The 134,298-nt window shown below is 46.4% G+C and overlaps 1 protein-coding gene across 5 annotated transcripts; it reads left to right on the top strand.

Moving 5' to 3' along the window:
• Nucleotides 1-38,110: 38,110 nt before the first annotated feature.
• ZFP64 (ZFP64 zinc finger protein) lies at nucleotides 38,111-126,296 on the top strand. Of its 5 annotated transcripts, XR_011570296.1 has the most exons (10): nucleotides 38,111-38,525; nucleotides 41,484-41,723; nucleotides 55,465-55,626; nucleotides 60,501-60,563; nucleotides 64,434-64,685; nucleotides 100,008-100,157; nucleotides 100,302-100,364; nucleotides 109,568-109,819; nucleotides 112,449-115,928; nucleotides 116,035-126,296. XR_011570296.1 is itself a non-coding variant. In XM_070801903.1 (9 exons), exons 1-9 carry the CDS (start codon nucleotides 38,480-38,482, stop codon nucleotides 113,156-113,158), a joined length of 1,938 nt encoding a protein of 645 aa, XP_070658004.1. In that variant the 5' UTR covers nucleotides 38,111-38,479; the 3' UTR covers nucleotides 113,159-126,296. The 5 variants fall into 5 exon arrangements, 4 of the variants coding, with proteins under 4 accessions (XP_070658004.1, XP_070658003.1, XP_070658002.1 ...); XM_070801903.1 differs by having other exon boundaries at nucleotides 112,449-126,296; XM_070801902.1 differs by lacking the exons at nucleotides 100,008-100,157; nucleotides 100,302-100,364; nucleotides 109,568-109,819; nucleotides 112,449-115,928; nucleotides 116,035-126,296 and adding an exon at nucleotides 70,868-72,300 and having other exon boundaries at nucleotides 38,162-38,525; nucleotides 41,490-41,723.
• The last annotated feature ends 8,002 nt before the right edge of the window (nucleotides 126,297-134,298 follow it).

Raw genomic sequence — 134,298 nt, 5'->3', positions numbered from 1 at the left:
TGACAGATACATACAGGAGATATCTGTAGTCTATACATGGGTATGTGAACAGTGATTATTTCTGGGGAAGGAAGAGAATTTTCAGGAAGGGATAAAAAGGGATGGCAGCATATACCTCTATGTTAAAAATTATGTCCTGAAATGATTATTGTTTGCATTTTTATGAAAATGTATTCTCCTACATTATATGTGCGATTATAAAAATAAAAAAGAATTGTAATTTTAGGACAAGTTAGAATTCCCAAACACGTTTAGATGAAGTCTTCTGTAGAACACCATGGGAATCAATTTATAAAACTTTAAATAACTACGTTTTGCTTGTCTGCGTTATGTCAGTCTCATAGTAAGTTATAGCCTTAATTTGCAGCAGTTAAAACTGTAATGCAGTGAAACAACTTAAATTGAGAAACTTTTATTGATTATTTTACTTTTCTGAATATTGGGGCGGGGGGAGTGAGTCGTAATTTATTTTTAAACGTGTGGTTTCAGAATCACCAGAATCTCATACAGTTTGCTTTGAGAAGCCCAAATCTAAGGAGAAAGGGAAAGAATCTAGAAAAAAAGTAGGCCATGATTATCAGGGAGCTAAGACAATACAAGCTGAACAGACTGAAATCTTGAAAAACAAATTAAAAGAATATCCTGGAAAACTGGCTTAGATAACAAAAATCACTCTGGAAAAAAAACAGCAGAATCACCCACCTAGACCACACTGCTGCTCTGTCTTTTCACAAAGGATCCAAGCAGACAGTATTAATATTTACAATAAATTTTCTTTGTGCAGTAACATATATAGAGAAACACTAGTCAAAAGACCTGTGGGATTGCAATAATTTAAACTTATACCTTTGCTTCTATTGTAGCATAATACCATGGGGATTCTATACATATTGAAAGACTCAGGATCGTGTTATACTTCTTAAAGTAGAATTTCACACACATAAGCTGAAAATAAAACAATGTCTTGGAGAAAATTTCATAACATGCTCAACAAGAATTGTATCAGAATTCATAGCCCCATAGTCATTTTTTCAAATTATTTTTACAAGAAAAACGTTAAATATGCAACTAAAGAGCGCCCTCTAGTGGGAGATGGTGTTTGTACAAAAACTCAGAATTTGACCTATTTCCAGAAAATACTGCATCTCAGATTTGCTGTGGATAAAACAGACTATCCTTAGAATATATTGCTTCAAATCACAAAATTCTTTTTGAAATCACTGCATTTCACAATTCTTCTCTCCAACTATTAAATGAAATTGGCTATTCTTTAAAATATATTGTTTTTCTTTGAAAGCATATCAAGACTTAAAACCATCACTTTTTCCTATTAAAACACCTTCCTTTGTTTAGAAATCCTTGAGCCTTGCAAGCGTGATTCCAAGTGAGTATACAATGAGGACACGTTTGCCCCTCTTTGAAACATGTCTCCTTTGGCCTTCAGCGCAAATCTGCTGATGCTGTCCTATGGCCTGATGCAGACAATGATAACAACCAAATTAAAATCCCTCTTTAGGCAGAATTGAAAGGTGCTGAGGAAGCCTGCCACGGCACATTTCAGCAACGTGCCTGAACCCGGCCATCTTTATACAACCATTTATCCTAGTTTTTCCCTATCAGGTACACACACGTGAATGCGGAAAAGAGTTTAAGCCCTCAAATGCCGAGAAGGTTGAACATATGACCCAAAAGATCAGAAACAGGAGTTTCACCAAAAAAAAAAACCCTCAAGGAAACGCAGGAACACTGACCTTGAATCTGGACAGCATTTAGTTTATTTTACTCAGTATCGCACCCTTGCGATTTTTACCAGATTAATGTTCCATCTGTACAGCTCTTACCTGTTTAACTTATTTAAAGACCAAGATCACATACCATAAATAGAAACTAACCACAAAAAGAAAAGAGTAGTATATTACATTCTAGAAACTGGGTTTTCTATTGGGGTTTGCTTCCTTCTTAGTGAAAAAGAGGAGATTGCAGGATAAGTGTTTAGGACAAAGAAACACGCAAGTAGACTCTCATCCATGTTTCTGGAAGGACTGAACAAATCAGGATTCAGTGTTACTGAAGCTGTGTCCATGTAGCACCAAAATCATCTCTCATCCTGGCAGCAGTCCATGTCCACATTTTTAGGAGGCATTCTTCAAACTCTCGCTTCTCACATGATCACAGAAAATAAAACTCAAGAAGGGAAAGTGCCTTGCCCAAGGCTGTTGGAGCTGGCCTGGCTGGGGCCCACCCACAGTCCCTCAGGCGTTTCCACCGCAGTGCTCTCTAGGGCAGCTTCCCGCTGCTAGCATCCCGTCTCTCTGCCTGGGGGCTCCTACGGGGGGCGGGGTGGGGGGGGTGGCAGCCCACTCTGCTCATGCACTCAGGGCTGAACCAGGAGTCCTGGAGAATTAACATCCCAGGGGCAGTTCTCAACCAGTGACCAACAGGAACCGGTATATAAATACCCCAGCTCCCTCTCCCTCCTGTCCAGCAGGCATGCAGTCCGCTCTAGCTCCTAGGGTTCCCACGAGGGATGAGGCTCATGTTACTCGCAGAACTAACCTATTTTATCTTGTTGCTTAGTCGCTTAGCCATGACCATCTCTTTAGCAACCTCATAGACTGTAGCCCACCAGATTCCTCTGTCCATGGGATTTCCCAGGCAAGAATACTGGAGTGGGTTGTCATTTCCTTCTCCAGGATATCTTCCCGACCCAGGAATGAAACCCACGTCTCCTGCATTGGTAGGCAGGTTCTTTACCACTGAGCCACCAGGGAAGTCAGCTTGCTTGACAGCGCATCTTTCATTGGCTGTTCTCAATCCTAGTCTCACTGCCCCGTTCCTTTATGGATGTTTCTTGGGGTCACTCCCCAGATAATCTACTTGCACTTGGATCTGTATCTCAGGGTGTGCTACGGTTCAGTTCAGTTCAGTCGCTCAGTCGTGTCCGACTCTACGACCCCATGAATCGCAGCATGCCAGGCCTCCCTGTCCATCACCAACTCCCGGAGTGCACTCAGACTCACGTCCATCGAGTCAGTGATGCCATCCAGCCATCTCATCCTCTGTCGTCCCCTTCTCCTCCTGCCCCCAATCCCTCCCAGCATCAGGGTCTTTTCCAATGAGTCAACTCTTCACATGAGGTGGCCAAAGTACTGGAGTTTCAGCTTTAGCATCATTCCTTCCAAAGAAATCCCAGGGCTGATCTCCTTTAGAATGGACTGGTTGGATCTCCTTGTAGTCCAAGGGACTCTCAAGAGTCTTCTCCAACACCACAGTTCAAAAGCATCAATTCTTTGGCGCTCAGCTTTCTTCACAGTCCAACTCTCACATCCATACATGACCACTGGAAAAACTCAAGTTAAGACAGTTAAGTAGGAAATGAGCAATAGAATCCATTTCTTAAGCCCACTTTTCCACTTCTTTTAGGATGGTGTTATTTGTCTCCTCTTTGCCATTGCTTCCTTGCCCCAAGGTCTTTGGACTGAGCCAAATCTAAACTATGGTGCCTTTCAGTTACAAGTGTGCCGGCCAGAAGGTGCCAGGGCTGAGGAGTTCCCCAGAAGGTGGAACTTGCAGCACAAAGTCCTGGGCAAACCAGGACCCGTTGCTCACCCTAGTCAGCCACCACTTTTCCCTTGTGAAGGGGCTACAGTTCGGGATCCAGAAAGCCTGGCCTCCTATGTGTAACACGTAGGCACAATCCGTAAGACACAGCTCTAGTAATGCAGCGCCTGGAGTTCCCCAAGTTATTACAGACAGTAAGTCCGCTGCGTACAAGCCTTCCAGCTGCCAACTTTAAAAGATGCACACACGCTCACGTGTCCAGTCACGTAAGTCAGTCCACGTGTCTGGCGCGCATTGTCACGTGTTGCGTCCTCTACGAGTTGTTGTGCTTCCGTGTGGTGCTGGTGGTGAAGAGCCCCTCTGCCAGGGCAGGAGCCATGAGAGACAGGGGTTCGATGCCCGGTCGGGAAGATCCCCTGCAGGCGGGCACAGCAGCCCACTCCAGTATTCTTACCTGGAGAATCCCATGACCTAGGAGTCCGTGGGGTCTCAAAGAGTCAGACGTGACTGAAGCGACGTAGCACACACAGCACACGCATAGCGTTTGCCATTCCCTTTATTCCTTCCCTTTATTCCGCTCCCAGGATGTCCAGAAGTCAGTGTTAAAGCACAGGTGATGTAGCTGGTACTACTGTGCTTTTCAAGGCGTATGTGTTAGTCACCCAGTCACGTCTGACTCTTTGCAACCCCATGGATTGTCGGCCACCAGGCTCCTCTGTCCATGGGATTCTAGGCACGAATACTGGAGTGGGTTACCATTCTCTTCTCCAGGGGCTCTTCTCTACCCGGGGATCGAACCCAGGTCTCCCACCTTGCAGGCAGATTCTTAACCATCTGAGCCACGAGGGAAGCTGTTCTATAAGATTAAAAATAGTTTCTTTATTCTTTGCGTTTGTTTTCTGTGTGCTGTTGTGTGGGAAGTGTTACAAACCTATCACATACAGTACTGCATAGCAGATTGGGTTAGTTGGGTACCTGGGCTAACTGTGTCGGATTTGAGAACAAATTGAACTTAGGAGCCCACTCTTGGACCAGAACTCAATCATATGTAGGGGACTTGCTACATTCAAGTGACATAAAAGATGACTTTGCACTCTGCTAGGTATACATTTATCTTCTTGTGTATTAGGAAAAATTTAGCACAGCAAATGTGTATTTTAGAGACATTCATGTCAAAGAGGATACTCAGATAGTCATTTAGATGTACTTTTCTAAATGAGCTCATTAAATAAAAACAAATTATGGTACACATTTTACACACTCCTGGCAAAAAGTCTTGTAGAAGTTTGTTAGCTATACAGATAATACTAGAAATCATATATTTATACATTTTTAAGTAAATTAAATTCACTCTTTTAATTTGTTAAGTAGATATCTTTTCAACTGTCCTTCAGTAGTCATTCCTCTTAACCTATTAAAAATAAAGGTTTCTATTTGACAGAATCTCAGACAAATGAAGCCAGCAGTCTCTATCAGGTGGCAGAAAGATTCGGTTCCTGAGTAACTGCTGGGTGCCAGTCGTTGGACAATTAGAAAATACATACTGAGCACTCACTCTTGTGCCACTCGGTCCTTCATCTAATAGAGAGGGAGGCAGACACAACCCCGGCCTTGGGGAGCTGACAGTCAAGAGGGTGAGACAGACATTAACTGAATACTTACGCAAATAAGCACGCAGTTATCGTAACTGAGGTAAACAAAAATAACGTTCAGCAAGCTGTGCTCAGAGGCACAAGGGAAAATGTATCTTTATTTTCTGTAACAAACCCTGGAGTTAGTGGGGTGGGCGGATGAGAAGACGCGCAGAAATAAAAATCAAAGCTTGCTTTTTAAGGTATCTCTGTCTCTTCTGGTTTAAATGCAGCCTCTTTGGGTTCGAAATAGTGTCTTTCAGGTGAACCTCAAAGACGTGTCTCTGAAGTAGAGATCCACGCTGTGGGAACGAACGATAGCTCTGTCACGCCCTCACTGTGAGATCTGGGGCGAGTCATTCAGGCCCCTGAACCCCAGCTCCCAGCCTGTGAACTGAGGGTGGGGATGGCGATGCCCGCTCCTCACTCCAGCGGGGCGGTGAGAGGTATATTCTCTTTCCCTCAGAGTTCTTCAGTGGCAACAAAAACCGATAGGCCACTGTTGTTCGGACAGCAAAAGCAAAAAGGAAATGCACTTGGAAGGAGATCTGGGAGTCTCCAGAATTTATGGGGAGGCTACAGAACCGGGCGTGAACAAAGGTTCTGCTCAAGCAGAACCACAGACAGGGCTCACTGCCTTTGGACACTCTTTCGGTCTCTGAGTCGCTTCACTCACAATCCAAAGTCCAGGGTTAAGAGAGTCTGATTTACTGAGCTTAGTTCATTTGCCCACCCTTGCCTGCCCTGGAATAATAAGAAGTTTCTACCTCTTTGGCCTCTATAGTGGGAACTGTGAAGGCTTTGATTAACCATGCTCATGAGGGAAAGATGATTTCTAAAACTGAAAACAGGATCCTGTCGAAAGAGGGGGAAAGTACTGGGAAAGTACATGAAAGGTCACCGAAATGTAAAGTGGTGGTTATTCCATTTTTCTTAGCTTTAGTGGAAGCCTTGTCTACGCATTTGTGGCAGAGGGCGATGGGGAGGGAGCATCTGCTCCCCCAAGGGCTTCTTCACACTCTTGTTCCCAGCGTTACAGCAAAAATACAGACACTTAATGGCAAACCTAGGCACCAAGCTTTGATTTATACTAAATCCAAATTCTTCTCCCAAAAGCATCAACCATAAATAGCAAAAAGATAAATAAGAGTATGTGACATGTGAGGAAATCCATGGGCTTTGTGACTTGTGTATGAAACTACTGATGATAAAAACATGATCAGATTATCATGCATTTTCAAGGCGAAAATAGTAGGTCACGGGGTAGGATAAATGTGAGGCATGACCATTCAGTTGGGAAAGAAATCTTTTTTAAGTTCAAAATAGAGTGAATCATGACCAGACAGTCCAAGAACATAAATTTTACCATCATCATTTACAAAATATTACTATTGAAACTAGGCCATTATGCAAAAAATACAGGTAGTTCCTCAAGAGAAAATACTTCAAACATTAATGTAAATAATAATGTTTTAAAGTTTAAAAAATATAACCATGAATGCAAGAGTTATAGACATAATATTTGACTCTCTTTTTGTTTAAATGCTGTTCCAAGAAAAAATGTCTTCTCTTGGGCACGTACATAAAGGTTAAGAAACATTAGCAGATCATCTGTATATACTAGTTTTGTTTTTCTACCATAAAACAAGGAAAAAATGCAGCACAAATTAAAAAATTTTAATGCTTCATCCGAATGATATGTTAAAATATCCCAGAAAGAAATTTTTTTTTAATTTTATTTCTTGGCCACACCATTAGGCATGTGAGATCTTAGTTCCCCCACCAGAGATGGAACCCACACCCCTGCCTTAGAAGCTTGGCGTCTTAACCACTGAACCACCAGGGAAGTCCCAGAAATTTTTTTAAATAAGCAATAAAGTTAATACAGAAGTTCTCCTACTTCGTGAATGTATTGAAGAAGGAAGAAGAGGGAAGGGAAAACGAAGAAAAAAAGAAAGTGAAAAAGAACACAAATTTATAATGCTAAAAGAACAACTGTACAGCTCAGAAAATTCGTATTTGGTTACACCGTAAATGCAACACTAGAACCAAACTGCAGTAAGTCACCTCAGAATTTTGTGTTAATGTTTGATTGACAGCATTTGAGTGATCCATTTAACAAACACCAGTTGAATTTCGAGATGATTCAACACTGCATGAAGCAAAACTGTAAGAGGGACTTACTATTTAAATTATATGATATGTTACTATCAACATAATTGTATCCCACATGTGACTGAATTTTGCCTACATGGTTAGAAAATAACAGATAACAAAAGCTTTTAAGAAATACATATTTGTGTAAGTTCCATTTTCTATTATCTGTTGATACTGTATCTCACGGTCTAATACAGTGGTTGTTTTGAAAACACAAATTATACAGAAACTCACTATTCTCCCCCCCCAATTTTACCCATCATTCAAATTCCAAGGCAGAGAAAATTTTCGTCTAAATGAATTGTAGGACTTCCTTCTCCTTCTGTTAATTTTTTAAGGCATTAGGCACCTAACAAAAGAAAAATACATTCTATGCATTTTACAGTTGTTTGCAAATATCATGCTAGTGGAAGAAGCCATACGGTACTGTTTTTAAGTCTGTATCAATACACATCAGCCAGTGTAAAAACCGCAGTGCTTTATCTATAAAGCTTTGACTGAAGGAACTGGCGTAAGATTTGTTGAGTAAAATCTCCACAAAGAATATTACTCTGGATAAGATTTGGTGTGTATGAGTTAATCAATTTTTTGTCGGGCTGGCCCTTAGGATTACTCTTCTGCGTGAATTTTGGTTCTGTTTTCTCTCTGTTCTCCCCTCATGGAGTTGAACCTGGAAATAGCATCACTCTTGAGCTCGTTAGTTTGATAAACTGGCCTAAGTGTAAGCGACAATGGGCACCTCCAACACAGAAGCTTTTATGGGTCTCCAGGGGATTCTGGAAAACACCAGGAAGTGTTTAGGTACTGAATCACAGCCAAGTATTCTGAATCTTTCATTTTTTTTTCCTATGAGGATGTCAGCATTAAAATATAGAACCTGCTTTTCCCACTTGGTTTCTATTACTTGTAAAGCATTCAAGAGCTCATAGGCTAGAATTACTTCCTTCCCAGACAAGAGAACAGGCAAAAATTTGAAAATGCGTTAACACTTCCTTTGCTGGTCTTCTTTAACATTTTTGAGCCAACGATATAATAAAAATGACTAAATACTAAACCTGAGCATTGAGCTTCTAAATCCATCATATTTTTATCATATTTATCCATGCAGTGTTCTCATCTTTGGTGGTTTAGATAATGCATGTTGAAATAAATTTCACACAATAACTAGTGTGTTTTCGGATATGACGCATCCATCATCCAAATAACCAGGCAATTATGACATACAAACCTTTGGGATAAATGATTTGTTTTAAAGGTTGTTTAGGTTACAGGTAAAAATTAAGCTTTACTACAAAGGCAGGAAGAAATAAGATAAAATTAAGGTTTGTAAATAAGAATTTAAAACTGAAATTTGGGTAGAAATGACTTGTTGTTTTTTCTAATTAAGCACATGTATTATTTATGTTAGAATACCTCAGACACCCCTTGGGGGGGTGGGGGCGGGAAACAAGAGATAACTGTATTTCCTCAAATCTTAGCTTACCTATCTTTGCTTACTGACTGCTTTAGCACTTTTAAAAAATCATCCCAACAACTGAACATTGAGATATTTATCTACAATCAAACAAGCAAAAATATAGGTACGAAGATGCTGAATGCACCAGAATGTAATATTAACAAGCTGGAGACAAGTGTCCATCAATAGGGAATGACTAATAAATATTGATTAGAGTCATATAATTGGGATATAGAATGCTTTGCAGACATTTTGAAAAATTGAGGAGATCTGTGTACACCAGCGTGGAAGTTTATGCATGACTTAGTGTCGAAGGCAAAAAGTGTTCTACATTCAATAAGAATAGTAAGATGTCATTTTTAAATAAGCATTCATAGATATATTTGAACATTGCTTACATTTTTGCAGCAAGAATATATTATTTGCTTGCTTTATTATTTTTCAAATGATTATTTGAAGGGCCCAGAGGATACCAAAAAACCTGTTAATAGTTCTTGTAGTGAGAATGATACAAGAGAGAAAACATTCACTTTTTTACCTGTGTCCATTTTACTCGTTTTAAACAAAAGACCCCATATTGCTTTAAACAATACTCATTTTGTCTGTGCACTGGTTCAGCAAACAATGGAAAAAATTTCATTTATGTGAGGTAAAGGGGATAATATTAAAATCAGTGCAAGAATCAGCAACTAGAGAAGGAAAAAGACATGGATGTCTAATGAAGGAAATGTAAACTAACAACAATCATGGCATCCAACGTGGCAAAAAGGGTATTTAAACTATTCCAGCTGATGGTAGGAACAGAAATCGGCATCGCCTTCACAGAAAGCATGTCTACATCATATAGCTTGAGCTTCACAAACATTTGTGTTCTTAAATCCAACATTCCAACTTGTAAAAATTTAGCCTAAGAAAAGAGTTGATGCCAACAGCAGCGCTTTAAAAAGCAAAGAGCAGGAAGCAGCCTAAACATCTGGCAGAGAGGAGTAGGTGGCTTATCATTATTTTTATTCATCGTACGTTGATGGATTAGAACTAGGCATTAGAACTGTGGATTAGAACCAGGCATTATTCCGTTAAGTTCCCAGGGCTTAATAAACATTCTGTCCTGTGCTCTTAGAACAACCCTATAAGATATACAGTTTCTTTCTACTTTTACAGGTAAGAAAACAGAGACACGAGTTGTTTCATCACTTGTCTAAGATCTGCGACCAGTTAAGAGGAGTGGAGGGATCAGCTGCCAAAACCTGTGTTCTTAACCAGCATATCAATCTGTGTTCATCTGATGGGATACAGGTAGCCATTAAAGATCATGGAATATCACTGACGAGGAAAAATACTCACGATTTCTTGCTCCATAAAAATATATAATTCAACATAGTATTTATAGTATGATGGTTCTTCAGAACCACACATTCACATGTAAACATAGAATTTTCTAAAATTAACATTTCTTTTTATATGATTAGAACACATACACATTAGACATAAAAGAGGGTATTTTTAATCATTCTGTGAATGCTTAATGACATCAATTGGTAAGCAAAAGTAGAAGATGCTGGAATTCCCTGGCGGTCCCGTGGTTAGGGCTCTATGCTTTCACTGCCAAGGGTGTGGGTTCAATTCCTGGTCGGGGAACAAGTCTCATGGTGTAGCAAAAAAAAAAAAAAAAGCTTTTTTTAATGCTAAGAAAGTGCCCTGGGACTTCCCTGGTGATCCAGTGGCTAAGACTCTGTGTTCCCAATGCATGGGGCCTGGGTTTGATCTCTGGTCAAGAAACTAGATCCCCCATGCCACAGCTAAGACCCTGTATAGCCAAATAAATACATAAATATTCTTAAAAAAAAAAAGGGAGCGGGGAGGGGTGCCCCAGTGTTCACTGCAGCACTGTTTACAATAGCCGAGTCTTGGAAACAACCCGAATGCCCATCGACAGAGGAGTGGATAAAGAAGGTGTGGCGTGTGTTTATACAACTGGGAAGTCCACACACAGACAACCGAAGTACAAGACACTCAAAGTACAAGGCCGCAAAGAACAAGGCCGCAAAGTACAAGGCTGCAGTATGTAAAAGCGTCAGGGATCCTCTGAGAGATGAGATTTAATCTTTTTCATTATACTTGCAAAGATATTTTCCAAATTTTTACAATATAAATGTGGAACTTTAAAAAAAAATGTTATAATATGCATAATAGCTTCCCTGGTGACTCAGACAGTAAAAAACTCACCTGCAATGTGGGAGACCTGGGTTCGATCCCTGGATTGGGAAGATCCCCTGGAGAAGGAAACGGCTACCCACTCCAGTATTCTTGACTGGAGAATTCCACAGACAGAGGAGCCTGGCGGGTGTCCATGGTGTCGCAGAGTCGGACACGACTGAGTGACTTTCACTTTTCACGGATGTAATACATGAGTGAAGCAAGACAAAGCTCTTCTGTTGCACATATATTTGTATTATGTTTATAAAGTTATATGTTTTATTGGAAAATTCAAAATACACAATAGTCTGACATTCTGTAAACTCATTATCCACATTTAAGAATTATCAAGAATCGGTAAGACTGTGCTGCGTTTACTTCAAGTTATCAGGAAAGATAGCAGGGCCAAGTTTAGAATGAGGCCAGACACTCATCTCAGGTAAAACACTTAAGGAGGCAACAAAAAGGTCAGTAATCAAGATAAATAAGATTTTAATGCAATATTTTTTGCCTTCAGGAAAATCGTGCCAAACGTTACAACCTTGTAATTTCTAGTAAGAAACTTTGGAATACTACCATATCACAGGAGAGAGGAGTTTGAAAGCTAAGCTTCAATCTGCCAGGGCCCTTGTTTACATCCACAGACCCCCATTTATATCCACAATGTTTTTCACCAAATCCATCTTCAATTAGGAAGTCTTGTGGGAACACATCTTTCTGCCGAAAGCGGCCGCGGTGGGGACCCAGGGGGCCACAGGGCCCCGAGCTGTCTCTCTGGAGGCTCGGCTCAGAGTAATTAAGCCTGAGTTTGGTGTAAGATGGTGTAATAGAAGGACATGCAATCAACTTCTCCTGTGAGAACTCCAAAACTACAACTCACTGCTGAACAACCATTGACTGGAGAATGTTGGAGCCCACCAAAAAAGGATACCCCACAACCAGGGGCAAAGGAGAAGCCCCAGCAAGATGGTAGGAGGGGCGACATTGTGTTTAGAATCAAACGCCTTCCCCTCCAGAGACGCTCAGAGGGCTCAAACATACCTTGTGTGCCCCAGGACCCAGAGACCCCACGAGACTGAGCCAGAACTGTGTCTGAGTGTCTCGGGTCAGCAGGGGTCTGCCACAGAGGCCGGGGCTCTGGGTGCAGCAGACCTGGGTATGGCATAAGCCCTCTTGGAGGAGGTTGCCATTAACCCACCATAGAGCCTCCAGAACTTACACAGGAGGGGGAAATAGACTCTTGGAGGGCACACCTCCAAGGTGTGCCAGGACCCAGGAGAAAGGAGCAGTGACCCCACAGGGGACTGACCCAGACTTGCCCATGAGTGTCCAGGAATCTGCGGAGGAGGCGTGGGTTGGCGGGGGCCTGCTGCAGGGTCGGGGACACTGAGTGCAGCAGTGCACCATGGGACTTTTGAAGGAGGTCACCGCTGTCTTCATTAGCTCCACCATAGTTTGGCCTCAGGTCAAACAACAGGGAGGGAACACAGCCCCACCCATCAACAGAAAACTGGATGAAAGATTTACTGAGCATGGCTCTGCCCATCAGAACAAGACCCAGTTTCCCCCTCAGTCAGTCTCTCCCATCAGGAAGCTTCCATAAGCCTCTTACTCTTCTCCATCAGATGGCAGATAGAAAGAAAACCACAATCACATAGAACTAACCAATCTAATCACATGGACCACAGCTTTGTCTAACTCAATGAAACTATGAGCCATGCCGTGTAGGGCCACCCAAGACAGACAGGTCATGGTGGAAAGTTCTGACAAAATGCGGTCCATTGAAGAAGGGAATGGCAAACGACTTCGGTATTCTTGCCTTGAGAACCCCATGAACAGTATGAAAAGGCAAAAAGATAGGACACTGAAAGATGAACTCCCCAGGTCGGTAGGTGCCCAATATGCTACAGGAGATCATGTCCAAACTACTGCATAACTGCACTCATCTCACATGCTAACAAAGTAATGCTCAAAATTCTCCAAGCCAGGCTTCAACAGTACATGATCCGTGAACTTCCAGATGTTCAAGCTGGATTGAGAAAAGGCAGAAGAACCAGAGATCAAATTGCCAACATCCATTGGATCATCAAGAAAGCAAGAGCAGTTCCAGAAAAAAAAAAAAGCGAGAGTTCCAGAAAAACATCTGCTTTATTGACTACACCAAAGTCTCTGACTGTGTGGATCACAACAAACTGTGGAAAAATCACTGTGTGGATCACAACAAACTGAAGAAAAAATTCTTCAAGAGATGGGAATACCAGACCACCTGACCTGCCTCCTGAGAAAACTATATTCAGGTCAAGAAGCAACAGGTAGAGCTGGACACGGAACAACATGGTTCCAGATCGGGAAAGGAGTGCGTCAGACTGTAATTGTCACCCTGCTTATTTAACTTGTATGCAGAGGACATCATGAGAAACGCTGGGCTGGAGGAAGCACAAGCTGGAATCAAGATTGCCGGGAGAAATATCAATAACCTCAGATATGCAGATGACACTACTCTTATGGCAGAAAGTGAAGAGGAACTAAAGAGCCTCTTGATGAAAGTGAAAGAGGAGAGTGAAAAGTTGGCTTAAAACTCAACATTCAGAAAACTAAAATCATGGCATCCAGTCCCATCCCTTCATGGGAAATAGATGGGAAAATAGTGGAAACAGTGACAGACTTTATTTTCTTGGGCTCCAAAATCACTGCAGATGGTGACTGCAGCCATGAAATTAAAAGACATTTACTCCTTGGAAGGAAAGCTATGACCAACCTAGACAGCTTATTAAAAAGCAGAGACATTACTTTGCCAACAAAGGCCCATCTAGTCAAAGCTATGGTTTTTTCAGTGGTCATGTATGGATGTGAGAGTTAGACCACAAAGAAAGCTGAGCGCCGAAGAATTGATGCTTTTGAACTGTGGTGTCAGAGAAGACTCTTGAGAGTCCCTTGGGCTGCAAGGAGATCCAACCAGTCCATCCTAAAGGAAATCAGTCCTGAATATTTATTGGAAGGACTGATGCTGAAGCTGAAACTCCAATACTTTGGCCACCTGATGCAAAGAACTGACTCATTGGAAAAGACCCTGATGCTGGGAAAGATTGAAGGCGAGAGGAGAAGGGGACGACAGAGGATGAGATGATTGGATGGCATCACCGACTCAATGGACATGAGTTTGAGAAAACTGTGGGAGTTGGTGATGGATAGGGGGGCCTGGCGTGCTGCAGTCCATGGGGTCGCAAAGAGTCAGACACGACTGAGCGGCTAAACTGAACCAAACTGATAGGAATGCACATATGAAAAATTATTTGTGTATAAGTTATAAACTAAGTATAATTACACAAACAAGAGAGAGGTTCAGTTTATATCATTTTAGATGATGTCAACGTGCACTATCAAAAGTGTTAAGACTAAATTGGGAAGAATTCATTGAGGATATACGTTCAAGGTAATACTTAAAGAATGAAGAGAAGCACATGTTTTCTATGTTTAGCCTCAACAGTGTTCCGGCAAACAGACCAAATTAGAAGAGGGTACAATCTTTATCATGACGGAGAAAAAAAAAAAAAAACACTGCCCCTTCTCCCACTGAAAAAAATACCACAAAGTTTTCATGAACAGAAAATTCTCATAATATTGCCATTGACATGTCCTAGCCACTAGTTTGAAACCTAAGACATTGTCTGGAATTTCCCTAGAACTTATTGACCACCAAGTAACATATTTGGACAAAAAGGAAGCTCCCACATAATACATTTCAGAAGAAAAAGTAAACACCACTTCAGAGGTTGATCCTCAGCTCTGACAATATACTTAATATTTCCTTCACACTTCCCCCCAAATTAATAATTATACCTATTAGAAAGGAAGCAGACAAATTACTATTTTAACATAATTAATTTGACACTTATTCATTGTTGTGAAATTATTATTGTCACACACTCATACTTTAATGTGCACATGTCAATAAGGCAGGCCAAGGATGAAGGTTTTAAATAGTTTCAAGAAGGAAGAGAATTAATTTTTATGATTGTTGCATAAACACTGAGTTAAGTGTCAAAGTAACACATTGGAAGAATTCAAATGGCTTCGTAAAATGGAAGAGAAGAAAAGCCATAATTAAATATATCAGAGAATGACTAACTATTCTTTCAAAAGAATTCCTTTGCTGAAGATTAGCAAACTTGGTTTCTCCCAGAATGTTCCAAAATGTGCACCTTCAGTGGGATGGGAGATAACTATGATTCTATTTTAATTGTTATTTTAATGTGTCCTGGAAATATCACGAACGAGCCAAGCCTGTGATACCCAGTAGTATTGCTCATGGTGAACTTTTGTTTTAAAGAAAGTTCTTATAAATGAAAATAAAGCTAAGCCACGGTGTAAGTACTGCACAGATGAGAACACGTGATGTGCGTATGTCGTGTCCCTGCGCGTCTTTTTCCCAGTTTCCTGCACACAGACTCCCGACAGGCACCTGCTTCTAACAGCCCCACACTTGGGCTCTTTCTACTTCAAGCTGCCCAAGCCAGTTTCGCCTGGGATTAGGCAGAGCTAGAAACGCCTTGGGCTTCTCTAGTGGATGAGATGGTAAGGAATCCCCCTGCAGTGCAGGAGACCAGAGTTCCATCCCTGGGTCAGGAAGATCCCCTGGAGAAGGGAATGGCTACCCACACCAGTATTTTTGCCCGGGCTATAGTCCATGGGGTCACAGAGAGCTGGACACGACTGAGAGACTAGCAGACCCAGAAAAATGCCTGAACCAATCCCCTTCACCAACGACCAGGTAAAAGGATGTGAACCTGCTTCATCCAATAGAAACACAATGCGACCCATCTCTGTCACTTGAAATTTTCTGTTGGCTACTGTTTACAAAAGTAAAAATAAACAGGTGGAAATAAATTTGATTATGCATTTCATTTATTCCGTTACAGCAAAAATATACCATTTCATCATGTAGTCAATGTTAAAAATTACTAGTGAGGTATTTCACATTCTTTTTTTGGTACTAAGTGTTCAAAATTCAGTGTGCATTTCACACTTACAGTACACTTCAATTTGGACTAACCACATTTCAACGGCTCAGTGGCCACATGTGGCTCGGGGCTGCCATCTTGAACAGAACAGATCTAGACAGCCGTTATGCACTCAATGCTTGTGTCTTCCTGTTTCTCTCTCTCTCTCTCTCTCTCTCTCTCTCTCTCTCTCTCTCTCTCTGTCAGCAAGAAGACATCTACTTATATACAAACCAGACAGACAGGTCTCACGAGGAACCGTATTGGCCAACACCTTGATCTTGGACATCCCAACTTCTAAGAGTGTGAAGGACAAACCGATGTTGTTGAAGTCTCCCCAGGCTATAGCATTTTTGTTACAGCAGCCCAACTGCCTTCAGTCAAACCAGTCCATCCTAAAGGAAATCAGTCCTGAATATTCACTGGAAGGACTGATGCTGAAGCTGAAACTCCAATACTTTGGCCACCTGATGCAAAGAACTGACTCATTGGGAAAGACCCTGATGCTGGGAAAGATTGAAGGCAGGAGGAGAAGGGGACGACAGAGGATGAGATGGTTGGATGGCATCACCTACTCGACGGACATGACTTTGAGTAAGCTCTGGGAGTTGGTGATGGACAGGGAAGCCTGGCGTGCCGCAATCCATGGGGTCGCAAAGAGTCAGACACGACTGAGCGACTGAACTGAACTGTCTCCAGAGCTCTCTGGGGGATTCAACCCACATAACTTTTGGGGTGGTACAGAATTCAACTCACAATAGAAACTGTGCCCTAAACTAAGTTATCTGTGTATCTCTTTAAGCATTACCAGGTTGGAAGGCTTTAAGAAAAAAAAAAAAATGTGTGCCAGAAATGAGCTGTTACGAGACTTCATTGAAACCTTCTTGGTCAGTTCTCACTTTTCTTTCCCCTTTTTGCTCTAGGCCTGGTCAGCCAAGTATACTCACCAAAGTCATCCTTTTTTCAAACTTGAGCCAAATGTGCTAGGACACAGGACCAAAGACTAATGACACCTTGAAGTGCTGAATAAGTTTTTTGGAAAAACTTATGTCACATATCTGCCAACGAAAAAAACGAAGCGAACAATGAAATCTCTGGTAAAAATCAAAAAGGAAGTCAGTTGTGATGTTTCAACCATCGAGTCATCTTTGCAACGTGGTAAAAGAGATTAAAGTCAGTGGCCATCCCTGTATAACTCTCTTCTGCCTCTGACACCTCCTGGACGTGGCCTCATTAATGCCAACTTTGTTTCCTATGACTGTAGGAGCTTTCGGGAACCTTTCATGTACTATGGTCAGACAGAAATGCTGACCCAAGGAGATCCTTGTTTCTCATACTTCTAGCTGAATTTCTGTTACAGTAAGAGGAGTTTGGGGGCTTGATTGCGTTTTGAAAACCACATAAGTGATCCTGATGAAGAAGCTTACTTTAATTCAGGCTGCAGGGCTCGCTTCAAGTTACTAGCTTAGTGAGCCGTTGAAGCCCTTCTCCACACCCACCTCTCCATCTCAGGCACTGGTACTCATGCTGCCTTTGTGTCCCGAAGCAGAGGAAAGCTTCCCCTCGCTGCTGTACCAAATGACCACAAACCCAGTGGCCGGAAGCCTCAAAAACGTGTTATCGCACAGCCAGGGAGGTCACAAGTCCAAACTCAGTCTCACTGAACTAAATTCAAGGTATTAGCAGGTCTGGCTCCTTGTTCTAGAACCAGTTCAAAGGAGGATCTAAAGAAACCAGGAATGTTGAATGAATGTATGAATAGAGATGTGCTGGTTTCCTAATTCTGCTGTAACAAATCACCACCGTGTAGTGGCTTTGGAACACTAAGTGGGGACTTCCCTGGTGGCCCAGTGGTTAAGAATCTGCCTGCTAATATGGGGGACAAGGGTTCGATCCCTAGTCCCGGAAGATCCCCATGCCACGGAGCAACCAAGCCTGTGAGCTGCCATGATACTGAGCCCATGTGCTGCAGCTCCTGAAGCCTATGAGCCTAGAGCCTGTGCTCTGAAACAAGAGAACCCACTGCAAGGAGAAACCCACGCACCACAACAGAGAGTAGCTCCAACTCGCCACCACTAGAGAAGGCCCACATGCAGCCAACGAAGACCCAGTGCAGCCGTAAATAAGTAAATGAAAATTTTAAAAAACCGTAAGCGGCTTATTATCTTACAGTTCTGGAGATCAGAAGTCCTAGAACCAAGGTGTCGGCAGGGCAGTTTTCTTTCTGAAGGTTCAGTGGAAGGATCCATTTCCTGGTCTTTTCCAGTCTCTAGAGGCTGCCTGCACTCCTGGGCTCGTGGCTCCTTCCTCCAGCTTCAAATCCAGTAGTGTAGCATCTTCAGATCTCTCTCTTTCTCTACCTCTTCTTCTGTCACCACATCTCCTCCCACTTCCCTTATATAAGGACCCTTGTGGTTACACTGGACCCACCCAGACAGTCCAGGGTCATCTCCCCAACTCAAGATCCTTCATTTCATCACACCTGCAAAGTAAGGTAACAGGTCCACAGTTTCCAGGAATAACGACGTCCTGGAAGGGGAGGGCATTACTCTGACTACACAGGAGGAAAAATGGGAAATTAGAGACTGACTTGCCCCCAGTGCAGTGTCAGAGAAGGAAGGGTGTATGGGAGCTCTATCAACACACATACACCCTCTCTGAACCTCAATCTCACTCCCACAGAGCCCAGTTCTAGGGCTTCAGATTATACACCTTTTAAGCCTTCCCTATAAAGAAAGCTGAGTGCTGAAGAACTGATGCTCTTGAACTGTGGTGTTGGAGAAGACTCTTGAGAGTCCCTTGGACTGCAAGGAGATCCAACCAGTCCATCCTAAAGGAGATCAGTCCTGAATATTCATTGGAAGGACTGATGCTGAAGCTGAAATTCCAATACTTTGGCCACCTGATGCAAAGAACTGATTCATCTGAAAAGACCCTGATGCTGGGAAAGATTGAGAGCAGGAGGAGAAGGGGACGACAGAGGATGAGATGGTTGGATGGCATCCCTGACGTGATGGACATGAGTTTGGGCAAACTCTAGGAAATGCTGATGGACAGGGAGGCCTGGCTGCTGCGGTCCGTGGGGTCGCAAAGAGCTGGACACGACTGAGCAACTGAACTGAACTGAACAGAAGCCTTCCCTTAAATTATTCACTGATTCATTTTTTTAATTTAAAATACAGGTAACTTGATGTTTTTTTGTTAAATGTACAATGCTATAAATGGTATCTCACATGTAAATCTGTATAACCGCCACCACAGTCAGGACCCAGAAGGAGTCGTGATTCTGCCTTTTGTGAGGATCCTCGTGTGTGTGCTCACTCACGTCCACCTCCTCACGGCTCCGTGGACTGTAGCCCACCAGGCTCCTCTGTCCATGGGATTTTCCAGGCAACAAAGCCACAGCAAAACCAAATTTTAAACATAAAGAAATAAATAATTTAAAAGAAAACAGAAAAGGAGAGGCGCAGGGCAGGAGTTCCAACGCCAGACGCTGGGGGGCCCAGGGCAAGAGCAGAGGAGACAGTGGGGACAGGAAAAATCCAGAGGACAGGAGTCACTCAGTAATTAGACAGCCAAGATCCATGCAGTGGGTAGAAATAGACCCAAACAATAAATATCATCATTAAAATTCAGATTACAAAGGGACAAGGAAAGGTAGCTGAAAGCTGGTGGGAAAAAAATACAAAATTTTCATCTAAAAATACAGCTATCACAATGGTCCAGACACACGATCATCAGCATGGGAAGCCCAAGGGCAGGGGCCGCCTTGAGCCTGCGCCTAACATCAGTGTGGTGTGTAAGCTTTACCTGGGCTTCCCTGGTGGCTCAGAGGGTAAAGAATCCGCCTGCAATGCCGGAGACCTGGGTTTGATCCCTGGGTGGGGAAGATCCCCTGGAGAAGGAAAAGGCTCCCCACTCCAGTATTCTTGCCTGGAGAATCCCAGGGTCAGAGGAGCCTGGTGGGCTGCAGTCCATAATATCACAGAGTTGGACATGACTGAAGCGACTCAGCATGCATACACGCACAATTAACAGTTGGCAGAGTTCAGCGGTAACGCAAAAATAATGCATAAGCTGTCTTTGAATAGAAACACATAAAATAAAGTTATGTATTGATGTGTTGATGACACTATCGCGGCTAGGGGCTGAAGGGAACCTAACTCTGTGTTTCTCCTAGAAGCAGGGGTTCGGTATTTGCTAATTTGGTGGTCATGGTGACTGCAGGACACACCACCTCCAACAACAAGAATCAATTAGAATCATAGCTTAGAATGTTTCTTTTGTTTTTGCTTTATAATATAGACAATGACTTTTTTCCGTCCGGGTGCAGTTCTGTGGACTTATTGATCTGCTGTTGGCCGTGCCGGGTCCTCGCTGCTCTGCGCGTGCTTTCTGTGCTCGCGGGTGGTGCTCTATGGCTGTGCTCAGGCTTCTCATCGCAGGGGCCTTCCTCGCTGTGGAACACAGGCCCTGGCGCTGCGGCGCATGGGCTCACTGCCCTGTGGCATGCGGGATCTTCCCAGACCAGGGGTCAAACCCAGGTGCCCTACCTTGGCAGACAGATTCTCGTCCCCTGCACCACCAGGAAAGTCCAGGCCTATGAGTTTTAACACATCTATAGACTTCGGTGAGCAGCGCCACAATCAGGATACCGGATATTCCCATCCCCCTCTAAATCGCCATGGTGTTGCCTGTTTTTACTCACAGCTTCCCCTCCTAAACCCTGGCGCTCGCTGATCTGTTTTGTTTTTTAGAGGGTGTCATATAAATGGACTCCTGTAACATGTAACATTTTGAGACTGGCTTCCTTCACTCAACCAGTGTCCTAGGGATTCACCCACGTTTGTTTTTTTCCATTTAATATTTATTTACTTACGTGGTCGCATGGTTCTTGGTTGTGGCCCGCGGGATCTTTAGTTTGGGCGCAGTCTCTTAGTTTCGGCGTGTGGGATCTAGTTCCCTTACGTGGTCGCATGGTTCTTGGTTGTGGCCCGCGGGATCTTTAGTTTGGGCGCAGTCTCTTAGTTTCGGCGTGTGGGATCTAGTTCCCTGACCAGGGATGGAGCCCACGCCCTCTGCGTTGGGAGTGTAGAGCCTTAGCCCCCGGACCAACAGGGAAGTCCCCAGAATGCAGCCCAGTTCTTACACGTATCCATCATTTGTTCCTTTTCCCTGCTGAGTCATGGTCTGTCCAGCCTAGAATTTTAAACTCAAGTCAATAAAGCAGGAGGATACACAGATCTTAAAATGTACTTTGCTTCTACTTTGTCAAAGGAATCTACTGTACCAAAAAAAGAAAAAAGTGGAAGGTCGGGAATAAACCAGGAAGTGAAGACGTAAGATCGGTAAGATCTTCTTCACGAAGAAGAAGCGTAACAAAGCCCCGGGATGACGTGAAGACGTCCTGAGACAGTAGCTCCTCAGCGGCTCCAGTCTGCACCGAAGAGCTTCTCTGGGGGGTAAAATCAATGGGAGTTGTCAAGTGTTTGAATTCATTGAGAAGAGGTTTACACAACCGGTGGTAATGCGTTCAGATGAATTAATACACAGATAAGTAAGTAGACAGAAAAGGAAAACTTTTAACTCTAAAGAAAACAAAAGCTTGTGCAGAACAGGAAAGGTAATCAGAATATCCTATGGTGCAGCTGTGACCACGGAATATTTGTCTAAACATAATTGTACCGCAGTTCCCTTGCGGTCTGGGAAACAGGAGTGGGGAGATCACTCTCATTGATAACAAGCCTTGCAGAATTATCTAGCTCTTTTATATATGTGCCTTAATAACACAGATGAAAAACTAAACTTAAAACGTTAGCTTGATGTAATAAATTTTTTCCTAAATCAGACCAGAGAGACAGAGAAAGCCATTCCTGATAACACTATCCTTGAAGTGGAAGTCATTCGTTCCCATCTTTGTTTAAAGCCAGTTCAAATTTGGATTTCTCTCTTTAACGACCAAAAGATAACGGACAAATACCCGAGCCATGGACCCGCCCCACCAGGAAGCACCGTGTCCTCGTTCTGGTCCTCCGCTGAGCAGCCCGGATGGTGCGGCATGTGCTGAACGTGGTCAGGAAGGTGCTGCCCAGCTAGACGTCCATGTCAGCTGCAGAGCTCGCGGCTATGAGCAGTGACCGTCGCGTCCTGGGTGCTGGCGGAGCTCGTGTTCCTGATGCCCAGGAACACCGTGCCCTGGCCGACCATCATGGAGCTGCTGGGGGCCTGGCCATAACTACTGGGGGGTCCATTTCCAGGTACGCAGTGGTCCTGACCTGCCTTTCTGTAAACTGGGTACTTCACGCCATCCTCAGCTGTGACCCTTCAGCGGGTGCAGGCTCCCTGCTGGGGATTGCTTGAACCACACCTCTGTGTTCTGCCGGTGGAAGTTCATCATTATTGTGAAATATGATATTTTACCTCTAAGTCTGACTGGACTTGAAAGCCATTTGTACTACCACAAGAAATCCCAGCATTGACCAATGACAGGAAAGGATATGTATGCTGGCTGCTAGACCCATTAAAAAAAAAATGTTATTATTGGAAATTTCTGAAAGTTTGGTATAAAAATAGTATGCTTTCACACAGCTTCCTTGTGCTAACAGAGCTTCTCATGGACGGCGCTCCTCGTGCTTGTGCCAAGAACCTCGTGCTTGCCAACACCGTGCCAAGAACTGCACCGCCCTGAACTGAAGCCGCTCAGTCTGTCCGACTCTGTGCGACCCCGTGGACTGTAGCCCGCCAGGCTCCTCTGTCCATGGAACCTTCCAGGCAAGAATACCAGTGTGGATTGCCATTTCCTCCTTCAGGGGATCTTCCCGACCCAGGATCAAAGCTGCGTCTCCTGTATTGGCAGGAGGGTCTTTACCACTAGGGCCAAATGGAACACATGTGAGGTGACCGTAGGTGACACGCTCAGTCGCCCGGGCGCGTCCGCCTGTCCCGCACCATCGCCCGGAGTTTGCCCCAGTTCGTGTCCATTTCATCACTGGTGCCATCCAGGCATCTCATCCTCTTTAATGAGGATCACATAACATGATGGTCATTAAAAAGACAGGAATTGCATGGAGCCGCTTAAAGCATAAATCCGATACACAAACTTTATGGATGCAAACTCAAGTTTCTCATGTAAAAAACCTGATATTTTGTAACAAGACCTTTTGTAAAATTGTAATCGTTAATTACTTTCTAAAACTTTCCATTTTATTTTCTATATTCTTCATGGGGTCGCAAAGAGTCGGACATGACTGAGCGACTGAACTGAACTGAACTGAAGGAAATAACATAAAGAAATAGAATTGATTTTCTTTTCCCAGCCTGCATATCGTGCTTCAGAATTTCTGCCATTTGCCCCCAGTGTGATAATAACTTAGTTATTATCATTTAAATGATCATGTACCCTGTTGTGAAAAAAGTTGGAGAGAACTGGCTGAAATCATTCAGTTCAGTTCAGTTCAGTCACTCAGTCATGTCCTACTCTTTGCGACCCCATGAATCGCAGCACGCCAGGCCTCCCTGTCCATCACCAACTCCCAGAGTTCACTCAGACTCACGTCCATCGAGTCAGTGATGCCATCCAGCCATCTCATCCTCTGTCGTCCCCTTCTCCTCCTGCCCCCAATCCCTCCCAGCATCAGGGTCTTTTCCAATGACTCAACTATTTGCATGAGGTGGCCAAAGTACTGGAGTTTCAGCTTTAGCATCATTCCTCCCAAAGAAATCCCAGGGCTGATCTCCTTCAGAATGGACTGAAGAATGGATCTCCTTGCAGTCCAAGGGACTCTCAAGAGTCTTCTCCAACACCACAGTTCAAAAGCATCAATTCTTTGGCGCTCAGCTTTCTTCACAGTCCAACTCTCACATCCATGAAATCATTAGGACATCTGTTATTACAATTAATGAAAAGTCAGGAGGTAGGCAGCCTCAGAGCAGGCTCGATGGCTAAGTAACACCAGCAAAAACCCAGATGCTTTTTGTTTGTTCTCCTCCTGCCTCAGCACTGCCGCCCCCCTCCCCACCCGCCGGCTTCCGCCGCCAAGCCTGGCGTCCACAAGGTGGCCGTCAGAGCTCTGGAACCCAGGTCCACTCCTGACAACACCCAGAGAAAAGAGGATCACGCTGGGAATGAGGTAGAAGGAGCTTTCTTCTCACATGCAACTTTCGGTTCAGAATGAGAAGTCTTTCTCAGAAGGCTCCAGATTTCCTCTGCCTCTTACTGAGGTAGGTAGTGTCAGATCCCACAAGTCAAGGGTTCGGTCCGGCAAGACGGCCTCGCCCTCTGCTTCAGAAGCCAATGACAGGTCCGTGTTGACACGAGCTTCTGACAACAGCTGGAGATCTGCGTGTCCCAAGACACGCCGCCCCGCCTTGAGCTCCTAGAGTCACTCAGAGACTCAAAGAAACACTTGACTTATTTCTTACCAGTTTGTTATAAAGGGACACAACCTAGGAACAGCCGGGTGGACAAGGGTACAGGGTGGGCGTGTAGGACGGGGCCCGGAGCCTCCCTGCTCCGCTTGATTCACGGCCAGATGTTCACCAGCCCGGCGCTGTCTGCAGCCTGTCCTTTTGGGTTTTCGTGGAGGCTCCCTTATCCTGGCAGTGTTGATTAAATCCCGGCCATTGGTGGTAAAACCCATCTCCAGCTCCTCTCTCCTCCCTGGAAGTAGGGGAGAAGGGCGAGGTGAGACTGCAAGTTCCAACCAGGGCTGAACACAGGCTGGGTTTCCCTGGCAACCAGCACCCCTGCTTAGGTGAGGCTCGGTTCCGAAAGTCACCTCATTAACATGACAAAAGACACTTCCATCGCTCTCATCTCTGAGGAAACTCCAAGGGGTTTTAGGAGCTTCAAGCCAAGAACGTGGAAAACCCAGCACACGCGTCTCGTTATAAATCACAGTATCACCACGTCCACCGGTGGACGTCTCACTAGCGAGGAAACAAGTATTTTCATGTACAGCTTAGACTGAGGCTGGGCACCCAGACCAAAGCTAGTCTTGACCACCGTAACCAGCCCAGGAGCTCCAGCAAACCCACTTCTGTCCATCTGCCGATAGGATTGCAGTGACCTATGCATGAGGCATAACTGAGAAAAACTCTGTGTAAGACACTGGCAGCCAAAGGCGTCCTAACTGAGACAGGCCAACGACCAACCAGCACAAAACGCTCCCTGGCTGGCTCAGCTGGTAAAGAATCTGCCTGGAATGCAGGAGACCCCAGTTTGACTCCTGGGTCAGGAAGATCCCCTGGGGAAGGGGTAGGCTGCCCATGCCAGTGTTCTTGGGCTTCCCTGGTGGCTCAGACGTTAAAGAATCTCCCTGTAATGCGGGAGATGTGGCTTCAAACCCTGCGTTGGGAAAAACCCCTGGAGGAGGGCATAGCAGCCCACTCCGGTATTCTTGCCTGAAGAATCCCCATGGACAGAGGAGCCTGGCGGGCTGTGGTCCGTGGACTTGCAAAGAGTCGGACTTGACCGAGCGACTGAGCAGAGCACAAGTGCCAGGGTCCGGCCACACAGAGGGACCTGTAGGGAGAGGCTCGGAGACCAGCCGAGGCTTCGGAAGAGGCTCCGTGGAAGAGGACCTTGAGCTCGTTCCAGTGGTCATGTGTGGATGTGAGAGCTGGACTGTGAAGAAGGCTGAGCGCCGAAGAATTGATGCTTTTGAACTGTGGTGTTGGAGAAGACTCTTGAGAGTCCCTTGGACTGCAAGGAGATCCAACCAGTCCATTCTAAAGGAGATCAGCCCTGGGATTTCCTTGGAAGGAATGATGCTAAAGCTGAAACTCCAGTACTTTGGCCACCTCATGCCAAGAGTTGACTCATTGGAAAAGACTCTGATGCTGGGAGGGATTGGGGGCAGGAGGAGAAGGGGACGACAGAGGATGAGATGGCTGGATGGCATCACTGACTCGATGGACATGAGTCTGCGTGAACTCCGGAAGTTGGTGATGGACAGGAAGGCCTGGTGTGCTGCGATTCATGGGGTCGAAAAGAGTCAGACACGACTGAGCAACTGAACTGAACTGAACTGATCCTGATAAAGTGAGAAACAGAATTTCAGATGGGAAACAGGACAGAAGGTATACAGTACAGAAGTTTGGAGGAGCTTCAGGTAATTCAGGATGATAGAAGCTGTCTTGGTCTGGATCACATGACCATTTTAGTTGACAACTGGGCTGGGTGGCTGTGACTTACTTTATGTGGAGTCAGGGCAATCATTCTCAAGGGAAGTCACAGAAAGAAGTAGTCCTGTTCTCAGAAGTAAGAAAGAGATACTAGGAAGACCAAAACAATAGCTCCTCCGTCCATAGAATTCTCCAGGCAAGAATACTGGAGTGATTTGCCATTTCCTCCTCCAGGGGATCTTCTCAACCCAGGGATCAAACCCAGGTCACCTGCATTGCAGGTAGATTCTCTACCATCTGAGCCACCGGGGAAGCCCCTAAATAATAATAGACTGAACTAAACCCTAGGTTCCCCAATCTCCTGGGTGATACACTGTCTGAGAAAAAGCAGAGAATCCTTTCTGTGGCAGACAAGCTACTTGTACATCAAAAATATACCTCCTCCAGTCTAGAGGGGTCTGTATTTCCTTCAAGGAGACCCCCTTCCATGGACGGGAACACCCATCTTAGACTGCAGAGAATGAGAAATTAGTTTCTATGACCTTGAACCCTTGTATCTTGGGGACTGTTGATTTCAATAGCACATGTGGCCCTAACTAAAATATTAATACTTCCTGGGACATCTTACTGAAAATCTGGATTATTGGTACAGTTGTCATATGACTACCTTCTGAATTGGCTGTGATCTTGGATGGGTAAAAAGCATTTAAAAGTAATAAACATTTCAAGATTTTGTTTGTTTGTTTGGTAACTCAAAAAGAATATGCCATTGTCACTGGGGAGAAGGTAATATAAGAACTTTACTGTTTTCACAACTTTTTATGAATCTTCAATGATTCCAAAATTAAAAGGTATTTTAAAAGATATTCAAAAAGGTTTAAAAAAAATGTTTACCAACAGTTCTGGATTCCTACAAGGGAAGGGCCTCAGTTTTGCATTCTGTAAAATGAGGGTTTTGTTGCTTAGTCCCGAAGTCATGTCTGACTCTTGCAATCCCGTAGACTGTCGCCCACCAGGCTCCTCTGTCCATGGGATTTCCCAGGCCAGAATACTGGAGTGGGTTGCCATTTCCTCCTCCAGGGGATCTTCCTGACCCAGGGATCAAACTCTCATCCCGTGCAGTGCAGGTGAATTCTTCACCTCCGAGCCACCTGGGAAGCCCAATATGAGGATTAGATCAGTGATTTTCAAACCATACCATCATTTAGGGTTTCACGATCTTAGCAAATAACTGATTGGAATTTTCTGTCACATATTAAAACCATTTGAAAACACACAAACTAAAGTATTACCTGCCAATTTTTAACACACTAGGGACCCCAGGAAGTTGAGAGCTGACCCCAGCAGTCACATTTTGGGTGTCTCCTTTGCCATCGATGCATTATGTCTGGACCTCTCGGAACTCATAATTACACAGATTGTAAGTGCGCTGTTCTGTTTTGTTGGGGACAAGTGTTGAGTTTGCCTTCCTTTGATTAAATTCAGAAGTATATCATAATTAGAGAAATGCAAATTAAATCCTTGACACAGAATTTTTTTTACCCACCAGATTGACAGAGATCAGAAACCTGATAACTGTGTGAGTTAGAATGTAGGAAAGAGATGCCCTAACAAGTTGTTGATGGGCATTCTAAGTGCCATTGGAAAGCATCAAAATTTGAAAGGCAGAGTTGTCTTTCAACTCTGGCGGTCCAGTGGTTAAGACTTCACCTTCCAATGTAGGGGCTGTGCTTCAATCTCTGATCTGGGAGCAGAGATTATACATGCCTCCAGGCCAAAGAAAACGAAACATAAAAGAGAGACAGCATTGTAACAAATTCAATAATGACTTTAAAAATGGTCCATATCCCCAAAAAAACTTAAAAAAAAAAAACCCACTAAATGCCCATACCCATTGACTTAGCAATTCTACTTTAGGAAAGTATACTACAAATATACATTCTCCCCTGTACAGGCATAGATACAGATACTCATTGCAGCTTTGTCTGTGGTAACAAAACCCTTGAAACAAACTAAATGTTCATTAACAGGGACTGTTTAAGTAAATTTTAGTATATGTATATACACAGTGAAAAACTGAACTCTTCTTAAGGCAGGGAGGAAAATCTAGATTCACTTACAAGCAATATTTTCCAAACTACATTGTTATGCAAAAAAGCAGGGTGGTGAGTGTTGTTTACATTGTATTTTCATTTGGAAGAAAAAGAAATGGAGGGAGATATGTATATAGATCTGTACAGATAATACTGTTCTGAAGAACACCCCCAGCAACTGGCAATAATGACTGTTTCTTGGAAAGGAGACTGGGGCCTGTGAGAGGCTGCAGGGGCATGCCCTTTTTACGACACACCTTCTTATACTGTTGAGCATTCTCGTGTTCAGACAGTAACCATACAAAAGAGTGAAAACACTCAGGCGTGTGTGTGCTCGCTCGTATGGAGTTATCCACGTGAAGCTGCTCTGAAAGCACAGGTGTCCCACCCTCAGATGCCAGACACGTCTCAGAGCCAGCTCTCATCAAAACGATCGGTTGTATAATCACCACTCTATGCCCAACAGGTTGAGTCTTGACTATATCCTATTACAGAAGGTTTCAGTGGTTATTTTAACTTTCAAGTGTTTCTTCATTGACTTTTATGTTTATGTAAAGATTGCAGGCCGTCGTTAAATACTGTTGGCAAATCATTTCTGGAATATAAAAAATGTCCCCCTGGTCTGCTTCTAAGATTTTAGATCAGGTTTCACTGAGGTCAGGAGGGGCTAGCTCTTGTCACCCATGACGTTTCTCCAGGCTTGGTGCCTGGAACTCCACACCTCAAGATTCTGTTCCCACACAGCTGGGTGTTGCCCGGGTGTGTGTGTTCTCAGAAAGCTCCCTTGGAGATTTTAAGGCAATCTCCAATTAAGAATCACCTGCCGTGTCCAGAAAAACCAGAAGAAAATTATAAGCCCCACACACCTTAATCCCAACCTTAAACCAGAGCCCAACCAGGAAAATAAAGCAAGTCTGAGGATTTAAGTTAAGCTAACATCAGGAATTGATAGCTGAAAGGCCAAATGGGAATGTTCAGGTAACCAGAGATTATAGCATCAGCTGGAAGTCACCGGCCCATGCTCCCCAGGGAGGAGGCTGTATTTTCAGAGACCAGGAGTCAGAGTCCCCTGCCTGAGGCCACGGTGGGCCCATCTGGGATCTGAGGCCAGAGCAGAGATGCAGACCCTGCCACCCAGAGAGGAAGACCTGGGAAAAGACTCTGCCTGCTTCTCCCGCTTCCTTCCACCCATTAGCAAACTTGACAGGAAACTAGAAGCCCCAGAAGCCTGGAAGACACAGACAGGGGTCAGCTCCCCTGCAGAGCTGAGCAGGGGAGGCAGGGAAGGGATCAGATGACAAGAGGCTCAGAGCCAGCTCACCCACCTCGGGTGAATTTATGGGTGGAAACTTAGGCCAGAATTTTCTGTAGTACTTTTGAGAAATGGAGAAGTGGAGAGGTTGCTGACACAAGTACTTTTGAAAACCACAAAGCCCTGGGTTAGCCATTCTTGTTAGCCTTTGTCTAGAAAAATAAGGACGGCTATAAGGTATTTGCATATCAGTGACCATACAACTTAAATGAAATCTATAATTTTTCTAGATTCTGTCACTGTATCCTACTTTTGTCTGTATGTTTTACTGAAAAGGGAAAGATGCTTTCCTATAATTGTCAAAGATTTGCTTTAATAGTTATCTTCCAAAGTAACGATGATACTAGTCATTCCGTCCATCCATCCATCATCCACCCATCCATCCATCTGTCTGTTCATCATCCATCCCTTTTTAGATACCAGACACTATTATAGATGCAGCAAGGAAGAAAATGAACAAAAGTTTCTGCCCTGAGGACTTCAATTTTAGTGAATTGTGCATAGTTGCTATAGGAAACTAAGTCTGTTAAAGTGGTTACTGTCAAAAAAACTTTGATCACTTGAAATTATAAACTATTTTGTTAGGATAAGGATATCTTTGCTTGCAGAACTTACAACAATCAAGCCAGTGACTGTGACTTCAGTATTCTTGTTACGATTAATAAATACTACCAGCATAAAAATGGTGTGTTCTTTTATTTACGTTTGGCTGCGCTGGCTCTTCGTCGCTGTGTTCAGGCTTTCCCTGGGTGCAGCAAGCAGGAGCTACGCGAGGCTCATAGTTGTGGCGCATGGGTTTTTGTTGTTCCAAGCATGTGGGATCTTAGTTCCCCAAGCAGAGATCAAACTCACGTCCCCTGCATTGGCGGGTGGATTCTTAACCACTGGACCACCAGGAAAGATCCTATGTATTTTCTTACTAATTGAAGACAGTATCTGAAGATCTCCTGCCAGAAATCACTTAACGAAGGATATAATTCTAATTGACTGACTGTAACATACGCAAATCTCCATTCTTCTTACAGTCTCGGTTACTTGTTCTCAAGGATTCTCAACAGCGCTGGTCCTTTATTGGCCTTCCATGCGGATGACATCTATTTAACTTTCAGGAGACTCAGTTTCCACTTCTATAAACTAGAATGACAGCGTCTACCCATGTGTTGTTCTAAGGATTAAATGACGTAGCACAAGTAGTATAAGTAATCCAGGCAAGAATCCTGCAGGGGGTTGCCCGGCCCTCCTCCAGGGGATCTTCCCAACTCAGGGATCGAAGCCGCTTCTCTTCTGCCTCCTGCTTTGGCAGGCAGGTTCTCTACCACTACTGCCGCCTGGGAGCCCACGTACACATACAGACACATACAGAAAGGAAAAAAAGACTATGTATATTCATCAACCAAAAAGTTGTTTCTGGGAAGTGAATTATATATGGGTTTTCTTTTCTTATATTATTGGGTTTTTTCTAAACTACTAACCAAGAACTTGTAATATGCCTATAATAAGAAGTACATGTATAGAAAGAAAAAAAGAAATTAAAAAAGGATATTTTAAGACCTGAAAAAAACAACCCTGCAGTGACCTACATGTGCCGTAGAGAAAGTCTGGCCGGGCATAGTAGCAAGCGGTTAATCTGGAGCTGGTAGAAACATGTGAACTCATTCAGCAGCAAAAGCTGTACTGAGGTCCCACGTGCCAGGCCCTGTTCTAGGCTCCAGAGACGCAGGGTTAATGAAAGAAATCAGGCCATGCTCTCCAGGAGCTTACAGTCTGGAGAGTAGACAGCAACAAGAACAGATAATAATAACAGTAACTAGGATTTGGATTTCTGGCAGGAGATTTTCAGATACTTTCTTCAATTATTAAGAAAATACATAGGACCTTTCCTGCTGCTCCAGTGGTTGAGAATCTGCTTGCCAATGCGAGGGTCACAGGTTTGATCCCTGGTCTGGGAAGATCCCACGTGCTGCAGAGCAACGAAGTCCAGTGCCGTGACGACAGAGCCCGCGAGCCAAGAGGCTGCACTCCACGAGGGGAGAAGCCCCCGTGAGAAGCCGGGCGCCACAGCCAGGAGGAGCCCCACGCGCTGCAACCCAGAAAAGCCTGCGAGCAGCAGGGAAGACCCGGCACAGCCGAGACGGAACTGTTTTTACAAACTTAAATGTTAATTTCAGCTCAGTTCAGTTCAGTCAATCAGTTGTCCGACTCTGCGACCTCTTGGACTGCAGCACACCAGGCCTCCCTGTCCATCACCAACTCCCGGAGTTAACTCAAACTCGTGTCCATTGAGTCGGTGATGCCATCCAACCACCTCATCCTCTGTCGTCCCCTTCTCCTCCCTGCCCTCAATCTTTCCCAGCATCAGGGTCTTTTCAAATGAGTCAGTTCTTCACATCAGGTGGCCAAAGTATTGGAGTTTCAGCTTCAGCATCAGTCCTTCTAATGAATATTCAGGACTGATTTCTTTAGGATGGACTGGTTGGATCTCCTTGCTGTTCAAGACTCTTAAATGTCTTCTTCAACACCACAGTTCAAAAGCATCAATTCTTCGGTGCTCAGCTTTCTTTATAGTCCAACTCTCACATCCATACATGACCACTAGAAAAACCATAGCCTTGACTAGATGGACCTTTGTTGGCAAAGTAATGTCTCTGCTTTAAATATGCTATCTAGGTTGGTCATAGCTTTTCTTCCAAGGAATAAGCGTCTTTTAATTTCATGGCTGCAGTCACCACCTGCAGTGATTTTGGAGCCCAAAAAAATAAAGTCTGACACTGTTTCCACTGTATCTCCAGCTATTTGCAATGAAATTATGGGACCAGATGCAATGATCTTAGTTTTCTGAATATTGAGCTTTAAGCCAACTTTTTCACTCTCCTCTTTCACTTTCATCAAGAGGCTCTTTAGTTCTTCTTCGCTTTCTGCCATAAGGGTGGTGTCATCTGCATAGCTGAGGTTATTGATATTTCTCCCAGCAATCTTGATTCCAGCTTGTGCTTCTTCCAGCCCAGTGTTTCTCATGATGTACTCTGCATAGAAGTTAAATAAGCAGGGTGATAATATACAGCCTTGACGTACTCCTTTTCCTATTTGGAACCAGTCTGTTGTTCCATGTCCAGTTCTAACTGTTGCTTCCTGACCTGCATACAGGTTTCTCAAGAAGCAGGTCAGCTGGTCTGATAGTCCCATCTCTTTCAGAATTTTCCTCAGCTTATTGTGATCCACACAGTCAAAGGCTTTGGCATAGTCAATAAAGCAGAAGTAGATGTTTTTCTGGAACTCTCTTGCTTTTTTGATGATACAGTGGATGTTGGCAATTTGATCTATGATTTCTCTGCCTTTTCTAAAACCAGCTTGAACATCTGGAAGTTCACAGTTTACATATTGTTGAAGCCTGGCTTGGAGAATTTTGAGCATTACTTTACTAGCGTGTGAGATGAGTGCACTTGTGTGGTAGTTTGAGCATTCTTTGGCATTGCCTTTCTTTGGGATTGGAATGAAAACTGACCTTTTCCAGTCCTGTGGCCACTGCTGAGTTTTCCAAATTTGCTAGCATATTGAGTGCAGCACTTTCACAGCATCATCTTTTAGGATTTGAAATAGCTCAGCTGGAATTCTATCACCTCCACTAGCTTTGTTCGTAGTGATGCTTCCTAAGGCTCACTTGACTTCACATTCCAGGATGTCTGGCTCTAGGGGAGTGATTACACCATCATGATTTTCTGGGTCGTGAAGATCTTTACTGTACAGTTCCTCTGTGTATTCTTGCCACATCTTCTTAATATCTTCTGCTTCTGTTAGGTCCATACCATTTCTGTCCTTTATCGAGCCCATCTTTGCATGAAATGTTCCCTTGGTATCTCTAATTTTCTTGAAGAGATCTCTAGTCTTTCCCATTCAGTTATTTTCCTCTATTTCTATGCACTGATCAATGAGGAAGATTTTCTTATCTCTCCTTGTTATTCTTTGGAACTCTGCATTCAAATGCAAATATCATTCCTTTTCTCCTTTGTTTTTCGCTTCTCTTCTTTTCACAGCTATTTGTAAGGCCTCCTCAGACAGCCATTTTGCTGTTTTGCATTTCTTTTTCTGGGGATGGTCTTGTTCCCTGTCTCCTGTACAATGTCACATCCATAGTTCATCAGGCACTCTGTCTATCAGATCGAGGCCCTTAAATCTATTTCTCACTTCCACTGTATAATCGTTAGGGATTTGATTTAGGTCATACCTGAATGGTCTAGTGGTTTTCCCTACTTTCTTCAATTTAAGTCTGAATTTGGCAATAAGGAGTTCATGGTCTGAGCCACAGTCAGCTCCTGGTCTTGTTTTTGCTGACTGTATAGAGCTTCTCCATCTTTGACTGCAAATAATATAATCAATCTGATTTCAGTGTTGACCATCTGGTGATGTCCACGTGTAGAGTCTTCTCTTGTATTGTTGAAAGAGGGTGTTTGTTATGACCAGTGCGCTCTCTTGGCAAAACTCTATTAGCCTTTGTCCTGCTTCATTCCGTACTCCAAGGCCAAATTTGCCTGTTACTCCAGGTGTTTCTTGACTTCCTACTTTTGCATTCCAGTCCCCTATAATGAAAAGGACATCTTTTGGGGGTGTTAGTTCCAGAAGGTCTTGTAGCTCTTCATAGAACCTTTCAACTTTAGCTTCTTCAGCGTTACTGGTTGGGGCATAGACTTGGATTACCGTGATATTGAATGGTTTGCCTTGGAAACAAACAGAGATCCTTCTGTCATTTTTGAGATTGCATCCAAGTACTGCATTTTGGACTCTTTTGTTGACCATGATGGCTACTCCATTTCTTCTAAGGGATTCCTGCCCACAGTAGTAGATATAATGGTCATCTGAGTTAAATTCACCCATTCCAGTCCATTTCAGTTCGCTGATTCCCAAAATGTTGACGTTCACTCTTGCCATCTCGTTTGACCACTTCCAATTTGCCTTGATTCATGGACCTGACATTCCAGGTTCCTATGCAATATTGCTCTTTACAGCATCGGACCTTGCTTCTATCACCAGTCACATCCACAACTGGGTATTGTTTTTGCTTTGGCCCCATCCCTTCATTCTTTCTGGAGTTATTTCTCCACTGATTTCCAATAGCATATTAGGCACCTACCAACCTGGGGAGTTCCTCTTTCAGTATCCTATCATTTTGCCTTTTCATTCTATTCATGGGGTTCTCAAAGCAAGAATACTGAAGTGGCTTGGCATTCCCTTCTCCAGTGGACAATGTTTTGTCAGAACTCTCCACCATGACCCATCTGTTTTGGGTGGCCCCACACGGCATGGCTCATAGTTTCATTGATTTAGACAAGGCTGTGGTCCATGTGATCAGACTGGTTAGTTTTCTGTGATTGTGGTTTTCAGTCTTTCTGCCCTCTGATGGAGAAGAGTAAGAGGCTTTTGGAAGCTTCCTGATGGGAGAGACTGAGGGGGAAACTGATGGGCAGGGCCATGCTCAGTAAATCTTTAATCCAGTTTTCTGTTGAAGGGTGGAGCTGTGTTCCCTCCCTGCTATTTACCTGGAGCCAAACTATGGTGGAGCTAATGAAGATAATGGCGACCTCCCTCAAAAGGTCCCGTGATGCACTGCTACACTCTTGCCCCTGACCCTGCAGCAGGCCAGCGCCGACCCACACCTCCGCTGGAGACTCCCGGACACCCACAGGCAAGTCTGGGTCAGTCCCCTGTGGGGTCACTGCTCCTTTCTCCTGGGTCCTGGTGCACAAGGTTCTGTTGTGCCCTTCAAGAGTCTATTTCCCCATCCTGTGTAAGTCCTGGCGGCTCTATGGTGGGGATAATGGTGACCTCCTCCAAGAGGGTTTATGCCATACCCAGGTCTGCTGCACCCAGAGCCCCTGCCCCTGTGGCAGGCCACTGCTGACCCGTTCCTCTGTAGGAGACACTCAGACACAGTTCTGGCTTAGTCTCTGTGGGGACCCTCTGGTGTGCACAAGGTATGTTTGAGCCTTCTGAGCGTCTCTTGCGGGAATGGGGTTTGATTTTAAATGCAAATTCACCCCTCCTCCTGTCTTGCTGGGGCTTCTCCTTTGCCCTTGGACATGGGGTAAATATTAAATTTTTTAAACATCTGTTGCCTAGTCATGATAAAGTTGTCCTGGCAGTATTCTAAGCACTTTATATATATTGACTCCCAGGTGGCTCAGATGGTAAAGTGTCTGCCTGCAATGTGGGAGACACAGGTTCAATCCCTGGGTTGGGAAGATCCCCTGGAGAAGGAAATGGCAACCCACTCCAGTACTCTTGCCTGGAAAAATCCATGGACAGAGGAGCCTGGTGGCCTACAGTCCGTGGGGTGGCAAAGAATCGGAGCAACTGAAGGACTCCACTTTCACTTTCCTCTGAAAAGACCTTAGGGACGTAGGTACCATTACTGTTTCCAGACTGTAGATAATGAGGCACAGAGCAGTTGAGTCGCCCAGGAAGGTCACCCAACTGGTTACAGCGAAACAGCTCCAGGGTTTACCTCACCTTGGAATAGTGTGCGTCCAGGACAGGCAGACTTAAGCACTGATTCGTAAGGCCCCTAATTATATCGTGGTAAGAATTACCTGAAGCACTTGTGAAATACATGCAAATTACCAGGTCTTGCCTTAGGAAATTTGGGTGCAGTTGATCTGGGTTGCAACTTTAGAATTCGTTCCTTAGCAAGCCCCCTTGGTGTTTCTCTTCTGACAAAAATAAAAAATACTGCTCTCAACAAAAGGAATCTGCAGCAACAGAATTCTGTACGGTGTTTACCTGTCTGGACTTGGGGAGCTGGGGTAACATTGGCTGGCAAGGGGCATGAGGCTGGAAATGTTCATCCAGGTGGGGATTCATTTATCAAGCATTAAAAAAATAAACACTGCCCTATGCTGCAGTGCCTTTCTGGGTCATACTGACTAGGAGTAGGTGTACTGAGGTGATGTACAGAGTGTACCAAGCAGGGGGTAAGTACTTCAGATAAGAGACAGAAAAGGTCTCCGCCACAAAGTGACCTTCCATTTGGCTAGTCCTGCAAAGACCAGGGGAAGGCAATCCAGGCAGAAGGAGGAGGAAAAGCAGAGCTGGGCATGTCTGAGCAGGAGCAGTGAGGGGGTCTGGGGGAGGGCGGTGAGACTCGCAGTGGGACTGGGGGGCGGGGTGGCCCGTTCCTGTCTAGAGCATTGTGGCTGAGGGCTCCGGCACCTGCCAGTCCCCCAGGCTGGAACTGCCCCCAACGCAGCGGCCTCATTCACACATTGCTTGCTCAGATAGGCCAAGGAAGCCACCATCACATCCTTGTTTCATGTCTTCTGAGATCATATTACTCTCAAGAAATTACACTGCTGATCTGATTGTTTAGCGTGGACTGCATCGCTAGCCACCAGCCAAGTTCTGTTAGAGCAGGAAGTAAATAGGATCACCCTTGTAACTCCAGGGGCTAGCATGCTGCCTGGCACATGGCAGACGCTTCTAAGTATATTGCTGCTGGAGGAATGAGCAAACCCTCAATGGAAACCGCAGGATAATTTCATCAGTTATACTCACCCTATTTACTGTGGGCCTACTATGTGCCGGGCACCAGGCCAAGTCACTGGGGATAGATGTATCAGCAAGGCAGGGAGGTTTTTATTATTCATTCCAGGTTGCTGAGGATTTACTGAATGTAAGGGGCAAGGGAAAACAGGTAATAAACGAATAAATCTGTGTACCTGTCTGTAGAGATTGACAAATTAGATAGATCTACAGATAGATGGATAGACTGGTAGATACAGATAGAGATACCTCAGATTACCAGGTTAGATTTGATAAATCCTAAAATAAAGCAGACCAGAAAGTAACAGGGGGAGCCACTGGATGGAGGCACGGCAGGATTAGAACGGGGGCTAGCCAAGAAGGGCCTCTCTGTGGATGGCATTTAAAATCAAGACCCAAGGGCGTTAGGCAGGGTGGCAGGTGGATACAGAGTGAACAGTAAGCACAGAAGCCTTGAGGCTGAAAAGAGCTGGGGGCTGACGCCTGAGGGGAGGAGGGAATGGCAGGTGAAGTCAGCCGAGCGCGGGGTCAGATCGGGGGCAGCAGCGCCCACCGGTATCAGGAACTTCACCTTGTCACTTAGAATGCTGGTCCTTGGGCCTCTCCCCAGACCCACCGAGTCAGAAACTCTGGGCTGGCCCCGCGGCCTCCGTCCTAACAAGCTCTCCGGGTGGTGGTGATGCACAGAAGAGTTGGCGGACCCCCAGGGTCAGGGTTCTTGCCCCAGCGACCGATCCCAGTTGCCACGCAAGCACGTGAGCACGGGCCTCTTTATTTCACTACTAGGCAGGGGGCCCGCCCAGCGCTCTGCGGATGCGCCCAGCCGGCGTTCCCCACCCGCCAAGCCTGTGACCGCCCCCCCGCCCCGCCCCCCCGCAAGCACCCACCCAACTGCTGCCCGACTCGCTCCTCTTCTGCAAACCACCGGGGCGACCCGGCTGCCCGGACTCGGCGGGGCCCAGACGCCCAGAGCGGCAGGTGCAAAGGCGCCAGAGCCGGGGTGGGGGGTGCCCAAAGCGCCGGCCCAGCCCTCCGGGGTGCGGGCAGGGCGCCGGCTGCTGCAGCCCGGGGGGTTGCGGGGGCGCGTCCCTCGCTGCCCGCGGCCGCCCCACCGCGTGTGCGCCGTCCGGACCCCGGGGAGACCCCGCGGCCCGAGTGCCGGGATTGGCCGGCTTCTTCCCCCGGGAGCCGCAGCCGCGAAGCCAGGTTGGTGCGGCCGGGCCGGGCCAGCGCCCTCTAGGCAGCGGAAGTGGCGCTCGCTGTACATCCGTCCTCCCCGCCTCGCGGAGTTGGGAGAAGGAAGGCTGGGGGGGGTGGAAAAATAAAAGGAAAAGTCCCTGCACCATGTAGACCCGCGCGCCCCGCGCCCTTGCACCCCGGCCGGCCGGGGACCCCCCCTCGGCCCCCAGTCTGCGGCCATGAACGCGAGCAACGAGGGCGAGAGCTTCCCGGGCTCGGTGCAAAGTAAGTGCTTTTCCGGGCGCAGTGCGCGCTCCGGGGCCCGGGCCCAAGCACGCCTGCGACGCAGCGGGCAGGCCCGGGGCCCCGAAATCGGGGTGACGGCCCCGAGCCGGCGTCTCGGGGACCGCGGCGGGCGCGCCGGGCAGGAGGCGCCGGGGTGGGCCGGGGGCGGGCGCACCCGACCCGGCGCGAGGCGGGGGCGCTCGCCAGCCTCCAAAGAGCCCCCCGTGCAGCGGGCGGTGGGGGAGGGCTGGCGGCTCCGACCATCGCCCACCCTCTCGCGGCATTCCCCGCCCCCGGCGCAGCCTGGAGGTGGATTTGGGGTAACCGCGGCCACGCTGATGGGAAAACTTCTGTCTCGGTGGCCCCGAATCCTTGAAGTCTGGGTTCGGAGGACTGCACGAGGTCTGGCTGGCTGGGCTTGCCGGCTTCCTGAAAAGCCTTGTCCACGTTGAAGGTGGAGATCTGAATGGGGAATGGGGCCGTGGGCGTTTTCTTTGAGTTTTGAGTTTGGGGTCCATTTTCATTATGATGACAGCCTTTTTCAAGCCCGTGGTTTGGCCGGGCTCGTTGTTTCCCTAAGTGTGGGGCTGAGCGCGAACCAGCCACCTGGGAGCTCCAGCGCTTATTTTTCAAAAAAGGAGGGGAAAAAAGCTCTGTGGGCCCCACCTACCAGGTGGTGGGGCCAGGGTAGAAGGGAGGAGGATGGGCTTGCCCTGGGCGATTCGGAGGCACAGGAAGTTTGAGAACCCCTGGCACTTGTTAGATGTTACTGTTACCGACTTGGAAGACACTGGCTCCTAAACATGTCTGTGTGTTCCTTGCATAACTTGTGAAAAGCGCAGATTTCCCTAAACCTCAGTCCCCGTTCACCCCACCTCCATTAGGACTCTCTGAAGTGGGGGTCAGATGTGTCCGTGTTTATCCGTGTTTAAATAACCCACCCTGGCCCTTATTCTGATGCCCAGACAGGTTTGGAGAACTTTGTAGGGATAAAGAGGCTTCTCAGGCGGCGCCAGTGGTAAAGAACCCGCCTCCCAATGCCGGAGACGGAAGAGTCACAGGTTCGATCCCTGGCTTGGGAAGACACCGTGGAGAAGGGCACGGCAACCCACTCCAGTGTTCTTGCCTGGAGAATCCCATGGACAGAAGAGCCTGGCAAAGATAAAGGAATTCTTTGTGTTGATGATACCAAAAAAAAAAAAAAAAAAAAATAGACCCAGTGTATTCTATTGGGTCTCAGTTCATTACAGATATTCAGAGGGGATATTTTCAAATTCAAATAGAACACCTCAGTAATAACCCCATCAGGTGACATGCTGGGGATCCCTGTGCTGGCCTTCTACAAGCACCATCTCATTTAATTCTCGTAACCATCTTATGAAGCAGAAACTTCACCCCATCTCCTCCCGAGTCCCACCATTAAGGAATCTCAATGATGCAGTCACTAGTCTCTTGGATTCTTTGTCTTCCTCTTAGCTTGGGCACCTCAGTAGCTACAGGAAGACAGTGTTAGAGAGATGAGAAATGTCACGTCCTTCCATCCATTGATTTCAGTGTTTGCAAGATGGCTTACAAACCTACCTTGCTCAGTGCAGAGTATCTTTTCTTAGAAGTCAACCAAATTGTATTTCTGCACAGAGATGTCTTGGTTGTAATGGGACATTGGACATAATGCAGATATTTTATAATTTTTTTAAATTATGAAGCAAAGATGCCAACTGTATATGCACAAAGGTGGTTTTCATACTATTTAGACTCAGGGAAAATTGGGAATAATATACAAACCTTACAGTTAGTGAGAAATTATGAGGCTTAGAAAATATGGAATAATGTGTTGTCATTAAATAATTATATATATATATAAAGAGACTTTAGTGATAGAGCATAATGCTTGTACAGCAGTATTGGGAAAAAGGTTAATTTACAATACACTATGATATAAACAATCTTTAATTCGATGAATGGAAGAAAATATTTTGTAATGTTCATGGTAGCCATAGGTGGAAAGACTGTAATTTCCCTCCTCCTTCTCTTCCAGATTTTCTGTTATAAACATGAATTTCCTTGTAATAAGGCAAAGAAAACTTTTAAAATAAAAATTCAGTTTGTCTTATTAGTTAGAGACTTAGTCATTGTATTTCTTTATTTAACAAACATTTATATAGCAGTTTCAAATATAGTGCCAGGACTGTGGTAAGCGCTTTGCAAGTGTTAAATACAATATTAATTCTTGATATTATTACTATAGTGAAATAATGCCTGTCAGGAATTAATTTTGCTTACAAGTAACAAAACTGAACTATACTGGCCTAATTAGAAGTCTGGAATTGATTGATTCTAGGGTTGATTTAGGGGATCAGTGAAGTAAACTTTTGTAGAGATCTTACTATTTACCTCATGTTACAACATGGCTGCAGAAGCACCTGGCATCACACCTGCATTCAAGGCTGAAGGGAGAGGTGAACAGTGCCAACCATGTCAGCTCCCTTTTTATCGTGCTTTTCCCTGAAGCTCTTCCAGCACTGTGCTAGAGGGATTCCCAAGTATGTCATGAACCAAAATTATTCAGGCTAGTGGTTCTCATGATGGGGGAGAGGGTTGGAATAGTGGGAGCACTGGCTCCCATAATGACTGAGAAGTACAATTACGTTTTCCTTGAGACAGGAGATGGTCCTCTGAAGCGCAAGGTAGCCTTCTTGAGGTGCAGGGAAGAACCTTCCTGCATGAGATACCACTAGTGCCCCCACAGGGAGTGATCAGGAGCATTACTTGGGTGGGTATGTTGCTGCTGGGGTGGCACTGGGGTTCTGTGTGCAAGAAGAGGGGAGTGGAATAGATACTGGGCCAGCAGCTAGCCACGCCTGTCACCATGCCCGTTTCTCTCACCGTGGGTCTGGTTTGTGTTTCCATTTCAAGCTGTCTGAAATTAACCTGTGACTCCCCCTCTGTCCCCTGGAGTTCCAGGTGGCACAACAGTGCTGGTGGAGCTGACTCCCGACATCCACATCTGTGGCATCTGCAAGCAGCAGTTTAACAATTTGGACGCCTTTGTAGCTCACAAGCAGAGTGGCTGCCAGCTAACCGGCACGTCTGGGGCGGCGCCCAGCACGGTCCAGTTTGTATCGGAGGAAACGGTGCCTGCCACCCAGACTCAGACCACCACTCGAACCATCACCTCGGAAACCCAGACGATCACAGGTATGGTTGGGGGGTGGGGCAGTCACTCAGAGTTGGCCTGGCTATGTCCCAGACGCCTCTTCAGATCCTGTTAAAAATATAGACACCCAGGGCCCACCCCCTAGGATTGCTGATTCATTATTTTTAACAAGCTCCATGGGGAAGCTAGCTGCCTGGCCAGGTTTGGGAACTGCTAGGTTAAAACATTAAGTGGTAGCAGTTATAAATTGTTGGCATGTGCTAAACAAAACTAACAGACAAAAACCAGGTTTTTAAAACAAAACCAGAAAAAAAGCTATATACTAAGAAAAAAATACTTGCAGGAAATGGTAAGAAAGGAAAAAGTGGTTATTTGGGGGTGGTGGAAATATGTGTGTGATTCCTGAATTTGCATTATTTGTATAAAGGACAAAAAAAATGTTTAAGAAATTTTTAAAATCTATAAACAAGTACTGATGACTCCCCTTCCCTGTGCCACCAACTGGAAAAACAGAAAAGTTCATCCTAGTTCTTGGTCACGTCCAAAAGAAACCACAGATGGATCCAAAAGTTAAACATGCACAATGAAACCGTCAAAGTTGTAGAGTAAAAACTATATACGTGCAAAAGAAAGAAAGTAAAAGTGGAGTCGCTCAGTCGTGTCCAGCTCTTTGCGACCCCATGGACTATAGCTGACCAGGCTCCTCCGTCCATGGGATTTTCCAGGCAAGAGTACTGGAGTGGGGTGCCATTGCCTTCTCCAGGGGATCTTCCCGACCCAGGGATTGAACCCAGGTCTCCCACGTTGTAGGCAGACGCTTTACCGTCTGAGCCACCAGGGAAGCCCCCACATGCAGAGAGACCCAAACACTCACACCCCTAAGCTTATTCCTTTATAATCTGCCTTACGGGATGAGACAGATGACTCCAGTAAGCACCCATTTATGAGATGGTTGGTAGACACACTGTTGCATCCTATGGGAAAATAGAGGATGTATTTGTTGGCTTTTAAAGGCATTCAAATTTTTAAATCAAAAAATATATTAATACTGTGCCTTCCAAAGAAAGCAGGTTATAGGATTGCTCCCCCAAAAGAAAAAGAATTGTTATGTGGTTGCAGATAAAGTTACCATTCTTCCACAGTAAAAACAATGTATAAAAAAAGCTTAAAGACAACTGGGAAAAGAAAATGAAGTACATATGACTAAGGCCTAATATCCTTCATATATTAAAAAAAAAAAAAACTCCTAAAAATCAATAAAAAGACTAAATGGAAAAGTCAGCAAAGAGCAGCAGTTGCTATTCAAGAGCCAGTAAATATACAAGGATGTGTCATTGAGTCATCATCCCTCAGTAATAAAGAAATGCAAATCAAATACTGCTTTCCTTTCCTTTCTGGAGATATCCATTCATATAAGCTGGGCAATTTTGTGATATCTTTCAAACTTTAATTCTTACATTTAAAATATTTCAAATTTTAAAATGTACACATTTACCCAGTATGTGCACTTGTGGGTATTTATCCTCTAAAACTTGACAAGTAAAAATGTACAAGGGTGTTTACTGATATACTGTAAAGAAAATGGAACCTTTGTAACGTATATGTCAGGAGATTAGATAAATAAATGCCATGATGGATAATGAATAATAATCTAACAATTAGATGAATAAATTCAGACAGTAGAATGTGACTTAGTCTGAAAAGGAAGCTAGATCTGTGTACCCACATAGAGTCTCAAGGTAAATATAAACCGGCATATATATGCATATGTATTATATTCAAGGAAAGCTTCTAGAACAGGAATGAGGCAAGTAATGTTAATGAAAGATGTCAACTCTGCAGAAGGCATTAGGGGATGGTGGGGACGCTGGTGAAATAGAGAAAGTTGCTCTTTGGATTCAGTCAGTTAGATATTTGGGTTTTTCTGAGCAACTGAAAAATGTAAAATTTCCCAAATTTTAAAACTTTGTTAGGAAACGTTCCTGTCAGTTCAGTGGTTAAGAAGGTCCTCTCACTGCAGGGAGTACAGGTTTGATCCCCAGTCAGGGAACTAAGATCCCACATGTCAGGCGATGAGGGGGAAAAAAAAACTTGTTGGTCAAACAAAATACATCTGTGAGCTTGATCGAGCCCATCTGCAACTTCTGACTTGTTTTCAATGTTTTGCAAACAGTTAATTGGAGCTAAGATGTGGAGAACCTCTGAAGTGAGGGTACCAGCTTTTGCCTTATCATTTGCACGTTGATGCTGTGTCTGAGTTTTTTGGCAGCAGGTGAAGTTTGTGGTCGTTTCCTTACTGCATCCAAAATAATGTTCCTGCTGAAATGTGTTAAGCGTTGAATATAACTGATCACCTCGGAAACTCTCATCAGGTTACCCTGAGGTCTTCCCACTTTCTCCCGAGTTTCTCTTCATCTCATCTTAGAGGAAATCACCAGGAAAATGTTCGAACAGAAACTCACCTTAGGGATGGGCCTGGTACCACCTTCTCATTTTACAGCTGGACAGAGTGAAGCTGCAGGTGGAGATGAGAGATGGTCAGGGTCCCAGCACAGGTTCAGGACAGTCCTGGGACTCAGGTCCCTGGGCCCTTGCCCTCGTGGTCTTCTCCCTGAAGATTGAGTGTCGGGTTCTCTGTTCTCAGAAATAAGCTCCCAGTCACCCCACACCCGGTGTGAAGCCTGGGACCGGAGGCCCCAGCACGGGGAGGCCCCAAGACCCTTCGTTTGTGGCCATTGCGTCTCGCTGGGCTCTGAGCCTTCGCTGCTGCCATCCCCTCTGCCTTTCTCGCCTTTACCTGGCTGACACCAGCCTCTCGCTGGGCTCTGAGCCTTCCCTGCTGCCGTCCCCTCTGCCTTTTTCGCCTTTACCTGGCTGACACCAGCCCACCCTCAAAACCTAAGGTTCAGGACCATCTGCACACAGGACCTGACTGCATCTCAGGACACCCCGCCCCCTCTGACTCACAGTAGCCGTGATGACATCCTTTCTGTTTTCCAAGCAGGCCACTCTTCCTTGAGCCCCGGGGCATTTGTATGTGTTGCCCCCTCTGCCTGGAGCTGACTTAATGCTGGTGCTGGTGCGTGTGTCAGAGCTGGGCTTAACTGCATCGCCCCAAAGAGCCCCCCTCTGAGACCACACACATGGGCATTGTTCTCTCAGATCAGGTCCCCGTAATTAAATGATTGTTTGCAGAACAAATTTAAGGCCTGTCCCACTGCTGAAGTGTAAGCGCCAGGAGGTCAGGGGCTGCATTTGACCCGCAGCATCATATTCCCGGCAGTGGTTGTGTGTGGAGTGAACGCACAGGGGCCCGCGCCTCACGTGCATTGGTGAAGCTGACCGCGCACCACGTAACCGGCTCGGAGACCTTCGCCCGCCCCCCGGCATCTCCACGGCCCCGCCCTTGTTCACTGTAGCCGAGCTTCAGCTTTGCCGACCGCCCGGTACGCCTCGGCACCCACTGCGCAAGCGCTCCCCGCCGCGCAGAGCTGACGGGGGTGCCGCGCACCAGAAACGGGCTGCTGGGCCTTATCCCAGTCGGCAACCCTGGGCTGTGGGCAGGTCACTCACTCAGGTTCCTTGTCTGTAGAAAGGGATTATTAAAAAGGGTACCTAATACCAGTAGGTGCGCTTCCCAGGTGCCTCAGGGGTAAAGAACCCGCCTGCCACTGCAGAAGACGCAGGTTCGATCCCTGGGTTGGGAAGATCCCCTGAAGAAGGAAATGGCCACCCACTCCAGTATTCTTGCCTGGGAAATCCCATGGACAGAGGAGCCTGGCGGGCTACGCAAAGAGCTGGACGTGACTTAGTAAACAACAAACAAATACTATTAGGTTTTAGAATTAGGTGCCTAATATGATTGGGTTATTGTGAGACTCTGCAATAATCCAAATAAAGGATCTAGGACAGTCATTGGACTCAGTAGACGACCGCCTTTATTAACATGAAGGGTGTTAATGCTTCCCTGGTGGCTCAGCTGGTAAAGAATCTGCCCGCAATGCTGGAGACCTGGGTTTGATCCCTGGGTTTGAAAGATCTCCTGGAGAAGGGAAACGCTACCCACTCCAGTATTCTGGCCTGGAGAATTCCACAGACTGTGGAACCATGGGGTTGCAAAGAGTCATACACGACTGAGCGATTTTCACTTTATTAACATAAATGAGCAACTTTCACTTTCTTAACATCAAGATGCATGCCCAAGTGAGATGAGCAGGGTGCTGAGTCTCTGCCTGACCCAGCTGCTCTCCCTGCGTGTGCCTGCAGCTCTGCCCCGAAACAAGCAGCATCTTGCTTCCCCCCGCCCTTTCTTTTACACTGTTTATTTTGGTTTGCGGGGTCCAGCTTCCCCAAAGTTTGGGCTTCGGTGTTGCAGCAGCGGCAGTTTGGACCAGGGTCCCTTGGGATCTTGTTAAAGCCGCTAGTGCAGGGGCTGCACCTCCGAATCCGCCTGGCTGAGGCTCAGACATCTGCATTGTTAACAAGCTCCCCGGGGGATTGCAGGCCTCGACCCAGTTGGAAAGATGCTCACCACCCGACCCCCACCCCGGCAGGTTCCTCTCAATACCCGCACCCAGACCTTGTCCAGGGTTATTGGTCCGTCTTCAGTCCTTGATTAAAACAGACCCTTCCTCCTGCTCAGTCACTTCAGTCTTTGTGGCCCCATGCACTATAGCCCACCAGGCTCCTCTGTCCATGGGATTTTTCAGGCAAGAATACTGGAGTGGGTTGCCATGTTGGATAAAAAGTAAAGTTAATTCTCTGCCCGCTAGCTTTGAAAGCTGCCTATCATTTGGCATTTGATTTGAGAACTTTTCTATAAAAGCAGTAACATTAGATCTTGACGCTGGTGGAAAAATCTAGCCTCCTACGTGCATTTTCTAAGTTCCCCGCTTGAAGCCATGGGGCTTGGGGTCAGCTTCCCGTGTTAAAGTCTTGGCTGCAGAGGGCCTTGGGAGCTGTGTGAGTGCTGCAAGTTGTAAGAGTTTGCGTTGTCTGCTTTTTAAAGTGGGATAGAAATACATAGAAAGGCCATGGAACTTGGTAGTGGAGAGAGTCTAGGTTCCTGAGTCAGACTGCCTGGGTTCAGATCTGAGCTACATCACTTCCCATCCAGGTAACCTCAGGCAGGTGACTTAGAGTCTCAGGGTCTCCATTTACCCAGCTGTAAAACGGGAGAGTAGAGATAGAACTCACCTCAGAGGGTCACTGCCAGGGGCTCCTACATGCAGACATTCAAGCCATCAGGGTTAGTTCCCGTTACTTACTGAATCAGGGGCTGTAGAAATTAAGTGAAACAGTTCATGGAAAATTTTCCGCAGGCCCTGACTCATGGCAAGCCTCCAGACAGTATTAGTTGAACTATCACTGACTTTTCCCACCTCTTCTGGTTCATTCCTCCATTTTTAGGACCCAGATTAAAAGTCACCTCCACCTAGAAGCTAGCCACGATTTCTCCCTCCCTTCCCCACCCCGAAGGTTAGGTTCTTCACCACTTCCTCAACTAGCCCTTACCACAGTTGCCATCAGTTTATTTGGTAACAAGCAGTCTTTAGCCAGAGAAGTGAATTCAGATGCTCCTGGGCTCAGGCAGGGGCAGTAAGTACGGCAGCAGGTGGGCTGTGAGGGGGAGTGGGCGGGCCGTGGAGGACCAGCAGAGGAGAGCCGGGGGGCGTCGGAGTCCCTGGGCGCTGGGTTAACTCCCCGGGGCGCGCGTGCTGTTCCCCTGCTGAACGGAGTCACAGAACGTCCACATGGGACAGGGCAGCTCTGACTGTGCTGGGACAGGCTGGAAAGAGAACTCCTGTGTCGTCATGCCTGAGCCTCGGAACCCGGGGCATCCCCTCCTGCCCCGCTTGTCTGCTGCTTTATCGATTTTATCTGCTGCTCTAGCCTTCTCTGCATCTCAGCACTAGTCGCTAAGATACCAAGTCATAGGCTTGTCCCCACTTCCTGACAGCCTCCAGCGCAGGCTTCCTTGAAGCCTCCTCGCAGAATCATCTAACATGAGCCCCAAACATCTAAAACTCTACGTGCTTCCAGGCACCCTCTTACTGAGACCCTCCACAGCCCCCATGGGGCGAGGGTTCCCTTACTGTAAGGAGTAATCAACTTATTCAACTACAGGCGTGTCCCTGGTGGTCTTTGGCCAGAGGTCATTGACCTGGGAAAGACCCAGCCCACCTAACTGATTTTGAAAGCCTAAAAAACAAAATTATCTGAAGGCTCAATTTGCCTGTGGGCCTCAAAGTAGTGGGTTGTTTTGTTTTCTTAATTTTAAATGACCCTTATTCTGTATTTGCAAAACAACTATTTAGTAGTAAGCAAGGTAGTGGTTTAACTTCTAATTTACTAGACTATAATCTCCCTGGTTTAGTCAGTAAGTTGTGTCCGACTCTTCTAACCCCATGGACTGTAGCCCACCAGGCTCCTCTGTCTGTGGGATTTCCCAGGCAAGAATACTGGAGTGGGTTGCCATTTCCTTCTCCAGGGGATCTTCCGGACCCAGGGATCGAACTCGGGTCTCCTGCACTGCAGGCAGGCTCTTTACCGACTGAGCACTGAGCTATGGGGGAAGCTCCATAACCTCCCTGGAGCAGGCACTAATCAGTCTTGCTTTTCGGCCGCCCAGCCCCAGGCCTGGTACATCCTAGGCGCTCAGTAAAAGTTACCGAGTAAATGCAGTAGGGGGCGCGGTTCGGATTGAACTCGTTCAAGTCCGTGACGTTCATGGCGTGGCGCCGGCTCCATCATGAGGGTCCAGTGAGGACGGCTCTGGGACTGGGGGGTGCCAGATGCTGGAGCCGAGATAATGGAGGTGCTTCCCTTGGAGGATTCCAAGCTCGTCCGGGAGCGGAGGAGAACTTGTTGTAAGACACAGAAGCCCAGCCGTGTGTGACCAGTGCAGAGAGTTCATGGAGTAGGTTGGTCTCGGCGGGGAAAGCCACGGGGAAAATGATGAGTGAGATCACACGCATGATAGACCTTGAGAATCTCATCTGCCTTTGGGAGGAAGACAGCGGGAGGGGGGCGTTTCCTCCTGCTGGTCTGGAGGTGGAGAAGCTGGTCCCTGCTGCTGAAGGGGAGATCTGATCACAGTGGCTGGAGATGATATAGCGCCTACGGACTAGCGGCCCCTGCTTTGATCTGGCCTTTATTCTGAAGGAGCTAGGGAGCCACTGAAGGTTGTTGAGTGTGTGAGCAATTCAGTAAAACAAACTAGGTAGTGAGTTGCCAGGGGAATCTGGCAATAATAATAGTCATAGCTGACTCTTGGGTGTGTATGTTAGTCGCTCAGTCGTGTCTGACTCTTTGTGACCCCAGGGACTGCAGCCCACCAGGCTCCTCTGTCCATGAGATTTCCCAGGCAAAAATGCCGGAGTGGGTGGCCATTTCCTCCTCCAGAGCATCTTCCCCACACCAGGGATGGAACCCACGTCTCCTGCACGGGCAGGCGGATTCTTTACTGCTCTGCCACCTGGGAAGCCCAGCTAATTCTTGCTGCTGCTACTGCTGCGAAGTCGCTTCAGTCGTGTCCAACTCTGTGCGACCCCATAGACGGCAGCCAACCAGGCTCCCCCTTCCCTGGGATTCTCCAGGCAAGAACACTGGAATGGGTTGCCATTTCCTTCTCCAATGCATGAAAGTGAAAAGTGAAAGTCAAGTCTCTCAGTCGTGTCCGACTCTTTGCGACACTATGGACTGCAGCCTACCAGGCTCCTCCACCCATGGGATTTTCCAGGCAAGAGCACTGGAGTGGGGTGCCATTGCCTTCTCCCAGCTAATTCTTACATGCTGCTTATTATTGTGCCAAGCAGTTTTCTCAGTATGTGAAGTAGGTTTTCACAACTTCAGTTAATGAGTTTAACGTTTAATTTTAAAAAATTAAATTTTTGCAACATATATTAGCTACTAATCATTATTATCCCTGTTTTACCCGTAACGAACTAAAGCATGAAGGCGTTAAATAGCTTCATGGCGGTGACAGAGCCAGAAAGGGGCTCGAAGCCAGACCTGGGGCTGGGAGCCGAGCTCCAGGGCTGCAGAAGCCCCTCAGCACCCTTGGTAAAGTCCTCATCACAGCCTTTCTCAAAAGAGCCCCCTGGAGCTTCAGTAAGACGGAGAACCCCAGCCCCCTCCCTTAACAATCCCATCTGGGTAGTTCTGAGCAGGGTCCTGGGAGTCTGGGCCAGCCAGTACGGGCTCGGGTTAGTTCAGATGCTTTTGGTTGCTCTTAATAACACTAAGCTACAAGAGAGCTGGACTGTGAGGCACTGCTTATCTCAGGATAAGAGCTGGCAGGGCAGACCCGGGGTTTCTGGGTCTACTTGCTCTCCCCGGCAGTAATGCTTCTCATGGCCACAAGGTGGCTGCTTTCCTCCTCAAGTCTTCACTCAGCCCTGCTCAGGGATGGGGAAAGGGACCTTCTCTTTAACAGAGAGGAAACGCTTCCCCAGGAATCCCAGATGCCATTGGCTAGGATGGATAACAGGCCCAGTTCCACTGTCTTGGTGTAGCCAGGCCAGCAAGGAGTCACGGAGAAGGGGCTTAGCAGTGGAATCCAGCCCCAAAGCCCTTCTGGCCATCCACACTCCTGCCGGGAGAAAGGCAGGAAAGAATGGAACTCTATCGGTGGCAGTGTCTGGCACATGGGTGCTTCTTTTTTCAAAATAGATGTCCACAGCAAGCTGCAGTGTCTTTGTCCCAGTTCCTAACCGCAGGGCAAGCGGGTCTGATCGGTCCAGCTTCTGTGCCCCTGTCTGCCCCCAGACCAGCCAGCTGCTGCAGAGAGAGGGGCGGGTCCGGAACCGGAAGCTGGCGTTGGGCTCAGCCCTTGGAACCGGGACTCTTGGGCCGACCTGAGGATCAGGTGTGGCTCCCATGAGGGGAAAACCCTTTAGAAGAGCATGAGACTTTCCTTACAGAATTCTCCCAGGAGGTGAATGCTGAGTTTGCACTCGAATCAAGGCCCCTAAATGTGAGCTGTAAGCATGGGCAATGTGGGGAAAAACAAACAATAGATTTAAATATGTGACAGTGAAAGAATAGCCTTAATTTGTAAAGATCATTTACAAGTCAATGAGAAAAAAGTAAAAATTTAATAGAAAAAAAAAAAGAGCTAATAGCCTGAACAGGCAGTTCATAAAGAAGGTATGTGAATGAATAAAATATAGTGAAAGGGGATTTTTTTACCAATTATGAAAGAAATGCAGATTAAACTAAAACGGTCTCATATTGTCCTGACAGATAGTGTGTGTGATAGCCAAGGTGAAGGGGAGAATATGTATTGATTTAGATTTTCCTAAAGGATCTTATAGTTATGAGTCACCAAGCCATAAAATGACCATTGCATTTTGACCTGGTTCTTCAGCTTACAGGAAGGTATCCAGAGAAACTAAAGAGATAAGTTAAAAATTTTGGATAGGTGTTATTTATAAAGGTAAACCCCTAGAAACCAACTCAGTGTCCAAAAAAGAAGAAAAGGTTAATTTAGCTGGGACAGCCCAAATGTGGCATTTTATGTAGCCAGAAGAAATTGTTTTTTGGATGAATTGATAACATGGCAGAATGCTTTCACATAGCAAAATTGTTTAATCGTTTAATAAAAAAGAAAAGCATACAAAATGATTTAAGCCATGATCTCAGTTCTGTATTTTTAAAATCTGTGTAAAAAGAACAGGTTGGCCATCTGATCCATCACTAAACAGGTGTTCCCTGAGCCCCTGTGCGTGCCGGGTTCCACGCGAGGGTCTAGGAAACAGTGATGGAGGGAAATGCACGTCCTCACTGGGCTCATCCAACCGAATGGTGGAGAGGAAGGGCGTCGGATACTTTGCCACATAACTAGTTACAGCAGAGATGAGTGCTTCAGAGGAAAAGTGCAGAATTCAGCGAGCATGTCATGCAGGGGTATGCTGCCACGGGGGGACAGCCTGGGTCAGGTTTTCTCCCCGCGTTTCTGTGCTCCCAGGATTTTCTAGTCGGTGTTTTCTTTTGTTTTGACAATATAATACACTTTTAATTTTAAAAAAGAGAAAAGGATTAAAACTGGAGTTTTTAAGTTGAAGACAAGAAAGGAGAAGCAAAGGGACTTGGGAGATGTGGATGACTTCAGATGTTCGAAGAGCAGTTTCGTGGGAAGAGCTGCAGTTGGCCCCTGTGAGCTCCGCGGGTCTAGGACATCCAGTGGGTCCCAAGCTCAGGGCGGTTTTGGTTCCTTATGAAATTCATGTGACAGTCTTACTTTTTAAGCAACATCATGGGTGAATAATTGAACACCCGAGGTGCTCCTGCTACAAACCGAGACTGCGCGTAACAAGCTGTGTGTCTCAGACGTGCAGCTGGGCACACTGGCAAGCCAGGGAGAGCCCCAGAGTCAAAACCGAAAGCAGGTGTGAGGCTGTGAGCTGCTGGGGGTGGAGGGGGAGGCGTGGGGGCTGATCCAGAAGCACTGGACTTGATTGTAAGAGCCGTGCCCACAGGGGAGACGAGGCCTTGAACTCTTGCAGAAAGTTATCCCTATAGCTGAACAGAACTGGGCACCTGACCACCCACACCCCCAGAAAGCGGCCGCTCATGCTACAGATCACCCCAGTGGAAAGAAGGGTTGAGAACATTCTTCCCTGGGGGAAGTCACATCTCTGCTAGAAGCGCATCCCCGGCTCAGCAGATCTGGGTGCTTGGGGTTGTCCCCGCTGCCTTCACGTCTGCTGGACACTCAGATTCCACTGTTTACGCCAAATCTGAAGACAGACAAGGGACCGCCCCCTACCAACGACCCCTCCAGTTGGATGCCTCCCCTAAAGACACCGAAAGCACGTGCAGCAAAGGCAAAAACAGACCAGCAGGACTGCATCAGTTTCTGTGCGCCTAAGGAAACAGCCAGCGGAATGTAAAGACAGCTTCCTGGGTGGGAGGAAATATTTGCAAACCAGATTTCTGAAAAGGAGCTGCCCCCCAGAATACTCTCAGGGTTCCCCTTTGCTGTGACTCACCACAAAAGAGATGCTAAGGCTTGTGGGGGCGGGGCGGGGGCGGTTAGCAGACAGGCCCGGCCATCTCCAGGGACGGTGGGTATCCCAAGCTCAGGATCATTCCAAACCCAGGACTCGCCTCCCGGAGGGTCACAGACTCCGCAGCCGGACTGTAGGGAGTGCCTGGCCACTGTCACAACCCCCCAGCCCCTGTGCCCCCCAGTCTTCTTTCCCACAAGCTGGGGTATCACGGTGGCATGACCAGCCATCCTAGTTTTATCTCAGGTCCTATGACCAGGGAAGCCCCTCGGTCCCAGGCAAGTGGAGGTGATTGCTCCCCTAAGCCTTGATCATTCCCGCTAAGAGTTTGGTGCCCAGTTCTGTTCAGCTATAGGGATTAGTGTTATTAAGACTCAACTGTGCCCATATCCTGCACTATTGATGCCCTCATGAAGCTTCGTGATATCCTTGTGAAGTGGGCACGTGATTATCCCCACCGACGGGCTGGGAAACAGGCTCAAAGGAGCTCCTCGACTGGCCTGAAGTCCCATCCGTGGGAAGTGGCTGAGCCTGGACTCACATCAGTTCAGAGACACATTACAACACCTGAAACGGGGCTGCGCCTTGGAATCAGCGAGACGGCTGCCGGCCCGGAGGCAGTCACCAAGGAATTGTCTTTGCACGTTTGTGAATAACCTGGATTATTATCAGTGATCACTGTTCTACTCACTTCGGCAGAGATGTGTGCATTTTTTGGGGAGCTCTGTGTGTTGGGTTTAATTGCTGTTTGAAATGTCTCCTGAGATACTGCAGGATGGTTCGGGTTGAAGATGAAAAGTAACTGTACCCAGAAATACCTAGAAATAGTAGTAGGGGGTCCATTTGATATTGATGAAGCAAATTTTGTTGCTGGAGGAACAACCATTGGGTTTCGCAAAGCTACAACTGAAAGAGATGGAGTCCCTCGATTAGACAAAGTTGAGTTAAGGTTACTGCTGAGCTGCATGGAAAAGCATGGTCTGCACCATTAGTTCTCAAACTTGTGTTTATCAGAATCACGTGGGCAGCTTGTTAGGCCAGATTGCTGGGCCCACCCTAGAGTTTCTGATTCAATAAGCTGGGGTGGGGCCTGAGAACTTGCCTCTGCAGCAAATTCCTAGGTAAGTCCATTGCTGCTGGCTGGGGACCACACTTTGAAAACCAACAGCTAAATCCCAGAGTAGATGAAACATCTCACCAAGAGGCAGGTGTGGTTGATCAGGTCATCAAAGAGACTTGGCAAGAAGATGGAACTTCAGTTTGTCAGACTCTTTTGCCAGCTTTAAACAAAAGCCACTTAACTCCCCACTACATATTTCAGCTGAGAAGACGGGAAACCATGAGTTTGCTCAAACAGCAAATGCCGATCCACCTGGGTGTTCTTTGCCACACACTGGGATGAGGCTGTCATTGCTCAAGGTGCCCAAGAGCTGCATGCCAGGAACGTGGGTTTCCTGTCAAATGTTCAGTGAAGCCTCAGAGAACTCATTCGATACATGTAAAATCTCTAAGGAATATCAATATATGTAAAATACCTAAGGAATATGAAAGCAGTGTGTTATCATGTGTTGAATTGACAGCTTTTAAAAATTTATTGTATATAAAATAATGTGACATCTTACGGTCTATAACATCTTAGCTTCAAAGAGAGAGAATGTTTGTTTTAAGAGAAAATATAACTGGCACCTCAGACCTTTGGAGTGGGTATTCCTGCTGCAGGCAAAGCCAAAATAGGGAGTGATGTCAGGCCCGTGTTGATTTAAAGAAGTGTACTTTGTAAATACAATGGAGAAATGTCACAGGTGGTGCCTCCGTGACTGAAGTTTGGGAAGCAGAATATGACATTGGCTCTCAGAATCATCAGGAGGGCCTCTCAGCCTGACAGGTTCACCTGAACAAGCCGCAGAGGGCGTATTTACTCCTGTCTGAAGCCAGATCTCCATGTGACGATTACATATAATAAAGGAAAAAAGAAAATACATATTCCCAAACTGCAAACTGTTAACTTCATTAACAAAGCAGTAAAAACAATTTTAAGAAAAGACATTTGGGACTGCCTGTTTTACCTGTTACAATGACAGATGTTAAAGACAAAGATGATAATGATGTTTGGTCTTCTTTTTATTCTTTTTTCCTCAAAACTTCCGTGAGAATATAGGTTGATTTATGGGTTGGTTGGTCTTAGGAATGCTTGAAGAGTGTTTGTGTTTAGAGAGTATTTGTAGTTTGCCCAGAATTCCTTCAGTCAGCTCCCTTCTGGTTTTTGAAAGGATTTTGTGATAAAGTTTATGAAAGGACAGTACCTAAATGCATTTGGGTGAAGTTAACAGAAAACCTACCTGGTATAAACGATAGGGCATTTCTTGTTTATTTAATGAGTGTGGATTTGAATAGGTTTCAGGGCTCTGGCCCAGCATCTCCCTTTATGGTTACAAAGTGGCTGCCTCAGATCCAGACATCACATCCTCATCAGGCATGTCCAAAGACAGACAGCAGGGGAACCAGGGCAGCAAGAAGGAGTTTTCCTCACCTACCTCTCTTTCCGCCCCCACGTTTTTTTTAAATCAGGGAGAAAATCTTTTCCAGAAGCCCCCGCAGCAGATGTTCTCTAGTGTCTCATTGGCTAGAACAGGGTCGCGTGATCACTCCTAAGCAGCAAGGAACAGTGGGAAGACAATCCAGCCTAATCGTTCTCACAAAGGAATGTAGGCAAAGGGAGTAGCTACTGGGGATTCGTATTATGAAAATTAATAATCATCCTGTCTTTTAGTTTCAGCTCCAGAATTTGTTTTTGAACATGGCTATCAAACGTATCTGCCCACGGAAAGCAACCAAAACCAGACAGCCACGGTCATCTCTCTCCCTGCCAAGTCGCGTGCCAAAAAGCCCACAGCCCCACCGGCTCAGAAGAGGCTTAACTGCTGCTATCCAGGTAGAGGCGACACTGCGTCCTGCTTGTGTAGAGAACGTGACGTTTAACAGGTCCAGGGCTCGAGCTCCTGGATTCCCGACAACTGGGCAAAGCCAGCTGCAAACTGCCCGGCTTAGAAATCAACCCCCCAGAATTTCCATCATCACATACGACACACCTCTCACTGTCTCTGGTCACCATGCACTTGGGCTCTAAGACTTTAACAGCCAAGGACCTTTGAATGGGAACAGTGAGAATTTCAGATTACTGTGGCTTTCTCTTGGTGCGACAGCTTAGGAAGATATCCAGAAAAATTGTCCCTTACCTACTTTAAAAAAGGAAAACAAAAAAATTTATTTGGAAATAATTTCAGATTTAGGGGAAAGTTGCAAAAGTAAAACAAAAAGTTTCTGAGCACCCTTTTGTTATGGTTCGGTCGCTAAGTCGTGTCTGACTCCTTTCCACCCCGTGGACTGCAGCGTGCTGGGCTTCCCTGTCCTTCCCTGTCTCCTGGAGTTTGTTCAAACTCATGCCCGTTGCAGTCGGTGAAGCTAACTAACCTTTCCTCCTCTGCCGGGCCCTTCTTTTCCCTTCAGCCTTTACCTTTCATCTGGATTTCCCAAATATTAACATATTACATTTGCTTTGTTTTTTTCTGGTGGTTGGTGGATTAGTCACTTCAGTCCTGTCCAACTCTTTGCAACCCCATGGACTGTAGCCCGCCAGGCTCCTCTGTCCATGGGATTCTCCAGGCAAGAATACTGGAGTGGGTTGCCATTTCCTCCTCCCGGGGATGTTCCCAATCCAGGAATTGAACTGAGGTCTCCTGCATTGCAGGCAGATTCTTTACCAACTGAGTTACAAGGGAAGCCCTTTTTTTTTCTAAATGTACGTATATTTCCCCCAAAGTTGCAGACATGACCTTTACCTCTAAGCACCTTAATACACATTTCCTAAAAACAAGGAAATTCTTTTATATAACCACAGTACAGTCATCCAAATCAGGAAATTAACATTGATAAATGCTGTTATCAAACTGCTGACTTTATCAAGAGTTTGCCAACTGTCTCATTAAAGTCCTCTGTATCAAAAGAAAAATATTTTTCCCTTAGTCCAGGATCCAATTTGTGATCACACACGGCATTTAGTTTTCATGTGTCTTTCAGTTCAGTTCAGTTCAGTCCCACAGTCGTGTCCGACTCTTCGCAACCCCATGAATTGCAGCACGCCAGGCCTCCCTGTCCATCACCAACTCCCGGAGTTCACTGAGACTCACATCCATCGAGTCGGTGATGCCATCCAGCCATCTCATCCTCTGTCGTCCCCTTCTCCTCCTGCCCCCAATCCCTCCCAGCATCAGAGTCTTTTCCATTGAGTCAACTCTTGGCATGAGGTGGCCAAAGTACTGGAGTTTCAGCTTTAGCATCATTCCTTCCAAAGAAATCCCAGGGCTGATCTCCTTCAGAATGGACTGGTTGGATCTCCTTGCAGTCCAAGGGACTCTGAAGAGTCTTCTCCAACACCACAGTTCAAAAGCATCAATTCTTTGGCCCTCAGCCTTCTTCACAGTCCAACTCTCACATCCATACATGACCACAGGAAAAACCATAGCCTTGACTAGACGGACCTTGGTTGGCAAAGTAATGTCCCTGCTTTTCAATATGCTATCTAGGTTGGTCATAACTTTCCTTCCAAGGAGTAAGCGTCTTTTAATTTCATGGCTGCAGTCACCATCTGCAGTGATTTTGGAGCCCAGAAAAATAAAGTCTAACACTGTTTCCACTGTTTCCCCATCTATTTCCCATGAAGTGATGGGACCGGATGCCATGATCTTCATTTTCTAAATGTTGAGCTGTAAGCCAACTTTTTCACTCTCCACTTTCACTTTCATCAAGAGGCTTTTTAGTTCCTCTTCACTTTCTGCCATAAGGGTGGTGTCATCTGCATATCTGAGGTTATTGATATTCCTCCCAGCAATCTTGATTCCAGCTTGTGTTTCTTCCAGTCCAGCGTTTCTCATGATGTACTCTGCATAGAAGTTAAATAAACAGGGTGACAATATACAGCCTTGACGTACTCCTTTTCCTATTTGGAACCAGTCTGGTGTTCCATGTCCAGTTCTAACTGTTGCTTCCTGACCTGCATATAGGTTTCTCAAGAGGCAGGTCAGGTGATCTGATATTCCCATCTGTTTCAGAATTTTCTACAGTTTATTGTGATCCATACAGTCAAAGGCTTTGGCATAGTCAACAAAGCAGAAATAGATGTTTTTCTGGAACTCTCTTGCTTTTTCATGATTCAGCGGATGTTGGCAATTTGATCTCTGGTTCCTCTGCCTTTTCTAAAACCAGCTTGAACATCTGGAAGTTCACGGTTCACGTATTGCTGAAGCCTGGCTTGGAGAATTTTGAGCATTACTTTATTAGTGTGTGAGATGAGTGCAATTGTGCAGTAGTTTGAGCATTCTTTGGCATTGCCTTTCTCTGGGATTGGAATGAAAACTGACCTTTTCCAGTCCTGTGGCCACTGCTGAATTTTCCAAATTTGCTAGCATATTGAGTGCAGCACTTTCACAGCATCATCTTTCAGGATTTGAAATAGCTCAAGTGAAATTCCGTCACCTCCACTAGCTTTGTTCGTAGTGATGCTTTCTAAGGCCCACTAGACTTCACATGCCAGGATGTCTGGCTCTAGGTGAGTGATCATACCATCATGATTATCTTGGTCGTGAAGATCTTTTTTGTACAGTTCTGTGTGTTCTTGCCACATCTTCTTAATATCTTCTGCCTCTGTTAGGTCCATACCATTTCTGTCCTTTATCGAGCCCATCTTTGCATGAAATGTTCCCTTGGTATCTCTAATTTTCTTGAAGAAATCTCTAGTCTTTCGCATTCTGTTGTTTTACTCTATTTCTTTGCATTGATCGCTGAGGAAGGCTTTCTTATCTCTTCTTGCTATTCTTTGGAACTCTGCTTTCAGATGTTTGTATCTTTCCTTTTCTCCTTTGCTTTTCGCTTCTCTTCTTTTCACAGCTATTTGTAAGGCCTCCCCAGACAGCCATTTTGCTTTTTTGCATTTCTTTTCCATGGGGATGGTCTTGATCCCTGTCTCCTGTACAATGTCACAAACCTCTGTCCATAGTTCATCAGTCACTCTGTCTATCAGATCTAGGCCCTTAAATCTATTTCTCACTTCCACTGTATAATCATATGGGATTTGATTTAGGTCATACCTAAATGGTCTAGTGGTTTTCCCTACTTTCTTCAATTTAAGTCTGAATTTGGCAATAAGGAGTTCATGATCTGAGCCACAGTCAGCTCCTGGTCTTGTTTTTGCTGACTGTATAGAGCTTCTCCATCTTTGGCTGCAAAGAATATAATCAATCTGATTTCGGTGTTGACCATCTGGTGATGTCCATGTATAGAGTCTTCTCTTGTGTTGTTGGAAGAGGGTGTTTGCTATGACCAGTGCGTTCTCTTGGCAAAACTATTAGCCTTTGCCCTGCTTCATTCCGTATCCCAAGGCCAAATTTGCCTGTTACTCCAGGTGTTTCTTGACTTCCTACTTTTGCATTCCAGTCCCCTATAATGAAAAGGACATCTTTTGGGGGTATTAGTTCCAGAAGGTCTTGTAGGTCTTCATAGAACCATTCAACTTCAGCTTCTTCAGTGGTACTGGTTGGGGCATAGACTTGGATTACTGTGATGTTGAATTGTTTGCCTTGAAAACGAACAGAGATCATTCTGTCGTTTTTGAGATTAAGAACAGAGATCATTCTGTCGTTTTTGAGATTGCATCCAAGTACTGCATTTCGGACTCTTTTGTCGACCATGATGGCTACTCCATTTCTTCTGAGGGATTCCTGCCCGCAGCAGTAGATATAAATGGTCATCTGAGTTAAATTCACCCATTCCAGTCCATTTCAGTTCGCTGATTCCTAGAATGTCGACATTCACTCTTGCCATCTCTTGTTTGACCACTTCCAATTTGCCTTGATTCATGGACCTGACATTCCAGGTTCCTATGCAATATTGCTCTTTATAGCATCGGACCTTGCTTCTATCACCAGTCACATCCTCACCTGAGAATTGTTTTTGCTTTGGCTCCATCCCTTCATTCTTTCTGGAGTTATTTCTCCAGTGATCTCCAGTAGCATATTGGGCACCTACCGACCTGGGGAGTTCCTCTTTCAGTATCCTATCATTTTGCCTTTTCATACTGTTCATGGGGTTCTCAAGGGAAGAGTACTGAAGTGGTGTGCCATTCCTTTCTCCAGTGGACCACGTTCTGTCAGATCTGCCCACCATGACCCGCCCGTCTTGGGTGGCCCCACAGGCATGGGTTAGTTTCATTGAGTTAGACAAGGTTGTGGTCCTAGTGTGATTAGATTGACTCGTTTCCTGTGAGTATGGTTTCAGTATATCTGCCCTCTGATGCCCTCTTGCAACACATACTGTCTTACTTGGCTTTCTCTTACCTTGGACGAGCGGCATCTCCTCACCGCCGCCCCTCCTGACCTTGAACGTGGAGTAGCTCCTCCAGGCCCTCCTGCGCCCATGCAGCCGCCACTCCTTGGACATGGGTCTTTAGTTTCCTTTAATCTAAGCTTTTGTCTTTCATGAACTTGATAGTTTTGCAAAGTAACAGGCCAGTTATCGCATAAAATGTTCATCACTTCGGGTTGTCTGATTAGACTTAGGTGCAGCAGTTTGAGTAGGACGCACAGAAGTGGTGTTATGCGCTTCCTGATACCTGGTGTCAGGATTCACACTGACGCTGCTGGTCCTGTTACCTGGTATTAATGTTCGTCCGCTGGTTAAGGAAGTTGCTTCGCTGTTTCTCCGTTCTAAAGTAAATGTTTCCCTCTGTCATTGATCTTTCCTTGCCTTTTGAAGGTTGCCAGTTCAAGACTGCCTATGGTATGAAGGACATGGAGCGTCATTTAAAAATCCATACTGGTAAGTGGTCACACACATCCCTCCTCTGCTGGGAGCTGGGGGTCCAGCCAAGTCAAACACGTGATATGACACAGACCTCCCTGGTCATCACGGGAATACAACACAGATGAAATAAAAACAAGACGCTGTTTCTACACATGGTTTTGGCAGAAAATGTTTAGAGCAAGAAAGCTCAGTGCTAGAATCGATGTGAGCAAACTGAGGAGTGGAAATGTGAACAGTATGGGCATTTCGAAAATTGGCCCGCCAGAATTAATTACAGTTTAAATGTACCTGCTCTTCTCACCTGGAGGAGAATATCTTGTAAGCATATGTGTATATGGTGTGTGTGTAATGACTGGAAAACAGAGCAAGTAGGGGGAGAACAGTAACTTTTCACTTAGGTATCTTTACACTGCGTCACTGGATGGACACCTGAGTGTGTTGTTTTTGCAATTTCCAAGGGGAAATTTGACAAAAACTATTTTCAAGGGAGAAAAAAAGACTGATGCATGGAAAAAGAAACCCACAATGATTTCTGGTGATTTAATTTTCTTTAATGTATCATTTTTGTGTCTCCCAGACTTTACACATGGAGAAGGAATTGCTTTTAGGCTATTTTTAACAAAGTATTAGATGCTTATAACTCAAATGATATAGTCATGTATAAATTCAATGAGGATCCATGTATATAAGGGAGGGACACTGAAATTTGTATTGGGCATCACTAATTGCCCAAAATCTGCTTAGCCTCAGATAAAGTATCTATAAGGTAAAATGAAGAAGATAAAATATCCAGCAGTTATCTCAGATATTCCTTGGCCACAGGTCTAATCAGCCTCACAGCATCTTGTCATTTGAATTTCATCGAGTTATCAGACTCTGAAATTATTATGTTTCAGGTATTGGTAAGCATTCTCAATGTACCAAGCAATAAGCCTCTCCTGGTGGGTTTCCTATGTTGAAGTTCCATCAGTCACATATAGCATATTCATCACTGCAAGAGGAAAGTGCTATCATGACTTATGAAAATTAGGGAAATATTATAAAGTATAAGTGAGGACAGTGGCCTGAAGTTCACTGCTGCAGATCCTCAGGGAGCGTCCTCTCCTCCCGGTTAACCAGGCTTGGGCTTGTAAGGTGGTTTCTGTATAACTGCAGCGTCTCCATTAACACATTCAAGTCGGGGTGCTGACAATGCCCTTGCCTTAGAAGAGGGTGTGGCCAGGACCAACGGGATCAGGACTCTGCCAGCAGAGCTGGCCAAAAACCACCCGCCTGGCTCCACCACTGTCCAGCATCGGAGTACGCAGCATGGCACCCACAGCTGTAGCAGCTGACAATAACGAGAAGTGATGGTTGCTGGATTTTCTGACTATGAACATTTTTAATAATCAAATTATAATCTTTAATACACTTCTGTAGAGGTATTCTTAAATCCCAGATGTTTATTCTATGAAGATAGTGATGACCTTTGACTGACAATTGACTTTAGCACTTAGCTATTTAGGATTTGGTCAAAATATGTGTTTGGTATGTAAAAAGTGAAAATCCTGACTCACTGCCTGCTTCATATCGGATACATGCCCAAAAGTCATCAGTCTTTATAGTCCAGCGTGTCTCATTCTTGAATTTTGGCATGCCTATACTGGGCTTGCTGTGCTTAGTCGCTCAGTCGTGTTTGACTCTTTGCATCCCCATGGACTGCAGCCCACCAGGCTCCTCTGTCCATGGGATTCTCCAGGCAAGAACACTGGAGTGGGCTGCCATGCCCTCCTCCAGGGGATCTTCCTGACCCAGGGATCGAACCCAGGTCTCCCACATTGCAGGCAGATTCTTTACCATCTGAGCCACCAGGGAAGCCCATACTGGGCTTTAGCAGACACAAAACGTACTTTTTCCATTTCTTATGAAGTTGATATCGTAGACGCTATCACTGCAGCTTGCTGTTTCTCCCTCAACGCCGGAGGTCTTTCCACATCCATATGTGTATGTATCCACTTCATTCTTTCAATGGCCAAGTAGGAAATTGGTTCATTAATTTACAGTACATCCATACAGTGAAATACTTCACCCTAACACTTACGTTCTAGAAATTTAATGATATGAACATGATTGAAATTATTTCAAGTATAAGAAAGTAGTCAATAATAGGGAGACAGTGTTGCATTTGGCTAAGAAGGCAAGGCCATCCTGGATTCTAATCCAAGTTGAGAGGGTTAAGTAAAATCTTTGAGAGACACAGTACCATTCAAAAATAAGTATTTAAATTGATATTGGCCAGGAAGGCTTTTGTACCCCAAAATGTACACACACACATAGAAAAGTCATCAGAAAAATATACATCAAAAAATTGGCAGGTGTTCAAGGGTGGCAGGGCTTCCCTGATAGCTCAGTTGATAAAGAATCCACCTGCAATGCAGAAGACCCCAGTTCAATTCCTGGGTCAGAAAGATCCTCTGGAGAAGGCATAGGCTAACCACTCCAGTATTCCTGGGCTTCCCTTGTGGCTCAGCTGGTAAAGAATCCACCTGCAATGCGGGAGACCTGGATTCAATCCCTGGGTTAGGAAGATCCCCTGGAGAAGGGAAAGGCTACCCACTCCAGTACTCTGGCCTGGAGAATTCCATGGACTGTATAGTATAGTCCATGAGGTCACAGAATGGAACACAACTGAGCGACTTTCACTTTCACTTCACTTTCAAGGGTGGCAAGATGACAGGTGTGTTAGTGAATACAGATTAAGCTGCTGTAACAGAGACGCTCAGATGCCAGCTCACACACGGTAGGGGTCTGTGTCCGTCTCGCATAACTGTCCAGAGGTCAGCGGGTGGTCTAGGCAGATAGGCAGCGAGTTCTGGGAGATCGTCTGAGGGCTGAAGTTCCCTCTAGTGTCGGTGCGTTGGGCACATATCCACCCTCTGCAGCCGTCATGGCCTCACGTGTTTGTTCACTTCCCCGTCTTGGTAACCGCTGGCAAGACAGGTGGAAAGAGAAAAAGTAAAAGTCAAGCAATTTCCTTTTACGAAAGGAACACGTTTACCTTCTCTGCCGTTTGATTGATGATGACTTTATCACAGAATCACCTCTGGCTGCAAGTGAGGCTGAGAAATGTATTCTTAGGCTGGTCAGCCATGAGCTCAGAGACTTAGTTTTAGGCAGTGTCTGTTATGAAAAAGAAAAAAGAACAAGTGGGTATAAAAGACAATGTTTCTCATTTTTACTTAGCTGCACTTTAAAATTTGAGCAATTTTTAATTGATAAGGAATTCATATTCACTGTCAGAAAAATTAGAAAATCCTAATAAACAAAATAGAAGCAGTTCCCCGTCTCCCACAACGCCAGCTCTTGGCCAGCTATCCATCCAGCTTTCTTCATTATTATTGTTTCTTGGTTTGACTACACTGGGTCTTGGCTGCGGTCTGTGGGATCTAGTTCCTTCACCAACGATTGAGCCCTGGCCCCTTGCGTCGGGAGTGCAGTCACTGCGGCTGAACCACTAGGGGAGCCCCATCTAGTTTTACTTTTAAATTGGAGTATAATTGCTTTACGATCTTCTTTTAGTTTCTGCTGTACCACAAAGTGAATCAGCTATGTGTGTATATATATTTAAGCATATATATATAATATACATATCCCCTCCCCCTTGAACCTCCTTCCCTCCCCGCCACCCACCCTCTAGGTCATCACGCAGCACCAAGCTGAGCTCCCTGCGCTGTACAGCAGCTCCCCACCAGCTGTCTATTGGCAACTAAAACCCATCCGTCTAGTTTGGGGGGGAGTTTCAAAACATTCTTGGGCGACTCTGCCTTACTCTTTTCTTAAGGCCGCGGGAAGTAAGCCTTTTTCCTTTCTCATTTGCTCCCTGCTGCCGCACGTGCTTGTCTGAAGGCGACAAGCCCCACAAGTGTGAAGTCTGTGGCAAGTGCTTCAGCCGGAAGGACAAGCTGAAGACCCACACGCGCTGCCACACGGGCGTGAAGCCCTACAAGTGCAAGAGCTGCGACTACGCGGCCGCGGACAGCAGTAGCCTCAACAAGCACCTGCGCATCCACTCAGACGAGCGGCCCTTCAAGTGCCAGCTCTGCCCCTACGCCAGCCGCAACTCCAGCCAGCTCACCGTGCACCTGCGCTCCCACACGGGTAAGTCCCCTGTGCGGCCCTCGCCCTGCGCGCCCGCCGGCCTGGCGCTCAGGACTGGCGCCGTCTGGTGCCGAGTCACGACCTCGGGCAGGGAACTGGCGCCAGCTCACCCCCCGCTGTGCCGTCTTGCTTGTCATCTGCTCGGCAGCATCTTTCTCTGTACAACAGGGGAGAACAGCCAAGTTCCAGCTTTATGCATTTCTTTAGTAACTCAGCCACTAGTATTTAATCAAGAAAGTGCTCTAAATAAAATAGAGATATAAAATGCCTGTTTAGTAAATGTCTTCACAACATGTGGTTAGACATTTCAATGATTTTTTAAAGAATGCTCATCACTTCATCATGGGACGGCTTGATGGAAAAACTCAGCAGAGTAGGTAACTTAACAAATTACGTACGTTTTCCTTTTAGCAAGTGTGTGTCTGTTAGCTTTTGATTCACTGACGCTGTGTAACCACCACCAAATCTCAGTGGCATTTTATGTTAGTAAAAGCACTCATTGCTCACATACTTCAGGTCAGCAGGTGGTTGGCTAGACATTCCATTGATTTTGGCAGGGCTTAATCACGTATGTGGGAAAGGCCAGGTGTCCACGGACCTTGGCTGGGCATCTGCCGGCTGTCCCCCTGCTTTGGCTAGGGCCGTCTGGCTCTGTCCACATATGTCATGGCCTCCTTCTGGGACCAGTGGGCTACTCCAAGCTTGTCCTTCTCAGGACGATGGCAGACAAAACAAGCATGCCCCTGTGTGTAAGCTCATTGCAAGCCTCTGCTTGCATCCCGTTGGCTAAAGTCAGTTACCTGATTGGACCTGGTATCAAGGGGTAGGCCGAGCTCACCCACAGTGGAGGGTCATCAAAGGTTACATGGCGAAGGCCGTTTTCACACCAACCAGAGTTCATTCCACCACCATCCACTTCTCTCTGACATGCAGGTACATTCTTGCTCTCTCCCCAGACCCCCACAAGTCACATCTAATCATAGAATCAGCTTTACAGACCAGGATCCTATAATCTCCATCAGGTACAGATATGGCCTCTCTTGACCTAGAGCCTTTTGCATTTGAAATAGAAAGACAAGTTGTCTGTCCCCACACTCCCAAACATCGCAGTGAAACACAGTCAGAATACTGAGAATAATCCTGCCATTCCAAGGGGAGGAACGGGAGGCACTTGGCAGTCACTGGTCCACAGACTTCTGAACTCTCTCGGGAAAGGTGCTTCCAGGTCCCCCCACTCTGAGGACAGGGAGTGTTTCTTGAGTAAGCGTTGGCCCAGCTGCCTGGCTTTGGGCTCTGTCCCCTGCAGCGTCCTGTGCTGGCCTTCCTTCTCCACTTCTGAAAAGGAGTGGAAACGTACTTTTGAGAAACTTTCTCCACCTGCTTCCATCCTAGAGAAACTTGGGATCTTTCTGGATTTTATTTTACTCTAGACTGGTGACGTCGTTGCTAGTAAAGCTGCCTTAAAAACACTGTGCATCTCCTATGTATTTGTGTGCCAGAAGCCACACCCATACTCCTCTTGGAGACTTGCCTTACTTCTAAACCTAATTATAGACCCTTTGGGCATGTAGCCTTCTGGAGGTTGAAACCAGTGAGACTTTTGGGAATCCTTGTCCAGCTGAGAGGACTCAGCCGGCAGCAGCTTTATTCGTCTGGAGATTTTAACCAGGAACCTTACGCTCTCACCCCTCTTTCCTCATTTGTCCTTCCCTCAGAGATCAGCTCCCTGGATATGATCTTTGTCCCCAGGCTTTTGTCTTACTTTGAAAATCTTTTGCTGGTTGGAGACGAGAAGCTTCATCCAGACCAGCACATCTTTGGCTTTCTAGATTGTCTCTAAATTCTGTCTTGAAATGGCCTGTCCTTGTTCGAGTTTGTCTCTTTCCTATGGGACCTCATCAGACACAGCTTGTAAGATACTTTCACTGTTCTGCTTAGAACTGATCTCTCTGCTCAAGTCCAAACTTCAGTGGGTACACCTTCTATCTTCTGAGTCACAACAGGCGGCAGTTTTACCAAACGTTCGCCGTTCGGTGCTGGCCATTGCCACTGTTCCCTGCTTCTGCCCGCCGCCCAGGCCCACAGTCAGCGCTACGTATTTCAGTTTCCTGTTAAGGCAGCGCTGTGCTTCTGGACGCTGATACATGTATCAGCTATCTAATGTCACAGTGACGCTGTGTAACAAAAGGCCCCAGAAAACCTCGGTGGGTGCAGCAGCGTGTCTTCCTTGCGCGTGTTCAGGGATCAGCTGAGTGTCACCGGGTCAACTCTGCTGGTCTTCGTTGGGCTCACTTACAGATCTGAGAATCTGCCGGCTGTGGGCTGGGCGTCCAGTGGCCTTGGCTGCAGCAGTGCAGCTCTGCTCCGGCTCTGTCACCCTGCTTCTGGGACCAGCGGGCAAGGACAGGATTGGCCCTCTCAGGCAGTGGGTGACAGAGGTGCACGTGGGCAAAGCCTAATTCACGGGCCCTGGTTCAAGGCCTACTCGCATCAAGTCTAGTTGGCACACCATCCGCCAAACCCAGTGACATGATTGAGGCTATCCTCTGGGGGTCATGGAAGGTCACCCTGCCCCTGCCGGGAGAGCCTGCATAACCACATACCTGGAAGAGGCCGTGGCTGCAGAGACGGCTAGGAGGTGGGGACCTCTGGGGACATTAAGATACTATAGCAAGTTAAGACGTTGGCATGACTGGTGGCCATTTGATTTTCTTCAGAAGTCTCTCCCACCTGAGTTAGGAGCACTGAAGGATGCATTTACAAAAGTGGGTCAGAGTCAACTTAGGGAAAGCTTGCCATTTATAGTAGCATATTTAAGTGCATCTAGAAAAAGTATATTTTCTAAAAATTTAACTGTATGCCACTTACGCAGTGTCTCCATGAAACATTCATTTCCCTTTTATAAATCTGTGGCACTTGTAAATTTTTATAAGTTGTAAGATTAATAGGAGTTTGTTTTTACCTTTTCATCTCTTGGATCAACTACCTTGTCTTAGCAGCAACCTGAACTCAAGAAAGCTCTGTCAGCTTAAATACGTCAGTTGCTTATCCATTGAGCACCATTCATTGAGTCCCACCAGGTACCAGATACTGTGGGGACCAGGTAGTGGGCAGGAACGATCGTAGTCATTAGCTTTGAGAATTTCTGGTCCTGTGGGACTGGTACTAACATTTCTGCCTCATTTAAGAAATTAATTTACGGTTAAAAGGAAAAGGACTTCCCTGGTAGCTCAGCTCGTGAAGAATCCGCTTGCAATGCAGGAGACTGGATTCTATCCCTGGGTCAGGAAGATCCCCCAGAGGAGGGCATGGCTACCCACTCCAGTATTCTTGCCTGGAGAATTCCATGAACAGAGGAGCCTGGCAGGCTTCGGTCCACAGGGTTGCAAAGAGTCGGACATGACTGAGCGACTTTCACTTTCACTTTAAAAGGAAAAAGAAGAAAATATAAAAATTTTTTTAAAAAGGAAAAAGATGATGAAGAGATTTAAAGCCTCTGCTTTCATGTCAGAAAGTGCTGTCAAGCTCTACAACTCAGCTATGAGATTTGGTTACCTGGTTTTTCCAGGTTTGACCTTTGCTGGTTGCTTTGCAAAAAAAAAAAAATGGCAAACAGATGGTCACTAGTTGGGGCAATGATGTAATTGGAATGCCTAGTAGAACATTCTGGAGCAACAGCTCTTCCTCTGAATTCACAGACACCTCCACCCAGAGGCCCATGAGTAGAATTTAGGAGGTCCGTGAACTTGGATGAGGGAGAAAATCACATCTTCATTCTCACTGATCTTACTGGATGTGATGTGTCCTTCAGTGCTGAACATGGGCATCCAATCTGATTACAGTATGTGTGACCTTGTCGAAAGAAGTCACAGATCTTTTTATTGCAAGTATTTTTGATAGATCAAAATATAGTTTACTTTCTTCTCTATTAAGAAATTATTGTAGTCCCTAGACCCGCCACCGGGGCTTGTCACTTCATGCTCCAATAAAGCACACACATTGCCAAATCACAGATTTTTTTCTTTCAATTTTTGATAACTTCAGTACAATTAGTTTCCCTTGTCTTCCTATTGCTTTTTATTTTAGTCTACCTTGTGCATTTCAGACTTCCCTGGTGGCTCAGATGGTAAAGCGTCTGTCTACAATGCGGGAGACCCGGGTTCGAGCCCTGGGTTGGGAAGATCCCCTGGAGAAGGAAATGGCAATCCACTCCAGTACTATTGCCTGGAAAATCCCATGGACAGAGGAGCCTGGTAGGCTATAGTCTATGGGGTCGCAAAGAGTCGGACTCGACTGAGCGACTTCACTTCCCTTTGTGCATTTAAACGTCGTCCTGAGAAAGGGTCCACGGATTTCACTGCCAAACGGGGGCCCATGGCATGAAAAGGGTTACGAGCAACATTCTAAGGCAGAAGTCAGCAAACTTTTTCTTTTCTAATGGTTTGATACATTTATTTATGGCTGTGATGGGCCTTTGTTGCTGCATGTGGGCCTTCCCTCGGTGCAGTAAGTGGGGGCCACCCCACAGTCGGGGTGCGCTGGCCCCCACTGCCATGGCGTCTCCCAGTGTGGAGCGCGGGCTCTAGGGCGCAAGGGCTCAGCAGTCACAGCACACAGGGCTACTTGCTCCAAGGCATGTGACATCTCCCAGACCAGGGACCAAACCAGCATCTCCTGCCTTGGCAGGCGGACTGTCTACCACCGAGCTACCAGGGAAGCCCAGCAAACTTTTCCATAAAGAGCCAGATAGTTAATACTGTAGGCTTTGCGGGCAATACATTGTCTGTCACAGTTACTCATCCCTGCTGCTGCGGCACGAAAGCAATCATCAACAACACATTATCAGACGGACGCGACTGTGGTACAATAAAACTTTATTTACAGAAGTGAACTGTGGGCCGGATTTGGCCCATAGTCCGTATAGCTTACCATTCCTTGTTCGAGAGTTTTGTGTGAATGGCCTTAGTGGCACTGTAGTCATGCAAAGCGTTGTTTGGTTTGGAGCATCTTCATTTTCTCAAAGCTTGTTTAATCTGCTCCCCGCCATTGTCGAGCATCTCACGACGATGTTATAGGTCTTGTACCAAAAAGCTGGAACACAATCCCAGTCTTTTAAGTTTATGGTAAGAAAGCCTTGGTCGTATGTACAGATAAATCACCCAGCACCTGAAAATACCAGCTGGAACCCGAGCTCTGCCGCATGCCACCCAGTGACTGAAGCAGTGATGTAGCCCCTCTAGGCCTCAGTCTCCTCATTCGTAAATAGTGCTGAGAATATCATTGACGGTGGTCCCCACCTCATGGGAATGTCGGGATCTTCAGATGAGACCATTCTTGTGGAATGCTCAGCAGGGCACCTGCCTTCCCAGAAGCCACCGAAGACTCTTAGCTGCTGTTTCTCTTGCTCAAACAGCATTGCAATGGGTGGGCTCACCAATTTGCTTCAGTTATCAGACAATTGGGACTTGGCATTCACTGAGGAAATAAATTTGGAATATCCATGTCCTTTCAGATGTTTGCAATTGCGCTTTTCCTGTTCATCTTTCACCGAACATGAATCTTAAAAAAAAAAATCAAGCAGCTGGATTTTGTAACTCCAAGAGTAAAGAACGCAGCTGGCGATGTGGGATAAATAAGTTGCACGCAATAAACACATCTTTAATGATAAAAATCTACATGAAGTATAAGCGGGGCGTCTCAATCACTGTAAAAAGGATATTCTGATGAGTGAGCACGGAGCTGACTGATTTGAAAATGTACCCTTGAATCTGTTACAACACATAACTCAATCAGAATCAACGGATTATGCAAAATTATACAACTGTGAACGGTTCCATAGCAGAGCGAGCACATTAACCGTAGCAAGAGCTAGCCTGATTGTTTTAAAGGATACACTGAGCGTATTCACAAATCTCATTTTACGGGGGACGATTAAGCAGCTTGATTTTCAGTCTCCATTGTCCTTCCGGGTATTATGATGGCGGTGGTGGGAAAGTTTGGGGAAAGGAAAGAAGTCCCGGACCCCTCTTTTTTTTTTTTCCTCCCAGGGGCTGCTAGGAGCTGCAGTTAGAAGGTCTCCACCCGCCCGCCTCGGTTTACGCGGGTTTCTGGTGTGTGCTTCGGGGGGATCCGCTGTGGGTGTTGCCTGCCTGTTCTTATCGAAACTCACCTTGTGTTGACAGGGGACGCCCCCTTCCAGTGCTGGCTCTGTAGCGCCAAGTTCAAAATCAGCTCGGACTTGAAAAGGCACATGCGCGTGCACTCGGGGGAGAAGCCTTTCAAGTGCGAGTTCTGCAGTGTCCGCTGCACCATGAAGGGGAACCTCAAGTCGCACATCCGCATCAAGCACAGCGGGAACAGCTTCAAGTGTCCGCACTGCGACTTCCTGGGGGACAGCAAGGCCACGCTCCGCAAGCACAGCCGGCTGCACCAGGCCGAGCACCCCGAGAAGTGCCCCGACTGCAGCTACTCGTGCCCCAGCAAGGCCGCCCTGCGCGTGCACAGCCGCGTGCACTGCCCCGACCGGCCCTTCAAGTGCAGCCACTGCAGCTTCGACACCAAGCAGCCCAGCAACCTGGCCAAGCACGTGAAGAAGTTCCACGGCGACGCGCTCAAGAGCGAGGCGGCGGAGCGGAGAGATGTGGGCAGGTCGAGCGGCCGCCAGGCGGCCAAGCTGGACGCCAAGAAGACCTTCCACTGCGACCGCTGCGACGCCTCGTTCATGCGCGAGGACTCGCTCCGCAGCCACAAGCGGCAGCACAGTGAGTACGGCGACGGCAAGGGCGCCGACGTGACGGTGCTGCAGTTCCAGGTGGACGCCGGCAAGCCGCCCGCCGCGCCCCTGGCCGTGGGGCACCTCCAGGTGCCCCTCCCGCCCACCCCGGCGCCCCAGTTCAGCGAGGGCAGGGTCAAAATCATCGTCGGCCACCAAGTGCCCCAGGCCAGCACCATCGTCCAGGCGGCGGCGGCCGCCGTGAACATCGTGCAGCCCACCTTGGTGGCGCCGAACCCCGAGGAGCTGCGGGGCAACAGCCGGCTGCAGATCCTCCGCCAGGTCAACCTGATCGCGCCCCCTCCGCCCTCTGGCTGCTCCAGCGAGGCCGCGGCGCTCCCCCAGCCGGCTGTCCTGCTGACCACCCACGACCAGACGGAGGGCGCCACTCTGCACCAGACCCTCATCCCCACCACCCCGGGCGGCCCCCAGGAAGGCTCTGGCAACCAGACTTTCATCACCAGCTCGGGCATCACATGCACTGACTTCGAAGGCCTGAACGCCCTGATTCAGGAGGGGGCCGCTGAAGTGACCGTGGTCAGCGACGGAGGCCAGAGCATCGCAGTGGCCACCACGGCGCCGCCCATATTCTCCACGTCCCAGCAAGAGCTCCCCAAGCAGACTTACTCCATCATCCAAGGAGGTGCCCACCCAGCCCTGCTCTGTCCCGCGGATTCCATCCCAGACTAGAGCTTATAAAACAAGAGAAAGGGGGGAAAGGGGAGTGACACAAAAAAGAAGTCAGAGAATTCTGTGAGAGGTTTGCCTTTACTGTTTTCAAGGGCTGTTGTGAAAAACGCCTCGCCCCCATAATAAATTGCAATTTTATACTGCTCACTGTAATTTTTTTACGCTGTGATGATTTTGAGACCTCTGAATCACCATATTGTAACTGCTGTAGAGTCTTCAGTGATACCAACATGATCCCATTTAGGGGTTGGAATGAAATGAGTAGTGAATACATCTGTTCGCTTCCAACTTGATTTCCCAACTTTAATAAAGGATTTTTCCATCTCATTAAATTTGTGTAGTAGATGGTACTTCTCAGCCTGTTGGAAGCTTCCATTCTGAAATCCCCCATGTGTTTGGGGTAATCAATCATGTTTTAATACATGGATACAAATCTGTTGGCATGAAGGACCATTTTCTACATAATGCTACATGGATATTTGACTAAAACAGCTTGGTGCAAATGAGGGGGGTGGGGAAGGAAAGGTTTCCTAATAAGTTGATACAGGATTCAGACATAACAAATGTTAATGATCTTTAGAGTCACCGTATGATTTGGGTTATTGGGGGGTGTGTTATATAATTAAAGAGAACTTGAAGAAGCAAAGATTCTTAGTCCTCTCTCATGAGTAGTATGTAAGCATCTTACCTTCTTCACAGTCAAATATGTGTGGTGCCTAAAGTGACCCAAATATCGTTTTTATTTTAAAACTTCAGAGTGACGAACCTGACATTTCTGTTTAGATGCTAATATAATGCAAGTTCCTGTTAGCCTTTAGGACAATTTTCGAGGATACTGTTGCGTTAGATATTAATATACATGCAGTCCCAGGGATCAGACAAACGAGATTGGAAAAGCATCTATGTTTTTCCGAAGTGTGGGCTGTACAGAGAAGAAAATTCAAATTTTACTGTTTTGAATTGAAATTCTGTGTGATCAGTAGGTGGCGCCAGAGAGTAGTCTCAAGTCTCCGTACTTCAAAGACCGGAGGCTTCCCTGGGTCTCAGGGAAGGTAAAGGCTCAGATGGTAAAGAATCCACCTGCAATGCAGGAGACCCGAGTTCGATCCCTGGATCGGGAAGATCCCCTGGCGAAGGGAAGGGCTACCCACGCCAGTATTCTTGCCTGAAGAATTTCAGACAAAGGAGCCTCGAGGGCTACATAGTTGATGGGATCACAGAGTGGGACACAACTGAGCAAATAACACGTTCACTTTCAAAAACCTGAATTAGGGTCTTCATCTCTGATTTCCAGCTTCTAGCATTATCTCCAACTCAGGATGGGCTCTTAATAAACCCTACATGAATGAAACATGCTGTCACAGAGCATCAGCACGGATTGGTCAGGAGGGGAGGTTACACTTGAGAGAGAAGCATATTTAAAGTGAGAGAACATTTTAGGTACATTTTTACCAGAGTCATCAACACTTTAATTTCCCCAACACAGGAACTTATTCAAATTCTCATGCATAGCAACTCACTTTTATATAAAGATATTATCCCCCCTTTTTTTGTAGTAAGAAAAAATGCACTAAGAAACTATGCAAAATGGAGATGCCAGAAACCTTAAGGGTTGCCTGTTAGAAAGCCAGCTTTCCATAAGACACACAGAGTTCAAGCTGGGTTTTGTCTTCTATTTTTGACCCCTTCTATTTGAACACAGTCTTGATAATTCATATGTCTTCTTTGCCAGAATTTATTTTCATATCAGCAATGGTAATAATGCATCATTAACTGTGGTTTGATAAGAAATCAAAACAACTTGCAGTTTACTCTTCGTATTTTGGTTATTTTTTCACTTTAGGGTTATTGCTTGCAGCTCTTTGAGAAAATACTCAGCCCCTAAATTCCAACTGGGAAACTCTCACGAACCTATGTTCTACATGGTTCTTTTTCCCAGTGTGCCCCTTGTTTCAACTTTTAAATGATATTTTTCCTGTTTATAAATGTTATATAGTCAAGGTAGAAAATATGGGAACCATGTTACAACTCTTCCTCCAACATACAAACGGGTTATGTCCTGATAAAGCCATTGTTAAGTTGAAAATATTACTTAAGTCGAAAATATCATTAAGTCAAAAATTCATTTAATGCAGCTAATCTACCAAACACAGCTTAGCTTCACGTACCTTAAACATGCTCAGAACACTTACATTAGCCGACAGCTGGGCTAGTACAAAGCCCAAGAAAACCTGTTTTGTAGCAGGATATGGAATATCTCATGTAATGTATTGACTGCAGAGACTGACAGTCATGGGTTGTAGGGATACAGAATGGCTGTAGGTGTACCACTGTTCATCTTTGGGATCCCATGGCTGAGTCACTGCCACTGCCCAGCATTGGGAGAGATGGTCAGACTGCAGAGTGCTAGCCAGGAAAAGAGAAATTCAAAGTACGGTTCCATTGAATGCATATTGCTTTTGTACCATCAAAAAGTTAAAAAATTGTAAGTTGAGCCATCGTATAAATTGGGGACCATTTGCATATATATTAAGAAAAATTCAAAGACACAATTTTTACTCCCAGATGTAAAAATTGTGACCATTTTGCTGTACTTTCTTCTCATCTCTATTTTCTGTGCTCGTGTGTGTTTCCTGCTCCGGTTGCAGAGCCGGGGTTGAATTGAGCACGCTGGTTTCTCTTTATATACTGTACTTGTCTTCATACCATTATATCTCCACAGAGCTGCGGCTCTCCATTTATACATGTAAGGCACATACACATACATGCACATACACACACGTGCATATTTGGATTTTTTAAACAAACTACAACAGGAAAACTTGTTCTTCATGACAAACTATATATAGAGCTGAACAAAAATCAAGACCATGACCTCCAGCCTGTTCTTACCCCACCCAAGGTAAGTGAGTTCTCTAACCAGGAGAGGTTTGTCCTTATTTTTGTAGTATGGCACTGTCTACATTTCTCTCTGCTGTGAAAAATGAAAGTGTTAGGCGTTCAGTCGTGTCTGACTCTGTGTGACCCCATGGACTGTAGCCCACCAGGCTCCTCTGTCCATGGGATTCTCCAGGCAAGAATACTGAAGGGGGTTGCCATTCCCTACTCCAGGGGATCTTCCCCACCGGGGAATCGAACCCAGATCTCCAGATACTTTACTGTCTGAGCCCAGTAAAGGTCGTTCCTTATTTTTGTAGTGTCACACTGTGTACATTTCCTTCTACCTGGCTCTTACTGTCCCACTTACTAACAGTACCGTGTGTCAGGACAGCAACACCTAACTGTTTTTAAGCAAAAGGTAGAGTGTGAATTACCATGTTGTAAACACCCACCTCCACATTCGTGGATATTTGGGTCGTTTGGGGGTTTGTCTCCCATCACAAACTGCCATAGTAAATGTCTTGCATAATCCCTCGTGTTCGTTTGTGCTTTCTTTTCTTTCTGTAGGTTAGATTTCTCAGAGTGAGTGTCAGTGAGTTTCTGTAGTTTGCACTTGCGTAGATTCAGATGACTTTTTCAAAATGATAGTCTCACTGCGATATGAGCCCCGGCCATCACCAACCTCGGGTGTTACTGATCTTTTGAGGTTTAGTCGATCTGACGTGTGAAAATGGCAATCAGGACTCTGCATTCCCCGAGTTTGTGCTTTGGTCTGCCTCTCCCTGATGCCTCCGCGTAGGCTTCTGATTATTTGCATTTTTCTTACCTATGAACTTTAAACTCACACTCTCTCATTTTTCTCCTTGGGTTGTTGGGCACCTGGGACATGAACCCCATGTCTGTCACATGGATACCCTTTTTCACTGTACATTCCTGTGAAACTTTCCAATTTTTTTCTGTAATGTTCTATTTGGATTTTATATCTCAACCTGATATATTTTGGTACTATGGACTTTGCAAAAGGAAAAAAAAAAAAACATTCATTTCACTCTAAATTTTCAAATCTGTACTATGTAATTCCACTTAGTCTCTTAAAATTATTTAGAATCTTCAGTATTTTTTTGGTCTAACAGCTTTCTGATTCCCTTTTTTGGTTTGTTTGTTTGTGGGGTTTTGTGAAAGGTTTTTGGGGTTTTTTGTCTGACTTTTGCTTTTGTTTTGTTGTCGTTATTGGGTTTGGGTTTTTTGGGTTCTGTTTGTTTGCTTGTTTGTTTTTGGTATTTTCAGTTTTCTCCTTAGGTAGTCTGCCAAGAGTTTATCTTGTTTATGTAAAAGTAAAGCTTTTGCTTTTATTTATTCTTTCTCTACTCCTCCTCCATTTTATTCACTTAAGCATTTATCTTTATTTCAGTATTGTCTTTATTAATTCTTTCCCCTGTTTTCCTTTCAGTTTATTTTATTAGTCTAATTTCCTGTATTAAGTTCAGCCTTTAATAGTAAAAGCATTTAAACCTATATATTTTCCAGTATGACTTAAAGATCATTTTTGCAAAGTTTTAAAATCATGACTGTCATACAAATATAAAGTGAACAGGCATTAGCAATTTTATTTGATTCGTTAAGTAATGAAGGAATCAGTAAGACGTTACAACAGGTTCCATGGAGAATTCAATGCATGAACACTGAAACAGGCAATCAGGAACACTGAAGTGAGTTCACAGATGCAAAATTGGTCAGTGTCTACAGGGCAACCGCCAGCTGCATTCCACCCACCAAGTCTGTTTGCGTTCTTACATGTTTTTTGCATTATCGTATGTTTCTGTAACTCACCAAGTTGTGAAATATCTCAAAAACACTGACAGGCGTTGAGCCCTATAGAATTAGGGAACCCCAGGCCTGGGATCGCTCAGGACCAGCCAGTAATCTTTGCCTATTTCCAAGTCTTTCAGAAATTTTCTTGACATCCATATCTCTACAGATTTTTATATGAAGTGTCTTTTCAAAAATTTCTGATTCTTTGTTATTCCAGTTTCAGGGTTGGTTGGTCGGTTTGGTGGGTCAGGGGGATAAAACCCAAGAGGTTTATTTCTTATTTTTTTAAGTAAGTACAATTTGTGAAACTACATTTTGGGTTTTGATATTAATGTTTTGATCTGAGAATATGACCTGTAAAATATGTGCTTTTGGTAATTTATTAGTTTTCTTTATGGCCATGCACATGACCAATTTTTGTAAATGTATGATGGAGATCTATGAATTAAGCATGTTGATTTTGTTATTCAGATTTTCTGAATCCCTCTTAGTTTTTGTCTATTTGGTAAACTTTGAAATAAGTATTTTTAAACCTTTCACTATCGTTATGTTTTTTTATCAAGCTTTTCTTGTATTGCTGTGTTTTATTCTATTTTGTCACATGTTGTTTGATGCGTATAATTTTGTGGCTGTGATGTGTTCTTTGTCAATTTTACAATTTATCCGTTATGTCTGATCTTTCCATTTGAAAGCTTTTGGCCTTAAATTATACTTCATTTTGTGACAATATTCTAAGACTTATTTTATATTTTATTATATTTGCTCAGATCATCTTTGCCCACTCTGTGGTTTAATATCTTTCTTAAATAGCATCTCTTTGTCTTTGGTTGGAGAATTCAAACTGTTTGCATTTATCATAGTAACATATTCCTAGTATTATTCATTTCTGTCTTATTTAATATTTACCATTTATTAAACTTTGTGATTTTCTTCTTTTCCCTTTCTAGCTTTTCACTTTGTTCTCAATAGTTCTTAAATATGTCTCCATTCTGCTAATAGTTACTTTCTAAACTTTAGTGATTATTCTTAAATTGCTTCCTCTACTGTTATATCAAATATAAATATTCACCAGGCGCCAACCTTTCATTAAGAATCTGCGTCCTCCTAAGAGCAGACTGTCGGACCACATCTCTTTCTACACCCCCCTCCCCAGATCCTGGGTTTTGCTGAGATAGCTTCTGGATTGTTTACTTCCAGGCTTTTGTTAAATTTTACCCTACAAAATGTCCCTAGGTTACAATTCCCAAATTACCATCACCCACTGCTGCTGCTGCTAAGTCGCTTCAGTCGTGTCCGACTCTGCGTGACCCCATAGACGACAGCCCACCAGGCTCCCCTGGCCCTGGGATTCTCCAGGCAAGAACACTGGCATGGGGTGCCATTTCCTTCATCCACTGAGATATAATAAAAGTTACAACGTTCATTATTCACCATAGTGCCTTATACTCTTTTTCCTGTATTTCATGTCTTTACTCTGATTTTTATCCTTATTCCATTAATCTCCTGAGTATATTCCTCAAAAAGGTCACATAGGTTGGTATTTCTTTTGTCCTGGCAGAGGAATAATACCTTTGGACAGAGGGTTCTTTTAAGTCGTCTTTAAAATCTGTTCTCATGGAGATGAAAAGTTTGATACTGATCTGATCCAGTGACCTGCAAAACTGAGATAGAATGGCAGTGTTGCTGGGGGGAAAAGTCGGAAAGTCTCTCATCTCAGCCAATCAGATTGCAAGAACCAGTCTCTGAGACTTCCAGATCTGAAACGAATCATTTCATCCAAATACTCAGCAAAAAAATTATGGTTCTATAAATTGAAACACATTTTTTATTCCCTTTGACCATAGGGCTCCAAGCTTTAAACATTTCTTTACATCAAATTATCATTAGAAACAACTTTTTGTTGTTGTTATGTTGTTAACATGTTTTGATAATTAAAATTTTTAAAATTTACAGACAAGCCTAGTTTTTAATTAGCTTATATATCTGTGATGACCATTATTTAAAAGTTTTTATCAGCTGCCAGAATCAGTTTTCTTTTTTATTGATGTAAATAAACCCTGAGAAGTCTCAGTCACATAACTAAGGATGTGGACATAGAAAGTGTGTTGTTTCAGCAGTGCTTCTCAATTATTTAAATTCCTTCTGAGTTAAATGCCAGAAAATCATACAACAATCAATCATAATTAATTGGGTCAATTTTGTTAAAAGCAAAGAACTGAAAACCACCTGAGATTTCCTTCCCAGTGGAGCACTTACTCTCTCGACCTCGGCACCATCAGTCACCTTCTGGGTGTGTTCTTAGATGATCAGTTTTAGGGAAATGTACACTTAGAATTGGAGGGTCTGAGAACTGATTTCCTCAGTCATGCCCACACACCTCTTGAGAAATCTTTTATATTCCCAAACACAAGAACCCCAACTAAAGGCCCTTGCTATGGAGCAGGGTTTAGCAAACTTCTGTAAACCAGAGACAACAGTGAAGGAGAGGGTATGGTTGTGTTCCAATAAAACTTTATTTATGGACATTGACATCTGAATTTCATATAGTTTTCAAGTGTCACAAACTATTATTTTTCTTTTTTTTTTTCCAACCATTTTTTAAAAATGTGAAAACCATTCTTGACTCACAGACCACACGAAAACAGGTGTGTTGGGCCATAGTTTGCCAACCCTTGCCCTAGTACACCTGCACAGAGGAGGCACATAACAATTTTTATTAGGTAAATAGCAACAGTGATTTTCAGTGATAAGAAGCTAACATTAATTACTGAGGATGTGCCATGCACGCATGCACGCTAAGTCACTTCAGTTATGTCCGACTCTTTGCAACCCCATGGACTGTAGCCCACCAGGCTCCTCTGTCCAACATGGTGCTAAATGCTGAGCGCAGTTATCTCAGCCTCCTAACAGCCCACAAGGGAGGCACAATTATTACCCACATTGTGCAGAAACAGATGTTTCCCAACTTGCCTGGTGTAAGAATCACCTGGAAACCTTGTTAAAAAGGCCCACAGCCACAGCCCAGCTCTGGGAATACCAATACAGAGCACCTGTGAGGGGGCCTGAGAATCTGTGTTTTAGAAATAGCACCGCGGACTATTTTTCTGATCCAGACAACATGGGAAATACTAAAGAATCAAAGGCTCAGAAAAGGTAAGAAACCCACCCAAGGTCACACAGCAAATCCCCTTGTAATGTTTCAACCAACAGCCCACACTCAAATCACCTACCCCCATTCGAATCAGCGTGTTTTCTCTGGTCACGACCTCCATCCGGTCTGGTAAATCTGGGATTCTTCTCTACCCCCACCCACCCCTGGACCTCCCTGGAATATTAAATGGGACTGGGAAGCTGTTGCTGGTGTGCCTGCCGCCCCCGCCCCCAGATGTGAGTGACAGATGTGTTTTGTTGCATGTTGGTTCACAGCTATAATTTGGGAAATTCAAAGGCAGAATCTTTGCTCTGAGCTTCTCACACACAGAATAAGATCTGTGTTTGATCTAAGAGAGTAAAATATAAGCCTGTTAGCATTCTTCCAAAAGGAAAAGGCCAAAAAAGTAAATAAGCAAATGGTGCTCCTCGGGGAATGTTAGCTCCTGGGAGAGTTGTTAATTTCTAGAGAAGCAATACCACATTTATATCATGTATATAGAGACCGTGTGGTCCATTATCCGGTCTGGGACAGAGTGAGGCGGCACTGCTGCTGATTAGGACGGGAGAGCAGGTCTGAGTAGCTTCCAACACGCCCTTAGCACCCATTCCAAGGGAAGCCCAAGCCCAGAAGCTGTAAAATAACGCCTAATGCTTTGCCCTAGAGATGGAAGACAGCAACACAACATAGAGCAAAGGTCAGAGTTTCATATCCCACGGGTCTGTCTTCCAAGAAAAATAACAAGTCACACGCCACAGAGCTGATGGAGTTTGAGTTTTGAGTTTTAAAGATAAATGTACTATTACTATAAATGTATCATCTTTATCTGTTTATTCTCTGCCGTGTGACTGTATTCCTATTTCCAATGTTAGTAGGCATAGTAGATTAGGTTTCTATTTCCAACCCGGCCCCCCTTCCCTGGGACTGAGTCATCCTTACCCACCGTCGCCCGTCGGTATCGTGGTGGGTAGAGTGGCTGCCTGGCCCCGTTGGCTCTGGGCGAAGCTTTGTGATTTGCTCTGGCCAATGAAGCCGATGGGAAGAGGGGTTCTCACTGTGCCTGTACAGCTTGGCTCTTCCTGTCACTCTCTCGTGACCCGTCACGAGAAGAACATGCCCCGTGTAGATAAAGACCCAGGGAAAAACGAGCAGCCACATGGAGTTGACCTGAACCTAACCCAACAGGGCCACAGTGACTCCCAGATCCGTGAAAAAGAACATAAAGATTTGCTGTCAAAAGCCATGGAGATTTTGAGGTTGTGACACAGCAAAAGCTAACACAGGAGACTATTTGTGAACGTCCTCAATTTACGATTGTCTACTGAATTGCGTAGCCCGCGTTTAGCATTTACCTGAATAAGTAAGACAAAGTTTTCCCTACAATATCACTTTAAAGTCACTTTCAACACAAGTATGATGAAAAAAGTATTTGTCCTTATAAACTGTGAATGCAAATCCAGCTGGTCTCTTCTTCACATCTTACCTCCTTTTCCTTTTCCTTTTTTTTTTTTTTAATTTTTGTCAGTTCCCTTTTTTCAGAAAGGGAAAGAAAACTGCCCAGAGGACTCCCCACTTGGTCTGCCCAAGACCTGTTAGTCTCCCTGTGGGCGTCTTTGGTTCAAAGTAGCATTTTCCCTGCTGGCTCTGAGACTCAGCGCATTCCAGAAGATACATGAGAGGGACAAAGCGCTGGAGATGCTTCAGCTTTTAAGAGAGTTTACACCTTTTCTTAAAGAGGGTTCCGTTCACTTCTACCTGACTCTAAGTTACTATGTGTCTTCAGAAAGATCAGCAGAGTTCAGGTTGATTTGAAAGATTTTTATGTTGAAGGATCCATGAGAACTTAAAATTTTTTCAGTATTAAAAGTTCTTGCAAGTTAGTAAGTTGGCAATCATCTTTACAGACCTTTCCACCTAATCCAGTGTAGACAGCAGGAGTGCATGCTAAGTCACTTCCGTCGTGTCCGACTCTGCAATGTTATGGACTGTGGCCGCCAGGCTCCTCTGCCCATGGAATTCTCCAGGCAAGAATACTGGAGTGGGCTGCCATTTCCTCCTCCAGGAGATCTTCCCAACCCAGGGATCGAACCCAGGTCTCCCGCATTGCAGGCAGATTCTTTACCATCTGAGCCACTAAGGGTTAAAAAAAAAAAAAAAAGTGGGCTCTTTGAAGCAGTTTGTTAGAGCTGGTTCTATGAAGTGCACGTGGATATCACTGAAAGCCCTCACAAGCCTGGGTTGTACAGCAGGCCTGTGGAGAAGTGGAACCTGGATCCAGTGGTTAGGAAGAAAGGCTCTGGAGTCAGATCAATGTGGGTTAGAATCCCAGCTCCGTATCATCCCAGAGAATGAAAATGGCCCAGACAAGTGACGTAACCTCTCTGAACCTCAGTTTCGTCTTCTGTATAATTGAGGTAATAACCATGCCTGCCTTATAGTACTGTAAAGAAGAGTTAAATAAAATAATGCATGTTAAATAGAATAATGCATGTTAAGGTACAGAAAATTAGCAAAGGGGAGAAGAGAGGGGACAAATTAGGAGTGTGGGATTAACAGATACACATACTACATGTAAAACAGGCAGCAAGGATAAACGGTATAGCCATATCCATTATCTTATAATAACCTATAATGGAATATAACCTACAAAACTACTGAATCACTATACTGTATACCTGAGACTCACATAATATTGTAAAGCAACCATACTTCAATTTAAAAAGAAAAACAAAAAGTAATGTATGTTAGGTACCTAACACATGAGAAAATGCTCAGTCATGTCCAGCTCTTTGCGGCCCCGTGGGCATTCTCCAGGACAGAATGCTGGAGTGGGTAGCCTTTCCCTTCTCCAGGGGATCTTCCCAAGCCAGGGATCGAACCCACGTCTCTCCTGTCTCCTGCACTGGCAGGCGGGGTCTTTACCACTCACAGCACCTGGGAAGGCCAGTGAGAACCAGAGGAGGTCTCAGAGCTCACTCACAAGAGCGGCATTTCCGAAGAGGCTTCAGCAGTGCGTGCTGGCAGCAGCGGCAGTCTCTGGGAGCAGCAGGGCCCACCTTAGGGGTTTCCAGCTTCAGCACTGCAGAACCCCTGCAGCATGCCGAGCGGACGTGCCCCGTTCGGTACCTCATTCTGGCCCGTCTCCCTGTCTCCCTGTCGCCCGAGCTATGCTCTCAGCTCCCTCACACGCTGCCAGTCAATTCCTGATCTGGTGCAGTTGGCCAGCAGTTTCTGTTGCTTGTAATCAATGAACTCTAATTGATTCACTCCCAAAGAGAGAAGCTCTGATGGGATCTGTGGTCACTGGTCTTTACTGAGGACACCAGTTGGGCAGAATTTGGGGCCGTATCAATGTACACGTCGTTGCTTAGACTCAGCACTTGCACTTGGCTAAAAAGCCAGCTCGGATGTTTTCGGTCTAATAGTGCAAACCTTGCTTCCTTTAAACAAAAAGATGCCCCTACCACCACTAGGGGAATTCTCCTTCCTTCTGAGAGCTTAACGGGTTCCAGTGTGTGAGGGCCGGCCTTCCTGCGGGGAGGGCATGTGTCCCATGCCGGGCCAATCACAGTACCCTGTGACCTTGGTCAGAGCTATCAGTCCAATAGCAAAGGTTAATCAGTGAGTTTATCCTATAAGGCAACAGAAAGAGTTGCTGGTTTCCACAGAAATAATTGACAGTAAATATTTATCATCTCTGCTGCAGCCCCTCAGTTCTGTAGTTCTAGCACAAGAGCAGCCACGTGAAGTGAAGTGAAGCTGCTCAGTCGTGTCCGACTCGTTGCGACCCCATGAACTGTAGCCCGCCAGGCTCCTTTGTCCATGGGATTCTCCAGGCAAGAAGACTGGAGTAGGTTGCCATGCCCTCCTCCAGGGATCTTCCCGACCCAGGGATCGAACCCAGGTCTCCCACATTGCAGGCAGGTTCTTTACCCTTTGAATTACTCAGGAATCAGCCACAGATAAATATGTAAATGAGTGGAGCCATGTTCCAATAAAACCTGATTTACAGAAACATGCAAATGGGCGAGCTTTGGTCCATAGACCACAGCTTGCTAACCCCTGGCTAAAGGATGGGTTTAGCAAGACAAGACAAGCCAATCAGGCACTTTGTAGATACTCAATAAAATCAATAGATTATAATTTGTATTTTAAAGTATTTTATTTAAAATATTTAAAGTATCTATTGCATTTTAAAGTAGTTTTTAAAGTTATTATGGTGTAAGGGTAGTAGGTAGATGGCTGTTGATAATAATAATAATAACTAATATACTTGATTCTTTATTGTCAACCCCTTTACACGTATTTCCCTTTTAATACTCAGAAGAACTATTCGAGTTAGGTAGAATTATCATCCTCATTTTACAGATGAGGAAACTGTGGCTTGAGGAGGTTAAGTTCAGTTCAGTTGCTCAGTCGTGTCCGACTCTTTGCAACCCCATGAACCGCAGCATGCCAGGCCTCCCTGTCCATCACCAACTCCTGGAGTTCACTCAAATGCAAGTCCATTGAGTCAGTGATGCCATCCAACCATATCACCCTCTGTCGTCCCCTTCTCCTCCTGCCCTCAATCTTTCCCAGCATCAGGGTCTTTTCAAATGATTCAGCTCTTTGCATCAGGTGGCCAAAGTATTGGAGTTTCAGCTTCAGCATCAGCCCTTCCAATGAACACTCAGGACAGATCTCCTTTAGGATGGACTGGTTGGATCTCCTTGCAGTCCAAGGGGCTCTCAAGAGAGGAGGTTAAGGGACTTATTCAAAATCACACATCTCTGAAGAGCTGGACTCGGGTGAGATAATGCATGTGAGATGTGCTCACACATGCTCACACGTGAGCCTCTGTGATCACTGGCACCATCGCAGCCATCACTGCCACCACTACCGATGCTTCTCGGGGTGGGGGAGGTTAGGTCACCTTCCCAGACCAGGCCTCGGACCTGCTCTGGAAATGCCCCAGTTTAATAGGGAGAGGGGGGAAGAAGAAACAGGAGCTGGTTTCACTACACCCTGTTGCCATCAAAGCCTTCGTGTCTCCTCCCTACCCACCTCCTGCTCCAGCATTCCACCCGCCTCTAGCCAGACAGGTTTCTCCCAACTGCCGTGGCTGATCTCTGCACGGTCTGTTCCCTCTTTGCCTCATTTCTCTGTCTGCCCAAGACCTGCTCTTCCTACACTTCTGGGGTTATGAGTCTGCCTCCTACGTGAAGCTTTGCCTGGCCTCTGTGTGAGTCTTTATCCTACTGTGTGGAACTGTTTACTTATTTTTCCTCTTGCCTACTCTGTGACTTCCTCAAAGGCTTACTGTGGCATTCCTAGAGGTCGATACAGCACCTCACACTCAGATGGAACCAAATGAATTTTTGTTAAACAAATGAATGGTTCTGGAACAAGTGCTAGTAGAATACGTCAGAGCCGGGGAGTCTGTGCGCCATAACATCAGTTCAGTTCAGTTCAGTCGCTCAGTCGTGTCTGACTCTGCGACCCCATGGACTGTAGCCCGCCACACCTCCCTGCCCATCACCAACTCCCGGAGCTTGCTCAAACTCACGTCCATCGAGTCGATGACGCCATCCAACCATCTCATCCTCTGTCGTCCCCTTCTCCTCCTGCCCCCAATCCCTCCCAGCATCAGGGTCTTTTCAAATGAGTCAGCTCTTCGCATCAGGTGGCCAAAGTATTGGAGTTTCAGCTTCAACATCCGTCCTTCCAGTGAACATCCAGGACTGATCTCATTTAGGATGGACTGGTTGGATCTCCTTGTGGTCCAAGGGACTCTCAAGAGTCTTCTCCAACACCACAGTTCAAAAGCATCAATTCTTTGGTGCTCAGCTTTCTTCACAGTCCAACTCTCACATCCATACAGGACTATTGGAAAAACTATAGCTTTGACTAGATGGACCCTTGTTGACAAAGTAATGTCTCTGCTTTTTAATATGCTGTCTAGGTTGGTCATAGCTTTTCTTCCAAGTAGTAAGCATCTTTTAATTTCATGGCTTCAGTCACCATCAGCAGTGATTTTGGAGCCCAGAAAAATAAAATCTGACACTGTTTCCACTGTTTCCCCATCTATTTCCCATGAAGTGATGGGACCAGATGCCATGATCTTCATTTTCTGAATGTTGAGCTTTAAGCCAGCTTTTTAACTGTCCTCTTTCACTTTCATCAAGAGGCTCTTTAGTTCCTCTTCACTTTCTGCCATAAGGGTGGTGTCATCTGCATATCTGAGGTTATTGATATTTCTCCCAGCAGTCTTGACTCCAGCTTGTGCTTCTTCCAGCCCAGCGTTTCTCATGATGTACTCTGCATAGAAGTTAAATAAGCAGGGTGACAATATACAGCCTTGACATACTCCTTTCCCAGTTTGGAACCAGTCTGTTGTTCCATGTCCAATTCTAACTGTTGGTTCTTGGCCTGCATACAGGTTTCTCAAGAGGCAGGTCAGGTGGTCTGGTATTCCCATCTCTTGAAGAATTTTCCAGTTTGTTGTGATCCACACGGTCAAAGGCTTTGGTATAGTCAATAAAGCAGAAGTAGATGTTTTTCTGGAACTCTCTTGCTTTCTTGATGATCCAGTGGATGTTGGCAATTTGATCTCTGGTTCCTCCGCCTTTTCTAAATCCAGCTTGAACATCTGGAAGTTCTCGGTTCATGTACTGCTGAAGCCGGGCTTGGAGACTTTTGAGCATCACTTTGCTGGCGAGTGAGAGGAGTGCGGTGTGACCTAATGTGTGGACACTAACAGAGCCTGAGGATGACAGTGGGCTGGGTGATTTCAGTGTCACCGGAAAGGAACAGGAAACGCGTTTTTCTCACGAGCAGGTAGGATAACTGAGGAGTCCAGGCCTGCCACACCCAGCCGCACAGCTAGACGTTCAGAACGCTTGTTCTGGGAAAACGTTCCTTTACCTTCAGGAACGTCCACCTGTGGGGCCAGCCAGTGAGTCGGAGGCCGTTTCCACCATAAAGGTCCTGATCCACATCGTTGCGTACACAGCATCCTCCTCCAGTACTTCATGCTCATCGTTTCAAACTCTAGTCCATGCAGGGGAGGGGCTGGAGTGACGGAGGAGAAAGGAAAGGGGAGGAGGTTATTTTTATCATGGTTATTTCCATTTTCAGCTAAGACTGTGTTCCAGTGACTGCGGGCTGCCCAGGTGGCGCTAGAGGCAAAGAATCCACCTGCTGATGCAGGAGATGCCAGAGATGTAGGTTCAATCCCTACATCGTGGAGGAGGCAATGGCAACCCGCTCCAGGATTCTTGCCTGGAGAGTCCCACGGACAGAGGAGCCTGGCAGCCTATGGTCCATAGTGTCGCAAGGAGTTGGGAGTCAGACACGACTGAAGCAACTTAGCACTGGTGACTATTTAACTAGCTTCTACTTTTTTTTTTAATTTTAATTTAAAAAGTTATATATTCTGACAAAGTGAAGTGAAGTTGCTCAGTTGTGTCTGGACTTTTTGCGACCCCATGGACTGTACAGTCCATGGAATTCTCCAGGCCAGAATACTGGAGTGGGTAGCCTTTCCCTTCTCCAGGGAATCTTCCCAACCCAGAGATCAAACCCAGGTCTCCTGCATTGCAGGCGGATTCTTTACCAGCTGAGCCACCAGGATAGCCCAGTGGCTCAGCTGTGTATCTATATAACCCATATATGCTGCTAGGGATATAAATTAGTATGGCCACATTGAAGGAGAGTTTAGCATTTCCTAGGAAATTCCTCCCACACTACATTTCTCAAACTTACCATGCATGAGACTCACCAGGGGATTTTGTTATTAGTAAGATGCAGATTCTGGGCATAGAGAAACTTACACATATGAATCAGGAAACCTGTGCAAGAATGTTCGTAGCAACATTGCTCGTGATTACAAATTGGAGACCACCCGTCGGCAATGAAGGTGTAGATGAAGTGTGAATATATTCACGGGGCGACAGTGAACGAGCCACGGCTGCCTGCAGTGACGTGTTGACTCTCACAGGCTTAAAGGAGCAAGGGAAGGAAAGTCAAGTCATACCGTTCCACGAGCGGCAATACTAAGCAACGTATTTAGCTGATGGAGCTGTTTTTAAACAATGCACAGAATTAGAGATTGTGGAAGCAGGTGGCTGAAGGAAGGAGAAGCCGAGATGGAACGCGTGAAGGGCGTCTTTGATGCTAAGAATCTTCCACTTCTTCCTGTGTTGATGGTTATTCAGGTGTCATTCCTTAAATTGCACGTTTATGTTTTGTACGTTCTTGTACGTGTGCCAAATTTAAAATTTTCAAACTTAAAAGAGTGTGAAAAGGCATACAGCCAAGATGTCCGTCACTCAGATGACTGCGTCACAAATACTGCTGTCGTGTCGCCAGAGGTAACTCATATTACCAGCAACCTGGTCTCCTCTGCATTCACAGGTTTATGCGAGAATGTGCATATATGTAAATGTGTTCAATTTGATCACAACACTATTGCGTGTGTGCGTGCGTCTTGAAGAATATTCTATCCGTGCACAGGGAAACTATTTTTATGGTCACAAAGAATTTATTCCATTGTATGATATAACCATAATTTAGTAATTTTAATTATTAACTTTTAACCATAAAGTAGTATGTGAACCCGCTCCTCCCTATTTAAAAAAAATTACTGAGTATATTGTTCTCTTAGGCACATCTGTGAATATTTTAGGCTCTCCAATCCTTCCCCCTTCCAAACTACTCCCTGCCCACAGCTTCCTTAACTCATGGCCAGTACGCATGCGCGCTCTGCAATGCGGGAGACCTGGGCTCCATCCCTGTGTTGGGAAGATCCCCTGGAGAAGGGAAAGGCTACCCACTCCAGTGTTCTGGCCTGGAGAATCCATGGACTGTGCAGTCCACTGGGTCACAAAGAGTTGGACACGACTGAGCGACTTTCACTTTCATGTCTTTGTAGGACTTGTTTTTCCTCCTCAGTGCAGTCTTATCTAGAGCTCTAGCCATGCCTGTGACCATGAATCTGCCTGAGTACTGTTATTTGCTGTCTGATGTGGCTAAGCCACAGTTGAATCTAACCGTTCCTCTACTGTCAGCATTTAGGTTGTCGCTCAAGGGCTCTTGCTGTGACTGGTATTGCAACAAACATCCTCAGACCTGCCCCCTTGGCACAGGTGCACCCGTTTCTCTGCAGAATCGATGGGAAGCGGACCTGGCAGGCCGTTGGCAGGGCGCGTCTAAAGACTCATTGCCAGATTGCCCTCCAAAGGGACTATAAACACTCACACTCCCACCAGCAATGCACCAGAGGACTGACCTCCTTGCACTCTTACTAAAAGTAGATGTTATCAGCATTCCCAATTTTTATTGAGCTGATAGGTTAAAAAAAAAAAAAAAAGGACTTTATGGTTAATATTCATTCCAATAATTGGGCTTCCCTGGTGGCTTAGTCGGTAAAGAATCTGCCTGCAGTGCAGGAGACCCAGGTTTGATCTAGTCCTAGTCCAGTATTCTTGCCTGGGAAATCCCATAGACAGAGAAGCCTGGCAAGTTACAGTCCACGGGGTCTCGAAGAGTCGGACACAACTTAGCAACTAAACCACCACCACCCTTATAATTAATGATGCCGAATGCCTGTTACACATTTCTTGCCCAGAATCTGCATTTAGCCTGATCCCCAGGTCATTCTTCTGCACTGGAGTCAGAATCTGCTTTTTAACAAGGTCCCCAGTGATGCCCACACACAGTTTGAAAAGGGCACTGGGAGAGGAATAGCTGGACCACAGCGTACACTCACTCCCCTCCACTAACCTGGGGTGTGCGTGTGTTTATCTTTTCTATTCAGACAGGATATAAAATAGTACTTCAATGTATTTTTGACTTGTATTTCTTTCATCGTAAGTGAGCTTGGACCTTCTCAAATTCTTATGAGCTATAGTTTTCTTCTCTGGGAACAGTCAGAGAGAGAATTGTGTTTTTATTTATTTCTCTTAGAAAAGAAATTACTCGACTAATTAAATGAGTATTAGTACTTATTTACCAGAGAAGAAACTGGCATGAAGGCATGAGAATATGTAGCTCAGAAGGGCTGCTCATGTCAGCACACGCTTGTTTGCTCCCTGTTTATTCCCACAGAAAACGAGGATCTGTATCAAGTTCACTGGAACCACCAATTCTTTTTTTTTTTTTTTAGTCATACCATGAAGCTTGTGGGATCTTAGTTCTCCAACCAGGGATCAAACCCGGGTCCTCAACAGTGAAAGCCCAGAGTCCTAATCACTGGACTTCCAGGAAATTGCAGGAACCACCAGTTCTAGATGAGCATTCGCTGCTATTATAGATAACTATATCTCTTACCCTACTGTTATAAATAACTGTTCACATTTACAGTCCCGCCTCTGTAGCAGACACTGTTCCCTGTACTTTACACATATGAAGTTCAGTCACCCTCGCTACCACCCTGGGTGTATTAGCATCCCCATTTTATTGATGGGAAAACTGAGGCACAGGGCAGCTTTCTTAAGGCCACGTGGTCTCAGAGCTGGGATTCTCACCTCGGCTCCCCGAGTACATGTGCTTTGTAATGATAGGATACTAACTCTGGAATCTTTGCAATGCTTTGTAAGGAGATGCTGAGTGACTAGGGAAAATCTCCTGTATAATTCACATGCATTATCTCTTGGCAAAATGCTTGCTTAAATTATCAAAATTACATATATACTCCATTTTTCTTTTACAAAGTGACAAGCCTTAAAAATTGACTTTCTCTGTGAAGAAAGGGAACTACCTAACAACTATTTTTAAAAAATCAAGATAAAAGTTATATATATAAAGAATGAGAAGTAACTAAGGAACTTCCCTAGCAGTCCAGCAGATAAGACTCCACGCCCCCAGTGCAGGCACCACAGGTTTGAACCCTGATAGGGGAACTTCCAGATGTTCAAGCTGGATTTAGGAAAGGCAGAGGAACCAGAGATCAAATTGCCAACATCCATTACATCATCAAAAAAGCAAGGGAGTTAAAAAAAAAAAATCTACTTCTGCTTTATTGACTACACCAAAGCCTTTGTGTGGGTCACAACAAACTGTGAAAATTCTTCGAGAGATGGGAATACCAGACCACCTGACCTGCCTCTTGAGAAACCTGTATGCAGGTCAAGAAGCAACAGTTAGAACTGGACATGGAACACCAGACTGGTGCCAAATAGGAAAAAGAGTACGTCAAGGCTGTATATTATCACCCTGCTTATTTAACTTATATGCAGAGTACATCATGACAAACGCTGGGCTGGAAGAAACACAAGCTGGAATCAAGATTGCCGGGAGAAATATCAATAACCTCAGATATGCAGATGACACCACCCTTATGGCAGAAAGTGAAGAGGAACTCAAAAGCCTCTTGATGAAAGTGAAAGTGGAGAGTGAACAAGTTGGCTTAAAGCTCAACATTCAGAAAACAAAGATCATGGCATCTGGTCCCATCACTTCATGGGAAATAGATGGGGCAACAGTGGAAACAGTGTCAGACTTTATTTTTCTGGGCTCCAAAATCACTGCAGATGGTGACTGCAGCCATGAAATTAAAAGACGCTTACTCCTTGGAAGGAAAGTTATGACCAACCTAGATAGCATATTCAAAAGCAGAGACATTACTTCGCCAACAAAGGTTCGTCTAGTCAAGGCTATGGTTTTTCCTGTGGTCATGTATGGATGTGAGAGTTGGACTGTGAAGATGGCTAGCGCCGAAGAATTGATGTTTTTGAACTGTGGTGTTGGAGAAGACTCTTGAGAGTCCCTTGGACTGCAAGGAGATCCAACCAGTCCATTCTGAAGGAGATCAGCCCTGGGATTTCTTTGGAAGGAATGATGCTGAAGCTTAAACTCCAGTACTTTGGCCACCTCATGCGAAGTGCGAAGAGTTGACTCATTGGAAAAGACTCTGATGCTGGGAGGGATTGGGGGCAGGAGAAGGGGACGACAGAGGATGAGATGGCTGGATGGCATCACTGACTCAGTGGACGTGAGTCTCAGTGAACTCCGGGAGTTGGTGATGGACAGGGAGGCCTGGCGTGCTGCGATTCATGGGGTCGCAAAGAGTCAGACACCACTGAGCGACTGAACTGAACTGAATGCGAAGAACCAACTCATTGGAAAAGACCCTGATGCTGGGAAAGATTGAGGGCAGAAGGGGAAGACAGAGGGTGAAGTGAGATGGTTGGAGTGAGATGGCATCATTGACTCAATGGACTGAGTTTGAGCAAACTCTGGGAGATGGTGATGGACAGGGAGGCCTGGCGTGCTACAGTCCATGGGGTCGCAAAGAGTTGGACACGACTGAGCGGCTGAACAACAAGAGGCAACAAGTGCCACCTAATAATCCTTCTGAGACATTTCAGAAAGACACACAACAAACAAGCCGGCATGGATGTCCTGAAGCGGCTTTCCCTGCGTGTGTGCCCGGAGGGCTTCCCTGGTGGCTCGCTCAGCAAAGAGCCCGCCTTCAGTGAAACGCAGGAGATGCGGGTTCAACCCTCCACCCCGGGCCAGGAAGATCCCCTGGAGAAGGAAAGGGCAACCCGCTCCAGTATCCTTGCCTGGGAAATTCCATGGACAGGGGAGACTGGCAGGCTACAGTGCACGGGCCGAAAGAGTCGGACACGACTTAGCGACTAGGCCGCCACCACCACATGTGCACTTAGGCACACATCCCAAAGAAAGCTTTAAAAGTTGCTTTTAATAAACGTCGTGAAAATTTAACCTTGAGTGACTTCACTGGGTTTTACACAGACATGTTTACAATCAATCTACAACTTGAAAATCAACAGGAAATTTGAGGAAAACAGCTGTCTTTGAGAAATATAAAAATTCGCTTCTCGCAGGCAGTCCCCTGGGGTTTGTCAAGGGTAAACTTCACAAAAGGTGAATGAATTACTGGATGAAGCGGAAACCGCACGGGGCCGAAGCAGCCCCTGAAGAAAAACTCACCGGCGGCTATGTTACAAATACGGATTCCCAGGCCCCGCCCCCACGGGTTCAAAGCTGAACCTTTTTACCCAAAGGCCCCACGTGACTCTCAGGTTCGGGCAAGCTCCGGCCACAGCCCGCCTTAAGTAACTCCCCAACCGAAGAGCGCAAACACCTGGGTCTCTTAGGTGGCGTTCTGCTCCCAGTTGGATGTCATTTACCTGGTGCCAGGAGGGGTCCCCTCGGGTCTCATCAAGACCCAGCCAGTCTGAGCAAGAACACCAATTAGCTCAACCGCCCCCGCTCCCAGGACCTCGCCTCGGTCACCTGCCGGGCGGGGTCCGCCCCCCTCTTGGCCCCAGGCTTCCTCTGTGTGGTCTCGGACCACGGGCGCCGGAGTCCCGGGACCGGGCGAGGAGAGGGGGCGGATGGGAAAGACGCTGCGCAGAAATACAGATTCCTGGGCTGCCTGAAGCGAAAACTTGCGGAATCTGCATTTTTACCCAGCTCTTCCAGGACCAGTGGGTTCACCCTGCAACTGTAGCCTAATTTAAAATTTAAATTCGAATACGCAGCCACGAGTGCAAGTCGTGCTTCCCAACCTTGGCTGCACATCAGAATAACCTGGGGAACTTAAAAAAAAATTTTTTTTTAATATATATACACACCAGTGTCCAGGGTTCGGTCCAGACCAATTAAGCCAGAATCTAAAAGCGCTGCCTGGGCAGCAGCCGCCTCACCTGGGAGCTCGTTAGAAATACAGAAGCTCAGGCCCCACCCCAGACCCACTGAGTCAGAATCTGCATTTTAACGAGATCCCCAGTGATTCGCGCGCACATTAAAGTTGGAGGAGAGCTGTGCTTCTAAAATTTTAATGGGCAAACGAATCACCTGGGGACCTCGTTAAAATGCAGACACGGTTTCTCAAACTTTAATGTGCATGCGAATCACCTGGGGAGCTTGTTAAAATGCAGATTCTGATTCCGCGGGTCCGGGGTGGAGCCCGAGAGTCTGCATTTCTAACGAGCTCCCAGCCGGTGTGGGCTGCCCGGGTCCGCCCCGCGCTTCCCCTGGAGTCCAGAGGTTTGGCTGCGGGCCAGTCCGCAGCCAGGGCTCCTGATAAACCGTCCTGCTGGGCTGATGAGCAGGATTGCCGGGACGTGCGCGCTCCGGCCGAGCCTGGTTAATTCTCGAACTCCGGGAATTGGCTGTGTGAGGCTGGCCGCTCGCAGGGAGTCGCCAGAGCCCCGATCCTAACGCCATGTCGCGGCGCAAGCAGGCCAGGCCCCAGCATCTCAGCTCCGAGCAGCCGCAGTCCGCGAGCCGGGAGTTAGCCGAGGCGGCCCCGGAGGCGGCGGGGGAGCCGGGTGAGTGGCGCCGGGGACCCCGGGTGCTGGGGGCGGTTTTCTCCGACTTTCCGCAGACCCACGTGGATGCGAGCTCCCGGCCCTTGGGCTTGGGCGGGGCGGGGCGGTGAGGCTTCCAGCTGGAGATCTGGGGCTCAGACCTTGTTACCGTTGCCTTTGTAAGTTACACACACACCCTTGTGAATTAACCCTTCTCGGGTAGATTGCGTCGCTCCCGGAGTCGCTCTCCTGCAACCACTCCTGCCCCCCAGTCCCCCAAGCGCTATTCGATGACGGTTCGTCTCTCGCACACCTTGGAAGGATGCTCTGAGATCCCTCCGGAGGCAGCCTTCGGCGTGCCCGGCCTCCTTGGCGCCGGGCTGGGGCTGTGCGCGTCGGAGGTGGGCGTTCTGAGACCCCAGGCGTCTTCGTGGGTGTTGGGGGCGGAATGTCCGAGCTTCTGCCGGGCCCTGGAGAGAGGTGCTGGAGCGGAGGCACTGCGACCGGTTCCTGTCTTCCTGGAGCTCGAGGCCGCTGGGGACCGGAGCGGTGACTCCCGAGATAAAGCGGTGGCGCGTGCAGCGTGTTCGGGGTGAGCGCTGGGACAACATCGAGCTGGGAGGGGCCGGGGTGCTGCCTGGGGGCGGCCTCTCGGCGGAGGGCACCGTCGAGGAAAACTCCTGAGGCTTTGAGCTAGCGGTAGAGACGGCCGAGGGCGTCAGCGAGGCTGGAGCTGGGGCGGGGGTGTCCGGCTGAGGTCTGAGAAGGGCTGGGGGCCCCGGGCTCCAGTGAGGGTGTCGACTTTTACTCTGAAGTGGCGCCAGGGTTTGGGGCTGGAGCGGGGTCAGGACGGTGGTGGGGTGTAGGGTTAGAGGGGTTCCAGGAGAAGCCTGGAGACCCTGGGCAACCCTGAGTGCCCCGAGGCAGCCTCTGCTTCCGAAGACCCTGCGGGTTGGGGAGCTTTGAGAACTCGCTGGATTCCTCCGGCTCCTATCCCGCGCTCCTGGAATCCCAGGGGTGGAGTGGAGTCGGGGAATCTGCATTTCTAAGGCGCTTCCCGTTGTGATTATCTTGTTCTCCGGTAAGACCGTGTAGGTTCTTATTTCAGGTCTCTCCACCCCACCCACCCCCGCGATGAGTTGCTGCCTTTTGCTTAGCCAGGAGCTGTTGAGAGGAGCCCTTACTGGAACTTTCTCCCCTTCTCCCCCTCCCCCCCCCCCCCCCCCCCCGCCTCCGCAAGGGAGAAGGGGGATCTGGTCTCTTCTGCGAAAAAGGGCAGACCTCCAGCAGCAGGTCTCTGGTGGGTTCTGATGACCGCACTGCTCCCAGGGAGGCAGTGGAGGAGAGAAGCAGCTTAACGAAGCCACTCCTAAACTGGTGGTTTGTATATAAAAGTAAAGCTTGGCTGGGTAAAACTTCTGCAACCAAAACACCCTGTCTCTGCGCTCAAGGTGTAGAGTGCGGATAGGCAGGTAGAACGAGGGTCTTCCTGGGGGGTGGGGCAGGGCTGCGGATCCTCTGTAAAGAAGAGTTGGGGTGGTACTGGGGATGATGAGTCTTGTCGGGGGAGCGATAATATAAGACCTTTCTTGAAGAAACACAGGCTGTCCAAAGTGAGTGCTATGGGCTACTTTTTACTCCTGCACACGGCGCTTGGAGGGCAAACTCCTGGAACCTTGCTGTGTTTGGAGGGGTTGGGGAGGGTGTTCTGTGTTGTGCGGCACTAGGGGGTGCCAGGGCACCTCAACACCAGCCACCGCTGCAGAGCAAAACAGCCCTGTAACTGATGTTCCCCTGCACTTGTCTCGGGTCTGTTCTGCTGAGCTAGAGGCCTGCCCTTTTTTTTTAAGGTTGGGCGTGCGTGCGTGCGCTTAGTCGCTAAGTTGTGTCTGACTCTTCTCCAACCCCATGGACTGTAGCCCACCGGGCTCCTCTGTCCGTGGGATTTTCCAGGCAAGAATACTGGAGTGGGGTGCCATTTCCTCCTCCAGGATATTTTCCCATCCCAGGGATTGAACTCACATGCCTGCATCTCCTGCATTGGCAGGTGGATTCTCTACTACTGAGCCACCTCAGAAGCCCATTTTTTAAGGTTGGGCTGCTCTTAATTTGCAGATGGCTTTGTAACTCATGTAGCTTCTGGAGGAGACAGAATGACTCAGATCAGTTGGTAGACTTCAGTCACTACCAGAGAAAAGCTACTAGAGGCAGGAAAACAACCTTGCCAAAAGAACACCAGCAGTTTCTCAAAAGGTTAGAAGGGCCATTGTGCTACCCTGAGTTCTCACCGTCAGATGCGGCCCACCTCCTCCTCCAGCCTAGAAGGGTCTCCGCCCTAGCTGCACCTGTCTCAGGAGAGCAGGCTTCCCACCTTCCTTCCTTTCCTGGAAGAAGGAAGTCGCCTCTGAAGCTCTGCCGTTTTCTGCCTGGGTGCCCCTTTATAGCCTTGGGCACGGTTTTCTGAGAGCTTTAACCCAACAGTCTCCCTCTGCCTGCCTTCCCATCAGCACTGTGAACTGTTTCCCTCTCCCTGAGAATTTGCTGGCTCGTGTGTGTGCACATCCGTGAATATAACCAGGAGCATCTGTATAGTGCTGACTCAGAAGGTTCTTTTACGGAAGTATGTTAAGGAGTTTAATCTTCGTCTAAACCTGGGAAATGGGCACCAAAATCCTCATTTTATAAATGTGGAAACTGAGGAACTCAGCCAGGGTCACACAGCTAATAAGTTTCAGATTCCAATTCAATTCTTTATCAGCTGGCTTCCCAGGCAGGATCGTAAACCACTGTGCTTCACAGCCTACTACTTAGCTTTCCAGTCTTCTTGGTTTCGGTGGGATTAAAAACCCTGAGGAGTTGAATGGCTTTCTTTCCTTAACACGTGAATTGCTAAGCAATGCAAGGTTTTGCCTTCCTCTGAGAAGCACAGTGATGGACTTCAGACGTGCCAAGTTTTCTGATTCGCTGAAAACTTTGGCCCAGCAGCCTTGAGCAGCAGCTCTGAGCCAGGTTCTCTTCCCGCACAGCAGAAAGTCTTAGTGTGGTCCCCAGACCAGCAGCATCAGCTGGGAACTTGTTAGAAATGAAACACTGCCAGCTCCACTCTGGACCTCCAGAGGGGGAGGCCCTGCCGCCTGTACCTTAACAAGCCCTCCAGGTGACTGTGATGCGCGGGTAGTTTGAGAAGCTATGGCTTGGAGTTGTGCTTCTCCCCACTTGATGGGCATGGGCCTCACCTGGGGATCTTGTTAAAGCGCAGATTCTGTACGTCTGAGAGCCGAGGTTCTGCGCCTCTAACAGGCTCTTGGATCATGCTGGTTAGTGCTCTGAGGACCACCCCTTGAGATCAAAGGCTTAGAGAGTAGTATGAGGTTGGTGTGCTTTAAAACGCGTTCCTGGGCTCACCCCCGCCCCAGTTAACGTGGGTGAGGCCTTGGAGACTCCGTTTAACCCCCAGTTGAGGTGGTTCTGTGTTGCGGGGGGGGGTCCCGTGCATCACTGGGTGGTGAGCAACGTCCCTGGCCTCCACCCACTAGACGCCACATCACAAACGTGTGCACACGATCGTCACAATCCAGAGTGTCCCCAGGTGTTGCAAAATGACCCCCCGTTGAAAGGCATGGGCCTGGGTCCCTTGTTCAGTCCCTGTTAAGGGGCTTCAAGCACCGCAGCTCCTTGGATGTGACGCCTGCGGCCCTTTTGCTGAAGCCCTATGATAGCATTGATGCGATGGAGGCTGGACGCCGTGCTGGGAATTTACATAATACATCTCTTCTTACTCGGAGGCGGGTCAGTGATGCCTCTTTACAGCGAAGTAAACCGAAGCTCGGAAAGGTTGAGTAAGTTGCCAGTAATCACACAGCTAGCACGCGACTAAGCAAACCCTATGCCCTCATCAGCGTGTTCTGCAGCTTCTATGGTAAGAAGGCTTGCTTTGACCAGCCTGTCAAGGAAAGCGGAATCCACCTTCCGTGTTGTTTGTTGTTCAGTCACTGAGTCATGTCTGACTCTTTGGAACCCCACGGTCTGTAGCCTACCAGGCCCCTCTGTCCATGGGATTTCCCAGGCAAGAATACTGAGTGGGTTAGTCACTTAGTCGTATCTGACTCTGCCACCCCATGAACTGTAGCCTACCAGGCTCCTCCGTCCATGGGATTTTCCAGGCAAGAAGACTGGAGTGGGTTGCAATTTCCTTCTCCAGGGGATCTTCCCAACCCAGAGATCAAACCCACATCTCCCACTTGGCTGGCAGATTCTTTACCACTGAGCCGCCTGGGAAGCCTGGGATCAAAAGTCCCTGACTCTGGGCTGTAATTCATAAACTATTTAATACATTTTTTCTTTTCAGACTTAAAATATTGACAGCACCTCTTTTCACTGGGTCTTAAATCTATTTGGAGAGAAATCACTTTACAGTCTTTGAGGAGCACTTGGTCTTTGTTATAGACGTTTTTAAAGTTTCCTGTTAGATGGAACCTTATGAAATAATCTGGCCGTTTTGGCTGGCAGAAACCACAGTGACACCTGGGTCAGCCTTGCTAACAGAGGGTTATGCGATGAACTTCATGAACCAGAGGCTCGGTTTCAATCACTAGTTACAAGTGGCCGATTGCTTCTTCATACAGACATTGCCCTGCCTGGGATTATTTTGATGCACATCAGACATGTACAATCAATAGCCATCCCCAAACTACTAGAACACGGCTTCCCATGTGGCTCAGTGATAAAGAATCCACCTGTCCATGCAGGAGAGTCCGATCCAATCCCTAGGTTAGAAGATCCCCTGGAGGAGAGCGTGGCAACCCCACTCCAGTATCCTTGCCCAGAGAATCCTGTGGACAGAGAAGCCTGGTGGGCTACAGTCCATGGGGTTGTGAAGAGTCGGACATGACTGAGCGTGAATGCATGCAAACTACTAGAATACTCTTTAAAACTTCAGTTTCATCTTCACGCCTTAAAAACTTCCCTTAAACGTTCATTAGGTGTTGGTACATCCTGGGGTCTTAAATGGATTTTACAGTATGTTTAATCAGGATCCCAGAAAGTCCTGATACTGCAGACCATCTCAAGTCTTTTAGTCTCTAGTTTTGTTTTTCTTCACGTTTCAGGTTGAAACGGTGGCATTTTAACCTGGAGAGCAGTGACACTTGAAGTGTGGTCTGTGACTTGTTGCTGAGTTGAATGAAAATAAGTTCAGAAACCACATTTAAAAGTAACTCGGCAAACATCCAGCTTTATGTCACATGTGAAGCATTTGGGCTTTTACTGTCTTATTCCATTTTTCTCGTACTTTGTGTTTATTCTATTAAAAACACTAGCCTGGTGGGTTGGAAGTTATTTTACAAACCAGGTCTTCCCCCACGTCGTTTGAGAGGCTCTGTTGCAAAGCCTGGATCTTGGCAGTCGTGTCCCTGGCACATTTCCATGTTCCTTTGTCCCCTCTGCTTCCTGGAAGTTGGTGAAGAGGATGGTTGAGACCAGAATGTGCATGGCTTCTAATCTGTAATGTTTGGGGGTTTTTTGGGGGGTGGGGAGTAGGGGAAAGTAAAATAAGCCCAAAGCTGCTCTAAGACTTGTGCGCTCAGCTGTGTCCGACTCAGCGACCCCATGGACTGCAGCCCACCAGGCCCCTCTGTCCATGGGATTTCCCAGGCAAGAGTGTTGGAGTGGGTTGGCATTTCCTCTTCTAGGGCATCTTCCTGATCATGGTGCTTATATTTGAGAAGTAATACTTTCCATTGTCTCGATTTCAGCTTCGGAACTAGATAACGATGTTCCCAAACCACCTTGTCCCTCCGCTGACGGCAGTGACGCCCAGAAAGCCCCTGTCGCGGCTCTTCCCTCCGAGTCAAAGGAACCAACAGCAACCCTTGGGGAGAGGACCTTCAACTGCTGCTATCCAGGTGAAGGGTAGACTCGATGTACTGAGCCCCTTCCCTGTACCCGGCGCGGCCACGCGAGCTCAGGCACTGACTCGCCGGGATTTCAGATTCTTCGTACCTTCCTCTTTGAGGTTCTGTTAAGGGAACCTGTTTTTTCTTTTCTAGGTTGCCACTTCAAAACTGTGCATGGCATGAAAGATCTGGACCGCCACCTAAGAATCCACACAGGTAGGTACCCGTTCGTTTGTTCCAAAGTTGCATGTTGGAAAAAAGCCCGAGAACACGAATGTATGATGGTGAGCCCGACGCAGAACGTTTCTGCCTCAGGACGCAATCTAGTGGGAGAGGCTGGGACCTGAAGAGTCTCAAAGGCAGTGATGGTAACTGACAGGCGGGGGGAGACTGTCGTAAGCTGGTGATGGCAGACTTTTTGGAAGAAGAGGCTCTTCAGGTAGGAAAGATGGCTGAGGAGTCGGGCGAGGAGAGGGAAGGACTCCAGGGGGAGGGAATTGCTGTGCAAAGGCGTGGACGGAGCATAATGGGTGTGGGGTGCGGTTGGAGAGGTGGGCAGAGGAAGGGTCAGCACAGAGGCCCTGTGGCCATAGGGGTCGTGGGTAAGAGCGGTGAGGCTACTTCTGGATGGAAGGTGCCTTCTGAGCAACCACCCACGCTGTTGAGAATGCAGAGAAACCAGATGTCCTGGAGCAAAGGAATGACCTAGAAGCAGGCTCTGCAAACTGCGTACTGCCTGTTGTCATGCCCGGCTCGCCTGTTACCTACGGCTGCTGTTACAAATAATAGAAGAGTAAGCCCATCATATATTAACAGCTGCATGAAAAATAACTGTTCCTGGCCCTACAGTGGGATTACTGAATAGTCACGGAAGACCATGCGGTGCACAAAGCCGGAGACACACCGTCTAGTTCGTTACAGACACCCTCTGGCTGTGTGAGTTGAGATACTGATCTCTCTGCTCTCACAGAAACCAGACTAAATGACTTAAACACAATCAGTGTTCTTTTTCTCAAGTACAATTTAAGAAGCCAGGTAGTCCCCAGATGGTGGGATATAGCTGTCATTCTAACAAACAGCTTCGTCTCCTGGTCCGAGGCAGCTGTTCCAGACCTCAGTCTCTCAGCTGGTGGAGAACTGAAGCGGGAGGAAGGCTCTGAGGTTCCCCCAGGCCAGGCCCCTGAAGCGGCCTCCCGGTGACTAGCTGGATGATGAGCAGGACTCAGTCATCACACCAGGCACGAAGCGGGGCTGGAAGATGGCTTCAAGAAGGGCAGCCACATGCCCAGCTGAAACCGAGGCTCCAGCGTCAAGAGGACAGCTTTCTGGACACCTAGTCTCTCTTGGAAATGGGTGGTGGGCTGTGGAAGCTAGAGAGCAAAGGGCCAGCTTGGCCTGGGAAGGGTGGATCGTGAATGGCCTCCTTGTGAAGCCTCGGGAGATAGGGGTGCCAGGATGATGGCAGTCACCTGCAGCCCGCAGGAGCCATTTGAACAAAGACGAGAGACTCCCTATCAAGTTGGCCGGGTTAGGCAACTTCAAAGTGGGCGACTCCGTCCTGAGGGTAACCAGGCAGTGCTGCTCCCTCGGGGCAGTCCCCAAACCCGCATGAACAGGATGGGGCCTGCGGGTTGTCAGGCCCCTGTGGCCACGGTACCAGGAGGACCTCGAGAGATGGGCGGGGGCTAGACTAATGTCTTATTGGAGTGATACAAAGCATGAGGGGATCCGGAAGTCCAAGGTGAGGCCGTGTCCTTGGCGGGGCTCCCTGCGCCGGGGTGGGGATGCTGGGCAGGCCCGTGCTGCCTCTGGAAAGCAGGAGTGGGCCCTGGGGCACTGGTAGCGTCTTTCCCCATGGTTGCAGAAGGCCAGCGTGTTTCTGTCCTGCTGGCGAGTGTGGTGGCCAGCCCCATGGTTTCAGGGACTCAGGGTCCTGTGTTGTTGCTTGGATATCCCGAAGATTGGCGTGGTCTCAGATGGCTTGCGTTAGTTGATGAGACGTGTCCGACTCTTTGCGACCCCAGGGACTGTAGCCCACCGGGCTCCTCTGTCCACGCAATTTCCCAGGTAAGAATGCTGGAGTGGGTTGCCTTCTCCAGGGGATCTTCCCAACCCAGGGATCGAACCTGGGTCTCCTGCATTGCAGGCGGATTCTTTACTGAGTCCTACCTTTAAAGGCAGCGTCCTGGAAGTTACACGTCATTTCAGTTGATGCCCGATTGGCCAGAACTTAGTGGCGTGGCGATTCTTAGCTGTGGAAATGAAGTCCGGGAGCTTGAAGTCTTGAATCTGTGTGGCAAGTGCCCAGCTACAAAGAGACGGTTCTGTTACCAAGAAAAAGAGCTCACATGTAGACCACATGGCCTCTCAGCGCAGCTGTGAGAGGGAGGTGGGGGTGGCAGTGTGTGCAGGGGGCGCTTGAGGCGGAAGCTGGACCTTTGCCAAATGGGTAGAACATTGATTTTCCAACCACCGTTTTGAGATCCTTTACGCTTCAAACCTGAAGATCCCCCGAAGAATTTTTTAATTGACAGTTACTGCATTAGAAGTTAAAACCAAAACTTTTACTTTTAAATGAATAAATTTACAGTAAGCCCACTATATATGAACACTTCTGTGAGAAGTGACTGTTTTCCAAAACAAAGCAAGTAACAGTGTATATACATCTGCAAACATGTCTTATTTCATGGTTTAGCTGAACTCTCACCCCTGTATCCCAGTCCAGTCTATTGCTGTGTGTTCCTTAGGTTGGAATGTAAGAGGAAAATCTGGCTGCTCACATAATGTAATTGGAAATGGAGTATTTCGATAGTCTTTTCAGGTAATGCTACACCAGAATACAGCAAAGGGTAGTTTGTTAAATATTAGTTGCTGTATAGAATTTGCAGTCATTTCCATAAATTTTTCAAACTTGTTAAATTCCATTTGTCTGTTTTCAGCTTTGAATGGCCCTTACTTATGCTTGACTGGCTCTCCAAACCATACTTGGTTTGACAGTCATACACCAGTCATTTGGGAAAATATGGCTTTTGCCAACTTCTGTAATTCTTCCAAATGTTGATCCATTGCATTGTACTGTAGGAGAAAAATCATGTTTAATTATGAATCTCAGTAGAAATACCTAAAGCTAGGATGCTGCAGGCCTGGGACAGTGAGGGATATATGTTTTGCAATCCAGACTGTCTAGAATCCAAAAGTTATCATCCCAGTATTGTCAGTAACTTTCCTTGACGTGACTGGCTCACTTAGTTCACATTTAAGGAAACATCTGCCAAACACCAACTCTGAAATACCCGTGGTTTTTTTAGTTCTTTCAGGTCAACACAGTCCAGCGTAGGGAAGCGCCGGTGCAGCCACCCCTCAGGCACTTGCTGTCAAGGCAGCCGAGTATTTTGGTTTACAGCACACTTTTTGTAGTGCAATTGACATCTTTAATAGGGAAATTTATCATTCAAATTCCAGATATACTAAATAAGTTAAAGTCTATAACTTACTAGGAAATATAGGAGGACAAATTTATGCTGAAAATAGACAGGTAAACGCAATTAGCAAAGTCCACCAAGAAGACAGATTAAATATGACTAAAGCTAAAACTTCCACTAAGACGACATTATGACTAAAGTTAAAACTTCCACTGAGACATCATTATGACTAAAGTTAAAACTTCCACTGAGACATCATCAAGAAGTTAAGAAATTTGCAACATGGGGCAGAGTTCATCTTCTGAACACACAAGGATGCCTGCAAGTCAGTGATGGCACCCATAGAAAAGGATCTGAGCAAGCAGTCACTCAAACAGAAGTGCCAACATTCAGATGAAAAGCCCACAGGAATAAAGTACAAAAGAAGCACAAGAACTGTGTTTTCCTCAGAGTGGGCTAGCTGAAAAGTACTCAATTAAGACTGTGAATCAGGAAACACGGCACTTAATTCAAGCATTGCCACCCCGGGCCGCCCCACCGCCCAGGTCAGGATGTGGCTCTCTTCAGGGAGAAGCCGGGGATGAAGGGTGGGGGAGCGATGGGGGGTGTGGGAACTTCTTAGAGTGCTGTCAGCGGCAGAACGCGCTCCAGAGAAGTTTTGCATGTTCTCTCCCGGCCCCTGGCTGCCTTGTGTACTCTCGTAGGTCAAGTTTATGCTTTTGAATTGCCCTGGTAGATTGTCATATGCAAATCGTGTTTGTCTTTCTGCTCGATCTAGAGTGCCTTGGTGCTCTGGGTCAGAGTTGAAGAGTAGTGGTGAAGCAAACCATCCGAATCTTACTCCCAACTCTAATGAAATACCTTGATTCCCCACCCCTGCTTTGGCTCTCTGCAAGAGCAGCTTATGGGATCTTAGCACCCCAACCAGGGATCGACCCCAGGCCCTTGGCAGTGAAAACACCCAGTCTTAACCACTGGACTGCCAGGGAGTTACTTGGATTTTTTTTTTAACCACCATTTGTGGTTCAAGTCCTTAGAATCCTTGTGGAAATCATTTTGTCATGTCTGAGAAGTTTTTGTTTTTATTCCAAGCCTGCGGAAGTTGGTTTGGGTCTTTGGATGTGTATTGTTTGGCTTTGGGTTTCTCCATCAAGAATGATAGTTGAGGGGCTTCCCAGGCGGCTCAGTGGTAAAGAATCCACCTGCAACGCAGGAGACACAGGAGACGTGGATTTGATCCCTGCGTCAGGAAGATCCCCTGGAAAAGGAAATGGCAACTCACCCCAGTATTGTTGCCTGGGAAATCCCATGGGCAGAGGAACCTGGTGGGGTCCAGTCCTTGGAACAGCAAAAAAGTTGGACACAACTTAGCTATTAAAGCATAAAAAACAAGTGACGGTTGAATTTCAAATGTTTTGCACTTAAGATAATTGGCGTTTAACCTCATAAAGGACATTGTCTTCCAATGTTTGTTTTATCCCACTCTGTATTTCATCACTTGGTGTTGATCTCAGGGTTAATCCGTTCTAAAGTGAGTTGAGACATTTTTTTCTTTCCCTCTGCTATTAAACAATTGAACACGGAAACACTTTTGCTGGAAAATTGGGTAGAACGTGACCACAGTACTCCGTTTACGACTTTCTTTTCCCAGAGTCTGGAGAGTGCATGGACTAGGCTGTAATGATGATGTCCATCTCAGTGGCCGCGGAGGCCAGCTCCGCTGAGCCCCGTGTCCCCAGAGTCAGTGGCAGCCCCAAGCCTTGTGGTCTCCCCTCCAGGACCCAGCTGGGGAGGCAGCCTGTCTGGAACACGCCAGCTAAAGGTGTTCTTAACCCTTTTTTCCTGCTGTGGACTCCTGGCAATTTTGTGAAGCTTACAGAGCCCTCCCAGAATAATATTTTTAAACATAATAAAATCACAGTAAACTATATTTAAGTACAGATGCTATCGAAGTGTTCGTTGTGAAGTATTTTAATAGACTACCCGTGCTTTCCTGAAGAGTGAAAGTGAAGTTGCTCAGTCGTGTCCGACTCTCTGCAACCCCATGGACTGTAGCCCACCAGGCTCCCGCGTCCATAGGGTTTTCCAGGCAAGAATACTGGAGTGGGGTGCCATTTTCTTCTCCAGGGGATCTTCCCAACCCAGGGAGAGAACCCAGGTCTCCCGCATGCTAGGCAGACGCTTTGCCATCTGAGCCACCAGGGGAGTCTTGAAGAGTGGTACAGACCGAAAGGTTACCGCCACCTGGGAGCTCAATAGAAACACAGAATCCCAGACCCGCTGACCCCGAAACTGCATTTTACTCCTTGTTTCTATGAATTCAGTTTGAGAAATGGGGAGATAGCCATTGAAGGGTATGAACCTGCAGTTCTTATAAGAGGAATGAGTTCTCGGAATGTACGGGAATGGTAAATTCCAGTTAGCGATAAAGGAGATAAAAACTTAATCCCTTCTCATAGAAGGTCTGGAACTCCTTAAATTTTACCCACAGGGCCCAAATTAAGAATCCTTGCTCTTCCCAGGAAATAAATCCAATATTTTATAATAACCATAGTGTAATAGAACTTTTAAAACGGTGAATCAGTATGTTGTACACCTGAAACATAGTTCAAAAAACCAAACTCAACCCCTGATCTGGTATGTTACAGGTCATCTTGAACAAGAGAAGCAAGTGTAGCCAACCAGACACTTGCTCTCTTGGTTTTTTGTTTGGGGCTTTTTTGGCCGTGCCACATGGCTTGCGGGATCTTAGTTCCCAGACCAGGGATTGAACCTCTAGCCCCTGGTGGAAGTGCTGGGTCCTGACCATTCGACCACCCGGGAACTCCCAAGATACTGGCTCTTAACGTCTGCTCCTCTCCATTGTGCAGAGCCAGTCCCATGTCCAGCCCGACAGTGATGGGATCATGCAGCCTAATTCTCCTGAGAAGGATAGCAGATATTTGTGCAAAAAACAGTTTGCCTTGGGGCACGTCTCTAACATAGCAGTTTTTCTAAATTTGTTATTGCTCTGTTTTCTTTCTCAATTCAGACTGTAATTTTGTATCTTCCTGGACATAGCCATTTTATTGAGTCGTCATAATTGATTGTCAGCTTCCCTGGTGGCTCAGACGATGGAGCATTCACGTGTGAAGCAGGAAACACAAGTTCTTTCCCTGGGTGGGGAAGATCCCCCGGAGAAGGGAATCGCTAGCCGCTCCAGTGTTCTTGCCTGGAGATTCCATGGATAGAGGAGCCTGGTGGGCCACAGTCCATGAGGTCGCAAAGAGTCAGACGCGACGAAGCGACTAAGCACACACATGCACAGAAATTGGCTGGGGTAAAGTCTGACTTAACAGTCATGATTAAGTTGATCTATCTGTCCCTTCTTTCCAGTGTCTATTAAAATGGATCGTAACCAGGTACAGTGCCGTCCCCTTCCCCCCAGGATGTTTGGTAATATCTGAAGACGTTTTTGAGTCTCAGAACTGGAGAGGAAGGTGCTGCTGGCATCTTGTGGGGGAGGGGAAAGGGATACTGCTAAACATTTTACAATGCACAAGACAGGGCACAGCCAAGAATTACCTGGCCCCAAACGGTTGTAGTGGCAACATTGAAAATACTGGTCTACTGGTATCTTTTCTTCAAGCAAACCTCCCTTTTTAATAGCCATTCTTTTGTTTTTATTGATCAAGCGCTGTCTGTCTTCACTTCTTCTAGTTGGTTTTTTGGTGGTTTTTTTTGGTTTTTTTTTTTAGTATTTATTTGACTGCCAGGTCTTAGCTGTGGCACGTGGACTCTTTGGTTTTCATTGCAGCATGAGGCGTCAAGTTCCCTGACCAGGGATCGAACCTGGGCCCCTGGCGTTGGGACCACCAGAGAAGTTCCGTTTCTCCTAGTTTCTCGAGTTGCATGCGGTTCACTTGCTTTCAGCCTTTGGAACTGAAGTTCAGAGATTCTTCTGAAAAGTGATTAGGCCCTGGGTTTTGATAACGTGGAGCTCTCACTGTCCATCTCTTAAGAGTTTGTAATCTGATTGTGACTCTTAAGCAGAAGTTGTTTTAAAATATGTCCTACAGTTTTCCTTGAAAAACCTTTTGTGAAACCATGTTAGTTTCATAAGTTTGATTCACATCTACTTGGTGAGTTTTGTCTCTTCCATATGAAATCTGTAGTGGTTTTTACCATGATTTGCTTTGCCTAATACTGATATTTCTGCACTTTCCTGGAACACTGTGTATCATTCTCTACTTCTCTTTCATTTTTATTTGGGTACCTCGGACAGTAAAGAATCCGCCTGCAATGCAGGGGACCTGGGTTCAGTCCCTGGATCTGGCAGATCCCCTGGATAAGGGCATGGCCACCCACTCCAGTTGTTCTTGCCTGGAGAATTCCATGGACAGAGGAGGCTGGCCGGCCACAGCCCATGGGCCTGTGGGCCCAGGACATGACTGAACGACTGACACTTTCCCCTTTCAAGAGTATTAAGCTGACTTTTTAAAAAATGTAATTGACGTTTTTAACAGGAAATTTAATCCATTTGTACTAAATGTTTAGTGTGACTATTACTTTATTTTCTGTTCTGTTGTGCCCCTTTTTTTATGCTTGCTTCTCTTTTCTGGTTTGAAAGCAGTCCTTCCCATTTCCTTACTTATATCCCACGTCTTATCCGGTTCCTTTTTGTTGTTGTTCTGATGCACACGGTTCCGTGTGACGCCTTGTGTCATCTGTCAGCTAGCTTATTTTCTCTTCCCATTGAATGCGAGTTCAAGTGTGTCTGTCAGTCGCTCAGTCGTGTCTGACTCTTTGCAACCCCATGGACTGCAGTCTGCCAGGCTCCTCTGTCCATGAGATTCTCCAGGCAAGAATACTGGAGTGGGTTGCCACGCCCTCCTCCAGGGGACCTTCCTAACCCAGGAATCGAACCCAGGTCTCCAGCACTGCAGGCAGATTCTACCAGCTGAGCCACCAGGGAAGCGAGTTCAAGTACGGGGTTTTATTTCAGTAATTTCTGTGGAACTCTGCAGGTACTCTTCCCATCCTGCAACCATCCTGTGTTGTCTGAGGAGTTGTATGCTCATCTGGGCCTTTTTTTTTTCCTGAAAGCTTTAGGATGTCATCATTCCTAGGCTTCAGACATTGTCCCACCCTGCCTCTAATTGAGCCATCTTAAGACCCATGTCTGAGGAATCCCCCAGCAGTCCAGTGGTCAGAACCCAGCACTGCCCCTGCCAGGGGCCCTAGTTCAATCCCTTATCAAGAAACAATGATCCCCCAAGCCTCACACAACCCAAAGCAGCCTTCTAAAGACCCATATCTGGTTTTGGTGTTGAAAGAATTTTCTCTGAGTCTGGGTTCTTGGGTTGGGCATGCCTTCCGGTCCTGGCTTTCCCTGAGCAGTGGGTTTCTGGGTAGGTTTTTGTTTGGATGTGATCTGTTTGGAGTCGTCATGGGAGAAGGAAGAATGCAGTTTGGTGGTGACGTTCTGGGCATGGGGTTCTCTGCTCTCCAGGAACCTCCACGTGCTTGGAACCTCGGCGATGCTTCTCCAGCCTAAGCAGCCTCCCTCCCTAACAGCCCGGGAGGGTAGGTGCCTCTGCTGCTTGTGGTTTAGCACAAGTAAGGGAAGAGTCACCCTGACTGTCCTCCGGGTGGCTCATCAGCTAGGGAGCCGGAAAGCCGTTCCAGATCTGCCCCCTGCCACCTGCACCCTCCGATCTTGACTGCTTCTAAGAAAGCTCTCATTTTCCCAAACAAGGTTTGGCCTCTGACGTCCTTTCAGCCTGATTTTATCTCTGCTCCTCGGGAGTCTGCAGAAGTTCTGAGCCACGAATGGAACAGCACACCTTCTTGTTCCACGGTGCTTGTCTAGACCTCCGTGTCTTCCTGTCTCCGGGCGTTTGGTCAGAAGGAAACGGCAGAGCCCGGGACTCAGACCGCCTTCTGGGTTGGATCTCTCTGCCGGCGTCCTGGTGGACAAAACCCCTGAAGCCGTGACTCTTGCTTGTGTGTTTGCAGGAGACAAGCCGCACAAGTGCGAGTTCTGTGACAAGTGCTTCAGCCGGAAGGACAACCTGACCATGCACATGCGCTGCCACACCAGCGTGAAGCCCCACAAGTGCCACCTGTGCGACTACGCGGCCGTGGACAGCAGCAGCCTCAAGAAGCACCTGCGCATCCACTCGGACGAGCGGCCCTACAAGTGCCAGCTCTGCCCCTACGCCAGCCGCAACTCCAGCCAGCTCACCGTGCACCTGCGCTCCCACACAGGTAAGTCCCAGGCCTCTGCGTCTCTGACCCCTCAGCTTTAGTTAAAGCACAGGCAACGGAAATGACTCCAGGCTGTGAGTAAAGGAAACTGGAGCTTCTCTGTTGATATGAAGGGTGTGGTTTCTCCCACTGGGAAGACAGCTTCTAGTGAAACACTGGAAGTCTGACAGCTGAGTTTTCTAACTTGCCTGCGCAGAATACAGCTGGGGGCGATTATCCAATTCAGCACGCAAGAAGCAAAGGGTGCATCTCAATAAAAGCCTGATGAATAAACTAGGTGTTTGTCATTCAACGTCAACTCTGATTGTGTGGCTTAATTCAGAAACACGTAGCCACGTGTGAAACGGCTGGCTAGTGGGAAGCTGGTGTGTAGCACAGGGTGCTCAGCTGGTGCTCTGTGTTGGCCTGGAGGAGTGGGAAGAGCAGGGTGGGATGGAGGCTGAAGAGGGGGAGATATATGTGTTCATACAGCTGATGCACTCTGTTGTACATGACATTGTGAAGCAATTATACTCCAATAAAAGAGAAACATGTAGCAAAATTACCTGAAAGTAATCACAAACATCTAGAAATTAGGCTTTGCAGAAAAGCTTTTCCCTCCCTGTGTGAGACCGTGTTAAAATAAGGAGATAGAACCAACCAACCCATCACAGTGCAGAAAAAGGGAGATTGAGAAGCCCATAAGGACAGTCAGAAAATTAGAATTTCCAATGAATTCATGGCAAATGGCAAGCAGACCGGCATATACTGACATCCAAAATTAAGTCAAGAAACCTGTGTCCCAGCAGACAAGTGGGAGGCAGCCAAAGAGCTGGGAGCTAATCTTTGCAGCCAGCGTCTGACTGCCTTGGGTGTTCTGAACATGGAACTGATGTAGGCTGCAGAGGTCAGAGGAGCAGCTGAAGCCTCTTGGCATGATGGCCCAAACTGTCGAGTAACAGGTAAAACCCACCTAATGTCTCGTCCTTAAACCGATCTCCTCTTCCTAACTGTGAAGTGTCATCCACAGGAAATAAGAGGTATGAAATGCCAAGTCTAACAAATAAAAATCCTGGAGACAACAGAGTACTTGCATAACTTACCAGAATTTTTTAGTTGTCATTGGTATCTACCCACTGGCAGGAACGTTGCATCCAGGAGTTCTATTAGAAACGGTCGTCAGAGCAAAGCAGTGTGAATTGAAACTGGGGTTGCTGGCTGTAAGGTCCAGCTTTTCAGAGAGCAGAAAGAAAGCTGGAGAACTGACAATCAGAAGATAGAAGTCTGGTTTCTGACAAGGTCAGGAAGAAAAGAGAAGTGAGGAAATTAAGTGAAATAAAGCCGTTTCTCAAGCAAGGAGAGGTAGTGTGGCAAAGAGAAAGGCATCCTTAAACCTCTCAGGCTGGTGGACTAAACATTGAAGCTAATACTCATTTTAGAGAGAGATGCTGCTGCTGCTAAGTTGCTTTAGTCATGTCCGACTCTGTGCGACCCCATAGATGGAAGCCCACCAGGCTCCCCCGTCCTTGGGATTCTCCAGGCAAAAACACTGGAGTGGGTTGCCATTTCTTTCTCCAATGCATGAAAGTGAAAGGGAAGTTGCTCAGTCATGTCCGACTCTTAGCGACCCCATGGACTGCAGCCTACCAGGCTTCTCCATCCATGGGGTTTTCCAGGCAAGAGTACTGGAGTGGGGTGCCATTGCCTTCTCCGAGAGAGTGATGCTAGATGAGTCAAAATCACAACCAACAGAATGCAGGAGAAGTTTGGGGAAAGGATGGTTGTGTAGGATATGTAACAGTCTCATCTTTGCCTATAATCAACTGACAGGGATGTTTAAAGAGCCTCCAAAGAACTAAACTCCTTAGCTATCCCTCCAGGGAGTACAGAGGAGGCTATGGCATTTCATAATTTGTCTTCTGCTCCTGCTGCCATATTCATGGGTTAATTTCATAAATAAAATTCAGTCTGTCAGTGTGAAACTGCAAAACTTTAATACAAGCCACTTAACTGATGTAATAATACAACTTAAAGACGAAGTGAAAAGTAAAAGTGTTAGTTGCTCAGTCATGTCCGACTCTTTGCAACCCCATGGGCTGTAGTCCTGCCAGGCTCGTCTGTCCATGGAATTTTCTAGGCAAGAATACTGAAGTGGGTTGCCATTCCCTTCTCCAGGGGGTCTTTCGAACCCAGGTCTCCCACGTTGCAGGCAGATTCTTTACTGTGTGAGCCACAGGGGAAGTCCAAACACCAAAGTGAGCATGTTTATAAATCTCGATTATAAACAGTTTTGTATCACATAACCATACATCTTCCTTCTGTGTCCACATCTGGAATGTCAATTGAGTTTAGATCTGAACCTGAAGTGTCATGAAGAGGGTGGATGTGGATGCCATGATGCTGTTTGGCCATGGTCAAATAATGTGACCTGTCTGAGTCTCAGTTACTCCATCTGTTAAAGTGGGAGTGGTACTCAGACATGGGATTGCTGTGAGTTAATACAGTGTTCGCAAGTGGTGGTGGTAGGAGGCGACAAGGAACTGGAGTTTTAAAGACCCAGCTACCTGCCACCAGGCATTCTGAACGCATGTTTGGGGGGAGTTCGGTGTTGCCTGCCTGCTCTAATGGAAACGCACCTTCCCGTTGCCAGGGGACACCCCCTTCCAGTGCTGGCTCTGTAGCGCCAAGTTCAAAATCAGCTCGGACTTGAAAAGGCACATGATCGTGCACTCGGGGGAGAAGCCTTTCAAGTGCGAGTTCTGTGACGTCCGCTGCACCATGAAGGCGAACCTGAAGTCGCACATCCGCATCAAGCACACTTTCAAGTGCCTGCACTGCGCCTTCCAGGGCCGGGACCGGGCCGACCTGCTGGAGCACAGCCGGCTGCACCAGGCCGAGCACCCCGAGAAGTGCCCCGAGTGCAGCTACTCGTGTTCCAGCGCGGCCGCCCTGCGCGTGCACAGCCGCGTGCACTGCCCCGACCGGCCCTTCAAGTGCGACTTCTGCAGCTTCGACACCAAGCGGCCCAGCAGCCTGGCCAAGCACATTGACAAGGCGCACCGGGACGAGGCCCGAACGGAGAACCGGGCCCCGCCGGGCCGGGAGGGGCCGCGGGAGGGCGGCGGGCCGCCTGTGGCCAAGATCGTGACGCACAGGGCCTTCCGCTGCGAGACGTGCGGGGCGGCCTTCGTCAGGGACGACTCGCTGCGGTGCCACCGGAAGCAGCACAGCGACCACGGTGAGAACCAGAGCTCGGGCCTGGTCACCTTCCCGCCCGAGAGCAGCGCCCCCGGGCAGCTGGGCGCGCTGGTCTCCGTCGGGCAGCTCGAGGCGCCCCTGGAATCCAGCCAGTGCCTCTAGCCCCCGCAGAGAGGGTGGTCAGCCGGCCGGATCTCCGGACGCCACGCCGCTGCCCAGCCCTCAAGCCAGGCTGGACTCCCCCGCTCCGGGGACGCCTGCTTCCACCCTGAGGCTCGCAGAGGCCATGGCTGCAGTCACCGTGGCGTGAGGGCAGGCGCCACGGCAGCCCTGTGGAGACGCCTCCCCCAACCTCACCCCGGGTATCTGTCTTCCCTCCAAGCATCGTCTAAGCAGGTTTACTCGGTTCCAAGATCGGGGGTCCACGGAGCACTGCTCTATCCAATAGGGATAGTTCCTTCACGATGGATTCCAGTTCTGAGACTGATCGCCCCTGATGGGATTACGAAACAAACGAATTACACCGCGTTGAAAATCTAACACTACACTGATCCGTAGAGCAGGTTAAGGGGATGTCGGGGTATGTGGAGGGTCTGGGGTGGCCGGAAAAGTTCTACTTCTTAACCTGGGTGGTGGTTCCTAAGAGTAATCCGCCTTATATGTTTTGTGTGTGGTTCCTTTTATCTGTTGTCTTATAATAAAAAGGCAAGCTCGTCTGTAGAATGGTGTCGGAGGGACGCTCCATTTTTGTGGTCTATCACTGTGGGCTTCTCCAGGGCCCTCCACCCGGTGGTAATTTCACTGTAAAGGCACCTAGGATTCCTGAGCGTCTTCGTGCCGCAGTGAAGCAAAATGCAGTTTGATCTGTAGGTGGCGCCAGAGATCAAGCTAACACTAGCTCAGCCAGTAACTGTGTTGTGAAATTCAAGATTTGTCTATCTGTTGATAAAAAGGGAGCAGGGGCCCAGTGGGTCCTGGGCTTCGTTGTGGGACGTGGCGATGCGTGGAAAAGCCTGGGACTAGTGTCTTTCATCATCGTAAGCACTTGATGTTTGCTGAACCAACAAATAAGGGAAATCCCAAGCCTCTTGTAAATGGACATTTAACTTGACGGAAACTTAAGAGGTCTTGGAATGCCAGCAGATATATAATTTATGCAAAGTGTCTTTCTTCTTTTCTTCAGATACAGTCTTTGTTTAATACAGATTCTTGTGTGCTCTCATCAGGCTCAATATCTGGGCCTTTGAAACACTGAGCAGATCCATTGTTTTTGATAAACTAGGAACAGGGATGCGAACACAAAACTTTAATAGATTGTAAAGGTGACTATTTCACTTATGAAAGAGAGACACAGAGCTTATTTTAGAAGGTTACTTTGAACACATCTGATTCCATTTGGCTCAAGGCAAGTGATAATGAGTAAGAAGAAAAGACAGAAACGATGGCAGAGAGAATTAATCCTTTTTTGTTTTAGAGCTATCTTCGGTCGTTCAGAAGTGTTTCATTCCTGGTTGCTGGTGCATTGTACAGATTCTATTGTCACCTTTTGCTGTTTGTCATGAGTCTTATCTGTGTTTCTCTTCTGGTAACAGAAGGGCTGTTGACCTTTCAAGTGGGAACCCATAGATTGAAATCGTATAAACGTTCCTTGTACTTCTGGTGTCGAAGCTCTTCAGAGAAACAGGGACAATATCAGCCTCTTTAGAAGGCTTTTTTTTTCCACAGCTGTATGGGCATTCAAGGGTCTTGGATCCACACTGGTATCACCTAGCAAATTTGGACCCCCAGTAGAGTGGAGATTAGCAAAAAGCTTGGAACCAGATAGTATTTGAGGCTTTATGAAGCCATAAGGGCTTTTCCATGACTAAACTCTCTTCACAAAATTAGCCAGACTGTGTTCCAACAAAACTCTATGAAATGAGGATGAGACTTAAAATATACAGCTATCACCAAATGAAACTGGAAACAGCCACAGTAGTTAAGAGGCCCTGAATTGGTTTCTGCACCCAGCTCTGTTTTGCAAGGTGCACATGGACCTCAAAGGGGGCGTTGATTAATGAACGTTTGCAGTTTGACATCACGTGGACCAGGGGCTGGTGAACCTTTTCAGTAAAGGGCCAGACAGGACATATCCTGGACTTGGCTAGCCTCGGTCTCTATTCAACTGTGTTCACCTCCGTAGCACAATCACTCAATTCTGCCGTTGTCATCGAAGCAGCTGAAGATAACAGGTAAGTGAATGGATATAGCCGTGTGCCAATAAAACCTTATTTACAAAAAGCAGGCCATGATTTGGAGGGCCGTCTTTGCTGATTCCTGACCTGGGCTGTTGAGTGCAAGCAATAAGGTAATATGTCAAAACGCAGGACAAACACACAGAATGCCAAATTTCCTGGGGTCCCTTTATGCCAGTACAGTTTCATGCAAGACATAGGTTCAGTTTGGTCACTCGGTCGTGTCTGACTCTCTGCGACTCCATGGACTGCAGCACGCCAGGCTTTCCTGTCCGTCACCAACCCCCTGAATCTGGTCAAACTCACGTCCATCAAGTCGGTGATGCCATCCAACCGTCTCATCCTCTGTTGTCCCCTTCTCTTGCCTGCAATCTTTCCCAGCATCAGGATCTTTTCAAATGAGTCAGTTCTTCGCATCAGGTGGCCGAAGTATTGGAGCTTCAGCATCAGTCCTTCCAATGAATATTCAGGACTGATTTCCTTTAGGATGGACTGGTTGGATCTCCTTGCAGAGAGAGGTTAAATTCCAGGTTGTGTACATGTGTGCTAAGTTGCTTTTGTCATGTCCGACTCTTTCTAACCCTATGGACTGTAGCCCACCAGGCTTCTCTGTCCATGGGATTCTCCAGGCCAGAACACTGGAGTGGGTGGCCTTTTCCTTCTCCAGGGGATCTTCCCAACCCAGGGATCGAACCCAGGTCTCCTGCATTGCAGGCAGATTCTTTACCATCTGAGCCACCAGGGAAGCCCAAGAATACTGGCATGGGTAGCCTGTCCCTTCTCCAGGGGATCTCTCGAACCCAGGTGTCCCCCATGGCAGGCAGATTGTTTACCAGCTGAGCTACCAGGGAAGTTAGGGACTGGGAACTGCTAAGTCCTTTGGATGTCTATTCAGTGCAGCTATAAAATGTCCAGTGAAGAATTAAAAAATCAAGGAGAAACCCTCTTGCTTTCCTCTGCTTAAGACTTCCTGCTGCCTTCTAAACACTGTGGAGCATGAGTTCGTTTGTCCTTGTGTTTAATTTTTTAAAAAGAATGAGCCTCAATTCCTGCTGCTGTGTTGGTGTGAGTCCTTACTCTGAGCCAGGCACTGTGATAAGAACTTGACCTGCCTTGACTCATCTCCTTCTGTCAGTTGCTATCCAGAGCTGGAGCTGGGTTGAGACGAGGAAGGCACTGGCCTAGGGCACTCAAAACTCAGCAATCACATGTTTTAAAGCAATCTGTTTTTTAAATTGGCAAACTATGGCATACAGGTCAGCTGCTTTGTTGGGTTTTTTTTGTTTGTTTTATTAGAAGTTAGCCTGGGGATGAAGGCAGGACGTGGTCCTGTCTTTAAGACTGTGATGTTTTTGTTCATTGTGGATTTTCTGTGTTTGGTTTTTAGAAAAATTCATTAAAATACTTTCCTTGATCAGTGAGATTTTGGGCACCCCTTTCCGTTTGCACTGAAGGGGTGTGCCCCAACCGCCTCACCCTCGTCCCTGCCTCTTGTCCAGATACAGAAACTGAAGCATGAGGGTGATGGAACTTCTAGAACAGTCCTAGGCAGAGTAGCTCCTGAGTCCACATTTTTAAGCAAAGAACTGGGCTGGCTCTCCAATTTTAAACTGTATATTTTGTTAGAGTAATAAGCTGAGCTGAGTAGGGCGATGACAGACTCATCCAAAAGGAGCCTTCTTTTGTCAAAAGGCGTCGGGGTTGAGGTGGAAAGGGGTCAGAACAGCCCTGCTTCTGGCATTACTGTGTGGCTGACACCCAGCTAGAGTTTGTACCTCGGATTTTCAGTTTGCTTGTCTGTTCACGGAGTGCTCAGTCGCTTCAGTCATGTCCAACTGTTTGCAACCTCATTGACTGTAGCCCACCAGGCTCCTCTGTCCACAGGATTCCCCAGGCAAGAATACTGGAGTGGGTAGCCATTGCCTTCTCCAGGGGATCTTCCCAACCCAGGGATCGAACCCCAGTCTTCTGTGTTGCAGAGTCTTTACCCGCTAAGCCACCTAGGAAGCCTTTCGCTTATCTGTAAAATGGGCCATTTCAGGCATTTGGCTTAATGATAATGTCAACAGGTTTAAAACAGCAAAGCAAAAATTAGCTCACCTGTGTCTTTCTCATTTATTTTGTCAGAGCTGGAGCATGGGGATAACCAAGAATTAGTACTGTGACCTTATGACTTTGGGCATCATGGTTTCTGTCTTACTTCCCACCCCACCCCATATCTGCAACACGTGGTCCCAAATGGTGGCAACTGAAGCTCCAGCCAGGGTAGGAGGAGGCCTCCCCCTAGCACCGCAGGAAGGTTGCACATAAGCTTCTGTTTCCATCCCCTGCTACCTGGCTGGTCATACGCCATGGCTGTTGCAAAGTGTGCTGGGAAATCATGGTGCTAGAATAGCTCTGCCGAGTTAAAACCTGGAAGGAGATGCTGGGTCACGCGTGTCCTCTGCCCCTGAGCAGTCATGCAGCGTTCTTGTGAAAGCTGGAGATGACTTTGCTATAAGACACCTGACATCGGCCTTGAACACCCAAGATATTCTACATAGGAATGTGTCTGTTTTATCAGGACTTCACTGGGGCTTCCTCTGCTGCTCTTTGTGATACTGGCTCATGGAGTCCTTCCAAGGTTTTCTGTCACTCTGGTCTGGTGGGTCTCAACTGCTCCGGGCTGAAGTATGTGGGAAGCTCTTAGGTAATTGGAATCTGCCTCTGCAGGGGAGGTTGTGCAAGTGGTCCTGACGTGCAGCCAGTGGGAACAGCTGCCCCAGTGAAGAAGCAGGGCTCTCCTCACGGATGTTTGCCACCTATACGGTCCCAGAGGGTCCCACACTCGGGTACCCACTCTGCTGATGCTGTTTTGTAATTCTTAGTTTTTGAACCAGGGGTCCTGAGTTTGCATTTTGCATCAAACCCAAATTACATAGCCAGTCCTGTGAGGAAAGGAAGGATGCCTCGGAAGGGAGCCAGTTACTGGTACAGAAAAGGTCTCAACCTTTGTGACCAAGACTCCTGTCTGGAGTCGGCCAGCCAGGGCTCCAGATAGGAGGGAAAAAGCACCATGAATCATAGAAAAAAAGAAAGAAGGTGAAGTCGCTCAGTCGTGTCTTGACTCTCTGGGACCCCATGGACTGCAGCCTACCAGGCTCCTCCGTCCACGGGATTCTCCAGGCAAGAGTACCGGAGTGGGTTGCCATTTCCTTCTCCAGGGGATCTTCCCAACCCAGGGATTGAACCCAGGTCTCCCACACCGCAGGCAGACACTTTAACCTCTGATGGTCTAGAATTTCCCTGCACGATTCCATTCAGATGTTACAATGAATGCCATTTGCATTTGTGACGAACAAAGCTGACTTTCGGAAAAGTTAAAGCTGCTCAGTGCAGCTGGTACAGGAAGGTCAGGCCCACGCGTGCAGACCCCCGTGTTTGTGTGTTGTTTGCAGCTCAGGCGGCGTCTTCCACCGGCAGAAGTGGGGGGATTGGGGAGGGAGCCATTTGAGTTCTAAGTGTCGAGGCCGGAAAAGGACACGATCTTTTGCAAGAATGGTGAGGTCTGTAGTTGGCTTGGAAAATATTTTGAATATGGGTATTATTGGATGATTGGAAAATGTCCCTGGGCTGTGTGTCCACATGCTGCAGGTAAGTATTGCAGGAATGACTGATGTTACATTCCCCCAGCTCAGGCAGGTTCCAGAACGGTTGAGCAAATTTTGCTTCGATACTGATCTTGAACTCCCAGCAGTGTGTCAGGCCCCCAGAGCCCACGCTCAGCCACTCTCAGAGGCCACTTGGATAGGATCTCGTTCATGTCTCACACCTTGAGCCGCTTCTGTTTGAATAGAGAAGAAAATGAAGGTAAAGAATCCAAGTCCAGCGCGCGGTCAGAATTAGGACCTGTGTTCATGTCCTCTGAGTGGAACTCCTCCTCTTACCTGACACCACCTGCTCGAGAGACCTAATGCCAGTTTTCTTCATTGCTTTTGGAGTCATGAGCCCCTTTGTCATTCCAGCCAAGCCTATGAATCCTCTCTTTGAACGACGTTTAAGAAAATAAAGCAAAATATATAAGCTTGCAGAGGAAAACGATTGAAATCATTATCAAAATATTTCTTGGTTTAAGTGCATTTAATTAGCATTATATTAAAGGTTGTAGCAGCAGACCTTTAGCATAACTGTCATTTATAGTCAGCCTTGGGCTTTCTGTGTCCACAGTTCCTCCATGGATTCAACCAACCGCAAGGTGTAGTCCTGTAAAAATTTATTATTGAAAAAAAACAACCCTGTGTGGACCACTTACGTGGTCCAGTGCATTTCAAACCTATGTTGTTCAAGGGTCAATCAACCACAATCTTATTTTGAAGTAGAGATGCTCATAAATGTTATTTCGAGATAGTTACAGCAACCGGGATGTTACATGAAACTTGGAAGATCGGAAGCGTGTGAGCGCACTTGTGTCCCACCTTTTGGCGACCCCACAGACTGTCGCCCGCCAGGCTCCTCTGTCCATGAGATCTCCCAAGCAGGAATACTGGAGTGGGTTGCCATTTCCTCCTCCAGGGGACCTTCCTGACACCAGAGATATATGAACATTACTGGTCTCTCTTGTTGACCCAGTCACTGGTCCTGGCAATGCTTCTGTGTTCTGGTACCTACATCCCAAACTGACAGGTGCTCGATTTCAGTTAGAGGTGAGTGAAATAAGATTCATTGTCTTTCCCATGCAAATCCCTGGACCTTATAAATTCTACCCATGGTTCCTTTGTTAAGACCTCTGATGCTAATGGAATTCTGGGGTCTGATTTTCTTGGTAAAATTGGAACTTGCCATTATTTCCATCATTACTAGGTCTAGTAGCATCAGCGGTTAAACACTTACGCCTGCCTCACCCCACCCCAAAGAAAACCGTGCATTAGAAGGGATTCGCCAAACAGGGCTCTCTGTAGTAGAGCCTGTGTGCAGCTCTTTTCCGACAGGCTCTTCTTAAGATGGCTCAATCCTTACCTGTTGGTTCGAGGGACGTTGGCTTAGAGAAAACAGACGCTGTACGTTCATCAGGCAATTCTGAAATTCTCAAGGCATGACAGACACCCCAGCACTCTCACGCTGCACCACCTGTTTCTGCAGGGTCACAGCAGACTGGCTTCAGCCTAACACGGAAGGCGTTTTACCCAAGGCTGAGAGCGTAACACATGAGTAACAACAGCAGACGATTCTAGTATCCAGCCCAGGGTCGTCTGTACTTACTCATCTCAGGCATCCTAGGAGAGAAAGGGTTGTCTCAGCTGTCTTGGTGGTCGCTTATCCATCTGCAGCAGTCTACCTTCACTTTTTTTTTTTGTAGTTTTGATAAATGGTCCCTTTGGATTTAAAAGAAATTCATGTCCTGAGTGTAATTCTTTCCAAACGCATGGCCGTCTCTGGGTTTGGAGAGGAGCTGGTTATCTCTGCCTCTCTGTCAGTTGTGCGTTTGTCCCTTGTTGCACGACGACGCTTCTAACAGCAAGACCTGAGGGAATCAGTGGTGCAGATGGCATTTGGAAATGTTTTGTCTTTAAAAGAAAAATCTTTATTCCAGATACTCATTTTTCTCCTGACTCCAGCCTAGTCTCCAGCCCAGAGGCCGGCAGACTTTTTCTGTAAAGCTGGTAGGAAATATTTTAGGTTTTGCAGGCCGTACAGTCTCTTGCAACTGCTCAGCTCTGGCCTGACAACACAACAGCAGCCAGGGATGGTGCTTAGAGAAATGTGTGTAGCTGTGCCCCTGGGATGCTTTAGAGACACCGAAATTTGGATTGCATGTAATTGCACATCACACAATATTTTTAAATTTCTCAACCATTTAAAAATCTAAAGACTACTCTTAACTCGTGGGTTGTACAAAAGCAGCTCATGGGTTACTATGAGAAACACTGGGCAGAGTACACAGGGATCTCTCCCTGTAACCTTTACAACTATACATGGATCTTCAATGATCTCAGTACAAATTTTAATTCAAAAGACAAACTAACAGGCAGTTGGCTGGGTTTAGCACCCCCCAGGCTGTGGTTTACCACCCCTGCCAGTGAGAACAGCTTATGAAAATATGATGCATAATTAGAAGCTGCTCTCCTATTTCTGAGATTGTTTTTGACATGAATGCTTGAATAGGATTTTTTTCTGACATGGGTTGTCCCCAAATTTTGGTTTTGTATTACAGTTCAAATACAAAAGCCTTAGCTGTTAGAATTAAAGATTCTAGTGTGGTTTGAGTACGTTGATAAGAATTAAATTTACATTTGTGAAATGTTCACTTAGTTAAAAAGCTGACCGTATCCTCTCTTGAGATACGAAAGTCATTTATAAGAAGTCCTGCAGTCCTAAAATGTTTTCTTTTAAAATAATCTATACATTTTTTTTTAATCAAGTAATACCAGGGGATGTACAGTGAAAAGTCTCTTTCCCATCACAGCCCCTCATTTTCCCTTTCAATAGGCAGTCACCATTAGCTGTGTCTATAAATTCTTTGGTTTAAAAATTTGTCTTCGGGAGTTTCCTGGCGGTCTGATCGTTAAGACTTCACGCTTTCACTGCTGGGGGCCGGGGTTCAATACCTGGTTGTGGAACTAAGATCCTTAAAGCTGCAGGAAGTGGCAAAAAATAAATGATGCATCATGGCTGTCTTGTGGCTGCCAAAAATCATGATTATAGTAGCTACCAGGGCCAGATGTGCTCTGAACCTTGCAAAGGTCTTGACTGCCTGCAGCAACTCTCCGTTGTAGGTGATGCTGGCCCCATGTTGCACATAGAACTCTTGGAGGCAGACTGATTGGACATCAGTGGGTCATGGTGTCTGTGTGATTTTTTGAAATGAAACCTCCTGATGCTGACTGGCTGTTGGTACAGGGCTTGAATGAGACACTTGAAAGATGAGCCACTTTCTGGTATTGAAAGTGTTCTATTAAGAACTGTCACTGGGGTTCTCTTAGTACAAAAGCAATATGTGGTCACTGGAGGAAATGGAGAAAAGCAAAATAAAAATTAGCCTGTACTGCCAGGAGTGGCTAGAAACTAAAAGAAACGAGGAGTACTCCCCAAGAGCCTCCAGGGAGCATGGCTCCACCAGCAGCCACCAGCATCTTGAGTTTGGACTTCCGGCTTCCAAACCTCTGAAATAATACTTGTCATTGTCGTTGTTGTAAGCCAAAAAAAAGTAACCCGAGCTTCAGCCGTTGCAGCTCCTTGCGGTTGGGACACCTCCACCCAAAGGCAGGTTAGGAAGTTTTCCATTGTCGGTTTGTGATAAAAAGCTTTGCGGAGGGCTGTGGAATGCATCCTTATTTCCTGAAGATGAACTTTGAATAGAGCTCAGTAGTTAAGACCCCAGAGGCTGCAGTCCGAGTGTCTGGTTTGAATTCTGGGTCTGTCATTTTATTAGCTGCGTGACCTTGGTCATATTACTTAAGACCCTCTATGCCTCATTTTTCAAAATCTATAAAATAGACATAATTATAGTACCTACCTCACAGAGTCGTCATGAGAGCTAAATAAGTTAGTCTACGTAAAAGAGCTAGAACTGTGCCTGGCACGTGCCAAGCCCCCGATCAGACTCGCTAACTAGAATTTATACTTTTTAATGAGCCATTAAGAGCTGCCAACAATTCCCAAATATCCAGGAGTTTCCTTAATCCTCTAATCAATCATGTGTGACTTTAGATTTCATTATGTGTGTTGCATATTGGATTTACTTTGTTAATAATAACTCCCGATGCACCTACTTGGATTGGAACAAGCCTGCACAGACCTTGTCCTCATGCCCTTCTGTCTGGTCAGATACAAAACTCCTCTCCTTTGAAAATAAGTGGACAAGGGACTTCCCTGGTGAGCCAGTGGCTGAGACGCCTCACTTCCAATTCAGGGGACCCAGGTTTGATCCGGGGTCAGGGAAGTGAATCCCACATACCAAAGCAAATATCAAAGATCTCGCGTGCAGCAACTGAGATCTGACACAGTCAAATAAATAAAAATATTGTTTTTAAGGAAAAGAAATGGACATAATAAGTGAACACAATAGAATAGAAATCACCTATTCATTTTAAACAAAATTCAACTCCATGGCCAGTTAGCGAGGAAAGAGAATTCTTATGCCCTGCTCGGAAGAGATTGGGTTGAGGGGCACCAATTGGGTGATATCTACCAAAATATTAAAATGTGAGTTCCCTTTGACCCAGCAATTACAGAAATTTTTCCTGTGGAATCAAAGAAGCAAATGAGTATTTACAGAGTTGTTCAGAGCAGCGTTGTCCATGAGAGCAGTTAGAAGGATACAACAAATGTCTTGAGAATGGGACTGTCCAATGATGAGACAGTCAGGCAGTCATGACCACACGTTACTTTAAAAAAAAACAACAGCTTCCTGGTGGTCCAGTGGTTAGGAAGCTGCCCGCCAGTACAGGGGACGTGGGTTCTATCCCTGGTCTGGGAAGATGCTACAAGCCACGGGCAACTAAGCCTGTGTGCCGAAACGACGGAGCCCAAGCTCCTCAGCGCGAGGAGCCACCACCTGGGGAAGCCGCAGCTAGAGAAAGCCTGGGCAGCGAAGACCCAGTGCGATCAAACGGCTTTAAAAAAGGTGCAGTTGACCCGTGTGTGTTGACAGGTAAGTGGCTGAAGGTCAATTATTAAAGTGAAAAAAAAAGTTGCAGTTTAATCCCCCTTGGTGTTTTAAATAGAGATTGTCTTCAAGGATATGAAATAACTTGAATGGTGGCCGTCTTCTGTAAGTGAAGCAGACGTGGGCAAGAGGTTTTATGACTTTAACAAAATCTAGTCTGTTGGGCTTTTTACAGCAAGTGAGTATTAAATGAGTGGAAAAAAATAGCTTTTATCTGCCAGATTCTCATCCACTTTGCCAGTTTATTGACTTTGATGTCCATGTTCTAAATATAAATATACACACTGATTTAAAAGTGTAAAATCCTTTGAAATTTAAAAATTCTGTGAGCATTTCACACCTTGTGGTTTACACACTCTGCCTCCACACCCGTCTCCTCCACCCTCCTACCCACCTTTGCACACTTTTTAATCTTATTTTCTGGAAGATACTTGGATAACCAAATAAAAAGTACTCTATAATGCCGCTTATGAATTGCACAGAACTTCTTTCAAAATGTAAGTCTGGAAAAATTTATCACCTCCATGGGTTTGTTATTTTCTGGCACTCTAACTTCAGGATAAAATAGGAATTTACCTAATTAGAGCAGTAATTTCAGCAACTGACCTTGTTTTTTGCCAAAAAGAATCCAGTTACCAAGTAGATCTGTTCTTTTATTTCATCTGCAATTCACTTTCCAGTCTTGTGCTTTCCTTTAACAAAATATTCTCAAAGAACGTGACCACACCTCTGAAGAACAGGGAATATTGTGCTGGGGACAATGCAATGCGTGATTGATATTTCACACCAAAAAAAATAATGATCTTAATTTTTTTTTAGTTTAAAACTGTTGTAATACATTCCATCATTTTTATCATACAAATTAAATTCATGCTTATATAAAATTTGGAAAACACAAAATGATACACAAAAGTAAAATTACCTGCGTGTGCACGCTCGGTCTTTTCTTTGTCTGCCACCTGCCAGGCTGCTCTGCCCATGGGATTTCCCAGGCAAGGATACTGGAGTGGGTTGCCATTTCCTCCTCCAGGGCATCTTCTCAACCCAGGGATCAATCCCGGGTCTCTTGTGTCTCCTGTGTTTGGCAAATAGATTCTTTACAACCAGCGCCACCTGGGAAGCACTTTTATTACCTGTAATTTAGTTACAAATCCATAGGCATCAGTTGCTGACATTGTGCTCTATTTTCTTGGTCTTTTGCTCTGCTTAGTATGTTTTTACATCATTAATATAATAAGTATGCACACCTATATGTAATAATATATGTATATAATATACACTTTGTATATAATATAAATATAATAAGTGTAATATGTATTAATGTCCGCACAATTTGAAATTTTTATTTTCCCCTCTTTGTAACCTAACATAGCATTTTTCCATTTAGTCAAAATGACATATAAATGTTACTTACCATTACTCCCCTGGTGGACATTTGGGTTTCTTTTCATTAAAAATAATGCATAAAGCTCTTTCCATATATAGGATTTTCTTCCATTCAGTTCGGTCACTCAGTCGTGTCTGACTCTTTGCAACCCCATGGACTCCAGCACGCCAGACCTCCCTGTCCATCGCCAACTCCTGGAGTTTACTCAAACTCATGTCCGTCGCGTCGGTGATGTCTTCCAACCATCTCACCCTCTGTCGTCCCCTTCTCCTGCCCTCAATCTTCCCCAGCATCAGGGTCTTTTCCAGTGAGTCAGCTCTTCGCATCAGGTGGCCAAAGTATTGGAGCTTCAGCTTCAGCATCAGTCCTTCCAATGAATATTCAGGACTGATTTCCTTTAGGATTGACTAGTTTTCTTCTGTTAGATTCCCAAAAATTGAATCTAGGTCAAAGGTCATGAATATATTTAAGGCTTTTACTGAATGTTGCCAAATTGCTTTCTACAAAGATTGTACCAGTTTATCCTCATCAGTAATATTGAAAGGCCAAGTTGGCTTTCCCCTTCTCCAAAACTGAGCATTTTGTTAAGTGCTGTGCTAATTTAGATAAGCTGATTATCATTATTGCATTAGTAACTTTTAATGGCATTAGTGGAGGACTTTTTCAGAGAAGGCAGTGGCACCCCACTCCAGTGCTCTTGCCTGGAAAATCTCATGGACGGAGGAGCCTGGTAGGCTGCAGTCCATGGGGTCGCTAAGAGTCAGATACGACTGAGCGACTTCACTTTCACTTCTCACTTTCATGCATTGGAGAAGGAAATGGCAACCCACTCCAGTGTTCTTGCCTGGAGAATCCCAGGGACGGGGGAGCCTGGTGGGCTGCCGTCTATGGGGTCGCACAGAGTCGGACACGACTGAAGCGACTCAGCAGCAGTAGCAGCAACAGTGGAGGATTTTTAAAAAAATCCATCCATGATCATATTTTTGTGTAGTTAAGTGATGTGTATTAAATTTTTAAATAGCAAAAAAAAAAAAATCACAAGTGTCCTGATGAAAGTAGAAGTGTTAGTCACTCAGTCATGTCAGACTCCAAGACCCCCATGGACTGTAGCCCGCCAGGCTCCTCTGTCCATGGGATTCTCCAGGCAAGAATCCTGGAGTGGGTTGCCATTTCCTTCTCCAGGGGATCTTGCCAACCCAGGGGTTGAACCCATATCTTCCGCATTGCAGGCAAATTATTTACCATATAAGTCACCAGGGAAGCCCTGTTTAAATTTTAAATGGCAAAAAAAAATATCATAAGTGTCCTGATGGCCAGATATCAATTTGCAAATATCAAATCCACCAACCCCTTGATCCAGCAACATCGTGAACACCCGGTAGAAATAAAATCATTTGAAATTTCACATTTTATAGGCTTCCATGGTGGCTTAATGGTGGGGAGTCTGCCAGACATACAAAAGGCTTGGGTTCGATCCCTGGGTCGGGAAGGTCCCCTGGAGAGGGAGGTGGCACCCCACTCCAGTGTTATTGCCTGGGAAATCCCATGCACAGAGGAGCCTGGCAAGATCCAGTCCATGGGGTCACAAAGGGATTGGACACAACTTAGTGACTAAAGAACAAGAAGGCTCTCTGTATTTTTAAAAACATTTCCATAAAAGAACCACAGTTCTTGAAAATTATTCTGATTTGAATACTTTTGTTGCAATAGGGAATTTGTGATACTAGAATTCATGTGATATATTTCCAAATAAATTGCCTTCCAAATTAAAAAAAAAAAGCAGAGATATTACCTTGCCAACAAAGGTCTGTCTAGTCAAGGCTATGGTTTTTCCAGTGGTCATGTATGGATGTGAGAGTTGGACTGTGAAGAAAGCTGAGCGCCAAAGAATTGATGCTTTTGAACTGTGGTGTTGGAGAAGACTCTTGAGAGTCCCTTGGACTGCAAGGAGATCCAACCAGTCCATTCTAAAGGAGATCAGTCCCAGGTGTTCTTTGGAAGGACTGATGCTAAAGCTGAAACTCCATGGCTACCTCATGCGAAGAGTTGACTCATTGGAAAAGACCCTGATGCTGAAAGGGATTGGGGGCAGGAGGAGAAGGGGACGACAGAGGATGAGATGGCCGGATGGCATCACCAAATCGGACATAAGTTTGAGTGAACTCCGGGAGTTGGTGATGGACAGGGAGGCCTGGCGTGCTGCAATTCATTGGGTCACAAAGAGTCAGACACGACTGAGCCACTGAACAGAACTGAACTGAGGACATTGTATCCTGGTATAACCTGTTTTTTTCTTTCTAAACCATGGCATTGTTCTTCACACATCAACAAATATGTCATTCTCATTCCTTGGGTTTTTATTTTGTAGTGGAGATTAAATTATTTTTAGAAATAACATTGTATACAACACTTTCTTTTAGAGGGTGTACACAAATTCTGTATAATTTCATGCATGGAAGTCAGATGTAGCAATTTTTAATTGATTAATTTTAATCTACCTAGAACACAGAAAATAAATGAATATTTTGGGGGAAAAAAAAAGATTCTACATTTAGCACATAATTACTATAGTAACCAGTAAAAGGAAGAATTATTAAAAATCTGGACTTTGCTCAAGAATGTTGGGAATTTATATGATGTGCCTTGATTTATTTGATCAATATTAAATGCTGCTTGTATATAAATCTTAGATCTCAGCAAATGCTGTAACTTCTAACTGGACAAAGACTTTCATGATGACCAAGAGCTGCCAGCATAATTGGTTTTCTGGTGATGACTGCTTGAAAATTGCCAGGCAGGGAACCATTTCCAATTGATTATCTTTCATTGCTAATAGCTTCACAGACTGTTTCTACTCCTGTATTTAAATGTGACTCTTGAAAGCTGAACGTAACAGTGATCAAGGAAAGGGGATGGGATGGGCACCACAAGGAAAAAAAAAAGCAGAGCTTTGCCAGATTTTCAGTAACTGAGGGCAACCTAAAAATTGGAAAAAATGCTGCAATTGACAAAGGGGGCAGATGGAAGGAAGCAATTCCTTAAATTTTGACGTGTTTAAAAGGAAGGAAAGAATGCTTATCTAGTATTTTAAGGGCTACTTCTTGTGCGTTCGTTTCTGTATCATTATTTGGGGAAAGATTCAGGATTGCTGTAAAAGTAGCCTAAGAATAGCGAGAGGATGTCCTTGGTGGTCCAGTGGTTCAGAACCCAGCTTGCAACTCAGAGGACGTGGGTTCAGTCCCTGGTCAGGGAACTAAGATCCCAGCTGCCGTGGAGCGACCACGTGGGGTCCAACTACCGGGCCGAACTGGAGAGTCCACGTGCTGAGACAGAAGAAACCAAGTCCCAACACCGCCGAGTAAATAAAGTACATATTTAAAAAAAAATAGCTGAGGGACATCCTCGGTGGTCCAGCGATTAAGAGTCCATGCTCCCATTTGCCATATGGTGATTTTCAAATTCTGCCGTTCTTTTCTCACCTGTCAACAGGGATCTCTGTAAGGAGGCGCGTCCTACTTCCCTGTGTATTTATTGACGCATACCGTGTGTTTTCCTCTTGGCTTATTTAGTTTGTTCACATTGCTCCAGGTTTGGCCGCTGGGCCGTCTTTCAGTTTGGCCCCTGTGTCCTTTCAGCAGGTCCCCTGGTTTTTTAAGCTCGTCCTTACTTTCTGGTATCACGTGTTCCAGGCGCCTCTTGAGTATCTCCTGCCCCAGCTCTGAGATGGACTGTTTCCCAGAGAGGCTCTGGTTCTTTTCAGTGGAGAAGAGTATTTAATCCTGATCTGCGCACTAGCGTGTCCGTTGACTGTATCTCGCGTCTTCCCACCCCATCCCTCCCACCACCCCCCTGGTACAAGTCGTCACCACATTTCATCTGGATAACTGCCTCTTTATGGCCCCCCAACCCCAGTCTTGCCTTCCTCCAAGCCCCTCCAAACAGTAGCAAAATTAGAATTTTAAAACATTAGCTCGAAGACAAAAGAGTAATACTTAAGCCATTAAACAAAGTCAAGGACCTTTAGTTCTTCCTCAAGGATTGTAGCTGATGTTCTGAGCCGTGTCCTTTGAGCTGTTTTACAGATACTGAAACCCCTACCAGGTGGGGGATGTTAACTGTATGCTGCCCACAAGCACATAGACGCCCCCTCCCCAGACCAGTTGGAACCAGAAGGTTGATGATGCTGACTCCCAATTACTTCACCATCAACCAATCAGAAGAAAGTCCACGAGCTATCACACCCTCTATGAACCATTTCTATAAAACTCCTCACTACTCCCTCCAGGGTGGGACACAGTCTAATGGGCATTAGCCTGCTATGGCCTCCTTTGCCTGGCAGAACAATAAAGCTCTTCTACTTTGTCTGAATAACCAAGACATTAGCTGCTGCTGCTAAGTCACTTCAGTCGTATCCAACTCTGTGCGACCCCAGAGATGGCAGCCCATCAGGCTCCCCCGTCCCTGGGATTCTCCAGGCAAGAACACTGGAGTGGGTTGCCATTTCCTTCTCCAATGCATGAAAGTGAAAAGTGAAAGCGAAGTCGCTTAGTCGTATCCGACTCCTAGCGACCCCATGGACTGCAGCCCACCAGGCTCCTCTGTCCATGGGATTTTTCAGGCAAGAGTACTGGAGTGGGGTGCCATGGCCTTCTCCAAAGACATTAGCTGGACCCCATCATTTCCTTGCGCAAAACCTTTTGCTGGATGTCAAGGGTAGGTTCCGATAACTGAAATCACTCGTAGACATATACAGATACAGGGGTGTATCTGTAAGATATGCTTGCAGCCTGCCGTAGCTTAGTGCAGGATTGGCAAACTTCTTTTAAAAGGACCAGAATGAAAATGTTCTAGGCTTTGCAGGCCATTCAGATCTGCTGTTGCAGCCCCAAAGCAGGCACAGACAATGTGCAAGTATATGAGTGTGGCTATGTTCCAATAAAGCTTTATTTACAAAAACAGGCAATGGGCCGGGTAGGCCTGAGAGCCATAGATTGTCAACCTCTGGCCTACAGGGAGGGCTTCCCTGATGGCTCAGCAGGTAAAGAATCTGCCTGCAATGCAGGAGACACAGGAGGTGCAGGTTCGATACCTGGGTCAGGAAGGTCCCCTGGAGGAGGAAATGACAACCCACAGCAGCATTTGTGCCTGGGAAATCCCATGGACAGAGGAGCCTGGTGCACTACAGTCCAGAGTGTCACAAAGTCAGACAGTTTTCTAAAGCTTGCCAGAAACTGCTGAGAACCTTTAGAAAGCTCTCAGTGGGCAGCTGCACAGCTGATCCACACAAAATTCTCCAGAAAGTTGCCACCAGCTAGCCTGTCTTCCTCTGTCTGCCAAGCCTCTTAAGGGTGCCCCCCGACACTGGCAGAACCTGAAACCACAGGGAAGGGGATTCTGGGAAATGTCAAAATAGCAACCAATTAGCCCGGTGGCTTTCCTGTCTCCATGGCCTGAAAGTCCTCCCTTGCTCACTGCACACTCTCCACTATGTTCTCCTCTCTCAGTTCTTCAAACCTACTGGTCTCTTTTCCACCTCAGGGCCTTTGCATGTGCTACCCCATTTGCTTGGAATGCTCTTTCCACCCTCTTCCCTCTTTTTTATCTTTTAGATCCCAGATCAAAGGGTACTTTCTTGGAAAGGCCTTCCCTGACCCCTCTATTTAAAATTGCCTCCCCTTCTACTAGAGTCTGTCTTATCTCAAAGCTAAGGAACTATTTTGTTCCTTGTCATATTTCCAGGATTTACATGCAGAAATGCTCAGTCACTAAATGGATCTGACCCCACAACTGGCTAACATGGTACTTACTTTATATGCTATGTTGATTGATTGTTGGTCTGCTTTCTATATCCATATAAAGTCAGGGGCAGAAGTTAGAACTCTACCATTTATTCCTTACAGCTAGTCCCTAAAATAGTACCTGGAACATAGTCGGTGTTTAGTATATATTTGTTAGATGGATCTGTGATGAGCCTCACACATTTTAGGGATTTCCCTGGTGATCCAGGGATTAAGACTTCACCCTTCCACTGCAGATGGTACGGGTTAGGTCCTTTGTTGGGGAACTAAGATCCCGCCTGCTGCCTGTGGCCAAACAAACAAAACCTCATACATTAAAAAAAAAAACCTTACTGTGGGGACTTCCCTGGTGGTCCGGGGGCTAAGACAGTGCTGCCACTGCAGGGGCCCAGGTTCAGTCCCTGATGAGGGAACTACACCCCGCGTGCTGCAACCAAGACCTGGCTCGCCCAAAAATATTTTTTAAAAACACTTTACTGTGCATAGTAAATACTAGATAATCATAGGGATCAGGTAGAATTACGTAGCAAAATTTTCTTTTTATTGAGTGTGTTCTGATGTCCATTCGGTGTCTAGACTTTTCGTATTTCCGTGGGGCAGGCAACCCAAACAAGGACAGAACTATGCCTTTGGAACAGCCCCTCTGAGTGAGGGGACCCTGCGCCCTCTCAGCTCTCTCCCCTCTGAGTGAGGGGACCCTGCACCCTCTCAGCTCTCTCCCCTCTGAGTGAGGGGACCCTGCACCCTCTCAGCTCTCTCCCCTCTGAGTGAGGGGACCCTGCGCCTCTCAGCTCTCTCCCCTCTGCCTGTGGGGACCCTGCGCCTGTCAGTTCTTTCCTTCACCTTAAGATGTCACTAAGTGACTTGGCCGTGGCTTCTGCTGACTGTTGCTACAAGAGCTGGGAGGTCAGGCCAGGACGGGAGGAAATGACCTGGTGTTATGAGCAAATCTCCCACTTCCTCCAGCGCCTGGCAGACAAGGTGCTGATGTCTCCCCCCAGCTCTTGCTTTACGGGGTCGGGGTGGGCGGTGGGGTGGCGTTCATTAGCACACCTGATATTCTGGAGCCTGGCCCTTCTGTTTTCTTCTTCAGCCAGAAGCTTAATAAATCAGGCCAAACCACATAAATTACTTCCCGTCCTGGGTCCAGCACAGATCCTAGGACACTGGAATGGATTCAGATGTCCAGTAGTCGTTCTGCTCTCAAGAAGTGGTGGGGCAGTTGAGAAATACAGGAATTAAAAACTAAAAGTAGCAGGAAATCCTACAGGGAATATGGTTTTCTGGGTTGGATCCCAAAGCCGAGAAAAAGGACATCAGTGGGGAAAACCACTGAAATACAGACAGGATGTCTAGGTAACAGTGTCGAACCCAATGTTAATGCCTTAGTCTGTGAACTAGGAGAAGCTGGGTGAAGCATATCTAGAAGGTTCTGTACTATCTTCAGAATATTTCCATGAAGCTAGAAGTAGCTGTAAAAGTGTACGAGGCTGTGCTGGCTTGAATAGCATATGTAATAGGCTCCCAAGGCAGTGAGTGAGTTCCTGAAATTGAACAGACCTGGGATGAATCCCTGTTTCTCCCCTTAACCAGCTGTGTGACCTTAAGTAAGTGACTCAGCCTCTCAGAGCATTAGTTTTCTGATCTTCAAACAATATCCATGTCATTGGGTTGTCGTGAGGGCTCCATGAGACGACACCTCCTGGTGTGGTACCTGCACATGATCAATTCTCAGTAAATGTTAGCCTTCCCTTCTCTGTCATTTCCGGAAAAGGGACAAACAGCTGTGCTTAGGTATTTGGAAAATAAATCACAAAAGATGAGATTTGTATTTGTCACCAGGGGTGGCCAGTTTGTATTAGAGAACCAGGAAGGGGATAAAGTTCCCACCTGAATCTGAGCCAGAGAATCAATTCTGATGAGTTTTTAAATCTATGAAAGGTATTTCTTAAGCTGTTGAAAGGAGGCATTTTTCTATTAAAATTGGTCTTAAAAACATGTGGGTTTTTTTTTCTAAGATAAAATCAGAGATGAACAAAACAGTATTTTGTGAAGATTATATTCTGAAGGAGATCAGCCCTGGGATTTCTTTGGAAGGAATGATGCTAAAGCTGAAACTCCAGTACTTTGGCCACCTCATGCGAAGGGTTGACTCATTGGAAAAGACTCTGATGCTGGGAGGGATTGGGGGCAGGAGGAGAAGGGGACAACAGAGGATGAGATGGCTGGATGGCATCACTGACTCGATGGACGTGAGTCTGAGTGAACTCTGGGAGTTGGTGATGGACAGGGAGGCCTGGCGTGCTGCGATTCATGGGGTCGCAAAGAGTCGGACACGACTGAGCGACTGATCTGATCTGATTCGCTGTAGCTCCTGTTATAAAGGCATCATATCAGAAACCACTTCAGTACCCCCACGTAGGGAAGAGTCTGTCTAAATAACATACTTCTGGACTCCCCGGGTGGTCTGGTGGTAAAGACTCCACATCCCGAGGCAGGGGCCCAGGTCCCCCCTGGTCAAGGAACTAGATCCCACGTGCTGCACGAAGATCGAGATCCAGGTGCCGCAAGTAAGACCCAGCACGGCCAAATAAATACATGTTTTACACGTATTTTTTTAATAATAATAAATAACTTATAAATTTATTCATTCCATGGAATTCTCTGAAGACATTTTTAAAATGAAAAGCAAGTGTCTGTCTATATATATACATACATATTTATAGGACCCAGTCGTACACAAAGACACACTGGCAAAAAACAGGGCCCAGAATGTGCACGCAATGTGCTCCCTTTGTATATCAGAAAGAGTACGTGTGAGTATTCGTATATCCATCCAGCATCACTGGGAAGATACACAAGAACCTAATAATCGTGATGGCTGCTTGATCTGCACCAAGGAAAGGCACTGCCCGCCTTGTTAGAAATCACATCCATCTTTCTGTGACGTCTGCGCCACGCGGCGTACGAGATCCTCGTTCCCCGGGCAGGGATCAAACTCGTGCCCATGTTAAAAATGTTACTGCTGATAAAATTCTACATTGTTTGTTTAGGAGTGTTTAACCAGTTTGTAGCAAATGTATTTCTTCGTTATATTTTTAACCCTTTTATAGTGGAAAATTGCAAACATATACAGGGAGTGAAAATCATAACGAGCCTATCTGCATTCATGGCCAAATTTCAACAATGATGTAACTTCTGTTGTTCTGATCTTGTAGTATATTCACCTTGTTTTCACC

The sequence above is a fragment of the Bos indicus genome, chromosome 13 (assembly GCF_029378745.1).
Source record: "Bos indicus isolate NIAB-ARS_2022 breed Sahiwal x Tharparkar chromosome 13, NIAB-ARS_B.indTharparkar_mat_pri_1.0, whole genome shotgun sequence".
NCBI lineage: Eukaryota > Metazoa > Chordata > Mammalia > Artiodactyla > Bovidae > Bos > Bos indicus.
The sequence above is the reverse complement of the archived record's forward strand: the minus strand, read 5'-3'. Positions and strand labels throughout refer to the sequence as shown.

What these genes read in the sequence shown, in the direction of transcription:
- ZFP64 (XM_070801901.1), top strand. Translation starts at nt 38,480, where the DNA reads ATGAACGCGAGCAACGAGGGCGAGAGCTTCCCGGGCTCGGTGCAAA. An exon ending in CTTCCCGGGCTCGGTGCAAA is followed by an intron (nt 38,526 to 41,483) that starts GTAAGTGCTTTT and finishes TGTCCCCTGGAG; the next exon opens with TTCCAGGTGGCACAACAGTG. An exon ending in TCATTTAAAAATCCATACTG is followed by an intron (nt 60,564 to 64,433) that starts GTAAGTGGTCAC and finishes GCTTGTCTGAAG; the next exon opens with GCGACAAGCCCCACAAGTGT.